General features: G+C 42.8%; 3 protein-coding genes and 3 long non-coding RNA genes across 11 annotated transcripts; 4 read left to right on the top strand and 2 right to left on the bottom strand.

Annotated features, from left to right (window-relative positions):
• Window positions 1–8,980: 8,980 nt before the first annotated feature.
• Window positions 8,981–27,230, bottom strand: LOC119494081. Its single transcript, XR_005208110.1, has 3 exons — window positions 27,220–27,230; window positions 17,732–17,734; window positions 8,981–9,065 (listed from the first exon to the last, which is right to left on the bottom strand). It is a non-coding gene; the product is annotated as an uncharacterized LOC119494081 (long non-coding RNA).
• A 6,612-nt stretch (window positions 27,231–33,842) lies between these two features.
• adra2db (adrenergic, alpha-2D-, receptor b) lies at window positions 33,843–36,035 on the bottom strand. Its single transcript, XM_037779621.1, has one exon. It carries the CDS (start codon window positions 35,289–35,291, stop codon window positions 34,011–34,013), a length of 1,281 nt encoding a protein of 426 aa, XP_037635549.1. The 5' UTR covers window positions 35,292–36,035; the 3' UTR covers window positions 33,843–34,010.
• A 15,352-nt stretch (window positions 36,036–51,387) lies between these two features.
• simc1 (SUMO interacting motifs containing 1) lies at window positions 51,388–59,663 on the top strand. 6 transcript variants are annotated; one of them, XM_037779578.1, is made up of 13 exons: window positions 51,835–51,920; window positions 52,003–52,067; window positions 52,216–52,285; window positions 53,539–54,840; window positions 54,941–55,188; window positions 55,342–55,411; window positions 55,567–55,727; window positions 56,138–56,230; window positions 56,322–56,453; window positions 57,408–57,618; window positions 57,689–57,773; window positions 58,900–59,025; window positions 59,425–59,663. In XM_037779578.1, the coding sequence occupies exons 4-13, from the start codon at window positions 53,695–53,697 to the stop codon at window positions 59,634–59,636; spliced, it is 2,484 nt and encodes an 827-aa protein (XP_037635506.1). In that variant the 5' UTR covers window positions 51,835–51,920; window positions 52,003–52,067; window positions 52,216–52,285; window positions 53,539–53,694; the 3' UTR covers window positions 59,637–59,663. The 6 variants fall into 6 exon arrangements, 5 of the variants coding, with proteins under 5 accessions (XP_037635502.1, XP_037635503.1, XP_037635504.1 ...); XR_005208078.1 differs by lacking the exons at window positions 52,003–52,067; window positions 52,216–52,285; window positions 59,425–59,663 and adding an exon at window positions 59,169–59,371 and having other exon boundaries at window positions 51,388–51,920; window positions 58,900–59,129; XM_037779574.1 differs by lacking the exons at window positions 52,003–52,067; window positions 52,216–52,285 and having other exon boundaries at window positions 51,389–51,920.
• Window positions 59,664–62,665: 3,002 nt separating this feature from the next.
• On the top strand, window positions 62,666–79,160 carry LOC119494016 (CCR4-NOT transcription complex subunit 6). The gene is made up of 12 exons (XM_037779616.1): window positions 62,666–62,848; window positions 65,709–65,830; window positions 66,674–66,860; window positions 67,180–67,265; window positions 67,365–67,469; window positions 67,718–67,786; window positions 68,518–68,675; window positions 68,906–69,060; window positions 71,838–71,992; window positions 72,267–72,500; window positions 73,887–74,089; window positions 74,209–79,160. The coding sequence occupies exons 2-12, from the start codon at window positions 65,719–65,721 to the stop codon at window positions 74,422–74,424; spliced, it is 1,680 nt and encodes a 559-aa protein (XP_037635544.1). The 5' UTR covers window positions 62,666–62,848; window positions 65,709–65,718; the 3' UTR covers window positions 74,425–79,160.
• A 5,213-nt stretch (window positions 79,161–84,373) lies between these two features.
• Window positions 84,374–86,785, top strand: LOC119494079. The gene is made up of 3 exons (XR_005208108.1): window positions 84,374–84,451; window positions 86,106–86,145; window positions 86,556–86,785. It is a non-coding gene; the product is annotated as an uncharacterized LOC119494079 (long non-coding RNA).
• Window positions 86,786–89,169: 2,384 nt separating this feature from the next.
• Window positions 89,170–119,583, top strand: LOC119494064. Its single transcript, XR_005208092.1, has 2 exons — window positions 89,170–89,580; window positions 119,222–119,583. It is a non-coding gene; the product is annotated as an uncharacterized LOC119494064 (long non-coding RNA).
• The last annotated feature ends 24,596 nt before the right edge of the window (window positions 119,584–144,179 follow it).

Genomic DNA, 144,179 nt, shown 5'->3' on the forward strand with positions numbered 1-144,179 from the left:
GTCCAGTCCAAAGCTCATGTTTGCCATGGGTCCTAATCTAAAGTATCACACACTATCAGGGGGTAAAGGGGCACTCTCTCAGTTATTTTGAAGGAGCCAGATGCAGATGTAGCATATATTTTCGTTTTACACAATATGCAAATTAACTGCAGCTTTCCTAAAATAATAATATTTTATTTTCTTTGGATGACATTTATTACATAACTAATAATGTTTTGAGAAGCAATAAGTGAACATTTTGCTATGATGGTTGTTTCTTACAGTAGTTTATTCAGTCGGTAGTCGGTAGGATGAGGGTTAAACATGCGTTAACAGATGGGTCACTTCAGCGGAAACAAGTTGTGAAAACAACTCACATATCATCACCCTTTAAGCTGATATGGTGAACTTGTTAGCAAACAGTGGCTTAGTTACACATCCAGCAGTTACAGAGACATATTATCATTCGTCATTGGAGTCGTGTTTCTGGTGAATGTCCAATATTCACTCTCTTTTAGCTCTGTTTTTGGTCCCCACCAACTCCTGAGGGAAATATGTGTCTCTTTAGCTGCTAAATGCTCCACAATGTTCGCCAGCTATAGTCGCCAAATGTTTCTGTCTGCCGTTTGGTGCTGAGCAGGTAGTGGACAGGGGGTGTTTAGAGCTTTTTTGCTGAAAATATCTGCCAGACGCGGCCAAAAACGATAATAGGAAAACACCCAGTTAACTTAGCTTAGCATAAAGACTGGAAACCGCAGATCGTAGTTTTCAAACCTTGATTTTGACTTTGACCGCACGCCTGTACGTGGTTCTAATACCGTTACCAAGTCGTGGTCGACCTCATCAACAGCATCGATTAGTCAGCCCGCAGGGAGGAGGTCCAGCACCTGGCAGCGGAGTGCGCTGAAAACAACCCTCAACAGCAAGAAGACCAAAGAGCTCATTGTGGACTTCAGGAAGACCAAAGGTGGCACTCATTCTCCCATCTATATCAACGGGATGGGACCTCTCTTGGACCCTCAACACTTCCACCCTGGTCAAGAAGACTCACCACCGTCTCTTCTTCTTGAGGAGACTGAAGAAAGTCCATCTGTCTCCTCCGAACTTCTACCGCTGCACCGTCGAGAGCATCCTCACCAACTGCATCACTATGGCAACTGCTCCGTCTCGGATCGGAAAGCACTGCAGAGGGCGGGGAAAACTGCCCAACGCATCAACCGGTTCTTCACCCCCCCCTCCGCTGTTGAGGCATCATCAAGGACACCTCTCACCCTGTAGCCACAGACGGTTTGCCCTCCTCCCACATGGGAGGCGCTACAGGAACTCTCCGTTCCAGGACCAGCAGGCTCACGAATAGCTTCTGTGTGTGGCACCAAAAAACTGGAAAAACCCTGCATTAGATTGCATTAGATTGCATCCATTTTACTACATTTAGAGAATTACAGTCATACTCCATTTGAATGGCCACGTGCTGAAAAGTAATGGAATTATTATTGACAATTTAAGTGCTCTTTGGCCTCAACTCTCGTGAATTTCTACTGGCTTAAGAGTTGTTTTTTTCTCCCAGCAACGTGTGAAGTGCTGTTATGTCATCCCGTGTCTGTCAGCAGCTCAAGTAGAGTGCTCTTCATTCAAATGGATCAGAGGTTAGACCACCACATCTTTTTAAGTCAAATCTGTCTGCTCATCTCACTCACTTCATCTGGGTTGAAAAAAAACAACTCTGGCTCTGAGGTTTATGGTTTAGTTTCCTCGTCACATACCATACAGCCATGAGACAAGGGCAAGACAAGACAATTAAACCCAGAATGCAAATGCAAAACAATAACTCAGACGGACCATTTCATAATGTTTAGGCATAATTTATTTAGTGTATCTTAAAAACAATGACACAATGATCAAATCCATGTCAATCAAGTGCAGTTTGTGATGCCACCGCCACTTAATAACAATTGGAGACAGACTGCAGCCACGTCTGACTCCTGTCTGCGTCTGCGATCTCTGTGCAGATATCCAAACAGACAGATGGAGACCGAGAGAGAGTTGTGACTTCTCTTCAGTCTGAGCATGTTGCTTTTTTTGGGTCCCTCTCTCCCTGTGGTTGACAGTTTGTTGGCAGCTCTGGTTAGACGGGGAATTTGATACATTTTTGCCAAAAAAGAGGACGTGTTTTACACTGCGACCTGGTGGTGTTTTGAAATGCTGAAATTGAAATCATCCTCTATTGATAGAATTTTAATAATCATAATTTAAGAGCATCATGTCCTGCAGTGCAGCTCTCTGCTTTCCCCCCCTCTGCCCAAGAGACATTTCATCATTTGTTGTCATTTCATTTAACCGTGTTGTCAGTTCTTTTTAACCTTCATGTCACCTGTGAGTGGCGTCCTGCTCCCAGACGACGTATCCTCGTGTGTGGCAGTCCACAAACCAATGGGTGACTACGTCCACTTCTTATATGCAGTCTATAGGTTTAGGAAAAGATTTTGTTTTGGGTTACAACAAGTATAGAAGTGGCGTTACTTAAGTACAGTACAGGTTGAAACCAAACAGTGCTGCTATATGCTGGAATGCTATTCTGCCTCGATACTGCTGTGTGTTGGTTGGTTTGAGGTCATTTCATTGATTCGAAAGTGAAATAGCAGCTCCATTCTGCTGCTGTGGATCTGCTCTCACCAGATCAGACTGTGGTTGTACTGCGGCAGCTTCCAGGTGTGAATGTGTGTTCCTGCCAGCAGGGATACCTCCCTGAATAAATAAGGGTTTAGTGTAATACAAAAGTCTTTGGCGCACATTACCAAACAACTTTGCAATTATTCTAATCATCTAAAGTTGATCACCAAAGTGATTCTGCTCTGCCTGGCTGATGACCCGGCCATGTATACTAGTGTCACAGATGAGATTCAAGTGTTAGGCTTCTCTCCCCCTAATCCTTCAAAGTGTGCAACCAGTACCATAATAGCACCAAGAACATGCATTATTACCCTAGTTAGTTTTATGATCAAAGGTGGGAGCCTCCAACCTTTAAGTGCTCAGCGTGGTCTCTGTCTGATTACAGCTATAGGTCACACAGACCAGGAGCCAATCAGCAGCAAGGATCCACATGCAGAGTTATAACCGGGGCTCGTTATAATTGGCTGAGCAAATTTATGCAAATTTCAGGGTCAAGCCCTTCCGAGTCGATTAGAGGGCTCCTCCGGTGATCATAGAGCTGGGGTTACGTGATGTGTATCCTTCATTCAGGCATATTGGGAGGCAAGATACTATTGAGGACACTGAGCTCATGTCCTCAGTTATTATTCTGGGAATATGGGGGGGGGGTTAGCAACCTGGAAGGAGTTTCTACAATTAGAAACGTACACATGGTGGGTATTAATAACCATATGAATCAGTATTTCTCCAACAACAGTGTTAATAAGGTAACATTTAGACCTTAATTTTGTAAATTAACAGCTTATATAAGATACTTTTTTTGGTGGATGCATTTGTGAAACTTTTTCTAAAAGCCTGCTAAAACTCGGAAACCAGACACTAACTAAAAATTGCAGGTTGAACAAGCAATGGTAAAAAACAAAAAGTAAATGACATCAGAACAGACTGAGCATCACAGATAAACCTATTGGTAAGAGCATGTAGTGTAAGAGCAGGGGTTTTCTCATTCATTTCAAGTCAAAGGGTGATTACTGGGGATAGATAAAAACACAATCATTAAAATCCTCGACCCCCTTATTTCCACAGGAAGTTGTCCTGCTGCATGTATAATCATGTCCGATTATATTTAACAGCCACCGTTTCATTCATGTGTGCAGGCAGTGAGCCGGAGAAAGAAGGCGTATGAATAGCATGACATTCCGCGTGTCATAATAACACATTTTAGGCATTTTTTCATGTAATTTTCACGTCATGGGCTTAATGTTGTCACCGTGAAAAGGTCGCGGTTAAGTTCAGGCAACAAAACCACTTAAGGAAAACATCATGGTTTGTCTTGAAATCTCTACGTAATATAAGTAAAATACGTACGTAAATAATGTAACATAAGTACAGAAAACCAATATCCCAGCACGCTTTGTCACACCCCTTGGCGTCGCTTTAGGATTATGCATCAAAACCACTATAATTAGGTTTAGCAAAGAACTACATGGAAGGGCATTTTCACATTAGATACGATTGATCCGTACTGTGCCCGAGTACGACTGCCTCCCCCCCCCCCCCCCCCCCCCCCCCCCCCCCCCCCCCCCCCCCCCGCCTCCCCGTTCAGCTTTCACATCAGTAAATTTGTTCCGTACCCGAGTATTCTTGCGTCATCATCCATGTGTATTTGTTTATGTTGAGATCAGCTGTTCTAGTGGCGGAGCATCGTAAAACACTTCATTCAAACTGGACAGAAACAAAATAAAACCGTTGTCGTTAGTCCTTCCAACAATCACCAACTCTGGTTCGGTCCAAATGAACTCTTATTTCACCGAGTTTGATGTGAAAATATGCCGCTCTACACGTGGTCTCCCTCTGTGGTCTCTCTCTCTGCCCGCTGAACAAACATCGCCTACCATTGTTTATATTTTAAGGAACCTGTGGCCTGCTTTCCTGTTTCATCACCCATGGCCGTACAGTTCAGAGGATCAGTTCAGAGAATAGTGCTTATTAGGGATGCTAGCAACACCTTTTTTTCAACACACATTTAAAAACTAGACATGAGTACAGGTTTGTCGCTGAATTAAACAGGATTTGGTTGCTCTCTTAAAAGTGGTAAAGTTTGCAGCAAATTTCAGGTGATCAGGTTGCGAGCTCCAAGACTTTGCTCCTTTCACAGAAAAAGCTGTTTAGCTCTGAGCGTAGCATATTCACGCAGATGCGTTTGCATTGCAGTCAAAACAGAGTACAGACTAAATTGGCGTACACATGACACGCCAAGGGCAACGTAGGTTGTTATTGCACGCAAAATGACTTACAAATTCTCATATCATTCATAGGACATGAGGTGAGAGCGGTGCTGCTGCTGATGCTCACAGTGAAGAAACCACAGTGAGATCCTTTCATTGATATTAATGGGCTGCGCTCGTGGAGCTCATAATATATCCATGAAGAAAAAGGGTGGTGGTGGTGGTGGAGGTGGAGGTGGAGGTCAGAGGTTGCCATGACGATCCCATCGGGAGTCATTTCCAGTTTGCAGTCGGCACTGAACAGTCACCGTGAATATGTGTGAAGCTCCACAATAGACACTGACTGACTAAGAGCAGCCTCGCTGGTACATGTGTCCACTCTGTGGGTCTTTGGTGAATAACTGTGAGCGTTTTCACACGTACTCATGATGACATTCCATGAAAACGCTCTTCTTCTCTCCCTCTTATGCACACTCTTCTCCTTAACCCCCCCCATCCTCCTTCTGGGGTTGAAGTAGATGCACAATGAGCAGAATGAATTAATTTTAATTGACAAGTTCCTGTTGCACTGCAGCCTGTCAATGTGCAATGGGTAATGCATGAGGGACCTACCTGGTTTGGTTTTCAATGAGGAATGACACTGTCAGGCGCTAATGGTGTGTGTATATGTGTGTGTGTGCACATGCATATACTCACCTAACCCGGCTTCAAATGAGCACTGGCAGAGCCAAATGTCCATCAGATGACAGCTTGCATGTCAGAGTGTGTTTATGGACTCATTTGGCTTCGAGTGTGTGCACTTCATCTGGAGCTGGAGTCATGAACAACATCCCGTATGGAACAACACGTTGCTTTTGTTTCTGGAGATGATCAGCTTCCAAATCATGATCTTAATTACTGGAAAACAAAGCGCAGATAATGGATGAGCTCACGCTAACATGACGCATTCATCTGATGTCAAACAGCGAGTGAATCACAGAATAAGGTCCGTGTTGCCTGTTGGAATGAAATGGGGAATTAAAAAAAAAGGATATTAAGATACGAAGGAGGAGTAGAATGAACACACTGATTATGTTTACATGCATAACATATTACGGTTGTTGCCCTTATTCCAACAAAGACAATATTCCTACTAAGCTGTTTACGCGGCTAATGAAAATGAATATTCCACTAATATCCCCGTTTTTATGCAGCCGTGCGTACTATTAACTCTGAAGCTTTCCACCGCCCAGCCTCCCTCTTTCATTCCTTTAACCACCATCTCGAAAAGGTCGGTGTTTAGGGTGACCAGCTGTCCCACTTTACGAGGGACTGCACAGCATCGTTATCCCTTGTCCCACATCCCACATATGATGATCACGCAACTCACAGAGCTGACCTTAAACGGGCAAGAGGCCGTAAAACTGCGGTAAAAAGCCCAACTGAGGCGTATATTCTTAATGCACTGTATACATGTGTCCAAAGAATGATCCTAAAACCAGAATAATATCGGCATATCACAGGTCTTAATCGGAAAATTCGAAAAGAAAATATGCTGTTTACATGACCCTTATCTAATAAAAGGATTAACATTGATGTCGGTAACAGAAATTGGGAGACACGAGTGACATTTTCTCTTAGAACAGTGTAAGAAAAAATAGTATTGTGGTCTAGATTCATGTAAAATTGAATCCTCAGAATCTCTCCAACACATCACACTACTGTGTTGTGCCATACAGTAAAGGCAGAGATAAAGAGGTAGATTTGCATAAACCAAAACCATAAAAGATTCATGCGATTAAGACAGGCTGATAAGCAGAAAAGGAACCAGACGGAGTTGTAGCAGCAGAATGGCTCATTTCATCTGACACTTTGGAGTTTTTCTGTGATGGATTTTGTATTTATTTGCAGATTTGGAGATAAGCAGGCTTCATCGGGGTGACGATGGGGCTCTGCTTCTCCTAACCTGTATTCCCGCTGATGACACTCAGCGCCTCACGGCGTGTCATCTCTACGCCACAAGTCGCTCTGCTGGGCCGACATTACAACAACAGAGACTGTGTTTCTCTCACAACATAAAACAGCATCTTGGTGGAAACATAAGCTGAGGTTTACTGGGCTGTGTGCTTTGAGCTCGTAGCGGGCTGCTGATGGAGACATGAGATATGTGGAATGGCACAAAGAAAAGGCTATAGTGCACTTCTAGAGAGAGCAAAGCTTTAAAGGAGAGAGACAGAGAGGTCGACGGCTGGGGGGATTTTAATGATACACACAATGCACTCATCTTTTCCTCCCAAATGAGTTTTCTTTCAGAGGCGAGAACATTGCAATTTTTATTTTATTTTATTCGTCACTGGAGACACATTCAATAAAAACAGATATCCTGTTTTTATTTGCCCACAGTTCTACGTTTTATCACCTGAATTCTTCAAGTTTTCGTATGTTTTGTGTCAAGTTTTTTGAGGCGTCCACAGTTGTTATGTTCACCCAGACATGGTCACTTTACATCTATCTAATCAAACCGTATCATTGATCTCTCACATGAAATGTTTGCTTTATATTCTGGCACATTAATTGCACGGCTGTTGGACGTCACCACGTTATCTGCACATACCTCGACTGAGATTTTCCGAGTCTCACAGTGTCATGTCTATGTAAACCTTTCGTGTGTTGGAGGCAGTGAAGGCCACAGTGACATGAATGTGAGATGTGCTGTAAAGGATAGGCATTTAGACTTTCTGAAAAATTCATTTTGTGTATGCCTGCTGTGTGTTCTGGCATTTCGTGCCTCTTAGCTGACGTAAACCTGCTTGTTTATGTTCTCGGCAGTTCTGCAGTAGCAATATTATGAATTCACTCTTTTGGTTTAATTTCCTACTTGCTGACTTTTCGAAGAATGAGAAGAGCCGGGAACGGTTGAACCATTTTGACCTTAGCTGGTGCATGAGAGTATTTGTAAGTGGGGTGCAAGGGGGGAAAGATTGATGGGAGGTATGTGAGCCTTATTTCACTCAGGAATGTGCTCTCAGGGTTATATTTGGAGACAGCAACACAGTCTCACAGCAGGTTGTGAAATAGTCACGAAATTGAATATTTGATTTGTGTGTATAGACACTCAGCACGACTTTCAACAACATGTGACTCATGTGTCAATTTCCACTCCAGTCTTTTCAAAATAAATCTTCTTCTTAGTAAGGTTTAGGAATAGATGGACTTGGTTAGGCTTAGGCAACAAACTACTTAGTTAGGTTTAGGAGAAAATCATGGTTTGGGTTAAAATAACACTGGAAGTGCCGTAACTCAAAGGAACTGTTTGTAACTTCTTACACGTATAAATCATTGCGGGTCGGTGTCCCATGTGGGCTCTCGTGTGGCTACGCTGTTCAGACTCAGACTCCAACACAAACTACACGGAAGCACCAAAACCACAAAGTTCTATCTAGTGAAACCCGTCTGTTAAACAGTGTCAACTCTTCCTGCTTCAGCCTCCCGACCGCGGTCAGAAGACACGGGGGAAACCGTAACTTTGGTGTCCAGGGCCGGAGTCTCTGCAGTACTCTGCTCCTCTGCTCCTCTGCCTGCCTTCACTCACACACCGCGCTCGTTCTTACTCGCTCTCTCGCTCCACTCTCACGTGCATGCTGCTCACTCCACACTGCAGAAGAGTTAGTGTAGCTCTGAGAATATCTAGTGAATGTTCAGTGGACGTTTGTGCAGAAATAACTGCTGCAGCTCCTCCAGACCAACAGAGGTTTCCCGTGTCTTGTGAAGTGACGGGGCTCCACAGAGAGAAACGTTATCGTCTCCGACCGGGGCTGCGGTGTCTCCCCTGTTTCCTCCGGCCGCGGTCGGGAGGCTGAGGCAGGAAAAGCCAACGCTAGGATCAGCATTGATTCATGGAGAGACCTTCGTCTGGTCAGCTAACATTACTGCCAAGCAGCTGAAATATAGCGTGATATTGTGCTTTTAGCTGACGTGTGTCTCCTCACTAGTTTCGAGCGATGCTCGTTCATGTCTATGTGGAGCGAGCACAAGCGCGAGCAACAGGACGCTGACTTTCGTTGACTTAACGGCCACAGGTGTCGCTGTTAACAAGCATTTCTGATTCTTACATAGAGTCCCTTACGGAGGTAACGTGGCAAATGTCAACTTTGACTTCTGGTTTCAGACGGGACACCAACACCAGTCTCCTGGGCGAACGTCCTGTGTTTCTTGACCCACCCATACAACCTGACCTCCTCCCTACGTAGCATTCACTGCTCTCTATACTTCCAGGTTCACAATTACGTGGATTACATACAAATAGTTTTCATGCTGAATGACCTTTCATGTCTATGTACACGAATCAATACAGTAAATTTCATGACTATTTCATAAACTGCGGTGCGACTGGGCTGCAGACAGACAGATCTACAGATAAAAAGAAAGTTACCCCGGACCCACTGAGTGATCTCTTCTTCACTTATTGCTCACTATGATCAGGGAAGTTGTTCTTCTTACTTTAAAGCTTCGCTAATCAATACTTCTACATGAACGAAGGGTCAAATGAATGTGTTATGTGAAAGGGGTTGTTAGTAGTGACAAATCCAACACATTATTACACACTTCTGCAAAGTGTGACTTACAGATCACTCTTTTAGTTTTGTTTTTTACCATTTTGATTCTCACCGCTCTCATGAGCATCATTTCCGGACACAGCAGCCAGGTGTTTTTGGCAAAAATGCTTCAATAATGCTACTTCCCCAGCACCAAACGGCAGACAGATACAGTTAGTGATCAGCTGGAGAACATAGTGGAGCATTTAGATGCTAAACATCCAGATATCTTTTTCTGATTATTGGACTTGGATTCATCAGGTTGCCAGAAACACGGCTTCAGATGAATGCTGATGCCACTCTGTGTCTGCTGGGTGTTTCAGTATGCAACTGCCTGTTTGTCTTTAACCATATCAACATGTCGATGTCGTGTTGACAGTTTATTGTGTTTCCCCAAATGGCCCAAAAACTCAATTAAGGCTGTCTTTCATCATTAGCCTATCTTGCTGATAAAGATGTCTCGAACTGCAGTTCTCTTTAACTGTCTGTTAAACAACAAGTCTTGACAAGAAGCCTATTCACATAACTATCTAACTTACGTGTTTTCAGTCTGACATCACTCAACAGTGATGGACAGGGTCTTAACTGACCACACGACCTGAATACATTTATACACTCAGCAGCAACCGCTGGAGGTCAGTGAAAACAAGATTAACAGCTGGCGTTGGGTCACTCTTCATAGTCCAGTTCACTGGGACGCGCAACAGCAAAAAGACTCCCATTAGTCACTGTGCGGGTTGCAGACGGCCTCCGCCTAGCTCCGTCCAAATGAGCGTAGAGGTCAAACTGACAACTTCCGCAGCAGAACCCATTTTAAAAGATGAAAACGTCGGCGAGGCGATATGGCTTTTGTTGCCATGGCTTCATCTTAGTGATGAAATCAGTGGAGAAAATTGGAAACTGACACGGGATGTGTTGACGCCGTGTTCTGAGGTACTGGGTGTATTTCTTTGGGAAAATTATTTTCTTTCTTAAGTTGTTACTTTTATATTACAGTTTTTAAATATACAATCTTGTGACATTTGTGGAGAAAGACTTCAAGACAAAGAGGAGCCTCTTTTTCATCAGATACTAAAATCTGACTGAGAAATAAGATGTCATCTCGTCAGCCTCAGTGATTTTGCTAATGAGTACATTACTGTGATCGTGGGCGACTCGTGTGTATTCTTGTTATAAGAAGAGGAGTATGTTTACTGTACAGCAAAATGGAAAGGTGTGATATCCAGAAAAAACACATATCCATGATCACAGAGACGAAGCAGCACGCACTGTCAACGCTATTGTTTGACAATTTGACGTTTATATAAGAACCGACTTTCCGTGATGAGTTATTTATTCAGGGCTGCAGGATTGACTTAACCTTCATGGATCACCGGTTGTGTAAGAAATTACGCTTGTAAGTTAAAATGACAACAGGAATGAAAATACAGTATACGTAGAGCTTTATGCTGCCAACAGAGAAAATGAAATGATTCTCTGTTGATTGTCTGTCATATAGGACTCACAGAGATGATATCTCATTAGAGAAAAAGAACGTCAGAGGCTTAACACCTGACCGCCGATCTATCACTGAATATGACAGGTACGCACACACACAGATCACAAGGACGTGCCTATATTACATCTTTCTCTCTTTCAAATGCTACACAATGCATACCAAAGGATATACAATACGATAAAACAAAATCTTTAATTTTCATTTTGCATGCACTGATAGATATAGTGGAGGATGTGCGTTTTAATTAATGAGCTGAAACAAGTTGAAATGTCATTGTGAGTTTTTTTTTCTTGCACTTGTGAAACAAATTAATACCCAACTAACATCCTGGAGGAGGAGGAGGAGGAGGAGGAGGAGGAGGTATATGTCTCTGTTTTTAAAAGTGCTATCTGATCTCATACATCCAGTAATTAAGCGTGGCTTAAGTCACATTCTTATCTTTGAAAATGCACGGCAGTTCAGTGGTTTGCACTGTTGCCACTGTTTCCTTCAACTTCCTGGGAAGTCTCCCACCATTGCCTTAGACTAGACTAATATTCATTCATTCAACACTTATTTAAACCTCGAGGAATCATTGAGGGCATGCCTTCATTAACAATGATGTCGAGAGTACAATAAAACAGAATAAATACACACAGTACATAATTAACGAATTACAAGAAGCAATCAGCCAAACAACAATAGAACAATGTTAAAAACAGTTTCATTCAAGAGCGGAGGAGTTTGTAATCCTGGATTTAAAATCATCTAGAGGTACAAATGTGTTTTGTAAACTGTTCCAAGTTTTTGCAGCAAAAACACCAAAAGCAGTTTCCCTAAATGTAGTGTTTGCACGTGGGACTTCAAGCTTTAGCCGATCACTTGATCGAAGTCGAATAAAGACTATAGGACCAATATACTGTTCTCAAAGTTGCTCTCATCTGTATTTTTATACTAACAACCATCTGTACTCTATACCTGGCCAGCACCAAACAACAGACACAAACATTAGCAACTAGCTGGTGCATTTAGAGTTTAGATCTTAGTTTAGATTTAGTTCGGCATTCTGGCCGTCGCCATTTAGTTTTTTTGCAACCAGAAGTGACACAAGAAGGTGGAGCTAAGTACGACTCATCGCTGAATAAGACACTTTTAGGCGACCAAAAAGATTATAATTACCTTTCATGAACTGAAAACACACTGTGATGAAACCACGGGCAACGCCGTGGTAGCGACCTGTCAACCACAAGGTAGCACCGCCCTAAAGCATCCCCTGCTTTATGGTCTATCTGACTCTAATTTATTAAATGAACATCATGCTGTATTGAAGAAGACTTGAAACTAGAGATTGAGACCATAAACTCATGTTTAGAAAGTTTACTGAGGTAATAAATCAAGTGAGAAGTAGGCTCATTTTCTCATAGACTTCTATACAATTAGACTTCTTGTAGCCACCAGAGGAGTCGCCCCCTGCTGGCTGGTAGAGAGAATGCAGGTTTAAGGCGCTTCAGCATTGGACTGTTATCATTTCGGTTGTTATTATTATGTAATGGTACATATCCCCGAACTAATTTCAGCAGTAACCCTGGATCTTTTTGGGCACCCTGGAGCAGTTGTCCTCTTTGCCCTGTTGACCTTCCCTTTAACCTCAGAGGACTCCGAGAGGCTTTAATTCATATTTCTTTTTCCCAGGACGCCCACACACAGCAGACATACCCATTCGACCCCTCTGAACTGTGTGAACTGCAGACACACCAGACGCTGACTGGACAGTAGCCCAGAGGCTGCTGCAGCATTAGCATGTCCATATGGGAGTGCTGATGAGGAGGAGGAGGAGGAGGAGGAGGAGAAGAGGAAGAGGAGGAGGCCTGCTGCTCCCTGATCTAAGGCCCTCTCTGCTCCCTCCACTCTGCTCCACCAGCTGCTTTGTGTGTCTCTGCTCACCTCCTCTTCTGACAGCAACAAGCGTAGTGAGAGTAACTTTTAGAATATGTACTCACATTTAGTGCTTTTTTTTTTTTTTTTTGCATTGATTTGTTTTACATATATATCTTCATCCCTCCATGCAACACTGTTGTCTGTGCAGCTCTGTTTCATCCAGCTGTATAATTTGCAGGAACCGAACAGTCAGAACACAATTTACCTCTGAAGAAGCCTTTTCTCCGATGACTGTGTTTAAATCCAAAGACCAACGACATACTTTTTGTCTTTCAGTTTAGAGGACCTGTTGTGAAAACAACAACACTTGAGCAGACACAATGATGAGAAAAGGACCTCCGACTGTCCCAGAAGTCAGATAAATGAGAACTAAAGTTTGAATCAGGGTGCAGACTTAGTTGGAGAGCTGAGGAAAAACAGGAGGCAAGGCCAACATCCCCAATAACAAAGTGCCAAAAGGCACGTAGGCTCATACATAGCATCCGCCAGGATAATGGATATACAGGAACATCTGGAGATGCTTTAGGTCTGATGAGGATTCCTGTTTGAGTGCCAGTAAAGCACCCCATCAATGAGTACAGGTGAGGACGAAGCCAAGACTTCCCGTCTTCAGGGAGCAACATGTTGCATTAACATCTCCCCTTGATGTGACATGACTGCACGTAGTCTTCATTAACCACGTCAGAGACACAGAGCAGGTCGTGTCTGTTAGATTAAAAAGAGATGCGCTGCAGATGTTCAGCCGTTGTTGAACTTTGGAGTCACTGATTCATGCGGTTGCCACTGAAAGCATCCTGCTAACTGAACGCAGATGTCTCAGCACAGTGATGTAGAGTGTGTGTGTGTGTGTGTGTGTGTGTGTGTGTATGAGAAAGAAGAGGGCGAGAAACTGTCTATCATGTTTTCTGTAAAATAACATAACCACAAATAATCCAGCTTTAATACAAGTCTAAATGCAAACCATAATGTCACGCAGTAGTGCAGCAAACATATTGTTATCTTTTCTCCCAGGCTGTGTTGTCTGAGCAGAGCTGTAGACATAATCCACTTTAGAGTGTAAAACACACAATGATGAGTAATAAATGTGGATATAAAGTACCAAAGTGACATTTCAGTCATTGCTGCAATGACTTTTTGAAAGAAAAGGAAATACTTAAACCTTCTTTTTGTGGCATCTTGAGGGCTGTGGAGCCGCCAGCTGTTAACACGACATATTATCACCTCATGAAGTTGATATAGCGAACATGTTAGCAAAGAGTTGTCGATGTATACACCCAGCAAACACGTCAGCACGTCAGTTTCATGCCCTGTATTCAAACTATGTAAAATTACATCGTCACTGTCAAATAAAAAAAAAGAAATCAAAATATCAATTAACTTTTTTATTCTATTCTTGTTCTTCTGGAAATGTATTAAATAAATTACCAGCTATCGGGAAATAGCGGAATATAATCAATAAATAATGTGATCAATTTTGAGGTAAAAGATGGTGGTAATTTGGCAGTAATTCCAAAGAAATTTAAAATAGGTTACTTGCTAATTATCACCTAATTACCATGAAATTTGTGGACCTGTAAAATGAAGTGTTACCTGTATTTTTTACAGTGGAGAGGCAGTAACATTTTGCCTGATGGTCCTGATTTGTTTTGAGTCTGTGTGTCTGACGCTCTCTCTCTCTCTCTCTCTCTCTCTGTCTCTCTCTCTTTCTCTCTCTCTCTCTGTATGCATCACAATACTGTACCTGAAGACCACAGCAGAACAGAGCCACGGGTCGTTTTAGACTGTCACTTTACAAATGCTTTTTGATGGGTTTATGTCAAACAATGAGAAGGCCCACGTGTCAGCTCCCCCCCACCTCGTTTTTCAATAGTTTTTACATCTGCAGGGAAAACCAAATTTCCATCTGGGTGAGCTCCTCAACCCTGGATTTTGAATTGAATGCTACGAATTTCTGCACTGCTGTCATTGTCTTGCATTGTAGTCTGAGCCACATGAGTATTGCATAATTCATAGGTAGAGCGCAGGGACCCATCACTGTAATAAGCCAGTGTGACACGATTCCTCACCTCCGGCAGCACCGAACAGGATGATATGTGATAGAAAAATCAACTCACTGAAGAGTACAGTGTGCTGTAGATGGTGTCACGGTAGAGAGGATAAACACACAGAAGCATATATAACCTAATAAACTCAGGATACTTTATTTCACTCAGAGAAAACTTTCTACAGTTTTTAACACATGGACACGTCAACATGTTTGGACACCCGTCACCCCGAGTCTCTCCGGCTCGAGGATGTTTGGCCTGTCGGTCTGTTGCTCCATCAGTTTGGTCCAGACTGAAATGAGGTTTTACTGAAATGTCTCACTGGATGGACAGACATCAACAGCACGGAGGACACAATTTAAGAAAGAGAAGAAGAAGAAGAAGAAGACTGTTGCGGGCCCAGTGGTGGGCGTTATAATTAAAGGTCAGAATCTGATGTTTGACAAACATCACACCACCACCAACACAGACCTTGATACAGCTTCCTTTACAAATTAAATGCCTAATGAGGGCACATTAATTAACTAAAGGTCACATCTTTAAACTCAACATGATACCCGAGACTCTACTGGTGAGATCTTGACAAAAAAGCAGGGTACGACGTACAGTTGAGCCTCCTATAGGTATACCTGTATGGGTATAGCCAGTAGAGCCAAGTCGGAGGACCTCAGGTTACAAGGTGGCACGTAGGGAATAAGGAGCTCAGTGACGTCGCTCTGTGCCAAACCATGCAAAGCTTTAAAAATTAATAATAAAATCTTAAAATCAATTCTAAATTTGACAGGCAGCCAGTGAAGTGCAGCTAAAACCGGAGTTATATGATCAAATCTCCTCGTACCAGTGATCAGTCTAGGAGCCGCGTTTGGACAGCGGCTTTAGCTACACTCCACTGGCGCCCAGTATCTTTTTTTTACAATAGATTTTAAGGTTCTTTTACTTGTTTTTTTTAAACTCTTAATGGTTTGGGATTTAATGTTATTCTAATTATTATTATTTTAATTTTTTTTTACAAATTTTCTAATTTGTATTATTCTTAATGGTCTCTGTTTTTAATTTCACTTATATATTTATATCATCTACTGTCCTCTTATTGTCTAATTTTATTACCCTTGTTTAAATGTGTTACACTTTTATTTTCTTATGTAAAGCGCTTTGAGCCACATCTCGTGAATGAAAAGTGCTCTATAAATAAAGTTATCATTATTATTATTATTATTATTGATTAATCATAATAATTAACTTATTTGACCTTACAAGCCAGTGGCATTTTTAGAGTCTGCAGCCATGCTAGCGACTCTGTGAGGCTTTACTTAGGCAAATCAATGTGTTGAGCTTAATGCGAACATATTTAGCGGATATTTATCATTTTCAATCATCTTAATGTAGAATGTTAGCATGCAAAACATTTGCTGATTAGCACTAAAGACAAAGTACAGCTGAGATGGATGGGAATGTCATTAGTGTTGCTGGTATTGGACCCTAAACTAAAGCACATGGACACTTTTTTGACCTGATGTTGACACCCAACGGAAAAGTCTGTGGATCACCAAAGTCTCTCTAGGTTTCATCCTCTGGGGACCATGAATGTCTCGACAAAATGTCAAGGCAATCCATCCAATAGTTGTTGAGATATTTCAGTTTAGATAGATGTGTTGGACCGACCGAGCTGCGCAGGTCACCACGCTAATGAATCCGCAAAAAAATAATAATGGGGATTATAAATATAAACATAGATTGGCTGCATAAATAAATGTGATTACTGAAGTGTGTGTCTCTCACTTCCATCCATCACCTGACTGGTAGGTGTCAGTTAATTTACTACCTAATCCTCCCCACACATCCTCTCTCCTCCTCCTCCTCCGTTACTCTTTCATGTTTACCTATCGGAGCGTCTGAGTTGGCAGATCTCTCCTCTCTCTCTATATATATTTCTGTCTCTCCTTCTCTTTTCTCCATCCCTCTGCTCCGGGATGAACTCTCCTCCACCATCTGCCTGCTAATCGGAGCGCGCCAGGCTGTCCCCTCCCAGCACCTGTTCCCCCTTCATGGAGCCTGGTTCCCAGCAGCAGCAGCAGCAGCAGCAGAGACGCTGCCTACTCATTTAGCCAGGAGTCAGCAAAGCTCCTACGTTCACTTCACAGCAACATAACAAGGTTATTGTCACCCACGTCTGTTCCCCCGTGCAGGAGTGAGTCTTAAAGAGGACCTTGTGCCTCATGTGACTGGATGTTTGACACCATCACGTCATTTCTTTTTGCTCTTTTCTTAACAGTTTTTACTAAAGGGCTGCAGGCGCATTCAAAGCTGTGAGATCAGAGAGATTCCCTTGTGGTAACTTGGCTCCTCCGTACTGTGATCAGCCCTAACCATAGTCCCTTTGCGCATGTGTTATCTATATAGGTTCACATTAATGATATATGGCTTTGTTTACAGGTAGTTTGTCTTAATTAGCTGAGAAAGACTACTTATGTTTCCTTGGGAGGCAAAACGAACGCCAGCCCACATGGTGCCAGCCAAAGTTAGATCCCCAAGCTCCATAAAAACAAGCATGGACACACACAGTTCATGACTCCTACACATGTGTGAGTCACGGGACCGTGTCAGTCTCCACCTTCAATCCCCCGTCTCGGCGTCGCCTCACACACACACGAACAGCGGGGGAGAGATCGGAGACATTGGGGAGTTAAAATTGCCTCACTTATGCAATGTGCACACATCTTGTGCATGTGAACACAACATGTTATAACCACACGTGTGGTCAGGGACACACGTGGTGACAGAAGAGCCACGTCGAAGTGTCAGTGGGGGATTGAGGGACATGAGAGGTTAAGAGACTCCCACTCACTCTTTTAACAATAATCTTTAATACCTCATGAGCTTAATTGGCCCGCTGGGTGTTCATCGTACACCATGCTTATTAGCAATGTACCAGTATATCCAATATGGTAATCCTGAATAACACTCCTCTGCCCATTAGCAACCCGACGTTCAGCAGCTCCAGCCCCCTGTGGACCTTTTGTTGGGTGCTGGACATCCTTTACTGTACATGTTCACTTCTCCTAGAAGATTGATTTCAGATTGAAAGAGAAACAGAGAAAGGATGCCGTGACCTCAGAGTTGAACTGTTCCGTGTAGAGCGCAGTCTAACGGTGTTACACTGAGCATTACTGTGTTGATATCCAAGAAGATGAAATCAAATCTTCAAGTGTTCAACCAAGACTGCGACCTTGGCAAGAACATTGAATTTGTACCAGGTTAGGTTCGGACTCAGGTGGTAGTTAAAAGGCACTTTATACTCAAAGGTTAGGCTGGCTTTACAGTGTGTCTGTCACTGCAGGAGAATCAAACAGGCAGGTAAAACATCAACAAAAGGTGGGTTAAGAACAGGTTCAGGTAACGCTGACAACTAAACTTGCACTGATGCACAATAGGCCTTCTTCACTGAGGACATTTTGTGCCAGTAGGGAAAGCACAGGTATAAATGATTTAATGATGAGCTCATTTAGCTGCTTCCGTTTCAGGGTCCTGGTATTGTGCATGCCGGCTCATATAGGCCCTTTTCGCAGCAGACAGTTTGACATGTCTCCAAGCCCCCCAGGAAGAGCTCCGGGGCTTTGAGGCCAATAGGCTCGCTCGAGATGAGCCAGGCCGCGCGATGCATGCCGCATAGATTTGTGTCCGACTTGATGCCGACTTGCTCTGACGTCATGCACAGTTTTTAGAGCCAGGCGCCGCAGTTGCTCTCCACCGACTGCAAGACCCAGGGCATGATGGGAAACGCCTGGCTCTCGCCTGATCAAAGAGCTGATTGGCTCTTAGTTTTGACAGCAAACACCACGTGTTGTAGAAAGTCACAACTTTCTGTGTAAGTGTAATATTTAACACTAGATTGTAGAATATTCTGTTGTGCAATGAAGGTTGCATCTGTTAAAAAACATATCTTTTGTGTTTGATAATAATAATTATAATAATGACGGTTATCTATATAGGACTTATCAAAACGTGTGCTCATTATGTGCTTTACAAGGTGGACATAAAAATAATAAAGGCTATAATCCAACGCCAGATACACACACATTTCAACATAGATTTACAAACAAATATAAATAAATCTGAACGTGATCTGCAAACTACAAGTAGCCTACAGATCGGATCTAACAGGATGTCACTTTTCCTGTGACTTCCTGTAAATTCTTTCAAGGCGGCTGGAAACGGCTGGAAACTGTCCGACTTGACCGCAGCTTTTAGTCTCGGCCCCCTGCTGCTGCTTTATCTCGTCTACTTTCATCTCCAGTGAGCCTGATTTATAGTGGACGAACCCTGGACTTTCAACACATGATGCCATTGGGCTCAGAAAGATTTTTTTCCCCGTAGACTTATTGGGAAAGAGACGTCTGCAAATCAGTGGAGGTAAATCATCTTCCCGGTACGAACACTTGAATAGAGTTATTTCTCTTCCTCCGTTCATGTGAATGGGTCTGACGCAGAGTGGCTAAGAGGCGGGGTTAAAGTCTCTGAACACCCACACAGGTGTTTTCAGTTAATCTGCCTGATTAGACCTCTGCTCAGGACAGTGTGGGCGTGTAGAGACTGTCATTGTTTGCTTTGTTGCACCTGTCAGGGCGGGACAAATTACACCTCCTATCATTCTGATTGGTAGATGGAAATTTGACGACGAGGTGCATCCGTGCAGACGGGTGATCAGCAAGGAGCAGGAATACTTTATGGTGATGGCATCTACAGTGGGCAGGTGAAGCAGGGCGGAGTCTGAAGATGTCAGCAGATGGTGAGTACACTGTGTCCCAGTTTAGAGGCTAGACACTCTGAAGTCGACATTTCTAGACTGGAAACAGTCTCCCAAGGCCTGTCCCATTTCAGAGGGGACACATGCTGCCTTCTTTTAACCAAAATTGGAGGATACGGAGGACGCAGGTCAGTAACTTGTAATACTGATTTATATATTTAGGTTTATTTTATTTCCAAAAGAAATGTTTCAATGCTCTCAAATGTGTTGAGATACTGAAAGCAGAACCTTTTAAAGACAAATATAATCTTAGAAAACAACGACTCAACGAAGACAGCATTATTCTAATTATGTGGATGAATCCCTTTTTGATTAAAATAGGAATGTCAAGCAGAACATTGTGATACAAAGCTTACCGTAATGAAACGAGGCGAGGTGTGACGATGTGGTGAAGATGAAAAGTCTTTCTTTTCTTTTTTTGTTTTTGTTTTTCCTTTTGCTTTCATGAAGCACAGGGCTCAGTAAATTATCAATATAAAGGACCCAGCCTTGAACGGTTCCTTCACAGAGGAGAGGACAACACATGACTTAACTAAAGATTTATTTAAAGGGACTCTATGTAAGAATCAGAAATGTCTTGTTAACAGCGACACCTGTGGCCGTTAAGTCAACGAAAGTCAGCGTCCTGTTGCTCGCGCTTGTGCTCGCTCTACATAGACATGAACGAGCATCGCTCAAAACAGTGAGGAGACACACGTCAGCTAAAAGCACAATATCACTCTATATTTCAGCTGCTTGGCAGTAATGTTAGCTGACCAGACGAAGGTCTCTCCATGAATCAATGCTGGTCCTAGTGTTGGCTTTTCCTGCTTTAGCCTCCCGACCGCGGTCGGAGGGAACAGGGGAGACACCGGAGTTTTGGTCGGAGACGATAACGTTTCTCGCTGCGGAGCCCCGTCACTTCACAAGACACGGGAAACCTCTGTTGGTCTGGAGGAGCTGCAGCAGTTATTTCTGCACAAACGTCCACTATCACTAGATATTCTCAGAGCTAAACTAACTCTTCTGCAGTGTGGAGTGTGCGCGCATGCACGTGAGGTGGAGCGAGAGAGCGAGTGAGAACGAGCGCGGTGTGTGAGTGAAGGCAGGCAGAGGAGCAGAGGAGCAGAGTACAGCAGAGACTCCGGCCCTGGAGACCAAAGCTATGGTCTCCCCTGTGTCTTCTGACCGCGGTCTGGAGGCCGAAGCAGGAAGAGTTAACACTGTTTAACAGACAGGCTTCACTAGATAGAACTTTGTGTTTTGGTGCTTCCGTGTAGTTTGTGTTGGAGTCTGAGTCTGAACAGTGTAGCCACGCGTGAGCGTGCATGGGACACCGACCCGCAATAATTTATACGTGTGAGAACTTACAAACAGTACCTTTAACAAAATATAAGTTGAACCATGGCAATATTAAATCAGTAACATCAGTAGTGTTTTGCATTTTATAGCTTATATAGTTTATATATAGCTTATATAGCTGAGGAGCTGCAGACAGGTCGTGTCTAGAAGGTAACATGCAAATTGCGAAACTTTTGCGAGATTGTTAAGGTTAGGCATTGACTTCGAATGGTTAAGGTGAGGATCGGTTGTTGGGCGGCGAGTCTCGTGAAAGTTTTTGCAAATTTTCACAATTTGCGGGTTACCTTATAAACACGACCAAGAAGGCATATGTATAGGGTGATAAACAGTGAAGCCCTCCTTGCTTCTCTCCTGAAGGGGAAACACAGACAGCCCAACAGGAAGTCAACAGGGCTGTCTCACTTCCTGCATCGCTCCTGAATCAGAAAGACGGATGTGCTGTCAAACCGTCCCCCAAAAGAGAGATAGCCACTAAACTATGCAATACTTGGTCACGCAGAGTCTCTCTCAAGCAACACCTGAAAATACCTTCTCTAGATGTCCCTTTATGTCGTGAAGTCAATTACTGATCTGCTGTTTATCTGGGATCTCCCTGCATAAACCCCCCAGATCACTACTTGAAGTGAAGCGGTGCTTATTTCAGCTGAATCTCCTCTCAGAGTTCTTGCCACGTGCAAAGTGAGACATTTTCTCACCTACACCCCCCCACCCCTGATAAATGTGTAGTCGTGGTCAGAGTTTAAACTCTATTAATGTCTGGTTATTCAGTATGAAAGTCCTTTCTGGATATTTTGATTGATAAGAGAGTTTCTCTTTTGATGATGAAAGTTGGATCAGAGCTCATTCTTTGTTGAAATATGTTCCTTAATGATGAGGTGAAGCTTGAGAGGATACTTTCATAAGATAAAGTGAAGTATGAAGTGCAGAAATGATTAACCATATTTGCATTGCTCACAATAAATTCCACATATGACCCTGAAAACACAGAACAGCACAATGGTCCTGGAATGTAAGTAACACAAAAGAAACTTTATTTTGTAAAGAGGATTGAACAGAGGGATAAGCAGAGAGAGATGGAGGCGAGCTGATGCAGTAGAAAGGGGTCAAAGGTTATGTAAATAAGCATTCCACTTGTTTGGACTAGTGTGCGTTGTCCTCTCTGCAGCACATTGGCCCTTTTCCTTCGGGTGTCGTCAGCTATCACTCCTGTATTTTTTCCTCTTCTTGCTTTCTTTTGACGCCGCGGAGGGATTGCGATCTCCGTTACGTATGAGAGGAAGGCCGCTATCTCGCACAGCTGTTCTCTCCTCAGCGATCGCTTTCAATCAGCCCCGCTCTTTGATTTATTACTTCCTGTTGTCCTTGGGATTGCTCGAGTTTCATCTCGCTCTCTCTGCGTGTAGCGACGGTTTGAAAAGCTCCGGCTCCTCACGGTGCTTGGGATCGCTGACCGCAAGGCCTGGCTGAGGGGGTCTAAAATAGTTTGGAGTCAGGGGGATGAGATAAAAGGGGTCATCGGGATGGAAAACAAAATGGCTCTCTTTCTTGAGCGTTGTGGGCAGGTTGGAGGACTGTGAGAACCTTTACCGTCTCAGGATGATGTATGCGTGTGGGTGACCCCTCAGGGAGTGGTGGGTGGTGGCAACACTTTGAGTAATTGTTCCACAATCTTGCATCTGGAATAGCGTGGTTAAAATAGTGCACGACCTACGTGTCAGACTCGTCCGTCCACACACACACACACACTGTGATAAACGAGTGTATGAAGAAGATACACAGCAGCCAAACCTCTGCTGGGTGGAGAGCAGAGAGTGTCAGGCCTCATTAGGCGGCGTTCAGCTCAGGGTCACTGAAGAGAGACTGAGGTCACGGCCGGGGGAACCCTCCTCCACCCTTCCCACATCTTCCTCCACTTCCTGTCCCAGCAGCTGGCTCCCCCCCCCCATCCTCTAGGAAAGTCATAATTCAACATTTCGACCTTCAATTAAATGGAGAATTTGTATAAAGAAAATATTTTTGGAGAGCAGACGGTGTTGAACACAAACCAAAAAAAAACTAGATACTAGTTTATGTTGCTATTAATAAACATTTTATTGTTAGAGATTTTAGTTATTTTCGTCTGTTCGATTGAGCTCTTGATTTAACGGTCCATCTACGTTCCAACCCTCACCTGCAGTCATGAGCTTTGGATAGTGACTGAAAGATGAAATGAGGGAGCTCGGAGTAGAGCCGCTGCTCTTTGTGTCCAAAGGGGCCAGCTGAGGCGGTTCGGGCATCTGATCAGAACACCTCCTGGACGCGTCCCTTTGGAGGTTTTCCGAGCACGTCCAACTGGTAAGAGCCAGACCCAGAACACGATGAAGAGATTATATATGTCGTCTGGTCTGGGAACGCCTCGTTGGTCCCCCCGGAAGAGCTGGAAAACATTGCAGCCTGCTGCCCCCGAGACCCGGACGTCTATAAGCGGACGAAAATGGATGGATGGATCTGTTGTTCTCTTTAATGTGATTATAATGGATGCAATAACATTATATTTATAAATATATTCTACTATTGTCGCTGATGTTGCACCAAATGGAAAATTCTCAGCGTACAACCCGTAGAAATAGAATAGGAGTAGAATGGACATTGAAGGGGCTTTCCGTGGTCATTTGATAGGTCAAAAGAAAATGGCGATTGTTGTTAGTTGTTGTGGTGAAAACACACGTTAGTGGAGACGTAAAGTGTGTCACACATTGTTGCTCCGCCACTAAGCCGGCAGCGGAGGAAGTCACAGAGCCGAATCGACGTCAGTTAAGGCCAAATCATACTCTCTTACTTACTTAAGATCCGATGAAGGGATGTGGAGCAGGCCTGGGCACTGAATCTCATGAAGACTGGAGGTGAAGGGGTTCGAGGCGGGTTGTATCGAGCCGCACTGAAATGACAGCTGACAGCAGCAGAGAGGAGAACAGTTTAAAATCTGATTGCAACGATATGATTTGCTCAGAGAGAGCGTGGCAGAATCTGTTTGATTATCTAAGAATGAACCAGCCACAGTCAGCTGATAGAGTCGGAGCCAGTAGAGATAAGAGACAGAAAGGTTGTGAATGAAAGGGTGTAAAGAGGGTCTTCCTGTATGAACTTTCGCTTTAATGGTAACAATGGCATACAAAAAAATGGCCACCGCTTTGAACCATCTTGCTACGTTGATTTGAGTGGGAATGTCCGTTCTACTCCTATTCTATTTCCATGGTTTAACACAAGTTGATATAGTGACGGCGGCCTATTTGAATATCTTAGCAGATATTCAAATATGTCATTTGGAGTTGTGTGTTTGGCCACAAGGCAAATATAATTCCCTCTCTTTTAATCTCTGTTTTTGGTCTCCACCAGCTCCTGAGGAAAGCTGCTCAATGCTCCACTATGATAACCAGCTAGTCACTAACTACCTGTGTATGTTTGGTGCTGGGCAGGTTGTGGGTTTATCAGAGCTTTTCAGTTTCACCCACATTCCTTCTGGATTCGCTCTCACTCTTAAGCCCCTGTAAATATGTGCCGAGTACTAAATTGGTTCCCGACTACCCACAAATTCTGTAATGCGAATTTGATCCCACTTTTGGGGACAGGAGTAAAAAGCATGTTATCCTCTTCTTACTGTAGCTTAAAAAGAAACATCCTATCTCTTCTATGGATTAGAGGAGTCAGAGAGCTGTGCAGATATATAAACGGTGCCAAGCTGATGGCAACAAAGCCGTAGAACGTACACACACACTTTTTTGTAGAGGATTTATATATATATATTTGAGATGCTTGACAACAAGAGAAAGCTCTTACATTAAGATTGAACACTTGTGACAGATGTTGTCTGCTCTGTTCTTGTTGCTTCAGGCAGTCTATTATTGCTTGAACTGGTCCTAGTTTTTTTTATTCCTTGTTCAACATCATATTTAATACTGAAGATTCTCAATGATGAACATGAGAGTTGATGAGTTTGCAGTGTAGTAAAACCATGATGAGACACTTTCAGAGAGGAAGCCGACTCTGTGCGAAGAGCAGGTTGAAAGCTTTTGTTACCTCTCACATCCAGCCTGCAGTCTGAATTCTTGGGCTGAATCCACGATTCACGGCTCCGAGTTTGCATGATTAAAACGCCTCCGCACATGGGAGAAGTTTGCCTTCGGGGCTTTCTGCCAGAAAAGGTTTATTTGAACCCCAAACCACAATCTTTTACAAACCTAAACTTAAGGAGATTTTTCAGACAGAAAACCCCTGAAGGCAAACTTCTCCCTTGTGCAGCACCTCCTGCTGTGAAGTCCCACCAATGGGTGCACTCATGCTGCTTGGAGCCTCAATGCAAAGACGAGCGCAGGGACCCTTTAATTACACCCTGAGCATTTACACCCGGCCTCCTACTGTATTGAAACTGGGTCAGAGCAGAGTACGCATTGAAGGGCTGCTGTTGTGAAGAACACTGGAACTGATCTCTCCAGACTGAAGAGAAATACACACACTGTGATTGGATGATGATAGACCTCTATGTAGTTACCCCCCATTATTATTATTATCTGTAATATTCATTCTCCCTCGACTCCTAACATTAGTTTCATGGCTGCAATTATTGCTGCTGCAGGTGCAGCGCCGGAGCTCTTTCTGATGATAATGTTACAAGCAGTTGATCCTTTGACATGAAAAGTTTTTAACAAAGCTTTCATTTCTGTTTCTCTGTGCAGCAGAAGCTTTGTGAATTTTATTGTTTTTGATTGTCAAGATAAAGACTGGTGGGTCATTGTTTTTAAAGGAACAGTGTTTAACATTTCGTGGGATGGATTATAATATTCATAACTGTGTCATGTGTCATCCCCCAGTCAGAGCTGGTTAATGTGGCCCGGGAAAGGGAAGTTTGGCGTCCCTGGCTGGAGCTGTTGTCCCCGCGACCCGACCCCGGATAAGAGGTTGAAGATGAGATGAGAGATGTACATGTAAAAGCCCAACTAGGGACAACAGTTGAAAATTAGCAATAGCTATAAACTCTCAGTGCATCAGTTTCATGCCCTGTATTGGAACTATGTTAAATTGCATCGGCCCTATCAAATAAAAATCAAATCAAGGATGACCTCTGAGCGAGGCGAACGGCGTTATCGTGGTTTTGCACTCAGCGGCTCACGTCACCACCGTCTTGGAAAGGGAGGGTTGAGCGGAGGGGTACTCAACTGGTTGCAATCTGCAACCACACCGCCAAATCCTACACACTGTCCCTTTAAAGGTGATTGTCAATACGTTATTGAATGATATTGTATTTTCTGTGACCCTTTTGTGCAGCAGTACCTTCACATAATGGTGAGACCGGTCCGTTTCCATAGTATCATAGGTCATAGGTGTCCTTTTAATGGTGTGGCTACTAGGCTGTATAATGGACAAATACATGACAGAGTGCAGGAGGTGTGTATACAGTATGTATGTGTGTTTTAACACATGATGATGGGGATAGCAAACAAAGGGAAGAGAGGTGCACTCTAGTCCAGCAGCAGGGCATCTTCTCAGTAGTCTGTCTCAGTACCAGGAACAGGAACAAGGGGGAAGCACTATAGAGCGTATACCAAGAATAGCACCTTCCATCAGAGACTGTGAGAGAAGTACAGCACACAAGATTTCCCTCGAAAATGGATCAGCTGCACGGATGTTTTGTTTGGATTTAAGTAATGCCAGCGAATGCCCGCTAGAAACAAAAGAAAGATTTAATCTCACACGGACTGCTGAGGAAGCAGATTATGAAACAGAGTGTGTGTGGGACGAATACAATAACGACAAAACAACAACGACACAACGCTCGGGAATAACAGACGCCTAATTGTTTGTCCATCTTCCATATGTTCATCTGTACCGTACTATGCCATCTGTTCAGACTTCCTCCAATGTCCAGTTCTGTATGTAGCGGATGAATCATGGTGAATAATTTGAAACTGCAGAGACTTGAATATAAAGTGGAATGAGTTCGGAGGGAAACATCTTTGCATACAAATATATTTTTTAAACAAATATTCATGGAGGAATGGAAATAAATGATGGATGAACAGAGAGACGGAGGCTCGTCTGCAGGATTACAAACAACGAGGCAGGCAGCAGAACAAGAGAGGAGATAAATCTATAGATTAACTATCCTGGTTGGGCCTTAATTAAGGGACTGAAAGTTTTCATCAATCACAGCACAAAGTTTGTTCTTCAGTTACAAGAAGAGAAGAGGGGAAAGCATACTTTTAATGTTTGCTTGTTTAAGCCACTAAGCATAATCATAAATGTTAAAACCAAACAAGAGATTTGTTTTCCAATCAGCTTGTTTGTCTTGTTTGGTATATGGGTTTCTTAACTTTTGCAGAATGAAGCTGGCATTATTCTGTATTGTAACTTTTGACAACAAATCTCATGAAAAGACTGAAACCGAACTGAGTTGTCCATCTCTTAATGCTTTCTGAATTCCCAAACCGTTCTGTGGCTCTCCAGTCCGAAAGACACGATAAAGCGTGGGGCATTTATTGCGTGCAATAAGAACGCCTTTCTTTTACATTAGTGACGTTTGTGACGTGTTTTCTGTTACGTTGTTTCCGTACGTATTTTATTTTATGTACTTATTTTAAAGGGACTCTATGTAAGAATCAGAAATTGCTTGTTAACACGACACCTGTGGTCGTTAAGTCAACGAAAGTCAGTATCCTGTTGCTCGTGCTTGTGCTCGCTCTACATACACATGAACGAGCATCGGTCAAAACTAGTGAGGCGACACACACTCGCTCCGGAGCCCTGTCACTTCAGGAACGAGACACGGGAAACCTCTATTGGTCTGGAGGAGCTGCAGCATTTATTTCTGCACAAACGTCCACTGAACATTCACTAGATATTCTCAGAGCTAAACTAACTCTTCTGCAGTGTGGAGTGAGCAGCATGCACGTGAGAGGTGGAGCGAGCTGAGCGAGTGGAGGCAAGCAGGCTGAGGAGCAGAGACTTCGGCCCTAGAGACCAAAGCTACAGTCTCCTCTGTGTCTTCTGACCGCGGTCGGGAGGCCGAAGCAGGAAGAGTTGACACTGTTTCACAGACGGGCTTCACTAGAGAGAACTTTGCGGGTTTGGTGCTTCCGTGTAGTTTGTGTTGGAGTCTGAGTCTGAACAGAATCTGAATCTGGATACACACTTGTTAGTAGGATAGATTTGATCTTTTCATTAGATCAAAACAAATTTCACCTTACGTTTCAGTTAAAGCTGCACATTTTTATATTGTTTTTTAAATAGATCTGTAAATGTCCTAGCGTCATGGTGATTCTGCTGCTGAGTTAAATATCTACTTGCTTGGTCTATCAGGAGGCGTGGAGGATGCACATCTGCATATGTGTGCATGCAGAGACACAGAGGCCAGTAATCTGACCGTCGTCTTTAAGTTAGCTCTGCAGCTTTCTGATCTCCTTCAACACCTCGAGTCATACAGCTGGTTGTTTGTGTTTAAAACGGGCCGATATGTCAGAACGGCCTGGAGGCAGCGAGCTCGACGTGACACCGGCTGATTTACGCTAATGACAAACTGGCTCTTCTTCTCCAGTACACGCGGAGGCTTCCTGGGATTGACGCCACTTTTGGCCTCGCTCGCCTCCGACCCTTATCTTGTTAGAGACGATTGAAAAAAGCAATTACCTGCAGATGCCGCATTGTGCCTGACAAACAAGGTAACTTAGCAGAGGACATACAATCATCTCTCTCTCTCTCTCTCTCTCTCTCTCTCTCTCGTCCTAAGATGCTGCCCTCATCTTGAAACATTTATAACCACATCTCCTCTGACTATTGTGACTACAAATAGCCTCGTTGGCACTGCTGACCCTAAACAGCCCTGGCAGCTGGCTCTGACCGTACACTCTTCCTCCCCTTTACAAACGGCCAGAATAGAGCTTTCCCCTCAGCATCCCACACCAGGAAATGCTTTGACTCTGACCCGGTTGGTCTGTTGCTCTCATTAAGCCTTTAGAGGAGGATTTGGGAGGTTGAGGGGTCGCCGCAGCTCCGCTTCTCTTCCTGAACTGGCCTCCAGCTTTGTTTACAGTCCAGGATAAATAAAAGGCTTGGTGGGAGCAGCCCGTCCTCATTCCCAGGGCGTCAAATACTGATGCTTTGTCACGACCACCGCACGCAGCGGGCTTTCCATTAACTACAGTATAAACCCATCTGTGAATGTGCTGTGGTGACGTAGTTTAAAGAGCTAAAGAGACACACATGGCGGAGGGGAGGTGGATGGTTCCAACAAACAAAGCTTTCATCCAGGAACTTTGTGTCCCTTGCGTTATGTTTCACTTTCACTTTGCAATCAGCTGTTCGTTCGTGTCCTGTCACATTTTCACTGTACAAACGTGTTAGTTTTAAGCCCAACCGTGTTATTTTTTCCTAAATCTAACTAAGTGTTTTATTGCCTAAACCTAAGCAAGTGTTTTTTTGTTTAATTCCCAACATTAACCACGTGTTTAAAAGTGACACCGAAGGGTCTGACAAAGCGTCAGTATGTGACGAGCTGAGATGAGAACGTGTTGGTAGAAGCCTGCAAATCAACAGAGGACACTGAAATGTTGTCTTGTATACAACTAGCAGAGCAATTATCTCATGAATATTGTGATTGTGAGGGATCTGGGTTTAGTCTTGTGTGTTGTTGTTGTTTTTTTAAAGATAGGGTCGGCGATGTTGGAAAGCTAGCATTATTTGAAAGTAGCATCGTCTCAGGAGCTCCGTCTTAACCCCCCCCCACCACTCGGGGCTCCTTCCAAAGCAACGCCCCCACACACACACACACATGCACGAGCGCCGCCGCATCGTAACTACTTCACAGACACAGAGCGGAGAGAGGACCTCAACTCAACAACGCTACCTCATGACAAGTAACCGCAGCAGTGCTACTGCACGGCTGAGTTTTGAGTCTTCCATTCTCCAGGAAACGTGCGGCGGCGATGCGCTTTGAGTTCAGGCTGGTGCACGCCAAGGGTAGAGAACGAGCAGGGAGGCATCTGATTGGTTCTTTCCAAGCGGACCGCGAGGCAGTGATTGGTAGACGTTTTTACAGGATTACAGCAGTCCGCGGTCCTTTTTCAGAGCTCATCAGTAATGGATCGCTGTCGGGGTGTAAAGACCATTTCAACCAATATAACAGATAGTGTCTACTGGAGAACATCGTCAACCCTGCCTCTAAGTGAAAACGCTGCTCTACATGTAGGTCTCTCAATTTGTACTGAAAAACAAACGTAACAGAGCTGAGGCGTGTGAAGAGACATGCCTACAGAGATTACACATGACTGAAAGTAACAGAAAACACTAACAGCTGATTAAAAGCGTTGTGCTCCATCCGTGCTGCAAGGAGCGCTTGATTAGAAAGATAATTGAATTGGGAATGAGAGATTCAACCAGGGAGTTGCACGTCTGGTTGGATAATAATCGGCACACTGACATAGGAGTGCTCATGTAAACATTTCCTCCTGGGATAATGCAACAGGCTTTAAGAGTGATGAATGTGAGTTACATATAACAAGTTACACATGTCCCAATTAGCATCCCTTCATCCCAGTAATTCTTCAAGATGAAGACACAAAAGCTGATTTCACCACCTCCAGTTATGTGTTGAGTGTGACTCGGCCCCAGACGTTTCATTTGTTTCAAGAGTTTGCGAATCCCCTTTGAGAGAAAGTTTCCTTCCTCTCACCAGCTTCTCTCAGACTGTCTAATTCTGTTCATAAATAAAATGGTGCAGCGCGTCAAGAGGAAAAAAGGGAAATATTGCAACCACCTTCACTCTTGTTTCCCCTGGATGATACTTCAACAACACCCTGGTGAATATAGGCACAAAAAACACTTCGTTAAACTTTCTTAAAAAATTCCTTTCAAGCATGACACCACTCTCAAAAGGCGGAATTATCTTTGGCGAGGCGCCAGCGAGCCGTAGGACTGCTTTGAAGACATTCCTGAGAGGATATAAATAGTGTATCCATCCCCAGCACCCCCCGATGCAGACAATAGGCCGATATGGAGCTGCATGGTCAGCCTTCTCCTCACTAACCGAGAGGAGCGCAGGAACTTCTCATGCAAGTTTCATCATATCTGCAACATTAAGCATGCACTTTATATCACAGATGCATCACAATGCAAACGCAGTTTGAGGCTATATACCCTTGAATCTAACAGCAACATTTCCTTTCATGTAGTAACTTATATATTCCCCCCATACAATCTGAAGACTTGTTCCTGATGTGAATTATTTCTACATATTTTAAAGCTTCAGTAGGCAGAAAGTTTCATGGGCAAAAATAACCATTCAGCATATTGTAGTTGAAGTGTTAAGAGAGAAAACTTCTGCTCCTCCTCATGGCTCTGTTTTCAGGCTTTAAAAGATCTAGCCCGTGACGGGCGACTTTGACCAATCACAGGTCATTTTAGAGAGAGAGAGCGTTCCTATTGGCTGTTCATTCAACGGAGGAAGCTGTCAATCACTCACAAACTCCGACCAAACGGTCAAACTAGGCAGCGCTGATCAAATATGAATCATTATTCTGTTACTGTAATGCCTATTTCTCTCCTCAAATGTTTTCAGAAACATCTTGTAGTGCACTGTTTAGCTGTAAAATGAGAAAGTTTGCTCCGGCTGGTGGGCGGTGCTTGGTATTTCCTCAACTGATCTCAACATGGCTGCCGGGTCACAAGCTTTCAGTGCACGACAAGATGATTCTGAAAACATTTGAGGAGAGAAATAAGCATTAACGTAACAGAATATTGATTCACATTTGATCAGCGCTGCCTAGTTTGACCGTTTGATCGGAGTTCGCGAATGATTGACAGCTGCTCAGAGACGGCAAGGCTCCAGCTCGGCTCTGATTGGTTGTTTTCCTCCGGTCTGTGAAGTCTTGCAGATGCCATTAGGAGCACCGGAGGACACACAATGTTTTTTTCAGAGTACCTGTCTCATGCACTACAGTCAGGATATAGCGACCGTTTTATAAAAATAACTTTTTTTTTTTAATCACATTTGCTCCATTTCTACCCACTGCAGCTTTAAGAGGTGGGACGTTAAAGGATAGTTTAAGGACTTTATCTATAATACGGCTTTATAAAGGCTTGGCTCGTAGTAGATATTAAGCTTCTCTTATTGAACCAATTTGGGGATTTGATGTTGGGATGGAGGTCCAGTTCTTCCTGCAATAACTGTGTCCACAAATGTTATTTTTAAGAGGTTGTGAGCATCCTTCCAATCCTCTGGCATGTCACAGTCACATATACTGGAATTTCTTTTTCTCATCTTGCCAGTAAAACATTTTATTTGTAAGAGAATGTAAAAAAAATTATAATTTTACAATACAATGAACGTAATATTTGCTGGACTGTAAAAACCCAGATCTGCCTGGCATGGTTTAAATATTTACTGACTGAGGTATTGTGAGGTGTTGAAATGAAACACAGATTAATCCAGTAGATATTTTGCACACGCAGGCCTCAGCTCGGCCATTGTTCTGGTGTGAGGTGGTGTGATGGAGCGGTGGGGGTGTGAGATTAGACTCTTACGTAATATTTTGTTTGAGGTGGGGGGGGGGTTCACTGATAAGGAATGTCTGAGTTGCTGCAGAGCTTTAACAGCAGCAAGCAAAAATAAACGTGTGTCTGAAATACCTGTAATAATGACAAACATTTACAACATGACGATAAACTTCATTTGATCTGTAGGATTTCATTTTCTTTCCATGACACACACTCACAGGCAATACTCGCCTGCTTCGCCTCGTGCTCGTATGTTATAGATGGTGGAGATTAATCCTCTTTTTTTATCTCTACACAAAACACCCACAGTGAGCCAGCCGCCAGCACTGCAATCCATGCTACATTCATGACTTCAAGTAGCTCTTTCCTCCTGCTTGCAGCAGCAGCGTTAGTGATTGATCCAATACAGAGATTTCCTGTTCAAAGGTGCAAGGGTTTGCAGGACTTATTATACAGTGACCTATATATTACAACTTGTGAGGCATAAATGCATCTAATCATTAAATAACTGACCATCTGCAACACCGATTGCACTAAAAATATTTCTCTTTTGTTTTGCTCAACTTAAAGGGATTGTTTTAAACTTTTTACACGTATAAATCTACCGGGTTCGCATATGCGCGCTCGCATGTGGCCGGAGTCTCTGCTCCTCTGCCTGCTTGCCTTCACTTACACACTGCACGCGTTCTCGCTGTCTCGCTCCACCTCTCACGTGCATGCGCGCACACTCCACACTGCAGAAGAGTTAGTTTAGCTCTGAGAATATCTAGTGAATGTACAGTGGACGTTTGTGCAGAAATAACTGCTGCAGCTCCTCCAGACCAACAGAGGTTTCCCGTGTCTTGTGAAGTGACGGGGCTCCGCAGAGAGAAACGTTATCGTCTCCGACCAAAACTCTGGTGTCTCCCTCCGGCCACAGTCGGGAGACGAAAACGTTTCTCTTCCTGCTTCAGCCTCGGCACCGACCTGCTTTTCCTGAAAAGCACCAAGATCCGCATTGATTCATGGAGAGACCTTCGTCTGGTCAGCTAACATTACTGCCAAGCAGCTGAAATATAGAGTGATATTGTGCTTTTAGCTGACGTGTGTCGCCTCACTGTGTTGAGCGATACTCGTTCATGTCTATGTAGAGCGAGCAAGTGCGAACCCGACGCTGACTTTCATTGACTTAACGGCCACAGGTGTCGCTGTTAACAAGCATTTCTGAAAGTTACAAACAGTCCCTTTAAATAACTGACCATCTGCAACACCGATTGCACTAAAAATATTTCTCTTTTGTTTTGCTCAACATAACATTTTATTTACAGACTTTAAAATGTGCAACACAACACTGGGATCATGGTAGTTATACATCAAAATGAGTGTGTGTGTGTGGGGAGCAGTCAGTCAAGAAGAACGAGCTCTAATAATCCCAAAAAAAAGGCAAACCAGGTTTGAGCCCTTTCTGTGTTTTTATGTGCGTTTAGAAGTTCTGCATATGATTTTCTTGAAGGATTTCCTGAAGTCCCTGTTGAAAATCGTGTAAATGATGGGGTTCACAGAACTGTTGCAGTAGCCAATCCAAAAGAAGAGGTTGAAGAGAGCTCCAGGGATGTAGCAGCTGTCTCTGCAGACAGCATGCAGGCTGTAGGTGAAGAAGAAGGGGAACCAGCAGAGCACAAACACCCCCATCACTACAGCCAGCACGAAGGTGAACCGTTTCTCCCTCATCTGGGCCACTTTGGTCTTGTTGGCTGCAGCCAGCTGCTGTTGACGCACAGCTGGGTTCTTCTGGTCCGGGTAGAGCTGGAGAGCTCTGGCTGAAGCCCAGGAGAGACGGCAGCTCTGAGGAGGACAGCAGTCCGAGCCCTCCACCTTCCTCCTCTTGGTGAAGCGGTGGTTGCGTGGTTTGGTGTCCGCCTGGCAGCAGCTCTCCTCCAGGTCGATGTCATCCAGCTCGCCTTGTCTCTGCTGCAGGCTGCCGGAGCTCTGGCTGCTGGGGCTCTCCATCTCCAACCGGTCCTTCCTCACGAAGCAGGTCTCCGACTGAGAGGGCTGCCTCTCCAAACCGTTCTTGGCCACGAACACTGTGGAGGAGCGCTGCTTGGCCACCTTATAGATCTTACAGTAGACCAGGATCATGATGAGACCCGGAGCGAAGAAGGACACCAGGCAGGAGGAGAGGATGTACCAGGTCTCATCGTTCAGCAGGCACTCCCTCTCATCGTGTTTGGTCATGAGGAGAGGAGGGAAGGAGATGACAGCAGAGATCACCCACACCACCACGATCATGGACTTGATGCGCTTCGGAGTCCTCTTCAGGTTGTAGCTGACCGCCTTGGTGACGGACCAGTACCGGTCCAGGCTGATGGCGCACAGGTGCACGATGGATGAGGTGCAGAACAACACGTCCAGAGCCAGGTAGAAGGCGCACCAGGTGGTGCCAAAGTACCAGTAGCCCATGAGCTCGTTGACTAAGGAGAAAGGGATGACTAGTGTGGCCACCAGGATGTCTGCTGAGGCCAGAGAGACCAAGAACAGGTTCTGGGGCGCACGGAGAGCCCGGCTGGTCAGCACTGCAACAATCACCAACACGTTACCGACGATAGTCACCGAGATAATCACGGTGACCACCAGGATGATGAGCGCGGTAGCTGCCTCCGTGTGCGGTAAACCGTTACCGAGCGGTGCGTCCGTGGAGTTCTCATCTTTGGAGACGTTTTCCACCAACACATTGAACTGGCTTACATCCATTCTGGCTCCGGGTTGTCCTTTCCTATCATGTTTGTTGTTTTGCACCCATTTTCCTCTCCGAAAAACAGGCTGAGACTGAGCTGATCTTCCACTAACGCGTGGAGAAACGTTGCGCGTAAAAACGCTCCTGACGCGTGGAGATGCTTTGTGCGTAATAACGCTCCTGGTCAGTAGAAACGGAGTGAAGCCCACATGAGACGCAGCACCTGCACAAATGCATCTCCTCAAACGGTAAAACAGCTACATTACTGGTCCTCCAAAGTCTCACGATGGGGAAAAATATAGGTGTTCCCAAAAATATCACTCAAAGATCCACGAGTAGAGTCGCTCCTCTTCTGTCACATCTCCGAGCGCAATGCTGCGTCTGGTGAGCAGCATCTTTGGAGACTCACTGCTGATGGAATGAATGCCCACACAGGAGGGAGGTGACATCACTCCAACCATTCTCCAAACTGAGAGAGAGAGAGAGAGAGAGTGAGAGGGAGAGAGAGAGAGAGAGTGAGAGGGAGAGAGAGAGAGGGAGAGAGAGGGAGAGAGAGAGAGGGAGAGAGAGGGAGAGAGAGAGAGAATTGTTTAAACAGTTGGATTTGAGATTTCTTTGAAAATGGAAGTGTGTTCAGGCAGCCCTTGGGTTGAAAACACAGTTGTTTTCTTTCTTTTCATATTTAACTTTTCAGGCCCACAGCATGCTGGGAGTGGAAAAAAACATACCAACAGTCTACAAAATGCACTCTGGCTTCATTTTAAAGGGACTGTTTGTTAGATTCAGAAATACTTGTTAACAGCGACACCTGTGGCCGTTAAGTCAATGAAGGTCAGTGTCGGGCTCACGCTTGTGCTCGCTCTACATAGACATGAACGAGCATCGCTCAAAACAGTGAGGCGACACACGTCAGCTAAAAGCACAATATCACTCTATATTTCAGCTGCTTGGCAGTAATGTTAGCTGACCAGACGAAGGTCTCTCCATGAATCAATGCTGATCCTAGTGTTGGCTTTTCCTGCTTCAGCCTCCCGACTGCGGTCAGAAGGAACAGGGGAGACACCGGAGTTTTGGTCGGAGACGATAACGTTTCTCTCTGCGGAGCCCCTTCACTTCACAAGACACGGGAAACCTCTGTTGGTCTGGAGGAGCTGCAGCAGTTATTTCTGCACAAATGTCCACTGTACATTCACTAGATATTCTCAGAGCGAAACTAACTCTTCTGCAGTGTGGAGTGAGCGCGCATGAACGTGTAGAGGTGGAGCAAGACAGCGAGAACGCGCGTGGTGTTTGAGTGAAGGCAAGCAGGCAGACGAGCAGAGACTCCGGCCACACACGCGCATGGAATCCCGACCCGGTAGATCTAACGTGTAAAAAGTTACAAAGAGTCCCTTTAAATGATTATTTTAAAACATTTTTTCATGGCACTGGCAGCAGCGCTGTGACAGGGATGTTTAGGGTGTAAAAATGTCCATTAAGAGTCACTGATGGGTCCGGAGGTAAAACAGCACAGCGGGAGGTTTCTCTGAACTTTATCAGCCCTCCTCGGCTGCCAATTAAGAGGGTGTTCAAAGTCTAAAAAGGGCTTTCATGCAGCAGTGATTGACTGGTCTGCATTTTGTCTGTGAAATTTAGTGGTGCATTTTTCATGGCCCTTCTCTCTCTCTGACGGAGGCCGAGACTCTGTTATGCGCCCTCGCTCTTTTCCATTATTCATATACACTTGTCCTATGCTGGCACATGGAGGTGACCGCAATACCTGTTGCTGAGAAGCTTGCATGGGTTTGCTCTGGAGGTCCAGTTATATAAGAGCCAGTCTAGAGCCAGGGGATATTTACCAGTCAGGAGGATGTGGTACAACGAAGAGACGCACACACACGGCCAGTCAGGGGTCATTGTGGAATAAAACTATGAAATAAAATTAATGCTGAGCTGATGCGTCGTCTGTAGCTCTGCTCACCAGATGCACTTCACTAATTTTGGATTTTAATAAAAAACATAATCTATTTGTGAAGTAAATAGCATCTGCCGGAAGCCTGTCAGTATGGGATTTACAGTCCAGCGAAAGCTGTTTGATGGATGCCAGCATTAATGTGTGTGTGTGCGTGTTTGTGCATGTGTATTTGTGCGAGTGCATGTGATTGTGTGCGTGTTCATCCTTGAAAGTGAGTCTGTCTGGAGGCTGAGCATCCTTTAGTGGCTGCAGTGAGACGAAACACAGAGGCAGATTTGGAGGAGGACGTGGAGGAGGATTCGGACAGCCTCTCCGTTTCCTCTCTCTCTCTCTCTCTCTCTCTCTCTCCTTCTGATCTCACTCTCCTGGATAAACATGAAAACCATCCAGTGAAGATCATCTAAAGGGTGACTGTCACCACATATCAGTGGTCTGTAGACATTCCCTTAAGGGGGTCTACCTTCTGCATGAAAACAGAAAGAAAAAAGCCACACTGACCTCAGTAGCCAGCGTCCTCCAACACAAACACGCTCTCTTTACAGGCAGAAAAACACAGAGCTCTTTTGTGTCTGGCTTCATAACCTGCGGGGGATTCAAGAAACTACATACAATTATAATTATTACTAATGAGCTTGTTATGCAAGACGTAATTACACGCATTTCCTGTTTTATTACTTTTCATTTTAACCTTTAAAGGGAAGTTTATGGATTTGTTCCAAAGCAGAGGACAGAAGTCAAAAGGTGATACTTCAGACTTATACTTTAGATAACTTTAAGTATATATATCTACTTCCGGCACATGTAACTTTTACAATGGCAAAAACAGAAATTATGCAACAGCTTTGAATTTTTCCTATTGACGAAATCCAGTCGAAACAACAACAACAAAGAGTTTTGTCTTGTCTGAACACCGGCCTCACAATTTTGTTCAAGACAATTGTTCAGGAGAGAAAGAACAAAAACCGTCTCCACAATACTGTCGTCCTGTCTAAGCCAAAATTTGATAAGTGCAGAATTTACAGTTACATAACACATATTACTAAATATCTTTTGAAGATGAACGTCACTGCAATATATCCTTTGTTTTTTTCTTAGGTAATCACTGGCACAGACACACACACACACGCACACACACCTTCATACACGTCACCAAAAATGCATATGTAAATGTGCTGCACATGTGCTGTATATTCTAAAAACGAAGGCGTGAACACGTGTACAGTGTATTATAGACACATACATTTACTCGTTGCTATATACTGTATATCTTGACTGACAAAAAAAAGCATTTTAAGTCACAGGAAATGTATTTTGTGATCTGAGGAAATATGAAAAATAATTACGCAACCTTCCGTACTTTCTTTTCCGAGCATTACAACAATACCCAACATCCTGTCCCTGTTACAGCTTCCTGTTGACGCCGTCGCCACACCCTTGATGAAGGGCGGACATGTCCGTCCTGAGGTCCCCGCCTCTGTGTGGCTAAAGGTTTCCCCACAAATGAAGAAATTACACAATCAAATCTCCCGTTGAACAATCAGTCAAACAATTACAGGCTATTCATCATGTTACATTTGACATCTTTGTGACATGCGTGACCCCTCTGTGACGCACTTGCCACATTAAAGGTATTGTTTGTAAGTCCTAACACGTATAAATCATTGGTGTCCCATGCACGCTCCGTGCTCTGTGGCTACGCTGTTCAGACTCAGACTCCAACACAAACTACACGGAAGCACCAAAACCGCAAAGTTCTATCTAGTGAAGCCCGTCTGTTAAAGAGTGTCAACTCTTCCTGCTTCGGCCTCCCGACCGCGGTCAGAAGACACAGGAGAGACCGTAGCTTTGGTCTCCAGGACCGGAGTCTCTGCTCCTCTGCCTGCTCGCTCTCTCGCTCCACCTCACGTGCATGCGCGCACACTTCACACTGTAGAAGAGTTAGTTTAGCTCTGAGAATATCTAGTGAATGTACAGTGGACTTTGGGCAGAAATAACTGCTGCAGCTCCTCCAGACCAACAGAGGTTCCCCGTGTCTTGTGAAGTGACGGGGCTCCGCAGAGAGAAACGTTATCGTCTCCGACCAAAACTCCGGTGTTTCCCCTGTTCCTTCTGACCGCGGTCGGGAGGCTAAAGCAGGAAAGCCAACACTAGGATCAGCATTGATTCATGGAGAGACCTTCGTCTGGTCAGCTAACATTACTGCCAAGCAGCTGAAATATAGAGTGATATGGTGCTTTTAGCCTCACTGTTTTGACCGATGGTCGTTCATGTCTATGTAGTGCGAGCACAAGCGTGAGCAACAGGACGTTGACTTTCGTTGACTAAACGGCTACAGGTGTCGCTGTTAACAAGCAATTTCTGATCCTTACATAGAGTCCCTTTAATTTACTGTCACATTTTAAAACATTAGCAGCCACAGAAGCGTTTATTATACAGTATATGCACCGTGATATGACAACGTGTCCCGCTGCCAGCAGGTAATGTTTTTGAGTGATGAGGTTTTTTAGTGATAATTACTTCCCATAGAAATTATTCATTAGCTTAGCTAAGTGATTATTAATACTCCCGCTGGAGCTGAACACCACTTCACTGCCAAATCGGTGTGCTTATTATAAGCTGCACACACTTTTTTCTCACCCTAAAAGTGTGTTGTGTATACGTCCAGGCTTCGACGGAGAGAGGTTCCCACTTCTGATTAGCCTTCATGGGTATAGTGAAACATATACGGGATGCTGACATATGATGATAACACTGTTTACAGGCCACACAAAGAGTGTGTCGATAAAAAGGAGCGATCCCTGAGAGGGCAGCGAATACTCAGAGGCTGTGTTTTCTCTCTCGCTGCCTCAATCCTCTTACGTACCTTCCTGTTTTCTTCTGAGGAGGCTGTTTGGGCTGGTTGTGAGCAGAACCCACTGCTGCCTGCGTTATGTAACGTTCCAGGAATAAATGGCCTGAGGTGGTGTGTGTGTGTGTGTGTGTGTGTGTGTGTGTGTGTGTGTGTGTGTGTGTGTGAAAACCTCATTTAAGGTTGCAGGTGATTTGTTATAGTAAACATTTTCTTCAGGGAATGCAGCCTGCAGAACTTCAGCCAGGATCCACATATGATTACTGCATAATGCATAAGCAGACGCGTTACAGGATCCTTGGCTCTTGTTGATGTGTATACTTGTGGGAGTTATAGCGTACAAGGAAGTGGGAGAGGGCTCTGTGTGTGTGTGTGTGTGTGTGTGTCACAGCCACACTGTGATTCACATGTTCTTTTTTCACACATCTTTCCACATCTCCCACCTCCTTAAAGTGTTGCTATTGCTGTCAGTAGGCTCGGCAGGTCGGGATAAATACACGACTGCTGACCTTTGCTGTGTCCCAAACAAACAAGATTTCCCCTCAGATTTTTTTCCACAGCTCGGGACATACATAGCTGCGCTGGAATTTCAAAGCATGACCGGGTTAACGAAGCCTTGAAGGTCACACATTCAGCACGTTCCCCCCCGATGGAAGCTTCATCTTGAATTTCAGCTGGAGTTTGGGAAGGCTTTTTATCAGGGAAGTCGACAAGGCTCAAAGGGTGATTAACATAACGGCAATTATTAAAATTGGACTCTTTAAAAAAAACAAAAAACAAAAAACGTTAGCTCTTTTTAATAATTTCAAATCCTTAAGCAGGCATGCTTCTGTGGATCATTAAAATGGTGTTGAATATGTTTAAACTGATCAACTTGTTTCATCAGCTGCTCTCTGAATTGGGAGTGAGGTATAAAGAGCTGTAATGGGGCTGTGTACACATTCAGCAGAGGAAGGAGCTTTTTAAAAAGTCACTTCCAAGACTCTGGAGAATAGGCTTCCTGCGAAAACACTTCAGTGAATGAGATCCTCCGTCTCATTTTAAAGGACATTTGTAGCTGGTTTAAAAGTCGCTCGTGTTCACGGTGTACGGTGCAATTTGGTTAACTTCCTGTTTGACTGGTAGCTGCGGGTTTAAAATCAAGAAGAAATGGATGAGGAAGAAGGCAACATGTGAGGATGAGGGCAAATCAAGCCTTATTTAGTCTTACGTATGTAGTGGGATCAATTCACTAAATTATGGAAAGGTTCTTCCATCTGATAGATGTTGTCCCTGAAACTTCTAAATTCACCTCACGTACACTGAACAAGACTGACTCACAACTCACTGATGACTCACGAGGCATTGTGATTTGGTATTGTAACAAACTAATAAACATGAGTTATCAGATGACGTAGATTAGAGGGAACATGGCTCGAGAACACTCTACTAACATTTCATTTTTAGATGTGGTATATTTATGCCGAGGAGGCGGTGCAATGCTAGTTAGGCTGAGAAAGCACAATTGTTCAATGAGTGAATGAAATGAATGAACAGTTCTATCCATACTATTGTCAGGAATGTGATCACAAATGAAGTGTTGGACGAGTATAAATGTTTGACCTGCTGGTGGCGCTAGAAGACAGATCAGGGGATCATTAACCCTCGCTATACTCGACCCAGTCAGCCTTTATTCTCGACCCGGTCGGTCACTACTCTCGACCAAGTGGGTCGCTATACTCGACCCGATCAGTCGTTATACTCACTAACCCACTCCACCTAGATCTATTTCAGCATTCAGCATCTGATTGAGGGACCGGGCAAGCTCCATTGTTTCCTCAGATTTGCATGTTGTGTCGCATGTTACCAGAGAAAAAGTACATTGTCATTGTGTGGGACATCCAGTATGTGGGAATACAAAAAGCACCATCACCTGTCAAAATGTCACGTTTAATGTCATCATATGTCAGATAGGCGACATGGCTGAGTGACTGCCAGCATTAGAACCACTACTAGAAAACGTACAAGTCAAACACCGTTGTCACACCAAATGAATGATCTCAACTATGCCCAAATAGCAGTTAGCAACATCAGCTAACATCAGCATGTTGACATTGTCATTCTGAACATGTTAGCATGCTGATTTAGCTCAGATCACCGCTGTTTCTGCCTCACAGAGCTGCTAGCACGGCGGTAGACTCTTGTTCTAAAATGCCGACGTCTTTACAACTGTGACTCTGTGACACAAAGAAAGTTGTCTAATACCACATCAAGTGATTTCAAATTACGCCTCATGGTCCCTGTCCTCAAGAGTCAGCTGTGAAAATGAAGTAATTTACCTCGAAGCAATTCTTGTTAACTCTTAATCGCCACAATTTGCCACTTCTCTGAGTCTGCTGTGTACTCGTCCCAGCTCTTGAAAGTGAACCGTTTCAGTATTCAAGGTGTCCCCTCTGCATCCTGCCACCAGGCCAAGTGCTCATTAGGGCGTTCCTTTACAATGGGCCCTCGGTTCTCTGTTATTTTTGCGTCAGGCTTCATATTGTGCCTTTTCATTATCACAGAAAACATCTCTGGTTATTAACCGTGAGCGTTTTCGTTGGCACACAATGCTGCTCTCTCAGATACAGCACATTATTTACAGGATTGAGAAAAATGGGGGGAAAAGAAAAGAGGGTATTTTTTATCTTTACTTTTTATCACGATTCTTTTTTCCTATTATTGAAAAAAATAGTTTGTTATATAATCTCCTTAAGGTCACAGATTAAAGACACACGAGACACAACAGTACATAACGAGCATGGTTGGCTTTTTTTAAAAGATCAATTTCTTTATTTTAATAGAATCTTAAGAGGCATCTGGTAACTATCAGATTTGTAGTGTAACCGAGGCTTCACCTTGAACAGAAATTGTAATTCACAAGCCTCAAACAAAAAAAAATCCTGTGCTATAAAAATAATCTATGCTTTAAAGGGACTGTTTGTAACTTTTTACACGTATAAATCATTGCGGTTATTGCAGTAAATTCTATCTAGTAAAATCCGTCTTGCAAAACAGTGTTAACTCTTCCTGCTTCAGCCTCCCGACCGCGGTCAGAAGACACAGGGGAGACCGTAGCTTTGGTCTCCAGGGCCGGAGTCTCTGATGTACTCTGCTCCTCTGCCTGCCTTCACTCACACACCGTGCTCATTCTCACTCGCTCTCTCGCTCCACCTCTCACGTGCACTCCACACTGCAGGAGAGTTAGTTTATCTCTGAGAATATCTAGTGAATGTACAGTCGAAGTTTGTGCAGAAATAACTGCTGCAGCTCCTCCAGACCAACAGAGGTTTCCCGTGTCTTGTGAAGTGACGGGGCTCCGCAGAGAGAAACGTTATCGTCTCCGACCAAAACTCCGGCGTCTCCCCTGTTCCCTCCGGCCGCGGTCGGGAGGCTGAGGCAGGAAAAGCCAACACTAGGACCAGCATTGATTCATGGAGAGACCTTCGTCTGGTCAGCTAACATTACTGCCAAGCAGCTGAAATATAGAGTGATATTGTGGTTTTAGCTGACGTGTGTCGCCTCACTGTTTTGATCGATGCTCGTTCATGTCTATGTAGAGCGAACACAAGTGCGAGCAACAGGATGCTGACTTTAGTTGACTTAACGGCCACAGGTGTCGCTGTTAACAAGACATTTCTGATTCTTACAAACAGTCCCTTTAAGTTTTGTTGTGGTTTATTATAATATAGGCCCACAAGAGAAGAAACCCAGCCCTGAGAGAGGTACCAGAATAAGGTTTGATTCTTTAGGTGTTTACAAAATGACAGAATGCCAAAATATCTTTTCCAGTCCACAGCGTCTAGTAGTTCCTAGCAGCAGTATGAAGCTGTCCAGTGAAGGATCATGTTGTGACATCCATCAGCCTTCTGAGGTCACAGATAGCAGAGTGAGTCACCGGGCTCCGGTCCACCATCAGCCTCCCTGTCTCTGGACCTGGCACGCTATGCCACTCAGATGAACCTTGTTAGGGGTATACCGTGCAGCTCCACAGCCAGAGGTGACTAACACGGTCTTGAGTTTGACGGCGGGGATGCGCGGCATGGTCAAAACAGTTTAAGAGCATGACATGGATGTGGACAAGCAAAACAGAAAAAGGAGGAGGAGGCGTGTTGTTGGATGCTTTTCAGACATCGCTGTCTAACTTTGTCAGACCTCTTTCTCTTGTTGTCTCTTTCATGTTCTCGCGGTGACAGCTGACACCTGTTGGTCCTGTAAGCTGTTTCTACTCCCTCTCTCTCTCCTGTTGTCACGTCTCATTTCCATGAGACGGGACTCTCTGCCCCGACCATCTGCTAGGTTTTTTTGGGATGCTCAGTCTTTTTCCCATGATGCTCTGCATGTGGCAACAAACCTGTAGCTCTATAGAGTCCGTGTCCCTTTCTCCATAAGACCACAGGAATGTGCTACTGGCCAGCATGTCCAAAAGCTTTTGATAGCCTGGCAAAACAAGGCCGCTTACAGGATAAGGCCTTACCATTATCACAAATACTGATTTTATGGGTATAAGCAGAGCAGCGATTGTTCTACTTGACACTTTAACTCTCACTGAAAGTGATTCCAGCAAACTTTGAAAAGGGGATTATGGTTTAATAAACACCAGTGGTGTAAAATAGTTAATTACATTTATTTAATGATACTTATATCCCCCAATACAATTCAGAGGGAAATATTGAGTTTTTACGCTACTACATTTATTTGACAGACATAGTTAATAGTTACTATTCAGATTAAAGGGACTGTTTGTAACTTTTTAAGCGTATAAATGTAGCGGGTCGCCACATATGCGCGCTCGCATACTGTATGTGCGTTCGCGTTGGGCCGCTGCCTCTCCTCCTCTGCCTGCTCGCCTTCACTCAGACAGCGCGCGCGTTCTCGCTCAGCTCGCTCCACCTCTAGACGTGAACGCGCGCTCACTCCACACTGCAGAAGAGTTAGTAGCTCTGAGAATATCTAGTGAATGCACAGTGGACATTTGTTCAGAAATAACTGCTGCAGCTCCTCCAGACCAACAGAGGTTCCCCGTGTCTTGTGAAGTGACGGAGCTCCTCAGCAAGTAACGTTATCGTCTCGTTACCTACCGGGTGCCGGTGTCTCCCTGCTCTCTCCGGCTGCGGGCGGAGAGAGCAGGGAGACACGCTGCAGAGCCCCGCTGCATCAGCCTGCGCTGAGGCAGGAAAAGCCAACACTAGGATCAGATCTAAATCATGTTCATGGAGAGACCTTCGTCTGGTCAGCTAACATTACTGCCAAGCAGCTGAAACTTAGAGTGATATTGTGCTTTTAGCTGACGTGTGTCGCCTCACTGTTTTGAGTGATGCTCGTTCAGGTATATTTAGAGCGAGCAAGCGCGAGCCCGACGCTGACTTTCGTTGATTTCACGGCCACAGGTGTCGCTGTTAAGAAGCATTTCTGAAAGTTACAAATAGTCCCTTTAAGTATTACATTAATAAAAAAATGAGGAGGAGCAGAAGTCTAGTTTTCTCTCAGAACACTTGAATTACAATATGCTGAAAGGTTATTATGGAATTTTTGCCCAATGATGCCAAAAATATATACTGACTACTGACACTTTAAGTAAAAGTAAAACAAAAAGTAAAGCTCTGGGTACATCTTCCCCGACTGATGTCATTAGCATGGTAATAAACTTCCTGATGTAGAATATAACTCTGTGAAGGAAACACTACTTGGTTTTGCATGGTGAAGTTTTGTTTCCATCTCTCTCTGTTAGTTTTGAATACCATGCAGTGCACGTATTGTGTATTATGACTTAGCCGGCACTCAGACAATTTGAAACCTTAAACCACCCTTGAAAACGACTATCCCTCCGTGCCAAGAGTGTATTATATATTTGGAGTTTATTCATAGCTCTCTGTTATGAAAACAGGCTACCAGGTTAGTCAGGCAGCCTGTCTCCAGGTATTCATGACGTTGATTAAGATCTAAACAGATTTTCAGAGACTGGGGATTTCTTTTTCCACAGAAGATATTTGATCTCAAATTCGTTATTTAGATTTTATTAGTTATCAGCTGAATGTGATAAGACAACAGATGTGACCTCTGACCTACTCCCAGCGGAGTGTTGGTATCAGTGTCTCAGAGAGCCCGGACTGTCTGTCTGGGACAGGAAGGGATAAACACAGTTGTCAGCTCCTCAGTATACACACAGATAGCGGTCTAACCAGGTCCTCCTCTCTGAGACTACTTGTCCTCATATTGACTGATAATACTACTCTCAACCTGTTCTGCTCAGACAGGCATGTTGTTGAACAATGATATTTTTTGTACCCCTCCGTCCCAGGAGAACCTTTAAACTCAAAGTAGTTAAAGTTGCCTCGAGGCAAATACTCATTCACCGATTCTGAGATATAAAACGCCTGAAAACTTTAAGATAAGACTTCTTTTCTCTTGAAAATAAACTTTGTGGAGTTGTGATGTTTTCACTGTAGACTCATGATAATAACTGCTACCAGCATGCTTTGCTGCCTGTCCTCGTGGGCCTCCATATCCTGTGAGAATCCCTGCTGATACAGACCCAAAAAAAATAAAAAATATTTTTATGTTATTAGTTTGCTGCTGAGTGGATTTAAATTGAGGAGCACATGTTGTGTCAGGCAGCTGATGAAGACTGAACTTTTACCTGCACAGGGATTTTTCTGTTGATTTGTAATATATATATGTGGGGGTGGGGGGGGGGGGGGGGTGCACTCAACAAACAGACAACAAGCTGCAGTAAGTGATCTCTGAGTGAGTCTCACAGGTCTGAACTTCACTGTTGACTCCAACAATCTCAAGAAGACTCAAGCGACAACCTGAGAATTTCTCTTTTGGAAAAATGTCGTATAAGAAAGTACACTTATAGGAATAGTTTTTGGAAATTAGCTTATTCGTTTAGTTAGCAGTCCAAAGACCAAAATCTGCTAACAAGCACTTCTAAAGTTCACTAATTATTAACACGATGTTTCTTTCTTTTTTTCCCCCTCGTAATAATTTATTACGAGTAACATCAGGTGTACAGAAACATACAAATAGAGCACAATATTGTCGCTCCATATTTAGATATTTTTCCCCCCAAATCCTCCTCCCACCCAACACTCCCCTGAGAGGATAAAGAACAAAAAACAAAGTTAAATTAAAGGTACTATATGTAACATTCTACGTGTATTAATCACTTTATATTGCCAATGTATGAACGGATTGTACCATAACTTTAAAAACGAAGACCTTCCTAGACTTTCTCGGTTTCCTATAACAGCCTGTGGACTCATTTCTATGTAAAGGACTCGGGTCGGTTTTGCCGGGAAAAATCCGAAGAATATGACGTTCATCTGTGCTGCCGAGTGCCTCGCCTCTCTCCAGCTCCCCTAAAGCGCCAACAGTGTGCAGCTAATGAAGCAAAATACTGTCTTGAGTGCCGAAGCTATGGTTGGCCAGCGTGCTGTAGCTTACAGTAGCTATGCAGCATGGATCTGCTTGGTTGCTTCATAACGTTAGCTGATAAAGTAATTTGCTAGCTGCAAGTTAGTTAGTATCATGGAGCCAATGATCCAGATAAAATATAGGATCATTACAGAACATTATGTAAGGGGATAATGACCGACGAGGGGTCCATTATCAGGAATTAACGGACGACATGGAGAGATGTCAGGATGCTGACTGCAGTTCACTTAACGGCCACAGGTGTCATTAATAACAAGGATCCTCTGACAGTTACATATGGTACCTTTAAAATAAATTAAAAAAGAAAATAATATATATTTAAGATTTTTTTTAAATAAAATAAATAATAAAAAATAAAGTACACGTTGACAGATAAAATAGTCTGATAAACTTGATTAACTGTTAGTGATCATTTCTGTTTACATAAATCAAACTTTATGATGTCATACAATTTAGCTGATGGAGAGATATACATTTCATATGCCATAAGTCCATTAGTCTGCCCAAATATCAACACGATGTATATGTTAAAAATGACAATTTGCTGACGGTCATTTGTGGGACTATTTCTTGGGCCGGGCTTCCTGGAGCCGTGTTGTCACCGTCGAGGTTAACCAGACATCCACGGGAGACACCAGATAGTCACTGTGCCCAGTCAAGAAATAGTCCTGCACATAACCCCTGAAACAAACCACAAGGGAGTTGTATTTTATAACACATATAGACTGTCAAACAGTAGGCAGTTATTACAATATTTGATTGATTTCCAGATTATTTTGATTTCACAGCCTGCTTTGAAAAAGAAAGACTTGCACAGTTTTTCTATATTTTCAGTCCAATTCTATTCGCAGATCTCCTCAAACACGTCCGTCTAAAGCCAGCTGGCCTCCTATCAGACATCACTGGTTTCCAATGCAAGTATAACTACTACTAATGAGTGGAGACGTGCTTTTTGTTCACCTTTTTACAACAGGAAACAGCACGCTCTGTTGCTGATAAAGTATTTCATGCTTAATCATGTGTCCATGTACGGGCAGCAGACTGTTTGGAGGGTCATCGTTCCCTCTCCGTCTAATTGAACTTGGACCACCTTCAGCTGAATTAGGTTTGACGTTGTGGCAATATTTGTGTTCCCAAGAACTAATGAACTGAACGCAATAATACGGACCGACTGACAAAAATGATTTGGCATCAACCACTGTTGTGTTGGACATCATTACTCGTACAATAACTTGTTACTTTCTATGAGACATTTAGTCTGTTTTCAAACTGAAGCGAAATGTGTGCTCCAGAATTGATAGCTTTTTGACAGAAGGTACAGTAAGGATGATTTCAAAGGCATAAAAAGAAACCTTTATGCTTTATTTCTTCCTAATAAAGACTTCACATTGCTTAATAGATGTCAGGAGGTTGTGTATGTTTGATTACGATGACTCATATTCCTCACAAGGTTTAACGGTTGGAGGCATCTGAGGTTAATGACGTCCAATTACATGAGCATGCAGAATACAAATCTAGATTTCTTTGAAAAACAAACATAAAAATATGTATCCTGAAATATCTCCTGTCCGAACCACACGCATTTCAAAACACAAACAGATTATTGACGTGACATTATAAACAAGGCTGTAAACTGACAACAGCTTCTACAGATTAAGCAATGTGCTTATCATAAATACAGTATCCTTATCGACTGAACGCACCAGTAGGCCTGTATGTGTGTGAACATGTGTCACAGCTTCACATCAGAAGGAAGCAGCTTTTAGGGATGTCAGCACCGAAAAAAACACTCGTCCATGCTTCTAACAGGAAACACGCTGTCAAACACCATGTAATGTGTCATCTGTGATTATACAAATACAGAAATGCATTACATCTGTTCCATGCAGCCTTATACTCATCTCTGTGTTTATATCATTTATAACACCAAGGGTTTGTATGACACTGTCCAGTGTGGAATGCATCATCCCCAAGGATCAGAGAAGTCAGAGGAAAACAGAGTAAGCATTAGAGCTGTTTGGATCATGTGTCTCGTCAACAGAGAGGCCCTTTGTGGACAAGAAGACAAACACGTCTGCCTCCCTGTGTACAGTCAAGCTCATAAGGTGAATAAGATCAAATAAAAATACATGTGATCTTAAATCAGGTCTTTCTCTGAGCTGTAAGTGACTTTTAGGGAAATTTCTATGAGGAATACAAAGATGTTCGATTGCTACAAACAGACATATTTGGCCAATTTCAAATTCTTTTGCACAACATGACTGCCCTCCAGTGGTGAAATGTAAGACTAGACAATGTCACAAAACTCACCGTGGATAGGATTTGATGTTTATTTATTTGTGCATATATTATAGCAAATCATGCAACACATCTGACATTTCAATGACTTAATCTGGTTAGTGACACACTTCACTTCTCAGTAACACGTTTAATTGTGACTGTAACTAAGTTGTCAAATAACAACAAAAATAGAAAAACAAGAGACGATGTTTTAAGGAAATCATTTAAAGTTTTTAAGTCATCATGATTGCTTTTGTGTTTGACAGATTTTTTTTTAAATAATACAAATATCTACTTTTACTATAATGTTGACCCCACAGGCTACAATCTAAGAAAAACAATCTGTAGAAAAACAGATAATGTCCAGGCAGAAAATTACTAGAACATTTTCCGTGAAACCCTGAAACAGAAATTTCTGTTGATTTACAGGATGTCCTCTGTACCATTCACGAACACTTCTGTTAATCTTAAAGAAGACATTTCTGTCAAATTTACAAAAAAAAGCCTAATTTCTTTGTATTTATGAAAGAAATGGGATTATATCTGTCAACAATTTCTTCCTCACAAAACAAAAAAGCAATAAAAACAATGAATGTATGCAATATCTTTAAAGTCTTTTTATTTTTATTTTTATTTTATGTTGGTTTTATTTAATTTATGTTGTTCTTTTGTGTGGCTCAGCTCTTTGTTTATGTTTTCTCTATGGTTCTTTTGTATGTAAATATTTTTAATGTTTTCTGCTGTTACTATGGATACTGTCATTTTGAAATAATAATAAAAAAAACGAAAAAACCAGACTGTTCAACACCAGTAAACTGTGGAAAGATGTGTTTAGATTTATCTTGGAAAAATATGATATATATTATTTAAGGTTCAACACAATATATGAGAACGAATATTTTCTAATCAATCTCATTATTACTGTCGCAAAGTTTAACATTCATAAATGCAAAATTTGCGAGAGTTAAACCTCATTTTAATGTTTTTAAGAAAGAAATGGAACTATATATTAAAACAATATCCTCTGCAAAAAAACAAAAAAGCCAATAAAACAGTGAGTTTGTGCTCCCATTTTAATGTTTTTACTTAAGTAACTATTATTTATTTATATTTAACCCCTGGCATGTTTTATGTTACTTTTTTATTATTTTTTTATTTATCTTTAACCCCTGGTATGTTTTATGTTACTTTTTTATTATTTTTTTATTTATATTTAACCCCTGGCATGTTTTATGTTACTTTTTTATTATTTTTTTATTTATCTTTAACCCCTGGTATGTTTTGTGTTTTATGTTACTTTTTAAAGATTATCTATTTATTTTATTGTTTTTTTATTGTTTTTTTTTTTTAATGTTGGTTTTGTTTAATTTCTGTTGTCCTTTTATGTTTTGCACAGCTCTTTGTTTATGTTTATGCTTCTTCTGTATGTAAATGATTTTAATGTTTTCTGCTGTTACCATGTAAACTGAAATATAATAATAATAAATAAACCTCCAGTACTGTAGGTGGTGATATTGTACCACTGAGCAGCTGGTTGTGATCCTCCATAACCACAGAAGAACAAATACAAGAAAAAAACAGGAAGTGTCACATTCAGATGCAGATCATGCTTCAGATTGAATCAACTATAAGGAAGTCATGTGTCATTGGATTGTTTTAAACTAGCTAATGTTACTTAATTTGCATGAATTATGATAAATAGTCTAATCCAGAACTACAGACAAGGAAGAAAGAAACAAGGAAATGCCTAAAGTCCAGGTTAGATCTCTAATAGAGGCTGGTTTTTCTACCAAACATCATCATCATGTAGGAGTTAGATCTACTCTGTTTAGGACGACCATGTGTCTGCTCGAGATGAGCTGCTGAGGTCTGGTACTGAGGTGGATAACAGAGAGAGGAGAGATGGATGATGTGATCTCTGTCAGCTCGGACAGTGAGAAAGAAGACTCTGATGTGGAGATCATCGGTTCCTTCAGTGATGTCATGACCAGAGCTGATGACGTGATGACCAGAGCAGCTGATGACGTCATGACCAGAGCAGCTGACCCCCTGCCTCTCACAGCTGTGCGGGTTGACGTCGGTGCCGTCAACGTCAACGTCCCAACGGTAAGCTGACCAACCAGCTCCTCCACTGTTACTGTAGTAACTGTTAGTGCTGACTAACTAGCTAACCTTTAATGTCCTCAAGGTGTCGCTGCAGCCAGCCTACAGCCTGGTAACTGTACACTTTAAAAACTAACACCTGTAGCTCAGGTACAGCTCAGTCAGGTAACTAACACCTGTAGCTCAGGTACAGCTCAGTCAGGTAACTAACACCTGTAGCTCAGGTACAGCTCAGTCAGGTAACTAACACCTGTAGCTCAGGTACAGCTCAGTCAGGTAACTAACACCTGTAGCTCAGGTACAGCTCAGTCAGGTAACTAACAGCTAGTTATGCTTCAAATATACTCAACTTCTGCTGGCTTGTCAAGGTGAGTAACACTATCAGAGTAATGTTATTGGGCTTTTCATGTTATTATAATACACACACAACTTTATTTTAACAAACTTTGTTTTATCAACATGTCTGTTCTCACAAGCTTGTTGTGTTTAACGTTAAATACTTTTAAAGGTCCCATATCGTGCTCATGTTCAGGTTCTTACTTTATTTTGTGTTTTCTACTAGAACATGTTTACATGCTGTAAAGTAAAAAAAACAAAACAAAACTATTTTCCTCATACTGTCTGCCTGTATTCACCCTCTGTCTGAAACGCTCCGTTTTAGTGCATTTCAATGGAATTGCAACATAATTGCGTTGCTAGGCAACAGCTTGGGCCCATGTTTACTTCCTGTCAGCTGATGTTATTCACATACACTGCAACAGGAAATAAACTGGGACACATTTAGAATGTTTACGTTTAAAACCGTGTAATGGTCAAAATATTGTATATTTGTGACATCACAAATGGACAGAAATCCTGACGGCTTGTTTCAAATGTAAAGTTTCTGAATACGGGCTGTGTGTATTTCTCTGTATATTGAGCATTTTGATAGTTTAATGGTATTTATATAGCACTTAAACCTGCTTTATAATATAAAAGACATGAAAATCTCACTTTTTTTTTATAATGTGGGACCTTTAAATGATGTGTCTTTGAGCTGCTAGCATCATCTGCCCTACCCTGGCTAGCATAAATCAGTGTTATGTGACGCTATATCCATATGCCTTGTGGTTTGTGTGCTCATAAATGTAATATTTTTTCAGTACTTTATTGTTAACATTAGCTAACATTTCCATCTATAATTAAATTCAGATTTTGCCATAAAGCCATCTTGCTTGTTGATTTCATAGAGCTAATGGTAGCCTGTCAAAGGGATAGGTTTGTTATCTCCATATTAAGGGCATGGCATAATCTCTTGACGGTTGGCAACTCAGTTTAAAATACAAGCTTGACAATTTCATATTATTTTTGGTTATTGGCCAAGAGGAAATAGCTGCATCGACCTCCAGCTCTTTTATGGCTACCTATAATAAAAGTATCATAAGGGAGTTACCAAATAGTTTCACACACACAAACCATGTTTACTGGATCATAACAAAGCAACTTTGACTTATCGTCAGACTAAATATGCCTTTGAATAGGTGAGGAGAGACAGAATCAGAGGCCGTACTATTCTTCTCTGTAATGTATAAGGAACCACTTACATATTGACATTTTCTGTTTCTCTTTTTCTCTTTTCTAGCTTTATATTGACCTCACAGATCCCAGATGGACTCTTCCACAGCTGAAGTTGCACAAAAGACCGAATTCCACTGCCTTGACGGTCGACTTGACTGAGACCGACGTAGCAAATGGGAAGATTCAGAAGACGGAGAATTTGCCACCGAATGATTCTCAAATGAAAGAAGAGAGTGCAAATAAAAATCAAACTTCAAACAAAGATGATTGTAACTCACAGCAAAGCTTCTCAAGAGACCCAACTATGTTTGCACTACAGCAGGACTTAAAGCCAAAGCAGATACATCTGGATTCTCAAACACAACCCCAAAAGCAGACCGATGAAGCACATCATCGGACAGCAGTTGTAAGATTAACACGAGTGCCTTTTCTTGAAACTAACGTCGCTGAACTGAAAACGCCAAAGTATTCTGTCTATTTAAACAGTGATCGTGATCGTAAAAAAATGTCACTGCACCTCAGGCAACTAATCGATAACAGCGAAGCACCAGAGTGCATTAGTAATTGGAGTAGAACTGCCGATCCTCACATGGATCCCTCACCGGATGAGTCTCCTCCTAAGGTGGTTGAATCGCTTGTCAGACAGGAAGAACAAGGGAACAGTCATGAACTTCCTAGCACACCGTTAAATGTTAAAATATCTCAGCCTCCACAGAGCCCAGCTGATTGTCCCTGCTCAGATGAAGGGGGCTCTGTTGCGACCTCAAAGGAGCACGGCACTCGTGAAGATGAGTCTTCTTCATCCGGAGATAAAGCACAGGATTCCTCACCAAAAGAAGTCATCTGCTCCAAACTGCAACAACTGGAATTGGACAAAGCAGAATCTAGACAAAGCTCTGATCACTCATGCGCCCCCTCTCCCACCACCGGACCAAACCCTTCTGAGCCTTTTGATCTTGACTCTCTGTCCCACACAAGTCCCATATCTCATAACCTTACGAGCCAAGTCGACCCACCACCCACCTCTGAGCCTACACCGGCTGAGGATACGTCTGATTGGCGATCGGAGGTGGTGGTTAAGGCTGATGAGGCTTCAAACAGCTCTGACATCTTGTGCTGGAGCGTCCCAAGTGTACCTGCTTTGTCAAATGAGGACATGGATGACGGATCTGGGACCGGGACGTGCAGAGGGGATCTGGGCATTGACAGTCCAGTGTCTTTTCTTTGGCAAGACGGGAGCGATGGAGACGAGGTGAACAAAGACAGCAGATTTGATATGGACTTCAGGGCGGCCAGTAGAGAGGACAGGCAATATGTGTGCCCAGTTACACTCAGGAAAATAATGTCTGGACCAGCTCAAGCCCTGGTAGGAGACATTTATATTTTTATTATTTAAGAGACACATTATTATTTTACTAGTCTGAATGTATACAGCATTTCTTTTCCTTTTTATGATTTTTTTTTAGCTCGATGAGGAAGATAAAGGTTTTGGAACTCCAGAGGTGCTATGCCGTCAGAGCCTGAGCCTGGTTTACAGTACCATCGATGAGAGTTACCCAGAGGGCACTTTGCAGCTCTTGTCTGACCTGCTGCAGCCAGGTTACTATCCCCCCCGAGATATCACCTCCCACCTGCTGCGTGGCATTCTGCTCGACCCACAGTGTCCTTATCACCTGTGCGTGCAGGCCTTTAATCTGCTGATGAGGACACAGAGGTGAGGGAACCTGGGATTAAAGAGTTAATAGTAATGTATTATTTGTAGCCTTTCCTATTTAAATTCTCTATCTGTCCTACAGTCCTCTCTTCCATCTTGTCTCTCCCATTTCCATCTTTGAATTCAGAGATTAAAGCTGCTTTCTGATTGCAGACACCACAATGCTGATACTACCACAGTTCCGTGGGACTGGGAATTGTTGACCTCAGTCATGGCCACTCAGGTACGATCCCAGATAGCAAAACTACCACCAGAGTTGTTGAAACATATTTAGACATTTCTTTTCACTCTGCTTTATGATGCAGACATATTTACAGCTGAACAGCTTTTTTGTATGATTTCAGTAAACTGACATCTGTGCTTCTCTCGCTTCCTTAGGACCACGCAAAGAGACATCCATGGGAGGTTGTGCGTTTGCTTCTGGACTATGTTGTGCAGACATTGGAGGACGACTTCCAGGCCAAACGCTCCATCTCTGCCCTCCACCAGTCCATCGCCAAGGCAACATTGTCGTGTGATCAGCATTTCCCTTGCGTCAGGTGCACACAGCTTTTGTTGAAACTGTTTATAGAATGTTTAGTTCAGTGAACTTCCCACGCAAATGATCGTTCCTACACACTCTCTTTTATACAGTAATCTACTTTTACTTTGCTTTTTTGCAGTGACATAATTTCCACGTGTCTTATCTGATATTAAATATGCTGCTCTTCTCTTTTGATGTTACGTGTTATTGGAAGATGCCCAAAACCCCCCCTCTTTGGTGTAAATGAAACTCATAGCAGCCTTAAGAAATCAAGAGTTAACAAAGCACTTTCACTTTGTGATACGATCAGATATTGCAAATCACTGTTAGAGTGATCACGTAATAGTACACGGATAAAAAGTTAGTCTCTAATTTCTATTTTTCATTCGTTATAGTAATACTGTTGATGTTTTTTTTGTTTTCCAGGGAGGTCATCAAGTGGCTCTTTTCTGCCATCATGAAATCAACAGAGCATGGAGAGAGTAGAGAAGCAGCCAGAGAGAGAGATGAACAAATCAGGTGAATTAGGAGTTGTTATATGCATGCATGTATCATTATGGCTGCTTCTATTCTTCTGCCTCTAAGTGTTTTGTCCCGTTGACCCGTGCAGATTGGTGTCCGTCTTCCAGAGGATGCTGTCTTTGGCTCTGGAGGTGGACCGTTCTCCAGCTCTAAACTCTGCCAAGCTATCGCAGGAGCTCTTCCATATGCTCATCGGCAATATACGTCTGCGAGCACACAGGTGAGGAGGAGAGATGAGACGAGTGAGGCAAGATGAGCGGCTTGGTATCACCATTAAGAGACAGTTGAAGTGTTAGAGGGAGAAATAGTTCTTTAATATACAAAGCCTGGGGCTGCACAGTGGTGCTGTGGTTAGCACTAATCATTTATTTAGATTTATCGAGAGAAAGATAATTAGAAAAATGCTGATGGAAAACATGTAATCCAGCATGGAGCTGTTTATGAAAATAGCAGTGACTAGCACTGTCGCCTCACAGCAAGAGGGTCGTAGGTTCGAATCCAGCTCGAGGCCCTTCTGTGTGGAGTTTGCATGTTCTCCCCGTGTTAGCGTGGCTTTTCTCCGGGTTCTCCGGTTTCCTCCCACAGTCCAAAGACATGCAGGTTAACTGTTGACTCTAAATTGTCCCGTAGGTGTGAATGTGAGCGTGAATGGTTGTCTGTCTCTATGTGTCAGCCCTGTGATAGTCTGGAGACACGTCCAGGGTGTACCCGCCTTCACCCAATGTCAGCTGGGATCGGCTCCAGCCCCTAAGCTAACGAAAACGCAACGATTCTTAGTTTCAGGTGATTATACACTAATGAAAACAAAGTTATGAATATTATGTTCCATGCCTTGCTGCTAATAGATCCCCCGAATTGCTACACACTGTTACTTTTTTAAATACAAGTGTGGATGAAACAGAAACAGAACACATTAAACCAGGCAGACAAATTAATTGTAAAATGGAAATCAGAACCCGACAAGTAACAAAATAAGGATATCGAAATAGATTTTCATTCATGTAATAATATTTTACAACATGGTTTAGACATTTTAATTGCATTGTTTAAATGCATCAATTCAGTAATTCATGATTAAACACAGAAATAAATATATAATTATTCTAATGGCACAATGTGCCTCCTTTCCCCAGTTTTCCAAGCTGTCACTGACTAATCTGTTTCTGACACCCAGGATGTTGTTGCTAGAGAGCCTGCAGAGCAAGCTGCTGAGATGTAAGCTGTTGGAACATCTGTTGGACTACGCATGCCCACGGAAAATCCCTCTGCCCATGTCGCTCAGTCTTCTGCTTCACTTTCTGAAGTACTGCACCCTGGCGCCAGACCCTTCGGTGAATATCACTCTTTACCTCATCGGCCAGCCTTTGCTCTTCACAGATGTAGTGGTATTAACATATTACATACATTAACACTAAACCACAACAAGCAGAACTGATCCATGACTGTGTTCTCCAGGATGGTACTGAAAGGTGGCAGAGGTGGGAAGAGTTGGTCCATCTTCTCTGGATGTTGCTGCTCAGCTACAACAAAGCGATGAAAGGTGAGATGTTGCTGGTAAATGCAGGTACACTGCGCAACAGTGTGTGCAGCTATGATCATGAAATGGCTCCCTATAAATTTTCTAAAATTGAAGAGAACATCTTTTTTTCTCAGATTGATGAAACAAATGCTCATTATACACAATATTATCAGCTTTCTTGTTATTCAGTAAATTCCAAAAAAACAAAATAAGGTGAGTCAGATGATGTCATCAGAATCAAAACCAACATCTTTACCGACTAGGCCAGCTTTCCAGTGTCTTGCAGCCAGGAAGCAGACAGTGCTCGGAGCCTGTGGGAAACCTCAGACTCCAGTGGATGAGCAATATGTGGTGCGATACCATATGGGATTGTACTGAGCTGTTTTATTGGGATCTTTTATGTCCAGCGGAGAAAGAAAAGAGGGCGAAGCTGAAGTTCTTACTTTGGTTAAAAAGATCAAACAACAGCTGGACTACCCTGATCAACTAGTCCAAGGGTCAGAAACCTTTACTACCCTGATCAACTAGTCCAGGGGTCAGCAACCTTTACTACCCTGATCAACTAGTCCAGGGGTCAGCAACCTTTACTATCCTGATCAACTAGTCCAGGGCTCAGCAACCTTTACTATCCTGATCAACTAGTCCAGGGGTCAGGAGTTGCAAAACATATCTGAGCCTCATAATGAAGGTGACACAGCCTATTAAGTTTAATGCAGTGAGGACCCGAGTCCACATGAGAGGCAGGACATTGAAGAAACATCACAGGACATTTGGCTGGAAGCTCCTTCTGGCTGTTCAGCAAATGCAGTGTGCTTGTTCTGAAAATGTCTTTCAATATTACTTTTTTGTTGTCGAATCTGTCCATGCACTATTACATTACTCAAAGACTTTTCTTTTTTGGGATTTGGAATCCATAGCTAGCCTATTGAGCTATTAAGGTTCAGCAAAATCAGAGGATAAGGCGCCCGCCTGAAGACATACATAGGGTATGACGCACATTTTAGTTGATTGAAATGATGATAATTTGTATTCGGTGTATAGGCTACATATTTTTTTTACAATTGGAGAATGTAAGAAACACTTTAGGCCTTCAACAATGATGTTAAAAAATAACCGTTATTCATTTCCATATATTTTTTTGTCAAAGCCACTGGAGAGGGGTTAAAGAGCCGGCTCTGGAGCCGCAGGTTGCTGACTCCTGAACTAGTCAAATGTCTTTCCATTTCTTCTCTGCTTAACCCAAAGGTGTATATCCGTCTTTGGCTCATATCTGGTAATTATTATTGATGTATTCTACTGAATAAATGAATGGATTTCTGTTATGCTATATGCCAAATTTGAGTTTTACAAAATGTAATATTGGTGAACTTTTTTTTTACCATTCTTGTGCTTGGTCTTTTGGTTTTTATGTGTTGATTTTTTTTATTCAAATACTCACCTGTATTGTCATTAAAGTGTATTTGTGATAGTCCTTTTAACCGCTGATTTCAATAGAAATGATCTCTTCTGGAGAATCCCTCTAAGACATGAGTTATATTAACTATTTGATACCCGATGTACCTTATCCCTGAATATTAAAACATTTCAACAACACGTAATAAATTACTTCACTTGACTCTCCCAAGCCCATTTTGGTTCACTCCTAACTTCTTTCATGTGTTATATACTCCAGGCTATCTGTGCAGCTCAGTCTCTGATCAAAGAAGCAGAGCCGCCAACTTCGTCTACAAGCAGGAGGACGTGGTATCCAAGCCCGCCATCCAAGAAGCCGTGGAGGCCTTCCTGTCCAGATCCCAGGCTGACCTCGGCCAAGCCTTACCGCTCCACGTGGAAGAGTCCCTTACTTATCTGCAGGATCACCTGCTGGATGTCTGTCAGTGTTGAATTAAAAAAATATATATTTTTGCTCAATTTCTTGGATCAACTTTAAAGCGTTGTGTTAATTTAATATTTATATTTTGTGTATTTTTGTATTTTAAATAAAAAGGCTGTGCCTAATAAAGTCAAAATAAATCTGTTAATTGACTACATTTTACACCCTGCCAGGGTCTAAAATTAAGTTCTTCCCTCACGTGCCACTGTGGCAGGTCACTGAACATTTCTACTAGCCACACAGTTGTTTTGTCTGCCTCTTCTGAAGTCTGTAGAACGCTTTAGAATCGTAAACACTAAGGCTGTGTATTGGCAAGAATCTGGTAATAAGATACATAACACGATACAGGGGTTACAATGCAATATATTGCGATACTGTAAGTAAGGCGATATATTGCGATTTTTTTTTTTTTAAATCTAATTTTAGGAAAACACTGCTATATGCATACAATCTGAGCATAAAAAAGTTAACTCTGATGCAATCAGAATAGAAGGATCTGCATTTGCATTTATAGTAGGATCTGCATTGCGTTGACTACATTTTACCCCCTGCTAACTATGCATAATTTCTGAATAAACCACAGTAAGTTATGATATATTATCTATACATCTATCTCTTGCTCCATCACTCATCATTAAGGATTTCATAACTCTGGTTCAACAGCTGGTTGGACCGTCTGCACGCTGACCAATAGGATCAAGCGCTCAATTTCTTGGATGAACTTTAAAGCATTGTGTTAAAGGGACAGTTAGTAACTTTTTACATGTATAAATCTACCGGGTCGGTGTCCCATGCACGCTCGCGTGTGGCTACGCTGTTCAGACCGCCCCTCTGCCTGCCTTCACACACCGCGCTCGTTCATGCTCCACCTCTCACGTGCATGCGCGCTCACTACACACTGCAGAAGAGTTAGTTTAGCTCTGAGAATATCTAGTGGACGTTTGTGCAGAAATAACTGCTGCAGCTCCTCCAGACCAACAGAGGTTTCCCGTGTCTTGTGAAGTGACGGGGCTCCGCAGCGAGAAACGTTATCGTCTCCGACCGGGTGCCGGTGTCTCCCTGCGGGCGCAGTCGTAAACGATAACGTTTCTTTTCCTGCTTCAGCCAACACTAGGATCAGCATTGATTCATGGAGAGACCTTCGTCTGGTCAGCTAACATTACTGCCAAGCAGCTGAAATATAGAGTGATATTGTGGTTTTAGCTGACGTGTGTCACCTCACTGTTTTGAGCGACGCTCGTTCATGTCTACGCTGACTTTCGTTGACTTAACAGCCACAGGTGTCGCTATTAACAAGCATTTCTGAAAGTTACAAACAGTCCCTTTAATTTAATATTTATATTTTGCTTAATAAATTCAAAATGAATCTCTTAATTAATGACGTATCAGTTTCTCATTTAGCACAATCTTCCTTGGATCACCACACAAATGCATTACATCATTACTTTGACTACATTTTACACCCTGCTAACTATGCCCTCCTCACACACACACACACTCACATCCAACCCCCCAGCATTAACACAGAAACAGTTGTTAAAGCTAGTCACATGTCAAAAACTATTTTTGGGAACAGTAATGCAAACAGCACTTTACTATGGACATAAATGCACTTTTATCTGCTGCTAAACACGACTGCCAATTGTATGAAATTGTGTCTGAAACGTTTACTTATTTTATTCTTCTATTGTTATTTTTAGGTATGATAAGTTAATACTTATTTATTCTATCCTTTTTAATGCACTGATGGGAGCTGGGAGAAACAATATTTCGTTTCCTTCTGTGTATGCAAATAGTCAGTTAACCCTCCTGTTACCTTCAAATTTACTAACATCTTTTATCCTTGGGGTCAATTTGACCCCAGCAATTTAAACCTCCAGAAAATGATTATAATTAAAATTGTTACCCAAGTTTATGTGTCAGATACTTTATGTTTGTTTGTTGACTACCTAAATAGCCCTTTAAATAAAATCAATATCTTCACGGGAACCATATTTTGCCACCCCCAAAGCGTGGAAATATCAAAGTTCTCGCAAGAATGATGTTTCCCCTCCCCCATGTCGTGTGAACTATCAGTGGTTCTCGCACTACTACAGTTATGGTTATGTTAGGTTAGGGCCTTAAAGCTTTTTGAAGATTATAAAGTTGCATGTTATGGTGACCTCAATATCATCCAAAACAAATGTGTTGTAAAATGTTGATATTTCTTATATGTTTTATACAGCTAAAACAGCCTGGGGTCAAATTGACCCCAAAGAACACCGATGCGTACAGCATGTATACAGGACATTGAAAAGAACGAGGTCGCGGGTGCAAGCGGCCGAAATGGGTTTCCTCAGGAGGGTGGCTGGCGTCTCCCTTAGAGATAGGGTAAGAAGCTCAGTCATCCGTGAGGGACTCGGAGTAGAGTCCTTGCTCCTTTGCGTCGAAAGGAGCCAGTTGAGGTGGTTCGGGCATCTAGCACGGATGCCTCCTGGGCGCCTCCCTTGGGAGGTGTTCCAGGCACGACCAGCTGGGAGGAGACCACGGGGAAGACCCAGGACTAGGTGGAGAGATTATATCTCCACACTGGCCTGGGAACGCCTCGGGAAGTTTGGGGTCCCCTGCTGGAGCTGTTGCCCCCGCGACCCGATCCCGGATAAGCGGTTGAAGATGGATGGATGGATGGAAAACATATCATCATTTTAATTTTATGTTTACCCAGTTGTCCCCATTAAATTAGGAAAAGTCATTAAATATGAAGCAAAAAAAATGATGTCAATCATTTATTTAGAGACGTTAAACATTGAATGGGGTCAAATTGACCCCAAAGATAATAGTCAGTTAAATGACAATAAAGTGAATCTTGAATGCATGATGTGTGAATATACCACAGCAAATGATGGTATATTATCTATATATCTATCTGCTGCTCCATCACTCATCATTAAGGCTGTTATCTCCTCTGTTCAACAGCTGCTGTGCCCCTCAGCCGGCTGGCCAATAGGATCATCGCTGTTATCGACAGAGGAAGAAAGCGCAGAAAGCCTCTCAGTCGCTGGTACAGCAGCAGCAGCAGCGGCAGCGGAAGCAGCAGCAGCAGCAGCGGCAGCAGCAGCAGCAGCAGCAGCGGAAGCAGCAGCAGCAGCAGCAGCAGCAGCGGAAGCGGAGGAGAAGTAGCTAGAAAACAAAAGAGAGAACACGCAGTCGTCCTCCGATCTGCTGGTCTGGTATGCTCTTGCAGGTAAAACCCAAATCCTTCCTCTTCCACCTTCACACTGTCTCCACTCGCCTCATTTAACCAGTAAACACGTGTTTGATGTGCTCGGCGGCGCGTTTATCAACAGGAAGTCCAATAATTCAGGATCTGTTAGCTTTATTAGCTGCTAGCATGCTAACTCCAAGCTAAGCTACATAGCTTTGCAAACAAGTGCTTATTAAAGCTCAGCACTAGGAGCTCTTTAGCTCTCAGTTTATCTCTTTATAGTGATTCATTACCACTGACTGGAGGCGAGCTAACTAGCAGCTAGCAGCTAGCAGCTAGCTCATGCTAATGCTAATGCGCTGTTTCAGGCCTAGCATGAATGCGCCAGAGCTTCACTAGTATGTAAACAACAACGATTTAATATCTGTTCATATCTCCTCTATCTTCATGGTAGCGAACTCAGCCAGGTAAAGACTTAAAGTCTGCTATCGTATTGCGTATTTCCTCCTAACTAAGCGTGTTAGCATAGCATAGCTAGCTTTAGTGTGATAGCTGCCTATGTAGGTTAAGCTAGGCTAATCTGAGCTAGCTGCAGCTATTTATAACACTATTCTCTAAATGCAGTTTGTTTCAGCTCTTTCACTGATTTAACTCAGTTAACTCAGTTAACAGCCAAAGTTTAGCATGTTAATGTGTTGCACTGCGTTGTTATGTAACTTAACTACAATTAAATCTCAGCCCTCCTATATAGGAAGCAGTTTAATGTCAATTGTTGTTATAATCGATTGAGAGTATAACTTTAACAATATCTAAAACACAACATGTTCAACATTTAATATCTTGTGTCAACATGTGCTTGTTAAAATTCTCAGTGCAAAATGTGTTTACCTGATGAGCTAGCATGTACACATCACCTCTAACCTGATTTAAAGTATTCCAGCTTGATAATTGCTTAATTGATTGATGACTTATTGAGAGATCTTTCAATTAGCTTTATTGGCATGACATTTTTTTTGCAGATGTTAAATATATATATATATATATAAGTGACTGTCCATGAATGATTTTGTTGTGGATTGTTATGTAACTTAAACACAATTAAATCTCAGCCCTCCTATATAGGAAGCAGTTTAATGTTATTTATTATAAACCATTGAGAGTATAACTTTAACATTATCTAAAACACAACATGTTCAACATTTAATATCTTGTGTCAACATGTGCTTGTTAAAATGTGTTTACCTGATGAGCTAACATGTACACATCACCTCTAACCTGATTTAAAGTATTCCAGCTTGATAATTGCTTAATTGATTGAGAGCTTTCAATTAGCTTTATTGGCATGACATTTTTTTTTGCAGATGTTAAATATATATATATATATATATATAAGTGACTGTCCATGAATGATTTTGTTGTGGATTGTTATGTAACTTAACTACAATTAAATCTCAGCCCTCTATATAGGAAACAGTTTAATGTCACTTTATTATATCTTATCTATCTTATCTAGAACACAACATGTTCTTTGTGATTGGTAACATTTAATATCTTGGGCCAACATGTGCTTGTTAAAATCCTTAGTACAAATGATGAGCTAACATGTTCACACCACCTTTAATCTGATTTAAAGTATTCCAGCTTGACAATTGATTAATTGATTGATTGAGATCTTTCAAATAGCTTTATTGGCCTGAAAAAAAATATTATTATACAGGATATTTCACATATTAAATATATGTGACTGTCCATGAATGATTTTGTTGTGGATTGTTATGTAACCTAACTACAATGAAATCTCAACCCTCCTGTAGGAAGCAGTTTAATGTCAATTTATTATAAACGATTGAGAGTATTACTTTAATATTATCTAGAACACAACATGTTCTTTAATATCTTGTGCCAACATGTGGTAACATTAACTTGTGGAAAATCTCAGTGTAAATGTGGTTACCTGATGAGCTAACATGTACACACCACTTCTAATCTGATTTAAAGTATTCCAGCTTGAAAATTGATTAATTGAGATCTTTCAATTAGCTTTATTGGCATGACATTTTTTTTTTTGCCAAAGCATTTTACAGGATATTACACATATTAAATATATATATATAAGTGACTGTCCATGAATGATTTTGTTATGGATTGTTATATAACTTAACTACTAATGAAATCTCAGCCTTCCTATAGGAAACAGTTTAATGTCACTTTATTATATCTTATCTATCTTATCTAGAACACAACATGTTCTTTGTGATTGGTAACATTTAATATCTTGTGCCAACATGTGGTAACATTAGCTTGTCAAAATTCTCAGTGCAAATGTGCACACCACTTGTAACCTAATTCAAAGTATTCCAGCTTGAAAATTGCTTAATTGATTGATGACCTTTTGAGAGATCTTTCAATTAGCTTCATTGGCATGAACAAAAAAAATGTTGCCAAAGCATTTTACAGAATATTAAATATATAAGTGACTGTTCATGTATGATTTTGTTGTGGATTGTTATGTAACTTAACTACTAATGAATTCTCAGCCCTCCTATTGGAAAGCAGTTTAATGTCAATTTATTGTATCTTATCTATCTTATCTAGAACACAACATGTTCTTTGTGATTGGTAACATTTAATAATATTTGCCAACATGTGGTAACATTAGCTTGTTAAAATTCTCAGTGCAAATGTTGGTACCTGATGAGCTAACATGTTCACACCACCTTTAATCTGATTTAAAGTATTCCAGCTTGTTAATTGATTAATTTATTTATTGAGATCTTTCAATTAGCTTTATTGGCATGAGAAAAAAATGTTGCCAAAGCATTTTACAGGATATTACACATATTAAATATATATGTGACTGTCCATGAATAACATTTTAAATCAAAATTATCCTCTGTAGTGTTATAGGAATGCCCAAGGAAAAATATGACCCGCCGGATCCAAGGCGGATGTACACAATTATGTCTACCGAAGAAGCAACCAACGGGAAGAAGTCATACTGGGCTGAGCTGGAAATCAGCGGTGAGTATTGTCTGGGAGTACCTAGTTTTGTAGTTTTTTTTATACCTGTTCGTACCCATCTCTTGATGTTGACAAAAAGCTTAATCATATGTAGTGTTCCAGTAACAGTGACCCAACATGCACAATACCAGGACCCTGAAATCAAAAGAGGATTGTTACTGTCCAAATAAGACATGGGTCCACCAGTGTAGCTCTGTCACATATTGGGCTGCAGCTAAGGATTATTTTCATTATTAATCTGCCAATTACTTTATTGATTAACCGCTTGGCCCATAAAAATAGTGTTAAATGTTCATCAGAGTTTTGCAGAGCCCAAGGTGACATCTTCAGATTTCTTGTTTTGCTCAACCAACAGCCCAAAACCCCAAAGATATTACATTTATTTTCAATGGGGAAACTCAGACAATTAGCATATATATCCACATGTTAACCAGAACAGAAGCTGGCCCCAGTGGATCCTGGACATTTTCCCTCAAAACTTGATTTAATGATTTATCCATTCTCAAAGTTGTTGCTCGTCAATTTACTAATTGATTGACTAATTTATCATTACAGCACGAATCCCAAACTAAGTTTAAAATGGGTCACTATAAAATGATTTTACCCTGTTGATTCAGCATGATTTTGTTTCTCTATTTGGTCTCTGGTATTTTGGGAAATTCAGTCCTACAATTATGCTCGAGCATCATCTTCATCATTGTGAAATCAGTCAACCCATGTTGACTGATTCACACTAATGGGAATCAAGTTGCTCCATGTTTTTTTCCATTTGTAATAGTTGGATACTGGGACTTAATTCTCCTTTTTGTGCGTGTGCGTTTCCTTTTCCAACTGTCGCTGCAGGCCGAGTAAGGAGTCTCAGCACAGCCCTTTGGTCTCTCACCCACCTCACTGCCCTGCACATCAGTGACAACTCATTGTCACGCATCCCGCCAGACATTGCCAAACTACACAACCTGGTGTACCTGGATCTCTCATCCAATAAGATCAGGAGTCTGCCGGCAGAGCTCGGCAACATGGTGTCTCTCAGGTGAGTTATTTCAGGCTACACATTCACCCTTTAATTCTGGCACAATGGAAAGGAGTAGCTAATCACAGGGTTGATCTGGAATCTGGTTTTGGCACTCACACCTGCTACACACTGGTGTTACCCATTATTATTATTTTATTTGTTTCAATGAATCATAGATCCTTTTGGATATCTGCCAATTTTCTTCCACATTACGTTCACATTAACAGTCAGTCTGAAGATGGAAAGTATAGCATAGGCAAATAATGTTTTTGAACGGTAATAAAGGTGGTTGTTTCTCAGGAGGGCTGGTTTCTAATGGTCAAATTGTCCTCCACAGGGAACTGCTTTTAAATAACAACCAGTTGCGGGTTCTGCCATTTGAATTGGGGAAACTGTTTCAGTTACAAACACTGGGATTGAAAGGTGAGTGGCTTATCAATATTTTTTTGTTGCCATTCAAGCCTTGAAATCCCATTGTTTTTCTTAGCGATGATTCAGCCCACTTTGCTTTTCATTCACCAGGCAACCCACTTGCACAAGAAATTATGAGCCTCTACCAGGAACCTGATGGCACGCGGAGACTGCTCAACTACTTGTTAGACAATCTGGCAGGGGCTATCAAGCGCAGTGAGTCTCCCCCCCCCCCCCCCCCCCCCCCCCCCCCCCCAAACCCCCCGCTCTCTCTGGCAGTTTTGAAACCGGAACAGGAATTGCATATTGCCAGTTTTTACCCAAAAGATCAGGATCATCATTAGATATAGATGAGGACATTGTGAACACAACAGCTTATGTGCCCTTTAACTTTGTTGAAGTCACTGTTTGACATCTGTGTTCATGTTGTCACCCATATTAAATCATTTTCTCCCTCTGCTCAGTACCAACAGAGCAGCCCCCAGCCCGGTCATGGATCCAACTCGCGGAACCAGACCGAACACGAGCGTCAGGTAAGGACCACATACACCAAACATGACTTTGAACATATGCGCATACTTTTTGCAATCTTCTTTGTAATACGCAGCTGTTCCATAAATATGGATCTAGCTTGTGTCTATAATGCTACAAGCTGAACAGACAAGAAAATGCTTCTTAAATCAATGTACAATTGAAGAGTATTAAGGATCCAAATATGGTTTTGTGTGAAAAGTACTGCTGGGCCTAAAACCAAAAGACATTTGCAATGTAGTATATTGTGCACGCTACCTGTGGTTGAACCCGAGCAAAACTAACGTGGCAAACATTTTGCCAAAAGAGTCAAAGCTGTCACGCAAAGATATGGGTTGGTTGACCCTGTTGGTGGGCAGCCATAACCGTGTTGTTTTGACTGAGTCAGTGCTGAATAAGAAGGAACAGGTGACTGCACCATTACTGTGCGGTTTTCAACCAATCTGTACATCAAATTGTACTTAAGGATGCACCTATACCACTTTTTTCAGACCGAGTACAAGTACTTACATTTGGGTACTCGCCGATACGAGTTCTTCTGTTTTTAGGAAACGTAGTAGCAAGTGGTATAGAGAATACAGCAAAGATTTGATTTTGTCATCTAATTTTAGGACTACTAGTTAAACAAGTGTGGTAATATCCCTAACCCCCTCCTTTTTTAAATACCGGCAGCAACCAAAAATCATCAGCTTCTTCAGCATTTCTATTAAGTTCTGTCCTTTTCTCCCCTCAGCACTGTTCTCTGTGATGTGCTACAATGTGCTGTGTGATAAGTACGCCACGCGACAGCTATATGGCTACTGCCCCTCTTGGGCTCTAAACTGGGAGTACAGGAAGAAATCCATCATGCAGGAGATAATGGGCTGCAGTGCAGACATCATCAGTTTGCAGGTGAGAGATGGAAGTCAAAGCATGTGTTTAGGTTTTCACAGAAAGGGTCGAGGCAATGAAAGCAACACCTGTATAATGTTATGCAGTCTGATAAATGCTCCCTTTGTCAACCAAATGTTTCATTTAGAATTTCAGTTTTGTTCTTTTTGGAAGGAGATGTTTGTTTTACTTTCATGTGTGCCGGTCTTTCGTGATGTCCATCCTGACACACGTTTTGTTGTTGATTACAGGAAGTAGAAACGGAGCAGTACTACAATTTCTTCTTGCCGGAGCTGAAGGAGCAGGGATACGACGGGTTCTTCAGTCCAAAGTCACGAGCCAGGACGATGTCCGAGTCGGACCGTAAACACGTGGACGGATGTGCAGTTTTCTACAAAACGGAAAAGTATGTACCTACAACTTTTGTGGTTATTGTCCTTATGGCTTGTATCTCTTGTTGACTATAATTATTTGTTTAATCTTCTTAACAGTTGAACAAACATTTAGCGCTAAGTCCGAATCAAGTTAATAACTTAATGTCTAATATAGTTATTCTAAGAGGATAGGATAGCTCCTAATATTGTTGCCCGAGTGATTTAATGCAGCGTTATTGTTGAGCAATTATAGTTGATAACTAAGCTTGTGAGATTTTCCCTCCATTTAACATGCAATAATTCTGACAAAGAAATTTGGTATTGCATCGTAAAATCCTTCCACTCCAGATCCAATCTGTAATGCTGGGAAACTGAAACGTGTGCTATTGTTTTTTTTATTGCTGTGTGTTGATGGTGTCTTATTCTTGTTGAGCGGTGTATCAGCTGGGTGGAGCTACCAGTGCTGACCTACCTAACCAGTTTGATTATGTGAAATGCTTTGAATACAGTTTCAGAAAGTGTAAAACCACAAGCCGCCTGCATTCATGGCTGAATACACAAGCTAGATGTTTTTAGACTGGATACGAAAGGTTGACAATCTGTTTATTATATCATAGATTTGATTACTGAATCTTTTATCTACATTTTGAGGAACAACGTGAAAGTGGTCTGGTCTCATGCTTTTATGAGTCAACCACAGCTACGTATAAATCCTGCACACATTAGACAACAACATTGTTTTGGGTGTTTTGCAAGAAAGCACTTGCTGTTGTTTTTTTAAGATTGGAAGTCAGCTGTGGTCAATGAACCTGAGCTGTTTTTGATTTACCTTGAATGGGGCACCCTATCAACTTCACACCTTGAAGTCTGTTTACAGGTCTTGGTGGAGCACTATTGGATATGTGAGAAAAGTTGTATAAAGCATTTTGTGGCTCCAGAGGGAGCTGTGTTTATTCCTCCAAGATGAAAATTCTGGTGTTGTGGGAGCTAGAAAGAAGTCGGCTCATCAGACCTCTGTTGTTGTTGCTGCTCCTCATCTCTGCTTGCATCCTCAGGCTTTATTAGCCGCTACTAGCTATAACACAGCAGAATCTCTGAATGAACTGTTCATTGATATGTATGTTGCATTGTGGGTAATGTAGGTGCCTGGTTATGATGAGATGTGTGGAATAAAAAAGACGATGTCTCTTGTTCCGCTGCATCGATTTTGATGTGATATTATTATTATTATTAGATATATTTAAATAAACATCCGATTAGAGAGCTACATGCTCCAATAAAGCAAGTTGGATGGTGTGCTGCCTTGAGAAGTACAGTTCAATGTTTACGTGGTTACCTTAAAGACTGTTTTTTTCAAATTGACACTAGTGTTTTCCTGATTGTAGAGTTTTGATTAGTGGATAACATGGTCTGAGGCTGAAGCTGTTTAAGTGTTGGTGAAGTAAAAGCAATGCGACCTGATGGCGTTCATGTGACCATTATTAGCCTGCGTTAAATAAAAGAGTTTGTTCATGACATTAATTTAAAACCCATAGAAGGCTGAAGCTTCGTCCGTACAGCAGCTGGCAGTACTGATCTCTGTATTTTAAGATAAGTCACCATTAATAGCTGAGAGGACACCATCAGCCTTACAAATTCCCTCTCTCTCTCTCATAAAAACAGTAAATGAAGAAAATGTATTACTGAAGATATATTGTACTGCATGTCATTAATGTAATAGTGATGAATTATGGTTCTAGGGTTGTAGTTGTTCCCTGTATTGGCATTTAAATCATTACGTTGCACTATGACCCATTTGCTCTGATATTGAGCGGCATCAATTTTAACCAAATGTGACTCAGTTTGGGGCGCTATCTCAGTGCTTTGGGAAAATAATATTAATCTCTGTTAAACTATAAGTCAGTTTGTTGAAAAAAAGGAAAAATTAGGGCTTTCAAAGTTCACGTGTTAACGCAAATTCATTTTAAGATACTGGCTAAAAAACAATCCGAAGGAGTAAAAACTGTCATGGCTGTTTTCAAAGAGGTCCCCTTGACCTCTGACCTCCAGATCAGTGAATGTAAATGGGTTCTATGGGTACCCACGAGTCTCCCCTTTACAGACATGCCCACTTTATGATAATCACATGCAGTTTGGGGCAAGTCATAGTCAAGACAGCACACTGACAGCTGTTGTTGTCTGTTGGGCTGCAGTTTGCCATGTTATGATTTGAGCATATTTTTCATGCTAAATGCAGTACCTGTGAGGGTTTCTGAAAATAATTGTTTTGTGTTGTTAATTGATTTACAATAATAAATATATACATATGCATAGAGCAAGCATATTTATATTAAATACTTGAGAAATCTCCCTTTAAGGTCCATTTTGTACAGATAAAAAACATGCGATTAATCACGATTAACTATTTACTCAATTGACAGCCTTAGAAAAAATACATAATACAATAGCCTACATAATGTAAAGTGTTATCATGCATGAGACATTGTGGGACACAGCTGCAATAATTTTGAGTCTAAAGATTGTCCATACGTAGCAAATCCCTAAATTAGTTTCTGTAATAGCCAAATTCCTATTTTAAGATAAAATGGGATTTTTCCTAAATGCAGGAAACATGTAATACCAAAACTCCTCATCCTAAACTGAGATAAGATTTCAGACTCAGGAAGTTTGCAACTGTTAGAATCTATTAGGATGTATTTGCAGCACATAATAAACTACGTGCTTGTTTTCATTCACTTTTTCCCCGACACTGCTCACAAAACCTGTGTTAACCCTTCTGTCCTCTGGTTCACCTTCTGTTTATCTCCAGGTTCAGCGCAGTGCAGAAGCACACAGTGGAGTTCAACCAGCTGGCCATGGCTAACTCCGAGGGCTCAGAGGCTATGCTGAACAGGGTGATGACCAAGGACAACATCGGGGTAGCTGTGCTGCTTGAGGTCCGCAAAGAGATGATGGAGGCCTCCTGTGAGTAGACACTCTATTCTAATCTATGGGACTTCTTTATCTGGCCGGATAAGATCAGCTAGTCCGGCTAATCCCTCAATTGACTTTTGTCTGAGACGCTCTGAGAAGCTGGAGTTAAAGACTGTAGGTGGTGTTACAGATGCCCACTCGCGATAGTATTGAATCAGGAGATAGGTGAATGGCCCCAGTGTGATGATGTGTGACCGTTCTTATGGCAGTGTATTTCATTAGTCCTAGCTCCTCTTTGTGTCTTACTTTTTTTCCCTCCTTTCAGCTGGAAAGTCCCTCCACGGCATGGAGAAGCAGCTGCTCCTGATAGCCAATGCCCACATGCACTGGGACCCGGAGTACTCTGACGTCAAGCTGGTCCAGACCATGATGTTCCTGTCGGAGGTGAAGAACATAGTGGACAAGGCCACCCGCAGCCTCAAGTTGTCCTCCGTCTCTGGTGAGATCAATGCCATTCCACTGGTGCTGTGCGCTGACCTCAACTCCTTGCCTGACTCTGGTAAGTAAACAGGGCTGATAGATCTGTGTTTTATCTCACCACAGAGAGTTTGTATGTAAAAACTGTGCATTGAAGATGCGAAAACATTGACCGGTAGTCTTAAAATTACTTTTTAGATATTTATTATTTAGATAGTTAGATACATTATTGTGGCGATAGCGTTAGAAAATGTTGTCTAAAACTTTGCTCTTCTGGGAACAGCTGATTTAACAGAAAGCTTACAAGTGGTATTCGTGTCATATCTGACTTGTTATCAGTTTATGTCTCCCCACGAAAGTTCTCTCAAGCATATAAAGCAACACTATCAGCTCTTTGGCCACGATACAAGATGGGCTGACAATGAGGGACAAAAGATCATTCAACTGCAACTAAATTAAAGGCAGGGTTGACGATGTTCTCCAGTCTCCACTATGTGTTCTATTGGTTGAAATGGTCTTTACACCCCGACAGCGATCCATTACTGATGAGCTCTGAAAAAAAAAATGATTTATTAAAACCGCCGTATGCAAAAGTAGCCGACTAGGCTGCTGCAAAAGTAAAGCACATCATAAACTCCGACTAACGTCACGGTGATAAACCTTTCACTTTCCTCTTTTAAAAAATAAATGATGGTTGGTTTGATCTTCAGTTCCAGATTTATTAATTTCTTTATCTTATTTATTACTTTGACTTGGATGTTAGTTAGTTATATAGTTGGTAATAAGTCAAAGACTGTTCATTTCGGAGTGTAACATTTTTTCTATTGGCATTTTTTCTGTCGGCTTTTTCCTGCTCTTAACTATCGTTATATACACAATCTTCTCACAATTTGTTGACCAAACAAACAATCAGTTAGTGGAGAAAATAATCTGCTGATTTAATGATTAAATCAGCAGGGGAACCTCTGTTGGTCTGGAGGAGCTGCAGCAGTTATTTCTGCACAAACGTCCACTGTACATTCACTAGATATTCTCAGAGCTACTAACTCTTCTGCAGTGTGGAGTGTGCGCACATGCACGTGAGAGGTGGAGCGAGCTGAGCGAGCAAGAACGAGCAAGAACGAGCGAGAACGAGCACGGCGTGTGAGTGAAGGCAAGCAGGCAGAGGACAGCAGAGACTCCGGTCCTGGAGACCAAAGCTATGGTCTCCCCCGCGTCCTCCGACCGCGGCCAACACTGTTTAACAGACGGGCTTCACTAGATACAACCAAGAGGTTTTGATGCTTCCGTGTAGTTTGTGTTGGAGTCTGAGTCTGAACAGCGTAGCCACACGCGAGCGCGCATGGGACACCGACCCGTAATGATTTATACGTGCAAGAAGTTAAAAACGGGACCTTTTTAAAAGTGCCCCACTTGACTTTTCTTGATTATGATGATGAAGACGACTTGTCATCTCTCCCCTCTTCAGGCGTAGTGGAGTACCTGAGTACTGGTGGGGTGGACTGCACCCACAAGGACTTCAAGGAGCTTCGTTACAGCGACAGCCTGACCAAATTCAACTGCAACGGCAAGAACAGCAATTCCAACGGCAGGATCACCCACGGCTTCAAGCTGAAGAGCGCTTACAACGACGGCCTGATGCCTTACACCAACTACACCTTCGACTTCAAGGTAACTGACAGCACAGATGTTTGTGTGTGGCGTATATGTGGTTATAGTTAATAATGTTTATGAGCATAATATCAAGGATGTATTAATCTGAGTTGCCCCCTCTCTTCTTCTCTCCTCAGGGTGTCATCGACTATATTTTCTACTCCAAGCCTCACCTGAACGTGCTGGGTATCTTGGGCCCACTGGACCCCCACTGGCTCGTAGAGAACAATGTCAGCGGCTGCCCGCATCCCCACATCCCCTCCGACCACTTCTCCCTCTTCGGCCAGCTGGAGCTGCTCCTGCCCAACCTGCCCCCCCAGGTCAACGGGCTCCACCTGCCTGCACGCAGGTAGTGAGTCGCTGCCACACCACCGGGGGGGAGCTGCAACCACAGCCTCTCCCTTTTCAAAACCCTCCTCCCTCCCACTACCAGCTCTTCCCTCCACCGCACCGGAGGAGGAAGACAAATACACAACCTGTAAAATATTCGTACAGTGAGGTCTGGCCGACAGGGATTTCGTATAATGTTATAGATATTCTATATTTTTCTTTTTTCTTTCTCCGTTTTTCTTTTTTGTTCTTTTTTTAACTGCTTGATTCAGTCCTGCTCGTGTATCATATTTTGTGTTTTTTGGACTCCCTTTCCTCCTCAAATCCACCCACCCACCCACTTTGCTTCTGTCTTTCAAACTAGAGGGGATGGTAGCTCATTCAGATTTGTCACACTGTTTGGTTTTTAGAGCGAGGGGGAAACTGAGAAGTGGCTGAGGGGGGACGACGTTCACCTTGAAAAGCTCCATAGCTGATGGTCTGCCTGTCTGTCTGTCCTGTATAAATCTGAAACCAGCAAAGACAGCAGACTTGTCAGTCTCGGACCTCCCATCATTGGCTTGTGCTTGTTTTCCCCCCGTTCCTCTGGGTCAGCCAGCATACTTCCTCAGTCTTTCTAGGATGCACACATGCGTTTGAGTCAGATGTTGTTGGGTTAAAGCTGCTTTCAGCTGGTAGTTAAACGTCCCTGGAGTTGGATGTAGCGCAGCTCGTATGAGGTGAGATTTACCTGCTGTCAATCTGTGGTGCTGAGGCCTTTTTTGTGTGGTCACGGCCTCCCGTGGTGCTACAAGATAGTCTACACCTCTGACCCCCGGCCCCTGGTGCGTTAGCTACCCAACCCCACAGATGCCTCGAGAACTACGTTTGCCCAAATTTCACGTGGGCTGCATGTAGTGTTAATTTGTGGAAGGACACGGTGATAAACTGAGAGCAGCTACCATCCTGTCTGCAGACTGTTTCACCCCGGCTTGTATAGTTGTTAGGCTTGTGGCTTAGGAGCTCATGTGGCCCACGTACCCCCATTTTTTTATTTTTTTTTTGTTGGTCAAGGGATTTCGGCTGACGGGCAAAGCGACGAGGGGCTTTCACAAATCTTTTTCTTTGTCTCGATTGCTTTTTTTAGACAGACAGAGCGAGTAATGGCTGATACACAGGAGTAAAAAAAAACCAGCATTCCTCTCACTGTCTGGAGTTGCCATCCAACTCCACACATGCAAGCTTACACACACACACACACACACATACACACACACAACACAGGTAATTTGCAGGCAGATCTGTAGCACTGTCTCCGAGGCCAGTAGTGACTTTTTCCCCCCAGCCATAAATTCCATACACAAAAAGCAGTGGTTTTTTTTTCACAAGTGTTTGTACAGAATAGAAAATCTAGACTCAGTCTTTACATGATTGTATATGAACCACAAAAGACCTGTTTTCTGGCGTTTTTTGTACTAAGAGTAAATTATGATCAGATTTGAAGAAGAAAAAAAAAAACAGATTGTATTGTAAACTATGGCTAAATTTTTATCCAGTTAATGTTAAGATGAATTGATATTACCAGCTTGTACAAAAGACGTAAGAAGAGGTTGTTCAAGGCGTTCACTGTCACTACTTTGCACTCCCCCCTTTTGAGATTAACTGTAATTAATGTATCAGTATTTTATTTCTTTCCTCCCCACCCCCCCGTCCTCTGCTGTTGATTTGATTTGCCGGCATATTGCTGCGATTGTAAATAGACACTGAGTAAACTCTGCCTGTTGCTTCTTGCCCATTAACAAAGCCATCGATCCACACTGCTGCCATCAGTTCAGACAAAAGGACACGCGAGGATGAGTCCCCCCTTTCCCCAGTGACTCCACATCAGTTCATCTCTATATCTCACACACGCTCCCCACTAGTGACGTGTGACCGATACAACCGACTATATTAATCCCACATGTACAAGAAAAACATCGTGCCTCACTGTAGCAGTTGTCGTTGTCTTGCACTATTTACATTTTTGACGAACGCCTGAACAACCTTTTCTCCTTTTATTTTTAAATACTGTTGAGACATTTGTGAAGATTTTATGTCCTTTTATTGGGTTTTTGTTAATGTTGATTTCCTTTTTTATGAGCTGTGACAATGTTCTGATGATGATGATGTGTATATCCTTCCTACTCATTGAGCTCTCTAGTAATCAGGTATGCTTTTCTCCACGACCCTACCCCCCCCCACACCTCCTTGAGGAACATGAGTAGGATGTCTAATCTTTATTAAATCCAACTCTCTCGGATTGTTTTGCTCCCTATTTGTACCTTTTTAGCACAGCTCCACGCCCGGACCCCCGAAAAATATCTAGCCCTTAGCTCCTTCCCTGGCCACCGATTTTAAATCTCCTTAAGCCTGTCCCATCACCCTGAACCCCCCCGCCCAACCACCTCCCCCTCTATATTACTCAAGCTGTGTCTTTTAAAGCCCTTTTGCTCAACCACTCTGTATAGTTCTCTTACCCTCGCAGCTATAGTGCCATCTGTGGACCCCCCCCTACCTCTGTATTGGAAATAAGGTGGAAGGTTTAGCTCTGCTTTTGGATGAACGAGGGATGAGGGGCGGCTATTTCTCTCTGAAACCACGTTGCAATGAAATTTCAGTCAGTAGCAAGATGATGACTTCCCTTGCTGTTCCACCGGATGATGAGCACTTAGTCGATTCAGATGCAGCTCCCCCTCACTCCCCGGCCCGTCACATTAGCAAATAAAGATCTAATTTACTTAAATGTATATGTATAAAATGACATTTTTAAAAGCAAGGAGGGAAGCAAGTAAATAGGAAGTTTAGTCCTCAGATCAAGGTTTCTTGTCCCGTTTGTCCCCCCCCTCCCCTCCACATGTTTGTCTTTTAACCTTTTGTTTTCCAATGGAAACCAATGTGTCCAGTTTGATTTATTTTTCCTGAATGGCATTAGTATTGTAGTAGATTTAAAGGCTAGCTTTTTTTGTAAAGTGTGAATAAAAGATGTATCTCATGTTTCCTTTCTAAAAAAAGATATTGAATTGTGTTGTTGTGTAAATCATGAATTCTATGATGGTGTTATGTTTGCGACATTTGTTTTTACTTTTACTCAATATATATATCCCCCCCCCCCTCGCCCTCCCCTCCCTCCGCCTCCCCCCTAATATAATATCTCCATCACAAACCAAATCCTCTGTAGAGATCACGAGACGTTGTCTTGATTGGGTTGAATGTTCCTGACGATGCCTCGTAGAATGAAGGATTGAGAGCTTATCGGAGAAGTACCGACATCATCTTTGGTTATCGGTAAAAAAAAATCGTTCAGCACAGGGATATTCAAGTTCTTTTTACTTCTCAGCTTTATTTTTGGATGTTGCATGGCACTAGCTGGAGAGTGCTAGTGCCTCGTAGGTTTAGTGGCAGCAGCGCTGTCTTTACTAGTAGCTGCAGTTCAGTACTAGAAACACTGTTCTGACTGGTGTAAAAAACGTGTTTGAGACTAAGCTAACGGAGCGCCGCTGGTCGCTAGACTGGTCCTGTGATGATTTTTGAGTACTACTAGTCCCATTTCACTCTGTTGTGCATCACGGTGGTTAAATCTGTTACACTAGTTAGCTACTATTGACGGTCACTGATGTGACTCTTTAAGTCTTTTTGGTTGTTGACTCCCCCTCTTCCCGTCCCTCTCCTCTTCATCACCCTCTTGTTAATCCACAGACTCAAATCTGGCGAATCACAGAGCCGTCACCCCGTAAGCTTCAGCTTGTGATCACATTGTTGGCTTTGTACTTTCCACTTGTTGCATTGTGTTTCATAGTTGGCTTGTTTTTAGGCGTAGAGTAATTTCCCCAGGCTGCATCTCTTTTGTAACGGTGCACACCAAAGCTGCTTGTAGTCCAGTTGTCCGTTTGTTAGAGCGAGTTCTCTCAACCAACCCGATCATAGTCTTCATGAAATGTAGGGCTGTAAGGAAAGCAAAAGGTACTTGTGTCCCTTTTTCCTTGAATCACATGAACATCCTCGTTGGGCTTTTTGGTTTCTCGATCCGTCGACTCATTTTAAACGCATCCCTTTCCCAAAAAACAAACAAACAAACTTGGCAATAATACCCAGAAACATTCAGACACATTCAGAAATGGGTTTTTAAATATTTTATCTGGAATATGTAGCTATCTCATCCTTCAAACTGTGGTCGCTTTTTTTTTTGCTTTCGAACTCTCCCATCTTCAACCTTCAACCTTCTACACCGTTTTGTTCCCTTTCTTTTCCCTCCTTCTCACCCATCTTGTATATTTGCTCATCTCCTCCTCCTCCTCTTCCTCCTCCCTGCCGATCTAGTAGTAGTTGTTCAATGATCAGGATTGTCTATCTGTAGTCAGCTGAGTACATATATTGATCTGTGTCACTGTGTTAATGCACTGGACCAACTATTGTTTACCATTCATGAAATACCAGCAAAAAAAAAACAACAAAAAAATGATGACAAAGCACTTGCACAATGTTGTAGAATGTCCATTAATCCAGATGAGAAATCAAGGCAGCTGTTTTCAAATCAACACATACTGTTTTAAAAAGAAACTGAATGGTAAACAATGCTTTCTGTTGTACCCCTTTTAGCCGTCCTCTCGATCCTCTTTGGACTAGTTTTTGTTCTTTGATTTTTGTTTTTCCGTTTGACTACAGGTTCTGCTTGTTTCCTTTACACCTACCTATGTATTTTCCTACTTCTGGTTGAAAATAAATTCTATATTATCTGTTTCAAGCTGTGTCACCTCTTATTCTTTGCAATGGATATTGAAAATAAATTCTATATCTGTTCTCCTTTTGCTTCCTTGTTTTTCTATTCTTTCTGGTCTTTTTCAGACTTGATTTAACACTAGACACAAATAAAACAACGTGACGGCAGGTTGTATTTTTAGTGTTCATTTCCTCCTCTGGGCGGCACGGTGGTACAGTGGTTAGCACTGTCGCCTCACAGCAAGAGGGGCGCAGGTTTAAACCCGGCTTGGGGTCCTTCTGTTAGCATGTTCTCCCCGTGTTCGCGTGGGGTTCTCCGGCTTACTCCCACAGTCCAAAGACATGCAGGTTAGGTGAATTCTCAACTTATCTCATCTCTCATTTTCAACCTCTTATCCTGGTCGGGTCGCGGGGGCAACAGCTCCAGCAAGGGACCCCAAACTTCCCTTTCCCGGGCCACATTAACCAGCTCTGACTGGGGGATCCCGAGGCGTTCCCAGGCCAGTGTGGAGATATAATCTCTCCTCCTAGTCCTGGGTCTTCCCCGTAGCCTCCTCCCAGCTAGTCGTGCCTGGAACACCTCCGTAGGGAGGCGCCCGGGGGGGGGGCATCCTTACTAGATGCCCGAACCACCTCAGCTGGCTCCTTTCAACGCAAAGGAGTAGCGGCTCTACTCCGAGTCCCTCACGGATGACTGAGCTTCTCACCCTATCTCTAAGGGAGACGCCAACCACCCTCCTGAGGAAACCCATTTTGGCCGCTTGTACCCGCGATCTAGTTCTTTGGGTCATGACCCAACCCTCATGACCATAGGTGAGAGTAGGAACGAAGATTGACCGGTGGATCGAGAGCTTTGCCTTCCGGCTCAGGTCTCTTTCCGTCACAACGGTGCGCTAAAGCGAATTCAATACCGCCCCCCCCCCCCGCTGCTCTGATTCTCCGGCCGATCTCACGTTCTATTGTCCCCTCACTCGCCAACAAGACCCCGAGGTACTTGAACTCCTTCACTTGGGGTAAGGACTCATTCCCTACCCGGAGTAGGCAATCCATCGGTTTCCTGCTGAGAACCACGGCCTCAGATTTAGAGTAGCTGATCCTCATCCCGGCTGCGAACCGATCCAGTGAGTGCTGGAGGTCACAGACCGATGATGCCAACAGGACCACATCATCTGCAAAAAGCAGCGATGAGATCCTCAGCACACCGAACTGCAAACCCTCCTCCCCCCCGACCACGCCTCGATATCCTGTACATGAATATCACAAACAGGATTGGTGATAAAGCGCAGCCCTGGCGGATGTAAGGTGGAGGTTAGGTGGAGGTTAGGTGGAGGTTAGGCGGAGGTTAGGCGGAGGTTAGGCAGAGGTTAGTCGGAGGTTAGGTGAATCGTTGACTCTAAATTGCCCGTTTGTCTCTAAGTGTCAGGCATGTAGAAAACATGCTGTTAAAGCAAGCAGACGTCTTACTGAGCCCCCGTCGCACATTTTACACCAACTATAACTGTGAGCATTGTGTGGCTGATGTTCAACATGTAAGTGTGTCAAACGGCTGGTGGAGGCTGGTGGAGGCTGGTGGAGGCTGGATCATGAGGCCCAAGAGCTCGCAGGTCTTCACTCCGACTGGATTCTGCAGCAGCAGCTTCATTAAGTGAAATTAAAACCTGCACACGCTCTCACAACTCACTGTGTCACATTATGTCCAGACTACAGTGGGATGGAGAGAGAGACCGTCTTGGTTGAAGCCTCAGTGTCAGCAAGTGCATTCACCCCCCCAACCGCCAACCCCCAACACCCGGAGTGTCCTTTAGTAAGACACTGAGCCATTATCGGCACCACGGGTGCCGTTCTGCAGCCGAGCCTGACCTTTTGATTCTCCTCCAGGACGGCAAATGAAAAGAGAATTTCCCATTGGGGATCAATAAAGTTTAACATTAACATTTAATACCTAAAATAGCCCGGGGATGACAGTTTGTGTGTGTGTGTGTGTGTGAGTGTGTGTGTGTTACCATGTGTAGACACATGGTGGAGCCAGAGGATCAGGCTCCGAACAGGCACTGAGAACTGATCTATCCACATGTCATCTAGTGAAGGAGTGAAGGATGCCAGGTCTGAACGAGTCACCGGTGGCTCATAACGTCAGCTGGAGGGATCTCAGAGGGAACGGGAACAGTGTGAGACAGGAAGCTGAGCAGAGACGTTGAGTTAAAACACAGTGGGGGGCACGATTATTATACCCATTTGAGTATATAGGACATAACACAACATAACACGGTGTAACATTGTTCTGAGTGGTGTCAATAAGTATATTTGTTATTGATATACCAACTAGAGATGCCACTGATTACAGTGAATACACAGTATGTTGTTTACAACCTGATTTCATCATTAATCACTTACAGGACCAACAGGAGATTCTAATAATCAATTGAATTATTTAATGAAATAATTGAAGTTGTTTATCAGGTAAAAATGCCAAACGATCCTTTGACTTTTGGACTGTTGATCTGACAAAAAAATAATTTTCTATTTAATTTTTCCTTACCGTTTATAGACAAAACAATTAACACTTCTGATGTCTTTATATTCTGTAAACTGATCCGCCCTCGCCACTCCCCTTTGATAATTGAATTTTAAATCAGAAATCTATTTTGCATGAAGAAATGACACCTGCTATTTAACAAGCCGGGGAATATATCTGTGTTTATAATACTTATTTATTCAATGTACACCACTCGTCTTCACTACAAAACACAATAAGTGACAATGCTGCATATGCACGAGAAAGTTTTTGTTTTATATAAATCTATAAATGATTTATATAATTGCTGGGTCAAAAGAGACCCTTAAAGTGGCTCTATAGGCATCACTGTGCAAAAAATTCATAATAACCTTTCAGCATATTGTAATTCAAGTGTTCTGAGAGATAACTAGACTTCTGCTCCTCCTCATGGCTCTGTTTACAGGCTTTAGAACATCTAGCCTGTGACGGGAGACTTTGACCAATCACAGCTCATTTCATAGAGAGAGCGTTCCTATTGGCTGTGCTCCAGTCATGTGACCAGAGCTTGGCGTTCCTTCACCAGATTTCACAATGGCGGCGGCGTCACAAACTTTCTAATTTGACAGCTAAACCGTGCACTACAAGATGATTCTGAGAACATCTGAGGAGAGAAATATGCATTAACGTAACAGAATATTGATTCATATTTGATCAGCGCTGTCTAGTTTGACCGTTTGGTCGGAGTTCAGAGTGATTGACAGCCGGCTCTCATAGACGGCAGCTGGACAGCAGACCTCAGATCAGCTCTTACTGCTTGTTTTCCGCCGGTCTGTGAAATCTTGCAGATACCGTTAGGAGCACCGGAGGACACAGAGGAACATGATTTTTTTCAGTTTATCTGTTTCATGTACTACTGTCACGATATAGCGACCGTTTTATACAAGTTTTTGGAATCATATTTGCTCCAATCTCGTCTACTTCAACTTTAAAACAAACTTTGTTCCCTGCTGGTGTTCAGCTTTTGTAGAAATGTACAATAGGGTAGTGATTCATTTTTCCTAATGGTCATTTCAGGGACAATCTCGACATTTTTTTACTGGAAAAAGCACATTATTTGTTTGTTTTTTTGGCTGTTAAAGCCATAAATGGTTCATTTTTTACCCTTAAGACAACAGAAGGGTTCATCAATAATGGAAGTGATCATTACTTGCAGCCCTAGATCTGAGTAGAAGTAGAAAGTTTGCCTAGACTGACACTTCAACACGCTGGTAACATGCACATTTGCTGCACATCTTTAATCAATGTGCTATTTATTCACTGAAGTCTATTATTTGTTTGTTTGTGTTTATTTTCTTCTAACTGTTGGGCTGGTACTTTATGACAGAACACAGTGGACTTCCACATTAAAGTGCTCCAGCTGTGTCCGTGAAATTATTAGCAGTTAACAGACCTGCAGGGACGCGAGCCACCGTCTCTCCTTCATAAAGGAGCAGGACATGATGAAGTGCTTTGCACAAGAAAAAACTGAGAGACTCACGCACACGTGGAAGCAAAACCTTTAACAGATGCTGCAGAAAAAAACAGCAACAAAAGAATTATAAAAATGAAGTTCTGCAGAGCAAAATAATCCTCAATAGATCATCACACCGATTAACGCAGCACAAGTTGTGTGCAAAGAGCCACGAGGCTTCCCGTCATTACCCTGAAATGGACTGTGACAGTAAATATAACTCTCACCTGATTGTGCTCATATGGAAACCAGGAGGCTTTTTAAACACACGCTGCCTTAATTCAGCCGAGCCGATCTGTTTCAAATTCTCCCTCTTGGTCGTGAACTATTTCTTGTTTTAACTGGAATTGTGTTACAGGAACAGCTGTCAAAATGTGTGTTTGTGTGACATTAGAGAGCGAGGGAGTTTGTTGTTCGCGTGGAGAGAAAGAAGGGAGGGGGGGGGAGGAAGAAGAGACAGATTCCTCTTTACTTCACCCCAATGTTTGCGAACTATCTGTCTTGTGTTGACGTGGCAGCATGATTGCAAAGCCTGTAAAGTCCTTTGCAGATGTAGACTCCCTCTATCTCTCCTCTGTTGTTCCTGCTTGTTTTCTTCCTTTCTCCATATCCTCCTTTATTCCTCCTCCCACCACTCAACCATCCTTTTTTATCCTTTTCCTCTGAAATTCCCACTAGTGTGTCTTAAGTATGTGTGTGTGTGTGTGTGTGTGTGTGTGTGTGCGTGCACGACTACTAGGCCAGTTGCCTGTGTGATGTTCCGCCAACTTCTCCTAACATGCTCTCAGAGTACTTCTTTGGGTTCCATGGTTTGTGGATTCAAGTTGTTAAGCTCCAGAAATGAGCACATGAAATATAGCCGTGTGTGTTTGTGTGTTTGTGTGTGTGTGTGTGTGTGTGTGTCTGAGAGTGGACCAGCCAGACCAGACACACAGCCAACATCACAGGCCGGGCCTCGGCTCTGACCTTAAATATCCTGAGAATTTTCTGATGATTTTCTTTTCCTCTTCTCTTCTCTTCTCTTCTCTTCTCTTCTCTTCTCTTCTCTTCTCTTCTCTTCTCTTTTTTTCCTGATGATTGCCTGGCAACAGCTTTTACTGTGGAGGGAATGACACCTGAGCATTTGCTGGTCTGTGAAACAGCACATGCTTGTGTCGGTGCATGTGTGTGTGTGTGTGTGTTTTATTGCTCTTGTTAAACCAAGGGGTGTGGTTTTTGTGCCATTAGAGAGAAAGGTGCAGAGAGGGGGAGTTATGTGTGTTGGCCAGCAGCAGCAGCTTCGGGTCGAGGATGGGGACTGTAAAACATTGTAAGTTGGTTTAAATTTGAGGACGCAACTTTCCCTGCTACCTTAAAGATGTGACTTTAATAATTACTTCAAAGTCTTCTCATGTTATTGTAATGTAAAAAAAAGATGTGAGTCAATCAAACTTAAGATATGAAGACAACCTGACACGTTATATTCAAATTTGTTTTGCATTTCAATTTTCACTTTAATTTAGTGCCGGCCAAAACTGAACGGATGATTCTTTTCTAAACAAAAACTAAAAAACTCCTAATAGTAGAGGTCCAGACCGGAGTATATCGAGGATAACGTAACGCTTGAACCTCCCGGCACTTTAATGTTGGATGAGATTTTATATTAGGAGTGGTAGAAACACTACACATCAATGCTAGAGGTTGCAAATCAGAAAAATATATATATAGGCATGTCATTTATACGCCACGACTTATGCAAACCAGTTGGGTTTAGGCAACAAAACCACTTAGTTAGGTTTAGGAGAAACATCATGGTTGGGCTTAAAATCACTACGTAAAATTAAGTCAATTACGTACACAACCAACGTCACCTAAGTACGGAAAACACATCACTAACGCCACTAACTTCAAAATGACTTAGGGACACAAACACCAGACTCAAACACCGATTGTGTTTGTTGGACTCATCCACCTTCCGTCACACCCACCATGCAGTCTCTGTTATTCTATGTCACCAGCTCTAAGGGTAGCATGTTGGGGTGGCTGCAGCTCAGTGGGTAGAGCCACAAGGTTGGTGGTTCGATCCCTGGCGAGACACTAAACCCTAAAATGCTTCCCAGACTGCTTGCAGCAGCTCCTAAAATACTTCGGATGGGTTAAATGCAGAGGCAAAGGCATAATGACGAAGATGAGGCCGTTGGGAATATCAACATTTCCCTCAGACAGATTATAAAAATGACCAAGAAAAACAATATTCGACTAAAATTAAAAATCGTTGAACTCAGAGCTTTCAGAAACTTTCCACTTACGAGGTCGTAAATACTACGAGAGGGTGGCGATCATATGGACTCAACTCAACAACGCTACCTCATGACAAGTAACCGCGGCAGTGCTACTGCAGGGCTGAGTTTTCTCTTCCATTCCCCAGGAGACGTGCGGCGGCGACACGCTTTGAGTTCAGGCTGGTGCACGCCAAGGGTAGAGTACGAGCATGGAGGCAGGGAGGCAGGGAGGCATCTGATTGGTTCTTTCCAACAGTCTTTCTTTTACAGTGTGTGTGTGTGTGTGTGTGTGTGTGTGTGTGTGTGTTTTAGGGCTCCTTCCTGTAAGAGCCGGGTGGCCAGGTGGCCAGATGTGCTGCGTTAACTGCAGTCACCTGTCTGTCAGGCTGCAGTGAGGTTAAACTCACCAGACCAGAGATCAGACATGTAGCGTGATCGATCATCTAACTGCCTTCTTGTTGAACAGCGTTGAGTTCAGGAGTGAACAGAAGTCAACAGAAGTCAACAGAAGTCAACAGAAGTCAACGCTTACAGCCTAATGGAAAAATAATATGAAATCTTTTTTTTCTGTCCATCTCTTTGCCAGTTCCTTTGTTTTGATTCATCCACAGGCTGTTTCCCATTGCAGACTTTTATTGTTATGATTTAGGACGAGCCCCCCCCTTTAACATATTTTAAAGATGTCTGCTGTTTATGTCATAGGTCATAAAGAAACATCATAAAATGGCTGCAGACTCTAAACGTAAGTATGCTTCCTGCAGATTTGCTTTAGTGTACAGTATCTCTGAGTCAACTCCAACATCAATAATACTACTACTGGTCTGCTGAATGCACTAATACAAGCACTACCGTGGCTCCTCCTGATTCAAATTAATATCTGAAAGGAAAGAAGGAAGCTCCTTTATGCTACACAAACAAAACCGATTTGATCAGAGCAACGAATTAAACAATTCAAAAGGCTCTTATGAGCAGGGAAGTAGTGCAACCTTGACTTACAGTACATAACACTGGTTGTATGATATAGGTAGGAGAAAGCCTTTTCTTTTAAGAGTGAATCAGTCGTCTTGATATAGGTATGATATAGGTAGGAGAAAGCCTTTTCTTTTAAGAGTGAATCAGTCGTCTTGTTTTCTCTCTAAACATGTTGGGCAGATGACAGAAGAGGCTCAACAGACCTAATTGAGATGGAGGATGCACCAACCGACGAGCAACACCTGCCTCGCAAATGCACACATGAACAATCCCCTTCACCGTGCAGCAGCACCCCTGCCACCGCCGACATATATTATCCACAAAGAGCAGAGGAAAAAACAAGGCCGCGTGCCTGTGAAGTCGTGCCAGGAATTCTCAGCACGTAGTTTGTGAAAAATAAAAAGAAGAAAAGGAAAAAGAAATGCCCTGATTCCTTTCTGAAAAACAATGCAACGTGTTTCCTGAGTTTATTCCTGGTCCAAGTGTGAGAGGTCAAACTGGCTTGATGGATTGTGTGTTAAGTTGCAATCACTCATGGAAAATTCTTTTACATTTCTGTTTTTTTTTGGCAAGTCCTAAAAGCTGTAATGACTTTGCACTATTTTAAGGGTGTTTTTAGCAAATAATATCCAAGCTAGTGACAGGCTCAGTGTCTAATGATCTCACGCTATCAGAGACAGGCTGATCCAGCCGAGTGTGCCGTGGCCTCTGTGGGATTACCTGTTTGTGGAGGGGTGAGAGGAAGGCCCAAAATGTTCTCCACGGATACCCTGAAATTAGAGGTGAGAATTGGACTCAGCTCAGCTTTTGTCACTTGTCTCTGTTTCTCTCTGTCTTTGTCAATAAAGTCTCGTAGCGTGGAGCATCTGGCGACTGAACACAGTGCGTTGGAGCAGGGTCGCAACCTCTTCGTCTCTCTCCAGTGAGCTGCCTCCGTATGACAGTCTCTCTCTCTCTCTCCCTCTCTCTCTCTCTGTGTCTCCAGTGCTGGCTGTGCTAATTGTTCTCGGGGCTGGGGAGCATTCGTCTGTCACTCGAGGCCTGTACACTCGCATCTGTGGGTCACAAGCTCCAGCAAAGACTGGAGTAGAGTATGACAGCTCCTGTTTATGTGTGGTGAGTGTGTGTGTGTGTGTGTGTGTGTGTGTTTCCAAAGCCTAATGAGTGTGAGAGGAGACGGTGACGCCTCAGTTCAGGCAAACACAGTGTACTGCAAGATAGAAAGAAAGGAAATAAAATGCAAATCAGAATAGATATATAAGACTATAAGCACAGTGTGGCTGTCAGCAGCAGCATCATTACGTCTGTGAAGGTGTGCTCTCACCTGAATGGCAGAACGTGACCTCTGCCAACCAGTGATGCATCGTGTTGGAGTTTAAAATAAGGGTTTGACATTTTGGAAAACATGTTTATTCGCCGTCATGCTGAGAGTTAGATGACAAGATTGATACCATACTCTCATGTTTGTGCAGAAGCTGGAGCCAGTAGCCGGTTAGCTTAGCATAAAGACTGGAAACAGATGGGAAACAGCTAGCCAGTATTATTATTATTAAGCTGGAAATTAAACAGCCTGACACTTCTTATAGAATCAACAGCAGAATAAAACATCACCAAAGAACACATTAATGCAAAAAAGAGAGCTGCACAGTGTTTGCACAACGTGTGAAAATAGAGTTTGAAGAAGTCCTGATAAACCGTGAGAATGAAACCAAATGAACAGCTGCAGCAGAAAACAAGCTGCTGGAGTGTCTTTGGCCACAGGAGGGCAGAGCTCAGGGGTCATATCAATGCATGATGATAAATACTGACCTCATTGTGGGTCATGGTTAGAGTTACTGAACTTCGGTATGGTTAAAGAAAGAAGGTTGCATCTATCTTTATTAAGCAATATGCCCCACCTGGCCAGCTGGCTGCAGCAGAGGTCATGAATCCTGCCCCCGCCATGTTAGCGGATGGGACATGGGCCAAACTAAAAAGTCAAAGTACACCTCAAATACATTTTTCCCAAAGTTTAAGGTAGTTCTTATCATATTATAAGTTTAGCTTATAAGTTTGGTTTTAATTAGTTATTTGATGCTATAAAAAGGGCATCTGGCGTCATGATTGACAATAAAGAACGGTGCTTTCAAATGGGGTCGTGTTTACCGCACTCACGAGACAAGTCCATATGAATGCCCCTTCTTGTGGTATTCACGACCTAATATTATTATTCTCGTAATATTACGACTTTTTTCTCATAATATTACGACTTTTTTGTCGTAAAGTTATGACTTTATTCTCGTAATATTACGACTTTTTTCTAGTAAAGTTATGACTTTATTCTCATAATATTACGACTTTATTCTCATAATATTACGACTTTTTTTCTTGTAAAGTTATGACTTTATTCTCGTAATATTACGACTTTTTTCTCATAAAGTTATGACTTTATTCTCGTAATATTACGACTTTTTTTCTTGTAAAGTTATGACTTTATTCTCGTAATATTACGACTTTTTTGTCATAAAGTTATGACTTTATTCTCATAATATTATGACTTTATTCTCGTAATATTACGACTTTTTTTCTTGTAAAGTTATGAGTTTATTCTGTAAATCTCAGATGTTTTTTCCCTCAATGTGGTCCTAATACTCCGTAGTGCATTGTCTCTTGGTCCCTCACTGCATTAGACTTATATACTGTATACTTAGACTATAAACTGTGTTACCTTCATCACAATGATCACATGTTTTGCAGCTCCAGACAGATTTTTTGTTTTTCCTAAATGTCTCTTCTGATAGTAAAGGTTGTGACCCCTGACCTAAATGATGTCAAAACGTCAACATGGCAGCTCCAGTAACAGGGATACTTTGGCTTCACTTTTGATACACATGGAAGGAAGAGGAGACGCGTCTTTCATCTATATGGACAAACTAGAAAACTTTGAGGAGCGCAGTGTGATGGAGAGACCGAGGAGAGACCGAGGAGAGACAGAGGAGAGACCGAGGAGAGACAGAGGAGAGACCGAGGAGAGACAGAGGAGAGACCGAGGAGAGACAGAGGAGAGACAGAGGAGAGACCGAGGAGAGACCGAGTGGACACTAACGAGGTGCAGAGATATGATTAGCTAAAGGTAGCTCTGCAGAGCTTTGAGAGTGAGCAGAGACACCTGCAGCAGATTAAGGAGGACGTCACGTCACGGTGCACCAGAATGACGCTCAGACAGGTGAGTAACTTCATTTAACAACAGCTCATGTATCCAGTTCTCTGGCATAAGTAATGCTCCATAAATCTCACTGTGTGCTGCAGGACAGCAGAGTAACGGTGTGTGCATCGTGTGAGCACTACACCTGTAGAAACTGTGCAGCTCTCTTTGAGCTCTAATGGGCCTGAACATGCTGCTGTGTTGCTCTGATTCTGTAAGAACTGTCAGGCTTTAATTCAGTTAGAATGTAGGCTAATTATCTCCCCTGAATATTAATGTTATTCTGTGTTATATCATTAAAAAAAGCATGTCATTGAATGCCAGATAACAAAAGATATTCCAAACTTTTGAGTGGGGATAATCTCAGAAACTAGTCCAGATGGTGAAGTGAATGAAACACAATGTTAAATCTGTCCCACAGATTTGTTAGGGCTGTTAAGAGTTCAATAAAGCAAAATCTAAAAAAGGACAGACTCAGTGGATTACTTGGCTGAGTTGAGGATCCCTGTGAAGAAGGAAATCAGAGTGACTCAACAAATATTGCAGGAATTCTTAATAAAAATATGCAGCATACCTCCATCCTATGACGATGGATGCAAACTGAACCGTTTTAAGAACTCGTTTGTGTCCACCTCGATCTCAATTTAAAATTTTAAATAATGTTTCTTGAGGCAGAGGGTTGTGCAACAGCCTCATGGTGTTCTTCTTATTCTTATTTGTATCTATCTATCTATCTATCTATTTTGTTTTTAGATAGTTCTTGTGCAATATGAGTAATGTGCAATATATGTTGTTTCTCTGTTTACATTGTTTGTGTTTCTCTGTTTCCATGTGGATTGTTGTTTCTATTTATTGATGCTGCTGTGGAGGCAGCTGATGGTGAGCAGCACTGAGTCCAAAACTAATTTCCCTAAGGGGACATTAAAGTGTATCGTATCGTATCGTATCGTATCGTATCGTATCGTATCGTATCGTATCGTATCGTATCGTATCGTATCGTATGGCCGTGCCATAACCCCAAAACAGCACAGTTAGAACAATTAACAGATCGAAAAATACTATATCAAATTTAATTTAACTAAAGGGATTAACCATTTTGTTATTTATGAACTAAAATACCATACACTTCCTGATTACAGTAAGAAAATGTAAACATTGGCATTTAGGCGCTGAACCAACATGTGATGGGCTTACACCATTATTTTATGCAATTTAAGCTTCAGTAGTTAGAATATATATTTTTGGCATCATTAAATAACCCTCATTTAAATCATTATGTCTTAAAAGTTGTAAAGTTCACTAATATACAACCATTTACAGAGTTGTTTTGAACGTGCATCAGACCCACGGGACTGCGGTGCCCTGCACGCTCGCTCGATCCAGTCAACCGCTCGCTCTATCGATCCAAAACACTGTCCAAGTCTCTATAGTGATCTAACAAGTGTTCACTTTATAGATATTTGCAATAGTCATTCCACAGTAATAAGTAATAAGATCAGAACATAAAAAGGTATAAAACTAGTCAGAAACTAGCGCCAAGTAGGCTATTTGCAAAAATTGCTGTTTGCCAATAGCGTTAGCTGCTTGGTAGTCTTCTTAACAGGCTTCACAAACACGTACAGTATGTACTTCCAGCTGCAGCCCTGCTAGCCTAGCTCTCATGTTATTCATGACGTGATGCTCCGGCCTCGTCTGACCCAGTTTGCCCTCTGGGCCGGCTTCCCAACGGTCACACCGGGGCGTCTCAAAAGCATAAGGATGGTTTGTTTCTTCTTGTTTTTTCCAACATATTTTCATTATTTTTTCCAACAGAAGGCTCACAGTTCTGTTCTGTTATGTTCATCAGTTATTAGATACAGTCTGACCCCCCTTCCCACCAAAACATACAGTAGTTAATATGACTGTAAAAATAAATCAAAAAGAAAAGACAATAGAAATAGCAGTCTATATCATAGAGTAAAGTATATTGTCCTCAGACTCTCATCGATAGTGAATAGTGAATAGTGAATGGTTGGTTTTTTTTAACACTCTGGCCAAACCAAACTGAATGAAGTTGACATTGCATTTCCTAGAAGTTGGGGAGGAGATGGATGAGAGGAAAGCACGGACAGGAAAAGGGAGGAAGAAAAGGAGGCAGAGGGAGAAGGAGGTGAAGCTCGGGGTGGTTATGTGGTAAAGAAAAAAACGATGACCTTGACTGTTTCTCTGCAGCTGGTCTGTAGATTGACTCACCGGATGTAGACTGCGGGTGTAAGTCTGCCGTCAGCCGCCGATTTCAGCCGGCATTCTCGCTATCTATTTTGCAGAAAGACACCGTCGCTGCAGGGGGCTTAGCGTCGCCTGAAACGATTGGTTTTAAAGAAATATAAACAAGCCAGTTTTTTTTCTCCTCTAGCAGAATGCTAATGTGTGGAGCCAGACCTTTTCTTTAGCGCTGACGCAGCGCTCTGGAGATCAGTCTGGCTATGCGACGCTACTACTGCCTCTGTAATAAATAACTTGAGTGAGGTTAAATTGCGAGCATCCGATTGCTGCTGTCGCCGCTGCAACAGTTCTCGTTGATGCTGCTGCTGCTGTCAGAGCTTGTGGGAAAGAGCTGAAGTCTAATGTGAGAGGTTGCTGGCTGCGGTTGTCCCTTTGTTTACTGTTGTTTAGTCTGGTATTTATAGGTACAGTGCTGCCTGTTTCAGCTAATTATACTGTGGACGCCATAGGGATGATTGCAGTAATGACTGGTTGGCTTTCCAAAGCATTCAGAGCTGTTTTCCCTCTCTGGTCATTCTGCTATGGGACACAATCGGGGTATTTACGCTTGAGAGTGTATGTTTTCGTGTATATGCCTCCGCCTGCGTGCATGCACATGTGTATTTCCCTGTTTGTGATCACTTTGGTGTGGCTCCCTGTGGCATTTTTTTCACAATAAAGGAACATATTTCATTCTCAGCTATGTAACTGACGGGGGCCAAGGTCTCCTGCTACCTCACACAGCTCACTTAACATGCAGACACAGAGCCCAGGAATGTTCTTTAATCAACCTTAATTATAGTTTCCCAGATTCTGATGCTCCCAGGTCAGCTGTTAATCCAGGCTTCTGGTTCAAAAGTTCAGAGTTGTTTTGTTCAGACAGCGATGGTCTCTCTCAACACCTCTTGCGTAATACTTACCAACTTAAACGCCGATGCAACTCACATCCATCACATGGCCGTCATCTGCGCATATCAACGCCTCGCTAACCTAGGCTGATGTTAATCATGAGCAATGCTTGACTTTGAAATGCCCTCTCCGTGTTTTGGTGCATGTCTGAGAGATTCAACCAATAAAAGTCTTGAGTATTCTCGGCATGTAGTTTTATGTTTTTGTGGTGTTGCTGGTTTGCAGGAGAATGCAGACACCGACTGGTTAGATCTCTCAGAGCGACTGGTGTCTGTGTTGTGCACCAGTCTGTCTCACACTTGCATGTAAACAACAAAGATTTCTGATCCAGGCACACAGAGAGGAATATGGAGAGCTCATTGAGTAAAGCCTGAGAGATAATTCAGCCCAGATCCTGTCACACACACACACACACACACACACACACACACACACACACGCACATGTGCAGCGGGGATGTTATAGGCATAGTTTGGAACTACAGCTGACACGTTTTCAAAACACTGCGTGCCGGGTTGAGAGTGCGCTGGATGGGTCAGGGAGGTTTGACAGGAGAAAAACAGTCTGGTTGTGAGCTGCAGATACACATCTCATCTTGTCTGACTGTCCACAGACTCACGACCTCAAGAGGCTTCATGTTTATACATGAACACTTCGGTCTGAAACAATTTAGTGAAGGGAAGTGAAGCGCTGCAGAATTTGTGGAAAATCAGACATAAGCTGCCACTGTAGATCAGCAACATCTCCATTCTAACTGGAAAAGGTTTTAGCTATAATAACTGTGTGGTCTGACCAAAATAATGTTAAGAGAACCATCAGATTACAGACTTTAAAGAGGACCTGTTGGGCTTATTTTCAGGTTTCATACTTGTATTTTGGGTTTCTGCTGGAATATGTTGACATGCTTTAATGTTCAAAAACATGACATGTTTTTAACCCTCTTGTCTGAAGCGCTCCGTTTGAGCTCCTGCCCGCCCCGGCTTTGTCTACCGCTAGGCAGGTATTATGCAAATGTGTTACTTGGTGATAGGGATGCACCGATACCGATGCCAGTATCGGGTATCGGGTCCGATACTGTGCTCATGTACTCGTACTCGTAAAACGGCTCCGATACAACGGCACTGATATCACTTTACGGCAGCGTGGCGTTAACCTCTCGTCACCATCTTTCAGATCCTATCGCATGCGCACGCTCCACCTCCCCGACGGTGCGGGCGAGACGGGCCGGTGGTGCGCCCGACCCCGCAGGGCCGGGATCCCACCTCAGCCGGCGCGCGCCGGCCCTCACTTTATTTGTTCCACGAAGTCTTGCTTGCACCCTCTCCTTGGTCCGTGTTTCAAGACGTGTTGGGTGGATTGCCGACATCGCCGCAGACCCCTGGCTCCTTTTACGTGGGCCAAGCCCCGCCCTGGGGGCACGACGCGGTTGGGGCGCACTAAGGACAGTCCACCCAGTGACACTTTGTCCACAGCCCCGGGAAACACCTTCGCCCCGAGCCTTTCCAAGCCGACCTAGAGCCGGTCGCGGCGCACCGCCTCGTATGTGGGACTCCCCAGCCCCAGGTATCGGTGCATCCCTACTTGGTGACATCACCACGTTATACGGAAGAAAAGGCGGGACTTCAAGCGAGGCGTTTCAGGCATTTCAGAGAGGAGAGTAACTCCCTTTGGCCTGGGCTCTGTAACTTTACAGACCTTTTACATGCATAAAAAAACAATGTAACACACTGAAGGAAGAAACACAAAAAACAACAATAATGTTTTATAGTCGATATGAGAAAAACAAGAGTTGAATATATATATATATATATAAAATACAGCCTATAAAAGCGTATCAAAAAGCAGAGCTACTTAAGAAAAAACTATACTAAACTATAATAAACGTTAATACAGGTGCTGTGTGGTGCGGGGAAACCTGTATTATGAACATTCAATTAATTTTTGATAGTAAAGATAGCCTTTCACCGATGACTAATCCATCTATTCACAATCATTTATCCATAATTTAGCCTGAATTCTTTTGTTTCTGTCTATGTGATGCATATCTGTGGCATTTCTGTTCTGCTTACTGGCCAAGATATACGCTGACACCAGTGTGATAAATTAGCCGATAATATCTGCCTGGCCGATGAATCAGTGGGGCTCTAGTGAGCAACTCAATGTGCATATGAAGCTAAGAAATCCGACTTAGGGACTGTGATTTGATGACAGCTTTGACAAGGAATTAGGAGTAGAGAGACAAATGAGTTGGGTGGGTTTCATAGAGACTTTCAGCCAGTGCGTGTGTGCGTGTGTGTGTGTGTGTGTGTGCGTGTGTGCGTGTGAGTGTGTGTGTGTGTGTGTGTGTGTGTGTGTGTGTGTGTGTGTGCGTGCGTGTGCGTGCGTGCGGTTGGAAGGCGTTTGTCTCTGAATATCGATCACTATATTGATCAGAGCAACATCTGACAGCTGCCTCTCTGTGGCCGGCCGCTGCTTTCATTTCTTCCTTTCATTATGCAGCCTTTGTTGCTTCATCGTGTACTACTTCTTATCTCGCTCGGCTCATTATGTCCCGCAGCGATCCTCAAGGCGATAGCGTGAACGAGTGCATCCTGTGTGTTTGCACGAGAGCGCTTGTACTACTTATTGTATTCACCGTGCTAACACGCCTTCACACAGCCTGCAACAAGCAGTTTAAACTTGACATAATATTGCCCCGCCACATCTTCTGCTATAAAACAGGACCAAGCTCATCAACAAATGAGATCACCGCTTGACTTATTATTCTGTTCAAATAACACATCATTGAGTCTTTGGCGAGGCATCAGCTTCTGCTTCACAAGCAATGAGCATCCAACCTGGATACCGCTGCCTGGTGTTCTGACTGATGGGACATGTCTGGTATGCTGGCAAAGGATGATGCCAAGTGAGGTTCTCACATTCCCCTCCGGGCGCTGCCAATCACTCTGATGCCGTGTTGGTAAATTTAAGCCCAACCGAGCCCGTCTCTGGAGATCCGGCATTAAAGAGACGAGTACACAACATCTAGCACACAGTACACAGCACCTAATGGCATTGATGCTATTGATGATATTGTTGATGATGATATTGAGGATGTTGTTGATGTTGATAATGATGATGATGACACTTACTCACGTTGTTCCCTCCTATCTAGATCCCTGCTTGTGTTGTACGAATTCCCAGATGTACGTCACTTTGGACAAAAGCGTATTGTAGAATTGTACTTTAATGTATACTATGGGTGATTATAAGACATGGTAAGCCTGCTTACCACACTTATATTTCTGTTTTATTTGCTCCCCAGTCTGATTCACACCTCCGGGGTCGGGAATGCAGCTGAAGTGATATTATAAGTTAATTTACGCATTCACACGCCGGCAATCTTTTGCCAGCTGTCCTTCCTGCATTTGGCAGCTTCAACTGTGCTACTTCTAGCTTGGATTATGTGTTTAACTTCTTCGTATTTGTCTAATCTTATAGTTTGCTCTTCGTTTGTATAATATGCCGCTCTGCTGACAGTAGACTTGTCCATGTTTGTGATTGGTCATATGCAGCAAACACCGCCCCTTTTAAGTGAATGTGTTCATAGCCAGATTGAGAAACCTCTTGGTTGATTTACCGAGTTGATAACCACCGCCGCAGGACCGCTTAGCGAGATAGCGGTTGTTAGGGTTAGTTAAACTAGATAACGAGAAGATACCCAGGGTATGGGCCTCTGGTCTGCAGTACAGGGAAAGGTTAGCGGCAGATTGTTGTTGTTGCGCTGTTTTCTTCATCACTTGGAGCGAAGGGAAGGGAAGGGAAGGGAAGGGAAGGGAGGGCATTATCGATGTGTTAAACCAACTTTGTCAAGAAGGGATTGACAAATAATTTGCTGAGAGAAGGAGCTATTGCGAGAGACGGAAGGAGGGGAAGAGCCGAGGTGAGAAGAGATAATGATGCAGCTGGCGTGTGAGCCCCGGAGAATTCTGGGAAAAGCGCCTTTTTGTGTCCTGTGGCAGCCGAGATCACGTGACGGCTCTGTTGTCATGAGAAACGTGCCCCGTATCGATGAGTGATTTCCTCCTCCTTTGTTTGTCTTAGATGCGTTAGTTAGTTGCGTTCATAGTGAGTGTAACACAGCTGTTTGTGTGTGAGCATGCAATGTGTGGAATTCTTTGAAAGCCAGCAGACTCACAGATGGACACTTTATGGCTGTATATTAACTTCCTTGGGAGCTGATGCCAGCCCTCTTAATTCCCCACTACAGTCCCCCTGTGTCAGATGTTGCTTCAGCTGGTAATAAGCAGCTTGGAGTGCTCTCTTTTTGAATATGTTTTAAGCTAAAAACATACCTTTCAGGTGACTGTTTCACCACTGCAGATGGTAAAGAGGATAGCACACCTGCAAATTAGCTCAGCAGAGGCACGGCGGAAAGCAACAGTCTCCAGAAAATCCACATTTCCTCCCAGCGCTGCACAGAAGCCTGTGTAACAGACAGCAGAGAGGTGGTAAATGTCTGTTGTGTAAGCAGCGGGAGCCTTTGAACTACCTCCTCCTGTTACAAAACCAGTGGGGGCACCTGTACTCGCTGCCCCGCCATCTCTTTAACCCGCGCCTGGTGACACCTGAGTGTTTGTTGTCAGAAATCAGTCTATTAGTTTGACCCCTGCGCCTGTTCTCGCAGAAATGGCAGCCTTTTTCCTTCCTGTCGCTGCTCGGCCCTGCGGCTCCGCGGCTCCCCGCCGCCAGCAGAAATGAACACTGAGACGGCTCGCTCTGTTCCTCTGACCTCCAAAAAAGTTGAAAGAGAGATGCCACCGGGCGCGGAGTCAGAGCGGAGGATGACGGATGGCTCTAAGCAGTCTAACAGTGTTGCCCTCCTCTACGGAAAGAGAACAAATATCTGCCAGCGCTGAATGATGTGCGCGGCCTCTTGCTCCCATCATACGGGGCGCCAGGTTCTCTCATGTGGCTCTCCTTCGGATGGAACTGTACACCCAGAGAAAGAGAGAGACGTGTGGACAAATAGCACGACTGAGAGGGATGTGGAGACTTAGAGGGAGAGGGAGATGGCACAAAAAGCAGAAGAAAATGCAGCAGGGCCGGAGGATGGTTAGTGTGACATTGAGAGGCAGAGAAGAGCGACTCAGCTCCGTCACACAGACGCTCCACGGCTTCTTCTTTACGTTGACACGCGGAGGCAGGTAACATCTCCTAAATGTCATTTTACCATGACACCACTGCAAAGATTTGGTTCCTGCACAAACACTAAACTGAACTACAGTTATATTATCATCTTTTCTACGCTACATCTCTTAATCTATACCCAGGCCACAATCTTTGATCTATATTTTAGACGGGCAGAGTCCGTGTCCAGAATAGATAACGGTATCACAAACTTGGCACTCCCGTCTCGTAAAGCCTGGCAACTTCTTTCATAAATTATTGCACGGCGGGGCGAGCCGTGGCCCTGAGGGGTTTTGGAGGAGACCTTTAGCTGAGCTGAGTCTGCTTTACACCTGTAATATAAATTAAGCACAGGCAGAGGAGGGGGAGGGGAAGAGGAAGGGATGGACACCTGAACCTCCATGAAGCCGGAGCTGCAACCTGGCTTTCCCATCTCATGATTTATCACCTCTGGATGGAGCAAGCAAAGTTTTGAATCCCAAAGTCCTCCTCCGGTGACCTTATGGACAATTTTCAAACAAGCAAATTGTCAGTTTACTTGGCAAAGAGGGACCATGAAATCCTGCCCGACTACCCCGCTGCACATCTGAACTTCATTATGCTCGGGCTTTTGACTGCTGGAGATTATCTCACATTGCTGTTTGAGATGGACTATTTACAGAGGAGCTCAAATATTTAAATAAGGTGATGAGGAGGATCTCTATGGATTATATTTAAATTTTCATTTCTATTGGATATGTCTCCATCATCCCGTTGTTGACAAAAAACCGAGAGCGGACTTAAAAAGTTTTGCTGGTAATAATAATTTTGGCCGTCAGATTCGTAGCTGTTGTTGATTTTCATTCCAGACCGATTGAGTGTGAATCTTTCAACAACACGAGCAGAGCACTTGGACAACAGCAGGATTTTTCTATTATGGGACACAAACCAGAAGGGCTTGTTGTGAAAGTTACCTTCTGCTCACGAGCATGCTCGTCCTGGACAACCAGACTGTTGTTGTACTGGCGACAAGAAGTTTAGCCTTCCTGCTTCAAAACACAAACACACACGCGTAAAGAATGTTTAGCATCTGTCACTGTTACATGTTTTATGTAAATTTATAATTTACATTGTCAGTATATTTATAACATACTAGGGATGCTAATTTTGAAAAACAAATCTTAACCGATCTCTGCATGCAGCGGTGCGCCAGCTGCAGTGTATGAGCAGACAACTGAGTCTCCAGTTCACCGTCCGGGAGCGTTAACTCAGCAGCTACGATGCTGCGTGTAGTGTTGCGGACATGCAGCCACTTTCCCAATGAAAGTCTCCACCGCACATTTAGTTCAGTTTAGCAGGTTGTCAGCTGTGTGTCTGCCCGGCGTAACGATGCTCTGTCTGTCCAAAATAACGATAGCGATTGTCCGACAGAGTGTGGTTTTGTGCTACATTAGCATCTGTTGCTCTGTGCTGGTAGCTTGGTGCTCGCCGCCGCCCTGTCACTGCGGCGTAACTTTTGCGAGTGTCCAACAGACCGTGTGTGTGGCGGCGGGGATCGTGGGTTTGTCAGTGGCGTTCTAGCTGTGAACGTAGGTGTAGCAGACAGTGTGTGTGCAGTTTATTTGTCGGTGAATAAATGCTACAACTCCTCCGCTCTGCTCAAGCCATGGACGTATGAAGAGAACCGGATCCAGCGTTGGAGGCGGGGCTCCGTTTATTCCTATTAAAGTTGCTCAGTGGTGCATGAAGCCTAAGTGGCTCGACTTCCGTCTGGAAAAGTACCCGGATGGAACATGCGAGGTAGCGTCCACTCGGTCACATGACTCGGACAGGGGGTCCCAACGTCACGCCGTCGTCACGGCTTGCCGCTCAGCTTTTTAATTAATTATTAATATTTCTTTTAACTGTTTTAACCGATAGCGTTAATCGGTTAAAATGCTTAATGTTGGTTAACGGTTAAACAGTTAACTATTAACATCCCTAGTTGTATCACAAACAGACAATTTATAGCACGGGTTGCCAGATCCAGTCAGTGAGCACTGGTTTTAGTAGAGGTCTTTGTGCAGACATGATGGCACCAAACCTGGTGAACTTCAGTGCCGACAAGACTTCAACGAATGTGGCTTTTGTTCGCCAATACATTGTTATATAGTATATAGCATAAAATAAAGCATGTTATAGCACCCCCTGAAAGAATGAATTGCGATTCTACATTTCTGTTTGTGTACAGATTAAAGTATTCAGATATGATGTTTTCATAATAAGTGATCTTTAGGGGTGCTGACAGGTGTATTTTTTAACTTTAGAGAGCCGTTACAGCCTGCTTCAAGTGTTTATGCTAAGCTAGGCTAATTGCTTCACAGCTCTAGCAATCACATTTCTCAAAATGAACTGTTCCTCTAGATATGAGCTCACAGCAACTGGAGCCAAGGGATCAACAGCAGTGTTAGGACCTCTAAGTCTGTTTTTATTACATTTCAGTTTGACCTCATGTGGATGTTCTCACCCTTGGGAATTTTTTTTTTTCTCAGGCCTTCAAGTCCAAAGTCAAGTTCAGGCATGTTGAAGCTGGCGAAACCGTTTTAATTGAGCGGGGAGAAGCTCTCCAGAATGACATGTCTACAAAGTGTTTGACTCATCAAGTTACACGCAATAACATCAGGACAGACCGGACAGGATATTGGCTTCTTAAATCTGATGTTAAGAGTGTGAGGGGGAGAAAAATGGGAGAAATTTGTCTGAGTCATGGCCCTCTTTTCTCCCCTCCGCCCCGCTGTGGATGTTTGCTCATCGTGGAAGAAACAATCAGCAATTCTGGAAGCTTCCACCGGCCCCATTAAAAAATCATGAATCAATTTGAGCTTGTTCAAAATTTCAAACAGAGCTTTCATTAAAAATTCACTGGGACCTCTCTGTCTGTCGCTTGTAAATACATCATTGGTATTGCTGTGGCTGATGAGGGCTGCCTCAGAATGAGCCCACTGCTTATGTGCTTGATCTTTGACTTTGGTGTCAAGGGCAAAGTCGTAGGTTTGGTTCACATAAGGTCTTCCCCGGGGGGGGTGTACTGTTAGCAAAACAGCAACTTTTCAAAACACATTCAACCGCTGCATTGCTATATGTATATGTATTCGCACTAGGGCTGGGGCGCTTCGTTGACATAATCATCGATTACAAAAATACGGCGATTAGCATAACGTGCGACGCAAGAATGACTGCGCCCGGTCAAAGCATGGATTCCCCCCAGAGAACAAGCTGCACGATCCTCTAAAGTGTGGAAGTGTTTTAGACAGAGACCCAACGATGTGGTGCTCTGTAAACGCTTGCAGCAAGACACTACGGTGTCCATGATATATCAGGATTTAGGGCTGCAGCTAATGATTGTTTTCATTGTCGATTAATCTGTCGATTATTTACTCGGTTAATCGATTAGTTGTTTGGTCTATAAAATGTAAGAGAATGATGAAGAAAATGTCAGGATGACGTCCTCAAATGTCTTGTTTTGTCCACAACTCAAAGATATTCAGTTTACTGTCATAGAGGAGGAAAGAAACCAGAAAATATTCACATTTAAGAAGCTGGAATCAGAGAATTGTGATATTTTTTTTCTTAAAAATGACTCAAACCGATTGATCGATTATCAAAATAGTTGGTGAATAATTTAATATTTAAAGGGGCTCTATGTAAGAATCAGAAACTGCTTGTTAACAGTGACACCTGTGGCCGTTAAGTCAATGCCTGTTAGCACCCTGTTGCTCGCACTACCTAGACGCAAGCGAGCCTCGGTGAGGCGACACACAAGACTGAACGGGATCGTCATGCATCATGTTGATTAACGTTAGCAACATTAGCGGCTAAAACCACAATATCACTATATATTTCACATGTTTTGCAGTAATGTTAGCTGACCAAACAAAGGTCCCTCCACGAATGAAAGGCCTGGACGATTCTAGTCCCCCCTCCCGACGTCGGTCACATTCCTGTTTTGCAAGACGGGCTTCACCAGATATAACTTAGTGTTTTTGTGCTTCCGTGGAGTTTGTGTTGGAGTCTGAGTTGTGGTGGGGGCTGGTTGTTAGTTGGTGTTAGCGGACTCCATTTCTAACCAAACATTAGCCACACTATTAGCCCCGTAGCGGAGCTGAAAATAAAGACACTCGTGAGCACGCATGAAGCACATCCGTTAACTTTTCTTGTAAAAAACAGCCTGCAGAGAGGAAACCCAGGAAGTCTCATTTTTTAGGTTAGGTTACAACCTGTTCACACATTAGATAACAAACATTCATACATACAAAAACTTACACACAGTCCCTTTAACAACTAATCAATTGATTGATTGATCGTTGCAGCTCTTTTAGGATTGTCACAGGCGTGTTTCTGTTAGTAGCAGTCATTTAAAATGTTTCTTCATCACTCCCATGTTAAAAGTAATTTCTGCACCGCTGCTGCTATGGTAACGTAACGTTACACCATGCGTCATCGGACGTTGTTATTCTGCCGTTTCATATTTTCTGATTTACTTTTAGTGAGTACTGTGAGTGAGAAATGTCTAAAACTAACATTAACATTACAGACTGCTGTTACCTTTCAGTTATTCCCCTCCCCCCCCACACTGATGCAAAAATACAGTTTGTCAGTGAAAATCTAAACTGCATATTACTCCAGAGATTAAAAACCAATCCATGTCATAACCCCGTTTAAGTTTTATGTCAAGTACTAATACTGAGAGAGTAAAAATAAAGTGAAAGGGTTGCTGTGACATACAGTGAATAAATGAATCTGTGTGTCACAGCGACCCTTTTCAATTTGTATTTTTCTATTATCTTGTTGCATTTGTTTGTTTTTAAGAGATGATTGAATAAAACATTGAAAAATTAATCAGACAAGTTCTTAATATTTATTTTTTGGGCAAATTAATTGTTATAACTAACGATTATTTTCAATGTTAATTAATCTGTCGAGTTTTTCCTTTGATTAAACGATCAGTTGTTTGGTCTCAAATGTCAGAAAATGGTGAAAAATGTGGAGTCCCAAAGCCCAAGATGACGTCCTCAAATGTCTTGTTTTGTCCACAACTCCAAGATATTCAGTTTACTGTCGAAGGGGACGAAAGAAAGTAGGAAATGTTCACATTTAAGAAGCAGGAGTCAGAGAATTTGAATCAATCTTTTATCATTGAAAAACATTCTTTACTCAAATTTCTAATGGGAACAACCAGGTGTTAAAAAATGAAGTGAGCTCTGTAAGATGTAAGCACTTTCTTACCTGCAAACTCTCATCCTCTCTCTCTTGCGCTCACACACACACACACACACACACACACACACACACACACACAACCTCCCTGCTTTCCCCGGTTTCCATGGAAACCTGTGGTGAAGGAACAGAGAATTCAAGGACAGGTATGTTTGCAAATGAGAGTTCCTCGGATCATATGTCCGCCGAGCCGCTATCATCAGCCCCATCTCATCCCTCCGACACATACTTTTGTTCTCCGACACTAACAGGGGGAACGCATCTTTATAACGGAGTAAAAGTACTGGAGACGTAAACACGACACATGATGCCATTTGCGTGTTTGCCTGCTGCGAGTTTCGGTACATCTGCAGACCATGCTGTGTTTGTATGTTTGCTCTTGTGTGTGTGTGAGTGTGTGTGGCGTGCACCACGTGTTTGGCTGCCTCACGTACAAGAACAGATACAAACACAGACACGCTCCAATATGGTCCCCGATTAGGAGAGCAGACTGTCCTGTCTCCGCTCTCACCACAAAGCATGAACAACTGTCTATAAATAACCAGTTACATGAACAATATTCTTAACATGCCATGTTTTTTGGCGGAAAATCGCACATCAACAGGAAAAGAAAAAAGAGCATATCAAGGACAGTGTTTCTACATTTTCAAATCCTCCCCCAACTGCGTCTTCATCACTTTATCAGCGGGTAATGGGAACACAATATGTGACTTTAAGCGCTCTGTGACTGTGCTGTTTTCATGTCACGGAGCGCAGCGAGGATCACTTCTGTGTCTGTGATCGCTCGTCTGCTGTCCCTCACAGACGTGTGGGTGTCAGACTTTGGTAGGTTACATTCAAAATCCAGTTAAAGGTTCTTAGTTACGGCAACAAAAACAGAAATCAGTACTGTAAGCAAAGGGACTACCCACGCTCACTCCTGGGATTATTTTTAGTTGGAATATTATAGGAGACGTTGACACAGCGGCCGTCGTGTATCATAACATAGACCCGACTAATCGATGAATAAATTCAACTATTTTTATAATCAATTTTAATTGATTTAATCAATTAGTTGTTCCAGCCTTAATGGTAAATATATGTTAATGTTGGGTTTTCACAGTGAAAAAATGTTTACTTATTTATGCAATCAGAACAGTGGGATCTGCATTTTCATTTATAATGTAAAGTCCCTGTAACATCCAACATCATAGCACTACTTACTACTAATCTTTGCATGTAAACTTAGTTAAAAATAGACTGTTTTTGAGAATCGATACAGTATCAAAAAAATTATATTTGATATTTCTGATATTTTCTAACACCCCGATTTAAAACACTAATAAACTGTGATTAAAAGTGTCGGGATTCAAGAAACATGACAGCATATGCTTCTATTTTTGTCTTGTGTTTTATGTTGTTATGATACAGAAAAGCAACATATTACTACCTAACTAATTCATAATTAGTGTATTGTTTTGCGTATATGTATTTGCTCAGTGTGCCATCTCGTCGACTGCGTTGTTTTGTATCTCCCGTGTACATCCTGCATGTTACAGGCTGCACTGAAGGACATGACTCCGGGAACACACACACATGTACGAACAGGCTGTTCTGCCCCCTATAGCACAACCATACCATATGTCACCCCTGGGAGGAAAAGCCAGCTCAGGCTGCTGCCACATAAAGTGCCCTGCTTAATGCTCCAAACATCACATTTACCCATAAAACACACACACACACACGTTTTATTTACCTGTCACTGTGTGTGCATCCGCATGTGTGCATGTGTGCTCACGTGTACAGACTCCTCACACATGGATCTGCGTTTCTGTCACCTTAAAAACTTGTGAAACTAGTTAATATATTTGTGTTTATTGCTGCATGCATATCGCTGTGTTTTCCCGTTTGCCTTCCTGCGGGAGGTCTCGTCGCCTCTCCGTCGTCGGTGTAAGTTGTAATGTTAACAGGCTTGATGTTGTCTGGGTGATGGGCTGATTAGTGGCAAAGCGGCGTTCTCACAACCTCCACACACATCTGCATGGCAACCAACTTGTTTGTCTCCTTCCGTCCTTCCTTCATTTGTCTTTAACTCAGGGTCGCAGCAAGCGATTAGGGCTTTGTTAGAGGGAGAGTGTGTACGTTATATAATGGTGCTGTATATAACGCTGGTGCATTTATTGAGTTTAATGAAATCCACGTTTTTATCAGCAGGTATTTTAGGAAATGATGTTAGTTACTTAAAGGAACAGCGTGTAGCATTCAGGTCTGAAACGCAAAAATTGATTGTATGGATACTAAGGATTTGCACCTTGTATTTAAGGACGACATACGTTATATGAAAGTGTTTTTTAAGCACTTTTATTAGTAAATAAATGTTACTCCGGTTCACTCTGCAGACATGCGCCAGCTCTGCCTTATGCAGCGCGAGCACGCATCAATGGCGTGCATGCAGACGAACGGCGCACCGTCAATCCACTTGATGAGGGCGGCTTCACTCACAGGGGCTTTCCCCATCATCACATCGATGTGCACGCAGCATCAGCCTCACGTATCCAGCTGGAGAGCAGACGATCCGCGAGGCAAATTATCACAACGGGAGTAAAGTAAAAAACAACAGAAATTCAACTCACGTTAGTCTAACGTAGTTTTAAAAAATTTGTTGTATGTTTTCATGTATGAAAAGACCCCAAATGAACACTGTAGGTGGACTACTTGATTACTATCAGCAGATTATTTAACAGCGTTTGTAGAGGAATGATTAGTGTCCTAAGCTGTTTGATCACTATCAGCTGTTTGATCACTATCAGCTGTTTGATCACTATCAGCGGTTGATCTCTGTATTATTGCTCTACTGTTTATATTGAAATGAGGTCAGAAGCAACAGGTTAAACCACTGTTCATTTAACTTGAATAGAAGTTGGTTTATTATATGTTGTGTTAAATATTGCACTGCCTTGTATCTTGAGAACTGATCAGCAGGTCCTGCAGTTGCACTTTTTATTATTTTCTAACAAAGCGTGTATGTATTTGCCATTAATCGTTGTTTACTTGTTTATATCCATAATTAATTTATCCCTGATTCCCTTTCAAGAAAAACTTTTGAGGAATCCTGACCTGCACTGTCCAGTTTCAGATGTTTATTTCACACTGACTGAATTTTTGGCAAAAAAAGTTACTGAATCGATTTCAAATCATCGTATCGTATCGTATCGTATCGTATCGTTGTAAAAACACATCGTTACACCTCTACAATGTTGGGTTTTATAAGAAGCACATCTTCGGAACATTGTAGTTTCACCATGACAGACGCACGTCAATAACATCCGCTGTGCAGTAGGTTGTCTTATGAAGTCCTTCTGAAGTCTCCATCACATCTTTCCTAGATCTCTTGATGTTTTCCATTGAGGTCAAGGAAAAGTAGGAAAAGGCATACTGTAGGACGTAATGTATTTCTTCTATTCGACCGCAGCCTTAGATTGGAAAGAAACAAAGCTATTCTGAAAATATAAAAGGGGGGGCAGAGATGATATGCAGTAGCAGCATGGTGCTTCATCATTTGGGCTTTCCTGTTTATGACTGCTTCTGTCTGCCTAAGTCAACAGCCAGACAGAAAAAGTAGACCTGGTATGTGTTCTTTTTCCATCATACTCACACTCTCCCTGTTTTGGTTTTAATTGGCTCTCCCTTCTCTCTCTCTCTCTCTCTCTCTGCACTCCTCTTATGTCTTCACCCTTTCCTTTTTTTTCTCTCTGTCCGTCTTTCTCTCTGTGTTTTTCTTATTGTTTACTCTCTTGTCTTTCACCCAACTATTTCTGTCTGTCAGTCCGTCCGTCCGTCTTGTCCCTCCCTCTTCCTGCAGAAGGCACTGTGTATGCGTCGGGTCTTGGCATGGATGGCATGCATCCATATGGAAGTGTTCAGGAGATGATATAGAACATATGTGACCCCAGCTCGCTGGCTGGGGACTCACTGTGGAGATCACACCGTGTCATTAGTGGCAGCGTGAACGCCAGCACTGCAGTGCAAAGGAGGAGAGAGGAGGGTAAGGACAGATATAATTAGGTTAAGGAAGGGAGAAAGGGAGCAAAAGAACGAGATGGTGCTGAGTACAGTGTGTTTTTTATGTGTGTGTGTTCTGGCCACTAGCTGGTTAGGTCGAACTTGGCAGAAAGGCCAGGTACACTCTCACGCTTCAGTGAACATTCAGTGTTTGCTTTGAACCTGACTCTATTGGGAGCAACTTTAACAAATTGATTTTGTCTGAACCTTTTTTCCGTAGCGAGATCTGTCCGGATCCATTAACTTACTCCTCTAAAGGAAAACAAGCGCTCAGTTTAATACGACACTCTCATAACATTTACTGAAATGATCGTGAAGACATGCGCTCACACGTCATACCAGCTTCCACAGACCTCAAAATATAAAAACAACCAAGACGATGTCGATCTCCACATTTTCCACATAACGCTTCAAAGTGTATGAATCTGTTTGATTGCTGCTGTCACAGCCCGGCTGCGTGTGGAATGATTTGGTCAAGCCACAGATATTTTGCTTCGGCTCGTGAAAGTCGGCAGAGCCTAATTTTATTTCTCACACGTTGCACACTGTGTGAGGAAATATTGATCATATGAAGCAGATTCATTGCCTTTATATGCTTTAGTGTGGACTGAGAGCTATACAGGGAGGTCTGACTGGGACACATGTCAGCAGCTGGTCTGACAGTATACATCTCATCTATTACCAAACCGGATTCAAAATCTGGATTTGATTTTCTGAATGCATGCTGTATCTGACAATTCAGGCTATATCTTTACCTTCTCCCTAAATATACCGGACGCTGGTGCAGCTATATTGTCTAGCTAGCTTACATCACTATGTCACCGTCCAGAAACGATGACCAACTTCCAGATTTTACTACTTTACAACAACCTAATTAATTATCACCTTTATATTGGTAGCCTACGGACTTAAGCCCCAGTTGTGCTTTCTGCATAGACGCGGAATCGTAACGAGGAACGTTTGGATCTTTTATACTCTGTGCGGGTTTCTCCTCGCGGCAAACCGGTATTCTCCCAAACTGTAGGCGCGCAATGTATCGAAAACTTACATCTACAGCATGGTTTCAGCTTGGTTTCCGCCAACCCGCGTAGTTGGATGTGCACGAACAAGCTGAAACCCGCTGCACGGGACCCCCGTGAAGGGGCGTGTCTGATGGTGTGACGGCACTTTGCCGAATGGACACTCGTGATCCTCGCAGATCTGTCAAGCACATAGACTGATATAAGAAGTGCACGTAGTCACCGTGACGTCACCCATTGGTTTGTGGACTGCCGTTTTGAAGCCTCGAGTTCGATATTTTGGCCGTTGCCATCTTGGTTTTTGCAACAAGAGTCACACAAGAGGGTGGCGCTAAGTACAACCGAACGCTGAATAGGACATTTCTAGACGACCAAAGAGGTTATAATTACCTTTCATGAACTGAAAACCCACTGTGAAAGGGTTAAAGTTGTACGCGTGGCCAACTCCCAGACCGGACAACGCCGTGGTAGCGACCTGTCAATCACAAGGTAACCCCGCCCTAAAGCATCCCCTGCTTTATGGTCTATCTGACTCTAAATGGGACCATAATTTACTAAACGAACATCATGCTGTATTGAAGAAGACTTGAAACTAGCGACTGAGACCATAAACTCACGTTTAAAATGTTTACTGAGGTAATAAATCAAGTGAGAAGTAGGCTCATTTTCTCATTGACATCTATACAATCAGACTTCTTTTAGCAGCCAGAGGAATCGCCCCCTGCTGGCTGTTAGAGAGAATGCAAGTTTAAGGCACTTCAGCATTGGCTTCACTTTACAGACCCGGAGGTTGTCCACTGATTACTCATAGTCATTTGAGCCATATAAAATAATTCATTAATGCAGCTTTAAAGGAACTTGGAAGATACTGAAGATATGTAACGCACTTCCACATCGGCTTCACTCTTCAGACCACGGAGGTCGCTCACTGGTCAAGCATAAATCCAGTTTCACGGTGCCTTCCACCACGAGGCCACTTCACTGCCCCCGGTGGGTACGTTTTACCTTGCTTATCTACTCTTGTCACTCTGTAGCCTGGATGCAGGGCGGTCATACTTTATGGTCCTTTTTTTCTGTTATCTGAGTGAACCAATCTCAGGCATTTAGCGCTCATAAATTTCGTTAATGGAGGACGGTCATAAATATTATTATCCCAGAGGCAAGACAAGCTACCTGTCGGGGAAAAACGTTGTCAGGTGCGTGTGAAGTAACAAAAAATGGAGTGTGAGTGACTTCTGTGAAAGCTGCATCTGTTTACGGTGGATCTATCACTAAACAGAGTTTCAGAGAGATCGAACCAAACAATAAACTTGCAGCATATTCAACAGCAGTTTAGCAGCTTTTGTGAATACATATTGTAAACAGCAAATGAGGCAACATTCCCCTTAATATGTAGGTCACGTATATTACAGATACCTCTCTGTTGCCAAGTGGAAAAAACAATGTCAATCCAGCCAGGTATAAAAGAATGGTTTTCACAAATTGGGAGTGTCTGCATAGATTTTTGGAACCTTTAATGTAAAGTTTTATCTGCTTCCAGATTTTTTATAGTACTGCCAACTATAAAACTGTTATAAGATATGATTTATTAACTGTAGTGGGGCAGGGCAGTCTGTTTGCAAAGCAATGTGTAACCATGCTGGGCAGTAGTAGTCTGTAGAGTAAGCAAGTAGCAAGAATGGATAAGTGAGCAGCTCAGTAATACATTTTAAAGTCTGGTAGAGTAAAATCACCTGCCTCCTTTGGGTTTCTTTTGTTTAAGAAATGTTCTGATGGCTTTATAGTTCCATATGAAGGGTATAATAATTGAATCCAGTTGCTTAAAGTAAGATGGAGGAGTAAAACACGGGATTGGCTGGAAGAGATGGAGAAACATCTTGATTGCGTTAATCTTCCCGACCAGAGATTGCTGTGTTTATCGCACAAGTTGACATCGCTATGACGATGAAAATACTATATATTGTGCAGCCCTAGTGACAACTACTTACTAAATATAAAAAACATGAATGGTAATATGAAATAGGAGAATCAGTTATTGTCATTAATCACATTAAAGGAGCAAATCCGTTGTGTCAAGGTTGTATCCGTGCAGGCTGTTCTCAAACACTGTTTGTAGATATACCTACAAAAAATACCAGACTTTGGCCCAGGAGGCCGGCGTTCATGTACCGTGTGAATCCAGAAGTTAACGTTGATTTATTTGTCACATAAATTACATATTTAAAGCTGAAGTAGGCGAGTTTGGAGCAAATATGATTTAAAAAAAAGTTATTTTTTATAAAACAGTCGCTATATGGTGACAGTAGTACATGAAACAGGCAACCTGAAAAAAAACGTGTTTCTGTGTCCTCCGGTGCTCCTGACGGCATCTGCAAGATTTCACAGACCGGAGGAAAACAAGCAGTAAGAGCTGATCTGAGGCCTGCTGTCCAGCTGCTGTCTATGAGAGCCGGCTGTCAATCACTCTGAACTCCGACCAAACGGTCAAACTAGGCAGCACTGATCAAATATGAATCAATATCATGTTACGTTAATGCCTATTTCTCTCCTCAGATGTTCTCAGAATCATCTTGTAGTGCACGGTTTAGCTGTAAAATGAGAACGTTTGTGACGCCGCCGTCATTGTGAAATCTGGTGAAGAAACGCTAAGTTCTGGTCACATGACCGGAGCACAGCCAATAGGAACGCTCTCTCAATGAAATGACCTGTGATTGGTCAAAGTCTCCCATCACGGGCTAGATGTTTTAAAGCCTGAAAACAGAGCCATGAGGAGGAGCAGAAGTCTAGTTATCTCTCAGAACACTTGAATTACAATATGCTGAAAGGTTATTATGGGACTTTTGCCCAATTTTGCCAAAGATATACTGACTACTGACACTTTAAGTTACGCCACTTCCGGTGTTGTTTTAAGCCAAACCACAATCTTTTCCTCAGCGTAACTAAGTCGTTTTGTTGCCTAAACCTAACCAAGTTGTTTCCTGTTTATTTTGAAAAGACTGTATGCATGTAAAGAGCAGAAATCGACACGTGTTGCTGGACATTCGAGGAATAACTTTTTTGTAAGATATCACCCGAGCCGTTGTATGAGGATCCGTGTATGAGGATCCGTGTATGAGGATCCGTGTATGAGGATCCGTGTATGAGGATCCGTGTATGAGGATCCATGTATGAGGATCCGTGTATCATACAGTAGTTGTTTTTTAATGAGAAATATTATCTTATAGCAGAAGGTTTCCTTTAGGAGCACGGAGTCCCTGAACTCGTGATCATCAGGCACTAGATACAAGATTATAGCCTGTTTTCATCAGTCAGCTGCTGCCAGAGATGGAGAAGAGAAATGAGATTTTTATATTGTGAGACGCAGTCTTTATTAATGGTACGGGAACAGAAAAGTGTGAATAGAAGTGGGGAAGACAATAGCCTGTGGGGTGAGACTGAGAGCTGAATAATTTAGAGGGAATTAAGAACATTTTAAAATAAAAATTGGAGTTAATTAGTTTACAGAGAGGATGTAAAATAGTAGAAAATTGAACTGGAGATGATATGAAAGAAAAGAGGGTCAGAGGGAGCGAGACAACACGAAGAAGACAGAAGAAGGATCCAACAGAGAGAAAAGATGGCGGCTGAGAGAGACAGACAGACAGAGCTTGTTTGCTCAGGCATTGATTCAGGGCCCCTCGAGGCTGCGTCTTCCATTTACCAATTTGTGTCTTTCCTTCTCTCATCCTCACCTCCGCCCATCTTCCCTCTCTCTCTCTCTGGCGGATCATTCGTAGGGAACAAAACAGCGCCGCTCGGGAACACCGGACCCCTCGGTTGCCGGGCAACCACACACCGACTTGATGGAGTGGAGGCAACTTCAGAGGCCTCTGTGAGAACAGTATCAAGGTTGTTATTAGACCTGAGTCCTGATAACCTCCGACGACACACTCGCACAACAAAGTGTAGCACAAGGATGAAGACCAACCTGACACATGTGCTAGAAATATGCAACTATAGTTCAAAAGATGTTACCATAAAGCAACTGCAAACAGATGCACGCACCCCCTCATCATATGTATTAGTGACAGCTGACGGTTATTACAGCTCACACTGTATTTTACTCTTCTGTTGTGGACGTCGAGCTTCTCTCTCGCCGTCCCCGTCTGGTTTTTTATGAGGTATAGAGGGAGGACTTCTTCCTCTCCCCTCCCTGCTAAAGATGAGTGTGTGGCTTTGGTAATAACAGAGACAGTTTAATTAATTAAAGGGGAAATGGCCTCACTGCTCCCCTCTTTAATTCACCACCGTGAGGTTTAGATGTGGAGGGGGGACGTTTATGTGTACGTATGCTCGTGTCTAGCGTTGAGCATGGGCGTGTATCTGTATCCATATGTGTGTGTGTGTCATACAAACTATTTTAAACTTATCTGTCCTTTGTAGATGTAAATTTATCTGTCTTTTTTTGTTTGTTTAACCGTCATCCTACCAACGTGTTTAACATACAAGGACTACCAACTAAGAATAAACCATCATAGCAAAAACGTATTTCTAGGGCTGTCAATTGATTAAAAATATCTGTTCAAAATGTACCTTAAAGGGAGATTTGTCAAGTATTTAATACTCTTATCAACATGAGAGTGGACAAATATGCTGCTTTATGCAAATGTATGTATAAATGTATTATTGTAAATCAATTAACAACACAAAACAATGACAGATATTGTCCAGAAACCCTCACAGGTACTACATTTAGCATTAAACAATATGCTCAAATCATAACATGGCAAACTGCAGCCCAACAGGAAACAACAGCTGTCAGTGTGCTGACTTGACTATGACTTGCCCCAAACTGCATGTGATTATCATAAAGTGGGCACGTCTGTAAAGGGGAGACTCGTGGGTACCCATAGAACCCATTTATATTCACATATCTGGAGGTCAGAGGTCAAACGGACCTATTTGAAAATGGCCATGACAGTTTTTTCGTCGGCAAAATTTAGTGTAAGTTTGGAGCGTTATTTATCCTCCTTGTTGACAAGCTAGTATGACATGGTCTTTAGGTTTTTATAGTTTCATATGATACCAGATATCGTCACTCTAGCTTTAAAAACTGAGCCCAGCTACAACCTTAAAATTCGTAAGTTGCGTCAATGATTTAAAGAAATGAGTGGCCTTAAAAGGAATTTGCGTTATCGTGTTAACTTTGACAGCCCTACTTATTTCTTCTCAAAACATTATGAGTTATGTAATTAATGTCATCTGAAAAACTATTTTAGGAAAGTCTGTCTCCTTCACAGAGTCCCCCTACCCCTCCTGATAGTGTGTGATACTTTAAATTAGGACACATGGCAAACCTCAATCCATTGGTATTTTTAAAAAGCATTAATTAAAACAGAAAACAATGATATGAGGTCATCAGGAACACATTGATTGACAACGTCATGACAAATTGTAATGATAGAATACCGAGCTTGTGAGATATGATGTGAAGTCGCCCCTCTGTGTCGCTGGGAATCCCCTTCATGCTCACCTTTTTCTGTTCCACAGAAAACAATTCTTTGACTTTGACTTGTATTCCAGTTTCTAAATATTGGTGGTGGGAAACAAAGAAGCTTTAAGTTGGTCTTTATGGCCGAGCTAATGCATCGGTTACTAGCCAGAGGATATGCTCCAGGTATAGGGAGCAGTATGGGGAATCTGGGCAGTAAAATAGTGCGAGACGGGGGATCTTTAAAGTTTGGGAAAGGTGATTTAAAGGAATGCGGAGCTATAACTCACTCATCTGTAGGACAAGAGGTGAGATGTGATGTCTGCTGTGGGAGCTCTGGAGAGAGAGAGAAAGGTATTTTCTGGTTCTGACTATTTTCTCTACGTGTCGTTGGTGACTAATTCCAAGTATGGTGTATCGCTGATCTCTTTCTGTATTCATTTTAACGTATGTGGCCAAAAGTATGTGGACATATGACCTTTACATCCATTTGTGATAGTTGAACATCTAATTTCAAAACCACGGACATTCACACGCTGTTACGACACCCCTCCGCACTTCTGGGAAGGCTTACGAGTACATGAGCACAGTATCGGACCCGATACCCGAAACTGGTATCGGTGCATGCCTAGTTCGGGCGGGCAGGTCAAACGTCAGCGTTCCGAGTTAGATTATTAATAATTTACAGAAACATTGCGTGCAATAGTCCAGACAGCGCATTACGTGGTGTGGTCATTTCACTTATTTCTGTGAGACTACGTTGTTTAGGAAGCGCTTGATTCTGTAAGTTATTAATAACTCTGTAAGTTATTAATAACTTACAGAAACAATGCGTGCAATAGTCCACCACGTTATGCGCTGTCAAGAGGCCGTGGTCATTTCATGTATTTCTGTGAGATCACATTGTTTAGGAAGCGCTTGATTTGATATGCTGCAGAGTTTTCTGTGAGCGGAGCACACATTTTATGCGTCAATATCGCAGGCGATCATGTTCATTTAATTGTGGGAAGCCAAAATCATGATTGCGATTAATATTTGATTAATTGTGCAGCCTTAAATGTTATCAAACAAAGAGAGATGTTCTCCCCTCGTCTTAAAATAGTCCTAAAATGGTCCTGAATCGATACAAGAATACTTCCTTGTTTAGGAATGAAGTGGTACAAGTTTAAGCAGGAGTGCAATGAGTGTATAAGACCAATCAGCGACGCTCATCCCTGCAAACTCCACCCTGAAAGTTCAGGTATTTTTAGAAAGTACTTCCTCCCGTTTCAGGCCTTTGAACTTAATTTAGACCCTGATCCCTGCTACGGTTGAAATGAGTTCCTCAAAAGGTTCTTAGTTCTGGGGGAAAGTTCCTGCAGTCGAGCTCGGGTCGGGCTCATGAGAAACAGCTCCAGACCAAAAGTAGACCAAAGTATGTGCATACCTTATGCGTACCCATATGCATATAATAGCATGCTTTACTCTTTTTATGAATATGTTGCTGACATGTTTTTTCGATCAATTTTCATGCCAATAAATATTCATTGAGTTCAAATAAGAGACAGAATGAGATCATTGACTGGATGGCACACACACACCTGCAGTCCAGCTGCCATGTTCTCCATAGAAAGTGGAAAGAGGATGGTAAGCAGAACGGTTTACCCTCACTGTAATCCTCGAAGGCTGCTCTCATTCTAAACACAACGTGCAGAGGTGGCGTTGCTTGTGCCTCTCTGTGTCTTTGCATGCACACGTGAATCTGTGCGTTCATTGCCTCTGTGCGACCCGCTGCCCCCCTCACACAGCGGCAGCTTTGGCTTATACAAGTCCATCCTAATTCATGTGGAGGAGGTATTACCTTTTCCAATATGAGTGGTGCTGTTCCAGTGACCTGCTCCTCCCAGGTATGTCTCTGCTCTCCCCTCTAATACCTGCCATCATCCTCTTAGTGGGCCATAGGTCGATGAACCACAATGAAATGTTCCAAAGAGAGGCGCCGCGCGAGGAGTGTGTTGTAGAGGGAGTTGTGGAGGGGGTGGGGGGGTGTTGATCGACAGTACGTTATTATGTGTGCTTGTGTCAGCTTGTGTCAATCGGGGGGGTGACGGACTACATACACCATGTTTGGCTTTTTCAAACTTGCACATATTGAATTGAATAGATATTTTCCCTAAAGGCATGAAAACCTGTAAAAATAAAATATTTGAAGACATAGTGGGGAGGGGTGTGACAATTCACTCAGCTCACGATACGATACACAACAATCATTTTAACACAATTTGAATGATGAAAAAGTAGCCTTTTATTTAAAAGACACAAAATGCAAAACATCACACAACTTCTATGCTAATTTCGCCGGACTCAGCAAATCAGCTGCAAATGCACTAACCACACCAGCACTAGGGATGTGACGGTGCACTAACCACACCAGCACTAGGGATGTGACGGTGCACTAACCACACCAGCACTAGGGACGTGAAGGTGCACTAACCACACCAGCACTAGGGACGTGACGGTGCACTAACCACACCAGCACTAGGGATGTGACGGTGCACTAACCACACCAGCACTAGGGATGTGACGGTGCACTAACCACACCAGCACTAGGGACGTGACGGTGCACTAACCACACCAGCACTAGGGATGTGACGGTGCACTAACCACACCAGCACTAGGGACGTGAAGGTGCACTAACCACACCAGCACTAGGGATGTGACGGTGCACTAACCACACCAGCACTAGGGACGTGAAGGTGCACTAACCACACCAGCACTAGGGACGTGACGGTGCACTAACCACACCAGCACTAGGGACGTGACGGTGCACTAACCACACCAGCACTAGGGACGTGAAGGTGCACTAACCACACCAGCACTAGGGACGTGACGGTACACTAACCACACCAGCACTAGGGATGTGACGGTGCACTAACCACACCAGCACTAGGGATGTGACGGTGCACTAACCACACCAGCACTAGGGATGTGACGGTGCACTAACCACACCAGCACTAGGGATGTGACGGTGAGGAAATATTCCCACCAGTTCATAAACTTGTGACAACACCGGTGTTACCGATTAAACTGGACATTTTACTGTAAACGATGACGGTCAACATGTGTAGCTTTCTTACTTTGATGTTTACCGTCGGGTGTCTGGCTTTTGCTGCGGAGCCGCAGGAGCCTACCTTGCGCCGCACACACCGGCTGTGACCGCTCCGCCCTTCTCGCAGCGATTAACGCTATTTCATTAACGCTATTTCATTAACGCTATTTCATTAACGCTACCTCATTAACGCTACCTCATTAACGTTACCTCATTAACGTTACCTCATTAACGTTACCTCATTAACGCTACGGTTCCTTTATATTATCGGGTTTAAATTTGAAATATTGCCAAATAGGCGCGTTTGCTTTTCGCTTCAACACCAAATCCTCCGCCATCTCTCGCTCTGTCAACTCTCTCTGGTCAACTTATGTGTGAAATCTGACACCTGCTGCTCTGAGCTGACTCCTTAAGATGCGTTCACTGTCAGATTGAAACGTCCGTCGTCCGACCATCTACCATCTATTGATAACGTGCTGCAAAAATGAACTAAATGAGTTTTATTTCTGTAAAAAAAAAAAGCAAGACGACGGTGGGGGGCGGTGCTTCACCTGCTGGTCTGAACTCAGAGCGCTCTCGTCTGTTCAAACAAAGCACTGAAAAAGACGAGAGAATTCAAATCAGTGCTTGTATGACTAGATGTACCTATGATGCCCTGATAATGCAATTCAGTTTTTCGTCTCGACGATGCATATCGTCACGTTTTTATATCGCGATATTTCGTGGCATAATATTTCGTCACACCCCTAATAGTGGGTTAAAATATATTCTAAGAAAAGTATAAATATAGAGGACTTAAAAGTTGTAGAAAAGCAAAACAGAATTGCGTTCAATTACGTAAACCAGCCTATAGAAGTGGTTTGTTAGAAGGAATATAGTAAGAACCAGTATGGCTTTACGTGCCAGACAAAATGCACTTTGATAATACTAATCAATAAAACCAGTGACGGGATGCTGTGACTGCGGTTCTGTGTTCTCTTTTTGTACCAGATTAGAGTCCAGCTGCTGCTGTTGGAGATGTGCCAGGGACTTTTTTTGCCAAATCCAAGATCAAGAGCATTACAGTAGTCTAGACGTGTGATAAGCCCAAGAGTAAAAGTTGTATTATTAACACAGTGCTGTTATGTGATCTATCAAATTGCTGTAAAAAGCAACACTAATGTTTTACTAGTATTTGACAACTCAATAAGGTCATTGATCAAGTTGGCTTCAAAACTACAGAATTTGCCTCGACAGAAATTTGGATTTAATGTGCATCTGTACAGCTTTGATCATAGAGAGGCATTGATATAGAGAGGCAGAATCCTGGGTATCGTCAGCATAACAAAACTGAAAGTAACCATGTGTGTTTAATGCAATAGATGGCCCAACGGTCACATAAATATATACAGAAAGTCCAAGAACTGATCCCATAAAAAGCATCCTGGTGGAAAAAGGACTCCAGTTTTAAACAAGTCCAACCAGTGCTCATGAGGGTCAGGAAGGATAGAGCGATCAGTCGTGTAAAACGCAGCGAAGAGGTCAAGGTGAAGTACAACTGATGAATGACCAACATCAGCGGCTAAAAGCGAGCCATTCATCACACTAAGTAGCGCAGTTGCACCGCGGTGATGAGCCTTAAAACACATCTGAAACAGGGGAGAAAGAGAAAGAGAGCAGTCTTGTTCTTGAATCAATGAACTCCAAAGTCTGTTTATATAATTGTTTCCATTCCACTTTGAAGAATAAATGTATACTTAATATCAACATAGTGTAGGAAATAGTACACATATAGATGACAGCGTTCACACCTCAGGATTTGTCTCCAGGGTCATCGCGGGGCTTTGAACCTGCTGACCCAGAATTATCTGTTTTATGTCATCCGCTCCCTCCGTGTGCATCCATCCCTCCTCCCTCATCCCTCTCTCTCTCTCTCTCTCTCTCTCGTTTCTGAGCTCAGGGACGCATCCACTCAGGGACATTGACAGTGTACTGACTAAACACGTTTCAGGTGAGGTAAAGGTATGATTATCAGTTTGAAAGAAGTTGAATGAGAAAGAGAATGTTGGAACAAGAACAGAGATGGAGACAGCGAGCACCTGAGTGGGACATATCGTACCTGTATCGGAGGGAGGCCTCCCAGAGAGCAATGTCTCCAGATTGCTCCTGACACCCTCTATTACAGGGTTATGTGGTTGTCAACAGTGGTTTGAAAAAGGGGTCAACGTGTGAATGGAGGTGCTATGAGAGGGTGCTAAAAAAACCAAGACTATTTCACACAAAACATGAAGGCGAGAGACTCTCCATTTAACACAAACTCATCTCTCACTTTCTCTCACCCCAAAACCCTGAAACGAAGCATCGCCGCAGCTCTCCAGCTGTTGCTGAAAATGTTCCAGCGTGTGACAAAATGTTCTAAATCCTCACTGTTATTTCATGGTGACAGACATAAAACTAATCACAGTATGATGGGCTGTTTATTGCATTTTTTTTTTTGCCTCCACATAGATCGGAGTCTGCTGCTAGGACGCCTGCGGCGGATGAGCCTGTTTGGCGGGGCCTGTTTTACCATGGCGACCCTGTTCATTTGCTGGCGGAGCCCTGGGGGGAGGCAGAGAGGAGCGAGGTCAAGAGGAATTGGAAATCTGATCCTCCTCCAAAAACAGTGAAATGACATTCCAATAACCCTGAGATCCTCGCCTGGACGTGCCTCGGATAATGGCCTGGGGCCACGGTATGTGTGTGGGTGGGTGTGTGTGTGTGTGTGTGTGTGTACATGCATGTGTATGCTTGAATTTACATCTTGTGTATATGTATACGTGTTGTGAGACGTACAGTGGTACAGTGGTGCTCTATATGATATCCAGAGCTTTAAAGGAGCTCTATGTTAAGAATCAGTAATTGCTTGTTAACAGTGACACCTGTGGACGTTAAAGGTCCCATATCGTGCTCATGTTCAGGTTCATACTTGTATTTTGTGTTTCTAATAGAACATGTTTACATGCTGTAATGTTCAAGAAACACATTATTTTCCTCATACTGTCTGTCTGAATATATACCTGTATTCACCCTCTGTCTGAAACGCTCTGTTTTAGTGCATTTCAATGGAATTGCGTTGCTAGGCAACAGTTTGGGTCCATGTTTATTTCCTGTCAGCTGCAACTTGGCGTTCCTTTACCAGATTTCACAATGGCGGCGGCGTCACAAACTTTCTCATTTTACAGCTAAACCGTGCACTACAAGATGATTCTGAAAACATCTGAGGAGAGAAATAGGCATTAACGTAACAGAATATTGATTCATATTTGATCAGCGCTGCCTAGTTTGACCGTTTGGTCGGAGTTCGCGAGTGATTGACAGCCGGCTCTCATAGACGGCAGCTGGACAGCAGACCTCAGATCAGCTCTTACTGCTTGTTTTCCTCTGGTCTGTGAAATCTTGCAGATGCCGTTAGGAGCACCGGAGGACACAGAGGAACATGATTTTTTTCAGGTTACCTGTTTCATGTTCTACTGTCACAATATAGCGACCGTTTTATAAAAATAACTTTTTTTAATCATATTGGCTCCGATCTCACCTACTTCCGCTTTAAGTACAGTACTTGAGTAAATGTACTCGGTTACATTCCACCGCTGAGAATGCAGCCTCGAAGCTGACCAACAAGTGTTGGCCCTTTTTTTGAAACACATTCAAATGCACGGACTCAGAATACTTTATGGGTTCTACTTGTAAAACCAGAGAGACAAAAGCAGCGTTCTCTTTGGTTGTGGCATCGACATAAAAGACACAATTATACGATAGAAGAAGTAAGAAAGAACGGCGAGTTGTAAAACAACTAAAAAGATCAAGAGTCAGACAGCGTTTAGTGGACAAAGAGGATAATGAGCAGCTCAGCGTATCTTCCCTGTGTGCCACTGTTACACTGATAACTCCTCAGACAGCTGCTGGGGATGTTTTGACATCAGTATGTGCTGTTTATGCTGCGCTGGCTGGACATTTTCAGGAATGTACTTTGCCTCAAAAAGCTTGCAAAAACAATGTCATCAGTGGCGTTAACATTGTTTGTCAGAGTGTGCAAATGCTCAACAGTAAAAAGTGTGTGTTTGAGAGAAAAAAAAAATGACATCTGTGATGTTTTTATGTATGCGGCACACATCTATGATCCACCGCACACTCTCTGCTTCTCCATCCTACACGTGTGTGTGTGTGTGTGTGTGTGTGTGTGTGTGTGTTGTGTGTCCAGCTGGCAGAGGACTCAGGAGATTCCAGGAAGTTATAGGTTGAGTAGGCGTCTATTTTCTGCTTGAAGGTGGGTTTGATTAATATATGTGTGTCTGTTTGTGTGTGTGTTTTTAGCCCGGGGGGGTGGATTCCCCATCATCTCAGCAGCAGCGTCTAGTGAGCTACAGAGCTGTATGTTTACACTCCCACAAACATTGTGTTTAGCCACTTCTTCTTCTTCTTCTCCACCGACGGTATGCCCTCTGAAGGGAAAATAAAGAATCCACTCAACAGTTAGTCAGAAGAACTTGTAAAACATCTTCTGCTTCATATTTTCCTCAGTTGCTGACCTGTGATTGCGTAATGGTGGCATTCCTCTGTCGGGATGTAAGCATCATTTTTCCCAGACTAGGTCAGGTTTCTGGTTGTCAGTCGCGCCTGTGGAAAGCTCCAATTTTCCAGTGCGGTAAAGCCAGCAACACTCCCCCCCCCACAACCCACTACTGTTTTTGTGTGCTTCTTGGATGAAAACCATTTTATGGCTCCTTTAAGTGTCAGCTCGATGTCTCTAAATGCCTTTCAGATCTGATATAAATAATTAGCAACATCTCAGAGTAAATTACCCCGCAGAATATTGTGACCGACCACAGTTGGCCGACGGCAGACATCGACGCTGTCTGTGAGTTTCTCACCCCCGTCTGACAACAACTGGGTCCTTTTTCAAGTTGAGTGAGTGCTGATGGTCCCCGTTATGTAGCGGGACCTCCTGGAACACATGCTGGAGGAGGTTTTGCCATTTGAAGTGAATTTAGTGAGGTCGCTGATGAAAGTGATGGGAGCCTTCCTGTATCCATCGAGGAGCAGATGCATCAGGCAGGAGCCAAGCCCATCTGTGTAAATCCACTCCATCGCGGATCATTTACTCTCTAAATCATTAGAGGTGTCTGGAGAGGAGACAGGGTTCCCCAGACGGGGACAGCAGGGCCGACAGAACACCAACTTCAGGCGGGGTAAGTGGCTTCTGCTGTATGTTTACACTCCTCAATCGATGAGTGTTGCATAACTTTTGGTCGGGCACTTACCTAACCGCTTGTCCCTTCTTCTTCCCCCTCTCTCCTCCGAGGTGCTGCCTCTTCATCTGTGAGGAGAGCCGACCAATCACGAAGGCCCGGAGAGCTCTGACCACGCCACGCTGCTCCCTCATGCACGCATGAGCTCCTCCCTAATTGGCAGCTGAGACAACATGTGGTTCACACTGGTATCTAATTAACAGCTGCAGTTGGTCGTGCAGAGTTTAAATGTTTAGGGTCTGGGATTCTCAGTTACTGGATATCTTCTTATATATTGAGGTGAGATCTTTTGTTTAGATATGCATTACTTCATTCGGTGGATTTTAACAGGACCCCATCTGCAGAGGGTGGTAAAGTGTCCTCAACCATACAGCTTCATTTACAATGTGAAAATCACTATGATCATAATTGCAAAGTGCTCATGACACATCATTTGCTATGATAAGGTTAGCTTATGTTGCAGTTATGTTGATTGTTTTGGTATATTTCATTAACTACATTTTAGTTCTGTTTTACTCTACACCCAACATGTTGTCATCCCAACTCTCACATACTCACACTTTGTCAGACTGAATTAAACAAAAACACATGCTTAGGTTTAGGCAACAAAATCACTTAGTTAGGTTTAAGAAAAAACGTTTGAAACTTAACGCACGGGACATGACCAGCGATCTCCTGGACGGAACTCTGGTGTTTGTTGGAAGTGCTTTACAAGGCGGACATAGAAAATAATAAAGGACAGAATCCTACGCCAGATACACGCACATTTCCACATAGATTTACAAACAAATATAGATAAATCCCAACGTGGTTTGCAAACTACAAGTAGCCTACAGATGAGATCTAACAGGACGTAACTCTCTCTGTGACTTCCTGTAGAATCAGTGAAGGCTGCTGGAAACGGCTGGAAACTGTCCGACTTGACCGCAGCTTTTAGTCCCCGCCCCCCTGCTGCTGCCGCCTGATCTCTCTGTCCACCACCACATGTCCTCTGACTTCCACCTCCTCCCAGTCACCTGAATCTCCCATCCAGCCACTCTCACTCCCTCCTGCCCTGCAGTAACCCCCCTTCAGCCGTTCCCATCACCTGACCTTCCCCCGCCCACCTGCCCACCTGCTCACCTGCTCACCTGTTTCCACTTTCCCTCATCAGCCCTGCAGTACAAACACCAGCCTCTTTCCCCCCAGTCAGTTGTCAGTTTGTCGATGTTGCTTCATGTCATTGCTGTTGAGCCTCTGTTGCCTGAACCACTATCTGTACCCCCCCCTCTCCCCTCCATCCCTGTATCCCGTGGACTACTTCTGTTTGGACATGCCAGTAAGCACATGTATGTTCACCTTTACAATAAACCCCTAAACTGTTGCTGTCCGCCTGTTTTGTCTGCATTTGGGTCTTTCCCGTTGCTTCACACTCACCCACGTGACAATAACAAGTCATTTTAAACACATGATAGTGTCTGTAGTGGATCAAAAAGTTCCTTATCAGTGGTTTTATCTGCTGCCAGTGCTGCAAGAGCTCCTGCAACCACTTTCTTTTCATTCTTTCGTCATTGTGCTGTGACTGCAGGTCTATACATTGATATTCTTATTGATGCTCTGCTGTTCTTTATTGTACATCAGGAGTCTATAGTCTAGCCATAATGGTGAGAATCCTCACTGGGTCCAGCTGGTCATCTCCTGGGACATTTTGAGGCATTTTCACCTTTTTAAAGGAGACGCCAGACACAGTGAGCTCGGTAAATACTGGAGGTGTGCAGCTGAATACATTAGTGGACGGCCAACACAGACAGGCAGGGATTTCATTTGCTCTGTATGTGTGTGTGTGTGTGTAAGAGGGAAGGAAAAGGGAGGATATGCACACAACATGTACTGTATGAATGTTTGTGTGGATAATTCATCCTTGGTGTGTGTGTGTGTGTGTGTACACATTTGTATAATGATCAATACAGAACATGTTCTTTGTGTATCCCTGAGTGTTAGTGGAAATCAGCTCTGTGGCAGAATGTAAGCTGGAGGTTTGAATTGGGTTTATTGATGTCAGACTCTAGAGCCGTCTCTCTAAATCCCCTCCCAATGTGCATACTATATATGTGTGTGTGTGTGTGTGTGTACGTGAGTGCAAGTGTAATTGTCACCTATCCCCCGCCTGCAGAAAGGGCTTTAAGGATTTTAATTGAACGCCGCCTGTAGATGCAAAGTGTATTTCTCCAGAGAGAGTCACAACCCCTTTAATGTTTCCTCTATTCTATTTAAAGGTACTGGATCTGGAAACAGAAGACGAAGAAGACACCTCTATGACTCCCAGTTTGATGGTAGGTGTTTCAATACACACACACACTAACACTAGAGGAATACTAAACCCATGTTATTGATGTTTTCTAATATATACTGTTAAAGGGGTTGTTTACTTTACAATAATGCTTGTAGACACGGCGCTAAAACGGGGCTTTTGGCTTTCATATGTGCTTCATGTGGTTGTTAATTTGACAGTTATCCAACATAACTTAATCCCAGATTATCAAATCAATCCTCCGGGTCTCAGTGGAAGAAGAGAGTTAGCTGTGAGAGATCATTTGAGCAGGCGGCTAACATCGTATTAGACTGGATTATCTTAGCCAAGCATGAAGAATGAGGCGCTCACAAAACCAGGAAAACAACAGATACCTTTTTACAAATTATGCAATTTATGGGATCCGAATTAATCTGGAATTTTTCAGAAACACCTAGGCCGGGGGTCAGCAACCTCCGGAGCCACATGCGTCTCTTTAACCCCTCTCCACTGTTCTTTTGTTTACATTTTCATTTTTATTTATCATTGTTGTAGGTCTATGGTACGACGATACGACGGAGTTTTAGGGCTACATTGAGGAAAATAAAAATATATCTGAGATTTCGAGAATAAAGTCATAATATTATAAAGTAGTAATTTTACGTGTTATTTTATTTTTTTCTCGTAAATTTATGACTTTATTTTCGTAATATTACGACTTTTTTTCTCGTTAAGTTATGAGTTTATTCTCGTAATATTATGACTTTATTCTGGAAATCTCAGATGTTTTTCCCTTCAATGTGGCCCTAATACTCCGTCGTACATTGTCTCTTTGGCCCTCACTGCATTAGACTTATATACTATATACTTAGACTATAAACTGTGTTACCTTCATCACAATGCTCAAATGGTTTTCGGCTCCAGCCAGATTATTATTATTTTTTTTTTGCCTAAAATGTCTCTTTTGATAGTGAAGGTTGCTGACCCCTGACCCCTGACCTAGGCCCGCTGTTTACACAATTGCATTGCTGTAATGTTTTCTGATGGTTGCAATAAGGCTTTGTTTTAATGTTAAATGTTGAGCTCATGAGAAATACCTTCAGCTTGAGGCCGATCATAGTTGACAGAGAAGAACAATAACATGTTAATCATTTTGATGGTCTTCCGTCACTGATTATATCCACGACGTCCATGCAGCCACGTGAGTGCTGCTGCTGCCTATTGAACCGATGTGTTGGTGTACAGCATGTGTTTGGGGCTCTATTCTGTGTATCTTGGCAGCAGTTGGACCGTGATGAATGAGCATCAGGATTGATCCGGTGTTTTTACAGCTGGAGAGTATTGCTTTTAGGAATGGGGAGTGTTTACGAAAACACCCAACCCCAGTTTGTCTTCATTATCCAAATAGATAGCGCTGGTTCCATAGGCAGTGTAAGTTGGTGTCAATTTACACGTGCATATACACGCACTAAAGACCAACCCTGGGTATAGCACTTTCAAATTTTGTTGTTTCCTCCTTTTCCCTCTGTAATTGTCTGTGTGCATGCATCATGTGTGTGTGTGCTGTGCAGAAAGCAGCAGAAAGGGCCAGAGGTCATTTGGCAGTAGTGTCAGGTGTGTCTGGCAGACAGCCTGCTCCTCACTGGGACAAACCCTGTCTCTAATTCAGGCCCAGTCTGTTATTGGCATACGGATATGAGCCAATAACTATAATGTAATACTTAACCGCCTCACGCCGTGGATGTTACAGCAACTGTCACAACATTATCAGCTCTGATGGAGAAGCTTTTATTACCCATTCTTCATGATATTTGGGAACGAAAGCACTGTAATAGGTTTGGTGAAGGGAGGGGCTGATGTGTGATTAAATCCCGCAGCACTGTGTGGTTTGTTATCCGCTTCACCGGTGCTTTTAATGCATGTGGGTAACGATGTGTTTTTTCTGGTCAGCAAATTCCAGAGCAAAATGAGCTCACATAAACTCTAACATTGTTTACGTGTGTTTTCTTTGCGTACGGCTGTTTGTGAACTCTACCAGTAAAACCAACTCTCTGGCTCGGTGAAGACTGGCCTTGTTTGAGTGAAGTAGTGGATTTAATCAATTCTGAGTGTCATGTTAAGACCAATTCTCCACGTCTCCCTTAGAGGGACTGTATGTATGTTTTTACACGTATAAATGTTTGTGTGAACAGGTTGTAACCTAACCCTCAAAAATGAGACCTTCCCCGACTTTCCAGGTTTCCTCTATCAGCCTGTAGACTGCTTTTAATGTCAACAACCCGGGCACATTTTTTTCCGAGAAAATCCAACGAATGTGACATCATGCACGCTCACAAGTGCATTTATTTTCAGCTCCACTTCAGGGTTAACAGTGCAGGTTAGAAATGGTGTCCGCTAAACGCTAAACGACTCCAACACAAACTCCACGCTGACTGTCGTTGACGTAACAGCCACAGGTGTCACTTTTAACAAGCAATTTCTGATTCTTATATAGAGTCCCTTTTAAAGCTGCAGTGGGTAGAAACGGTCGCTATATCGTGACAGTAGTACATGAAACAGGTAACCTGAAAAAAATCATGTTCCTCTGTGTCCTCCGGTGCTCCTAACGGCATCTGCAAGATTTCACAGACCGGAGGAAAACAACCAATCGGAGCCGATCTGGAGCCTTGCCGTCTCTGAGCAGCTGTCAATCAGTCATGAACTCCGACCAAACGGTCAAACTAGGCAGCGCTGATCAAATATGAATCAATATTGTTACGTTAATGCCTATTTCTCTCCTCAAATGTTTTCAGAATCATCTTGTAGTGCACGGTTTAGCTGTAAAATGAGAACGTTTGTGAGGAACAGTTGAGGAAATACCAAGCACAGCCCACCAGCCGGAGCACAGCCAATAGGAACGCTCTCTCTCTCAATGAAATGACCTGTGATTGGTCAAAGTCTCCCGTCCCGGGCTAGATTTTCTAAAGCCTGAAAACAGAGCCATGAGGAGGAGCAGAAGTCTAGTTATCTCTCAGAACACTTGAATTTTAATATGCTGAAAGGTTATTATGGAATTTTTGCCCAATGATGCAAAAAATATATACTGACTACTGAAGCTTTAAATAACACATATACAATAGCACATCAGGAAACAGCACAATAATGTGCTGTTTCCTGCTGCTTGCTTGTTTCTTTGGCACCAATCAAATCCTCAGTTTCATATGTGGAAATCGCTCTTGAATCAGTGTTGCTGTTAGCTTCACCTATATCAAATTACCTTTGCGTTATATGCAATGGTCATGCTTTTGTAATCACAGCACAATTAAATGCTGGAGCAGAAAATGAAGATTACAACAAGTGAAATCAGAGCAGCGTTTAACGGTCACGGTTGCCGGCTTCATCATTTTAAAAAGTGGCGTGAATAAATTGAACATTTTCTTATTGTCACGATAAAGACCGATATCAAATTCAGGTTAACCTGTTGAAAAGATTACTGTGATTAGATAATAAAATTACCGGTCGTCTAAACATAGTACATGAATGGGAGGAGGGTTAAGTAGCTGAAGGCATGAATTTCTTTTTTCTCTTCTTCAGAAAAACATTAACACAAAAAAAAACGGCCCGGAGGAAGCGCAGCTGTGTGCAGTATGTGCTGCTGTATGGAGAGGCAGATGTTTAAGTATACAGTAGGCCATGTGGGTTGTGAATGTGGAGTTTTCTTGTCGCTTCCAGCAGCCAAGTACTTCTGTGCTTTAGTGCCATAAGACAGCAGCGATCTTTATCTACAGACAGAGTGTGTGTGTGTGTGTGTGTGTGTGAGAGAGATATTGTGTGAGAGGGTTAGTCCGTGAACTAATATGAACTCTGGATCTGCCCGAGCTTTTATGGATATGGAAACTAAACGGCAGAAATGCTGGAGGACTTTACCGGTTCATCTGTTTATATCTCCGCAGTTCCTCCCTCCGTCTGCGTCTCATTCGCCCCATTTCACCTCCGCTATACATGACCTCAAGAAGTCTGGGGTTGCTCAGTGATGCTGGTCTCACCTGTCGAGTGTCTCGCCTATATGGGGAATGTAGTGTTGATGGCTAAGTGTTGAATTAAAGTTACTTCTGCATAATGAAAGACAGATTTGGTGAAGGACTCTGAGAAAGAGAGAAAAGGAGGTTAGACAGTGAAGGTATGTATGATTGCGGCCACCCCGATCTCGTGAGGTTATCGTCGCCCACGTGTGCATTACGTCAGAGCAAGTCGGCATCAAGTCGGACACAAATCTAACCGACATGCGTTGCGTGGCCTGGCTCATCTCGAGCGAGCCTATTGATTAGCAATAACATTGATTTTGATGCGTTTTTATTTTTTGTGCAGGGTCAGATTTCTTTTTTTTTTAAACTCCAAACTGTCACCTTGGAGAACAGAAATGCCTAAAACCACTTCAAAAATATTATATATTAATATTATTTTCCTGAAAAGAAAAGTCTGAAAAAAAAAATCGGAAAAAAAATCAAAAAAAAATCAGAAAAAAAGTCAGGAAAAAAAAATCGAAAAAAAAATTCAGAAAAGAAAGTCAGAAAAAAAGTTGAAAAAAAATCTGAAAAAAAAAGTCTGGAAAAAAAGTCTGAAAGAAGTCTGAAAAAAAAGAGAGAAAAAAAAGTCTGAAAGATGCCCAAAAAATGTCAGAAAAATGTCGAAAAAAAAAGTCAGAACATGGCGGACAAATGTCTGAAAAAAAATCTGAATAAAGTCAGAAAAAAAGTCTGAAAAATGTCCTAAAAAAGAGTCTGAAAGATGTCCAAAAAAAAGCCTGAAAAATGTTGAAAAAAAATTCAGAAAATGCCGAACAAATGTCAGAAAAAGAAGTCTGAAAAAAAAATCTGAAAAAAAAAGTCTGAAAAAAAGTCAGGAAAAAAGAAATCGGAAAAAAAATTCTGAAAAAAAGTTGAAAAAAAGTTGAAAAAAAAGTTAAAAAAAAATCGAAAAAAAATTCTGAAAAAAAGTCGGGAAAAAAAAAAAATAAAAAAAAGTCTGAAAAATAATTCTGAAAAAAAAAATTCTGAAAAAAAAAATTCTGAAAAAAAGTTGAAAAAAAAATTCTGAAAAAAAAAAATTCTGAAAAGTTGAAAAAATAGTCTGAAAAAAAATTAGGAAAAAAAATTCATAAAAAGAAATTCATAAAAAAAAAATTCATTAAAAAAAGTCGGAAAAATAAGTCGGAAAAATAAGTCGGAAAAAAAGTCTGGAAAAAAAAGTCGGAAAAATGTCAAAAAAAAATCTGAAAAAAATCTGAAAAAAAATTTCGGGAAAAAAGGTTGGAATAAAAAGTAAAAAAAAAAAAGTCCGAAATTTTTTTTTCAAAAAAGTCGGGAAAAAAAAAAATCGAAAAAAAAAATTCAGAATTTTTTTTTCAAAAAAGTCTAAAAAAAAGTTTAAAAAAAAATTTCAAAAAAATAAATAAAAAAAAAATCGGAAAAAAAGTCGGAAAAATGTCCGAAGATGTCCAAAAAAAAGCCTGAAAAATGTTCAGAAAATGGCGAACAAATGTCAGAAAAAGAAGTCTGAAAAAAAAGTCTGAAAAAAAAGTTGAAAAAAAAGTTAAAAAAAATCGAAAAAAAAATGTGAAAAAAAGTCGGGAAAAAAAAAAAATCGAAAAGAAAATTGTGAAAAATCATAAAAAAAAAAAATTCATAAAAAAAAGTCAGAAAAAAGTTGAAAAAAAGTCGAAAAAAAAATGTCGGAAAAAAAAGTTGAAAAAAAGTCTGGAAAAAAAAGTCTGAAAAATGTAAAAAAAAAAAGTCTGAAAAATGCCGGAAGAAAAAAAAGTTAAAAAAAAGTATGAAAAATGGCCCAAAAAAGAGTCTGAAAAATGTCCAAAGAAAGTCTGAAATTTTTTAAAAAAAAAGTCTGAAAAATGTCCAAAAAAAAGTCAGAAAAATAGTCAGAAAAAAAAATCTGAACAATGTCCAAAAAAAGAGTCAGAAAAATGTTCGAAGAAAGTCGGAAAAATGGACAAAAAAAAAGTCAGAAAAACGTCCGAAAAAAAAAAATCTGAAAAATGTCAGAAGAAATAAAGTCAGAAAATAGTAAAAACTACAAATTTGAAGTTGGGATTAAAAAATTGTGGGTTTAATCGGTTTCAATATCTGTATTTCAGCTACACAGTGTATTATAGACTTATTATAGGAGCAGGAGAAAATTCAAAAGTCAAAAATGTCCCTAGTGATCCACAAGGGTTAATGAACTCTGATCGTGTGTGTGTGTGTGTGTGTGTGTGTGTGTTAGTTACCTGTGTTTTCCTTGCCATGCCCTCTCTTTTTTCCAGCCCCATTCTGCCCAAACTTGTCATATAGCAAACATCGGTCCAACACGACTCATTAGCCTTTTAATCCAACACTTTGTGCCAGGAGGACATGCTGCTACTTATAACTCACCCATCACTGGGATTTATCCCGAGCTGACCTGGTGACAGGAACTTCGGCTTATTTCTTCTCTACTTTTGTCCGTACCGTCAGCGACACTTCAGGATGACAAGTTGATGATAGCAGAGATCTCCACTTTAGTGGCAGGTATTTTCAGGTGACTGAAGTGCTGATTTCATAGAAGTTAGATGGCTCATAGAGCTGAAATACATGAACTGGACTGACTGAATATTAACATTATAACAGTGAGGGGCAGATTAATGTGTTATTCTGCAGCTGATAAGGACGTCTCCTTTAGCATCTCCTCCTGTCTATTATTTGGAATCTCTGTCCAAAACAAAGAGACCGGCTTCATTTCATTATAGATGAACTGCAGATCAACACAAGGCCTCTTCTGTGAATAATAACAGAGATTTTTTAACTGTCTTTTAATCATTTAATCTTCCGCGTTATGATCTATGGCTTCCAGGAATGAACTTTGGCTCGGCATCAACAAGACAGAGAAGATTTTTCTTGGAAGGACTCGGTGATGGACGTTTGAAGGGTTCATCACAGTGTGCCGTTGCCTTGGTGTACACAAACACACACACGCGAACACACACACATCCTAAAACTGTGCAAAATAGACAACGGCACACTCCAACCGCAGCCTTGGCAACTGTTTTTCTTTCTTTTTTTAATTAGAGCAAAAGATCAGAGAAATACCAAGTGTCAATACCGCCGAGAATGAGAATATGGCAACGGCGACCTTTTAGAGCTCCCTGATCTTTTATAATGTCAGGGATGGAGCATCTTGTTCTTTTCTGCCACAAGTTTTCTGCCCCCTGCCACGCCCCCACATGGAAACATAGAGAACTGCAGACTAATAAGGACCAGGGCTATATTTAGTTTCCCTCATTGCTTCAAATAGCCAGTTGGCATCAGACGCGTGGCTGATCTCAACAGGTCTTGAACCCTCTCGTTAGACTGTGTCAACAGAATTTTTTACTGGTTGTCAACAGTGCGTAGAAACAACAACAGGAAGATTGAATAATAAATAAATATTTTCCTATGAAGTGCAGCTGTAAACACCATGGAGTTTATATCCTTGTAAAATCACCATGCATGTTATTTTTTTCCAAACACGAGCCAGAATGAGGCTGTTAAAGTTAAAAAAAAATGTGCTCTGTGCAGAAAAAAGACTTGTTTTTCTGTTCTTTAACTGCATTTTGAGAACGATGCTACGAGGCACTTTTCGGTGGCCACATGCTCCTTCCCTACATTCCCAAAGCAGCAGGCAGAGGATGAGATAAATCACCCAGCCTAGAGGCCCACTGGCTGGGATCATCTCTATCTGTGCAGCCACCCTCCCCCCCTCTCCTTTCCCGCGGATGGAGGTGTTAGCAGCAAGCACAAGTATCAGCCTCGGGCTGTGGGACAAGGGAGGATTTCTGTGTGGCGCTGGTGCCCTGGTCAAGTGGAAAGCAGCCTTATCTCCTAATCCTGTTAAATAAATGGCCTGCATTTATGTTGTCAGTGGGCTGGAATAAAAAGGACAGAGTAAGAAGATATACAATAGCCTGTTGAGATAAATGTGCTCTTTGCCCTTCTCTGTAGATAGTGGTGGAGGTGGTGAAATGATAGCCAGGGAACTCCGTGACCCTCCACCAGTGTGTTTGTTCTTCTTGTGAGCCACTTATGACTTAAAGCGATACGTTCACGCCGGCCGTAAAAAAGAAAAAGGACTTTATCTCCGTAGGCTGGAGAGATACTGTCGATTTTCTTGCTAACATCATAAGTGCAGCAACTGGAGAAAAAAAGCCAGTCGAAGAGATAACAACAGCAAAAAGGGCAAATTTATCAAAGGCTGCATCAGAAAGATTCAGAGTGAAAGAAAAACATTGCCTGAGTAAACAGTCGACACGGAGAAGAGTAGCAGTAAGATGTGTGTGTGTGTGTGTGTGTGAGAGCGCATGCATGTGTAACTGTTACGTGTGTGCATTTGCGGCTCCATGTGTAAAGCTCATACAGTATATGTGCATGTGTGTGTGTGTGTGTGTGTGTGTGTGATCTCATGTTCACGCATGGCTGCCAGCGAAGTGGGTTGGCCTGCTGGCTGTTGTCCTACGTTTGTTTAGCTGTGAATTCTTCCTCCTGATCCAGTGACTCACAGCCTGTGGCTTAGGCACAGTTTGTGTGCCCAGAAAACACTAATCTGGAGCACACAGGACCCAAGACCACAGCGTCACTATTACTTCATCGCTTTCAATGGACGCTCAGTTACCCAGAACACAAACGGTGGAGGTGTGAGTTTCACCTGGGGAAAGGTTGTTTTCATTTGAAACTGAAATGCATCGAGCGTTGGGCAAGTTTGTTAATCCGAAATAGTTCAGTCATAAGCATCAGCATGAGCTGACTTCTACAATCGTATATGACAACACAACCTCTTTCAAACTCCCTCCAGGAATCCCAGACGTTCTTATTCCCAGGGCGTCAAATACAGCGGCTTCGTCACAGCCATCGGCGTTCGATACCACTGCACAAGGCACCCTTCAGCGCTAAGGATGTGACGGTGAGGATTTTTTTTCCCACCGGTTAATAAACTTGTGACAACACCGGTGTTACCGATTACACCGGACATTTTACAAGAAAAGATGATGATCAATATGTGTAGCGCGCTTACTTTGATCTTTACCGTCGGGTGGCGGTGTGTCTGGCCTCTCCAGTCGAGGTTTTGCTGCTGGGTAGCAAGAGCTCTACCTGGCGCCGCTGCGCCGTGCACTCCCGCTGTCAGTTTAAATCTGAAATAGTGCCAAATAGGTGCGTTTGGTTTTTGCTTTGACACCAAATCCTCCGCCATCTCTCGGTCCGCCATGTCTCTCTCGTCCCATGTGTGTGAAATATGACACCTGCTGCACCAACAAACACGAGGCTTTCATCCAGGAAGACTGCTGTGTGTGTCACGTGCGTTAAATTTCACTTTCACGTTACAGTCAGCTGTTTGTTCGTGTCCCGTGTTCACAAAGTTCAGTGTCATTTCCACTTTACAAACGTAGCTTTAAAGCCAACCATGTCTTTCTATCCTAAACCTTTCTATAGTGGTTTTGTTGAAACCAAGAGGCGTGTCAAAGCGGCGGTATGTGACGAGTTTGGATGAGAACGTGTTGGGAATCCTATCCCCTGTCCTCCTGTCTCAGGACTGTGGATGCTGCGTTGTGTCTTTATGTGATGGCTTTCATATTGTAGAAAGGTTTACAGTGTGTAAACTCAACTGCATTTTATTTGTAGAGCAAAAGCAATACAGCTGTATAATCATTTGTTACAATAATTTGTAAGAGGTTTTACTAACTGCACAAACAAACAGACCTTTTACTCAGATGGTTCAGCAAATATGTTAACATCAGCTTTTACTACAGTATGACCTGATGCATTACTGAGCTGATGTCTGTTATGGAGGTTTGAAGGCAAATTCCTAGACTACGGTTTCCTAGAAGAACCTGGGTCTTAGTCTTAGTCTTAGTCGTAGTAGTAGTAGTAGTAGTAGTAGTAGTAGTAGTAGGTAATAACATTGCACTGTTACTTACAAACTTTCTGTAATCTGGAAAAATTGATGATGTCTCAGTGACTACTTTTTACAGGCACAAAATATTTTGGTTTTTCTCCCTTATTCTGAAAAAGACAATATTCCTACTAATCTGTTTACACGGCTAATGTTCTACTAATATTTCTGTTTACATGCAGCTGTGCATTCTCCGATTAACGCAACCGGCTGCGGACTAGTTCAACTGTACGAACACAGCCTCTCCCTCTTTCATTCCTTCAACCACCTTCTTGAAAATGTCGGTGCTGCGATATTTGTGCATATCCAAAAACCTGTTGATATCCAAGTCTTTCATGATGTTTAAAAGTTTCTCCTTCTGACCAGAAATGTGGGCTTTTCTTTTGGGCATGCATTTCTGCAAACTGTCGGCTAGTTGGTTTGTGTTCAACGCCGTAAAAATCCCCAATTGAGACACATATTCTGAATGCGCTGTGTTCATGTCCAAAGAATGCTCCTAAAACCTGAATAATATTGGCATATCTCACGTGTTGATCAGAAAATGTTCCATTCGGAGTAAGGCTTACTTCAGAATATGTTGTTTACATGACCCGTATCAAATTCTGAATATTGTCATATTTGGAATAATAGTGGAATATTAATGTGCATGTAAAAGTCGTCACTGTCCTTCTCAAGGACACTTCAGCAAACTAGATTCTTGTCTGTATGGCATCTTTTAGCCTCCTTACTTTAACAACCAACCAATATAATCAACAGGTACGTCCAGTTATGTCAACCACAGAAATGATACCGGTTTTGACATCTTGCACTTTATCTCTTGTTTTGAGCTCCCACATAGCAGTCGTGCTTTAGACGTCTCAGCCTCCCCCGTGCTGATGTCACAAGTCTTGCCGGTAATGTCCTAAACCTGAACTGTAACAGCGGTGAAACGAAGCCAGTCTGAGGAGCACTCATAAAAGCTTCTCTCGCTGTCGAAGCCGCGCAGCCAAAGCTCTTTTCCTCCCTCGGAGTTCGACTGCACATGTGACTCGAGCAGAAGCACAGAGTGAATATCAGATATTAGGAATGTGTCATTATTTGGGAATTGCGTGGCAGTCATGAGAGACAGAGACGGAGAGAGAGAGAAACAGAGAGAAAGAGAGAGAGAGAGAGAGAGAGAGAGAGAGAGAGAGAGAGAGAGAAAGCAAGAAGTGAATTTATTAATAGTGTGGTCGTGTGAGAAACAGACTTTGTAAGGCCAAAGGGACATTAAGGGGGTGTGAGGAGCAGTACTGGCAGTACACTGCGTTATTGTGTGTGAGTCTGTGTGTGTGTGTGTGTGTGTGTGTGTGAGACCCAGATGGACTGCACTGAGGTTACTTGGAGAGAAGAAAGGAGTCGTGTTGCTCGGGAAATGGACTTGCCTAAAAAAACCTGTTGAATTCGCTACATCCTTCTACAAAAACACTTCTGCACAAGATGTTGTTGCACTGCTGTCAGACTTCATCTGCGCAGAAGTTAAGGTCAGACTGAAGGAAGAGTGGGAGAGAAAGAGTAAGAAAGACAGAGAGAGAGAGAGGAGTGATGCACTGAAAACTATTTGTTCACTTTACACTTGTATGGAATCTAGTCGAGCAAAAACTCTTTACTCGATGAATGTTAAAGTAGAAGTGAGGTTCTGCTGGTTTACTAAATAGATTTCCACTCTAATGAACAATCATATGTCAGCATTTAAGACAAAAGAAGTTTCATCTTTTGTGACAAGAGCGCCGCCGTGTTGCAGTGCTCTAGCCTGTGATGTCACGAGGTTGGTTGGCTCGGCTGAGTTACACAGAAACAACGGTAGAGACAGTGAAAGACGTGTCCACAGCCTCCGTCCTTTCCACGTTCCCCATTCATTGTCTATGTAAGCAGCCGTGCAATGCATTCTGGTGGCGTGGCGATTCGAGAGATGGAGCGTCGCGACGCCCGCTCCTCATTTGCAAAAAGTTGAGGTCCAGGCTACTTTATGCAAATCACCGGCGTCCGACGCGACTCGCCCGCCTCTCGAAACTCCCGAGAATCATTTAAAATAAACATTGTCGATCCAAAATAAAGAGAGATTCATCAGCTGCGTGGCTTCAAATGTTCTCAGAAAAACGTCGGTGAACTATTTTCGTGAAATAAGAGACGAAAGTTTCCAAACGAACTGCCATGTTGTTTCTGGTTTGAAAGCTGGGAGCAGCAGCCAACGGAGGGAAAGCATTCGTCCAATCAGGAGCCTTGTGTGTAGTGACAGCCCATCATGCATCCAATGCTGGGAAGCGGCGCTACCCCTCACGATAAAAGACACCCCTGTGGACACGTTGCATTAGATAGTTGGTCATTTAGTTGGTTAGCTGAAGGGGAACACAGGTAACATTAGGCTGATAATGTCCGTAGTGATTGCTTTGGAGACAAGTTTTACTTTATGATGAGAGTTTCGTAATGCTAATGTTGAGCCGCTAGCTTTTCTTTTAAGTGCCGACATTTGTCATGTTTGTAATCTGATTGTTCATTAAAGTGGAAATCCATTTAGTAAACCAGCTTAACTCGGTTGAACACTTCACTTCCACTTTAAAGTAAAACCTTAACCTACATCCGTTCGTACACATTGCACGGATGCTTTGACCGCACACACACACACGCACACACGCACACACACGCACACACACACACACACACACGTGTAAGGATTGTTATACAAGTGGCCAGCTGGGTGGAAATCAATCAGGTAAACTAGGTCAGGGGAGGAGAGAGGAGAGGGAGACGCGGGAGGTCTCCGAGGAGCAGGCCTTTGTTCCACATAGGAGGTGGATACAGAGAGATGCATCAACAAGATGCCTCTGGCCTTTCCCCAAGGTGCAGAGAACGCACCACCAGGTACCCCAGTCTGCATATGATGCATGAACACATGTAGACACATCATTCCTCCCATGTGTTTGGCGGCGTCCGCGGGTGCAACACATGTGCGTCCGCGGGGTTACACATCTGATCCGGGCTCAGTCGATCTCCCTCCGTCTCCGAGGCGATGCCGGTATTGCTGAGGCATTACTGCCCTGACCACTCCTTTTCCATGGAAACTCCAATAGGAATCCACCGTGCTGAGACCCCCCCCATCCAGATAGACGGATGACCATGTTATGTCCTCGGTAACCTAATAAAAGCACCACGTATACCCGCTCAGCAGCTACGAACAGACAGCAGCGGCGTTGGATCAAATCTATTCAGAACCAATTTCTGTGTATCATTCCTAATAACTGGTGTTATTGCATCCGCAGCGTTCGCCCGTGTACACGGAGACGTAATGAAGCGCAGAATCAAATCAATGAAATCCACATCCCCACATTCATGTAATGGAAAAGATGCATTATAAGTTTACATGGTTATTCATGCTGTTCTTTCAATTATGCACTGCCGTGTTCTCAGGATTTATCAATATTTATTTTTAGGTGTTGAATTTTAAATCACAAGTTATATAATAATTTGATTATGCATTGACACAAATTATTTTGCATCCTCAGTCTTTGTGTGTGTGTGTGCGTGTGTGTGTGTGTGAGACAATCTGCTTCTCCGCATGAGCTGCAGGGCAGTTCCATAAAGTTTAATTATATGTTGCATTCCCAGTGGAAAGGCTGAGATTAAACTAAATTAAATTGTGTTGGGGTGCATAAAATGTTTCTGTGCTGCGGAGGATATACACATGCTCACACATAAACGCACACACACACACACAAAGGAAGCATGCCGCGGTACAAAAGGGGTAGAAAGCATGGCATCGTTGATGTAGCGGTGATTCACGTGAAGGGGAAACGGTTCTGGTAGCGATCCTGAGCGTCATTATAGTACATCTGTCTGTGTGGCTGCTGTCTGCCTGGTTTTGCTATTGTTTGGATTCCTTTCTAAAGAGGCTGTCATACACAGGCTTGTATTCAATTATGTATTTGAATGGTCATTGCCTATGTTTTTTAGCTGCTTATACATCTGACATGTTATCACCTGTTTACATGTTCAGCAGACACAGAGCAACATCAGCATCGTTTGTCGTGTTTCTGACCACCTGACTGACGAATGTAAATCCAACATTCTCTCTCTTTTTATCCATGTTTTGGTCTTCACTGACTCTTGAGAAAAACATCTGGGTTTGAAAACAGCTTCTTCTCCTGCAGCTGGAAACATTGTTGATGAAAGCGATGACAATAATCCAACAGAAAAGTTGCAGGCTATAAAAAAGTAAAAACAATGAGCTGAAAGAAACGCTTCTTAGATCTGAGGGGAGCTGCAGAATCTGGTGATAACTCATCCAGTGTTAATGTGAACATATTGATTAGTGCATCTTTAAAGTTACTGTGAGGAACTTGTAACTGGTTATGAATCAGTTTAATAGTGATGCCTCAATATGCCCTACATAAGTAAACGAGACCATCAGCGAGAAGAGGCTAATTCTTTATAGTTATTCTTAATGCCTGTCGTCTGTGCCACCGCGTTGGATTCCGCGCAAAGTCAGACAAAATTCTGCAGGTTCACCAGAAACTCCTTCAGCTCAGACTCCGGCAGCGACCAGCCCACCGTGGACAGACCCAGATCCGGCTGCGCTGCCGCCTTCGACCTGCAGTCGGAGCTCCGGTCGGAGGTGGAGAGCTCCGCGCTCCTCTGGCCAGGAGCGGGGCCTTAAACAATGTAAGGTGGTCGCGCACATCCAAAACCATAGTAGGCCGGTGCTGGACCAGTAGAAGACGGCAATGAAAAACGTAGAAGAAGGTCCGCACCACTGTAGCTCCCTTAGAGTGACCTTTATTGGCACACGTCTCGAGCACAAGCTCTTCTTCAGACTCAATAAATCTGCACATGCAGGAGCAGGGCTCCGCCTCGCTGCTCCGCCTCGCTGCTCCGCCTCGCTGCTCCGCCTCGCTGCTCCGCCTCGCTGCTCCGCCTCGCTGCTCCGCCGTTCTCCTCTGGGAGCCAACACCGACACCACATGGCTGGAGGACCAGGTGGTATTGCTGGGCCTGCTGTAGGGGAAGGGAGGCACGGGAGAACCAGAACCAGGACTGCGTGGGGCAGACTGTCAAACCATGCTGTGATAAAACGAGAGGTTTTCTAAAGGGACTCTGGTGCCTGGAAACACGACCAACAAAATCAACACAATTCAAGTTCTACGTAGCTTTAAAGTATAAGGCAACTAAAACTTCTTGGTTTGGAAAAAGAGCAATTAAAAAGTCAACAGTAAATACTGGTATGAGACAGGAAGTGAATTACAGGTATGGCTCACATGCCCTGACCTCCACAACTTTACATTTAGCTGCCTTATATAGACGTCATGACTCACATCTTCTTTACCCTCTTGTACTGTTTCTTCCTCAGACACTCAAATTGCCAAGAACACACAATCATGTGCATATAAACAAATTCATTAACACTTCATAAACTCCAATTATGTCCACAATCTCACATAAGAACATTTCAGCCCTGTCCGTCCTCCCATCCAGTCTCACCAGCTCTCAATGTGAAGAGGATCCCTGTTTGGTAAACACCAGGATCACGATGTTTGGTTGCTGTTGTGAAATGCTCTTCTTGTTTGCTGGGTTTGGTCTCTTCTAGATTTACTTTCATTAGTTCTGGTATTCAAAATATGGCTCAGTGTGCACTGTGAGTGTCCCACTATTTTGAAATGGTATCCAAACAGACCATGAGCTTAATGAGGATTAGAGCAGTGATTATGTTTTATTATCATAGCAATAATAGTATGACACATTTTACATTTAGCTATGTTAATCCCGGGATAAGTATTTACAATACAGAGACAAATGTGGATTGGAACATTTCACCACAGTCTTTTTTTTACATTGCTTGCTGTCCTCTTGTTTTTTTATTTGTGGCTGGACTCGTGATAACTCTTCTTCCTCTCTCTTTGAAGGTCTCTTTGTTTCAGTCCTCTCATTGTTTTGCATTCTTAGAATAGCAACAAAAAGTCATCTGAGGTTTTGCATGTGGTCTTTGTTTGAGTGAGTACATGCGTGTGTCAGGGCATAATTATGGTGATCAGAATCGGTCGTGATGTCTTCCATGTGGGGGAGTGTCCGGTCATGGTGGAAGTTATTAGCTCACTGACAGATTATAAATATCTGCTGGCGGAAGAGACTGGTCATTCTCCTTTTATGACCCGACTGCATGACGTGGCTCCGAAGAGCAACAGAACCCAGGTTGGCTCATGTGGTTTGAGTCTCCTTTACAAATGTGATGAATCTTCCCGAAGGCCCATTTTCTTGCCTGCATATAAATTGGATGTGAAATGATGATTTCATACAGATCAGAGTCCACACTTAAATACCTGAACAATGGGAAAATGGCCAAACTTCTTCTACTTTGGCCAATTTCCGTTGGCAAACAGAACCTCCCAACCCAACATCTGGACAGCAGTAGGAGGGTTACTCTGTTTAGTCTCAGGTCAACTGTGTTTTTAATACAGCTGAACTCACAATTTGGTAGATCTCATTTACTTCCCTCTTTGTTGTCATACAACAGAACAAGCATAAATATTTAGTGATTTGGTGTCGAATCAAAAGCTGCAGTGGATTTATTTATTTTTTTAAAACATGAGAGGTAATCTGAAAAAATCATGTTCCTCTGTGTTCTCCGGTGCTCCTAACGGCATCTGCAAGATTTCACAGACCGGAGAAAAACAACCAATCAGAGCCGAGCTGGAGCCTTGCCGTCTCTGAACAGCTGTCGATCACTCGCAAACTCCGACCAAACGGTCAAACTAGGCAGCGCTGATCAAATATGAATCAATATTCTGTTACGTTAATGCCTATTTCTCTCCTCAAATTTTTTCAGAATCATCTTATAGTGTACTGTTTAGCTGGAAAATGAGAAAGTTTGTGACCCGGCAGCCATGTTGAGATCTGTTGAGGAAATACCAAGCACCGCCCACCAGCCGGAGCACAGCCAATAGGAACGCTCACTCTCTGAAATGACCTGTGATTGGTCAAAGTCTCCCGTCACAAGCTAGATTATTTAAAACCAGGAGGAGCAGAAGTGTAGTTATCTTTCAGAACTCTTGAATTACAATATGCTGAAAGGTTATTATGGAACTTTTGCCCAATGATGCCAAAAATATATACTGCCTACTGCCACGCTTTAATCACAACACCTGTGCCATATGACTTTTAAAATGAGTGATCACGGAGGACTGTAGAGGCGACATGAAGTTTTTTTTTTATTTTACTGTGGTACACAGGTTTTTTTGGGGGTTGGCGATAAAAGGCACGATGTTTTAAGACATATCCACTGTTTTCGAAAAAAGTTCTGTTTGGGAGTAAGAAAATGTAGGCGTTTTGGAAAGAAGACTAAAACAGAAAAGATACGTTTTGAAATTTGGTGGGCTTAGTGTGGATGTACTCTCCAAAACCACAGGAAACTCCCACCACTCCTTGTATTACACACATAGATAAATTTGCTTTTGTGAGAGGCATTTTGAAATTTGTAGGATCCAAATATATTGTTGTTATGCCCTCACAGCACGAACTTGAACATCTCTATTGAAAGCTTTGTTGGGAAGAATTCCTTGGATTTTCTAAATGATGCACACACTGATTAGTTTTATTTCTAATATTTCAGTGATCATTAATGACTCATATTCCTCTGGAACACTACACAGAATAACTCAAATCATACTTTCAAGTGGGCTCAACACGCCGTCCCCTAACGCCCCACAATGCACTTGGCATGCCGATCCCACAACTTCCACTGTGCCTCATTAGGTGATTTCTTCACACACTCCGGCTTCTATATAATGATTAACACCGGCTGACATCCTGTATGTTCATATCAACTCTGCATTCGATTAACAGGCAAAGAATTAATAGAGTCCTCTACGGCGGGGATAACATTCACACCAGACTCATGTTAATACATTAGTGCTGCATCAGTGAAAGCCCTCTCTATCTCTGTGTCACTGTAACACCAATCTCTACCCGATCGAACGGTTCACGTGTGACTGCGCCAGCCTCGACCCTGAACCCTCGCCGTGCAGGGGGAGGAGGAGAAAGGTTTCCATTCAATTACTAGGTCCTCTTGCCCCCTTGCACTCTGCAGAACTGATAATGCACGCTCATGTGTGTGTGTGTGTGTGCGGGCACGTGGCGGTGCTATCATACCTCTCATTCCTCTGAAAGCCGGACATGCCTCTGAGGGATTATCCCACCTCGTGAGCAGCATTGTGACTAAAAAGTCCCTTTGTCCACTTTATAGAAATGTTAGCCACATGTCCATTTCTACCTGCTCTCACACGCTGGAACAGGAAATAAAGATGTGTTACACAGTAATAGAGGAATGTACAGACACTTAGTTAAGCTTTGATTAAATATCTTAATTTATTTTTCTACTCCGGGTAGGGAATGAGTCCTTACCCCAAGTGAAGGAGTTTAATTATCTCGGGGTCTTGTTCGCGAGTGAGGGGACGATGGAACGTGAGATTGGTCGGAGAATCGGAGCAGCAGGGGCGGTATTGCATTCGCTTTACCGCACCGTTGTGACGAAAAGAGAGCTGAGCCGGAAGGCAAAGCTCTCGATCTACCGTTCAATCTTCGTTCCTACTCTCACCTATGGTCATGAGGGTTGGGTCATGACCGAAAGAACGAGGTCGCGGGTGCAAGCGGCCGAAATGGGTTTCCTCAGGAGGGTGGCTGGCGTCTCCCTTAGAGATAGGGTAAGAAGCTCAGTCATCCGTGAGGGACTCGGAGTAGAGTCCTTGCTCCTTTGCGTCGAAAGGAGCCAGTTGAGGTGGTTCGGGCATCTAGCACGGATGCCTCCTGGGCGCCTCCCTTGGGAGGTGTTCCAGGCACGACCAGCTGGGAGGAGACCACGGGGAAGACCCAGGACTAGGTGGAGAGATTATATCTCTACTCTGGCCTGGGAATGCCTCGGGATCCCCCAGTCAGAGCTGGTTAATGTGGCCCGGGAAAGGGAAGTTTGGGGTCCCCTGCTGGAGCTGTTGCCCCCGCGACCCGATCCCGGATAAGCGGTTGAAGATGGATGGATGGATGGATGGATAATTTATTTTATACTATTAGAAGCATTTCTATAAATAATCCTTTCAAAGAAACCTGCCTATTCCACAAACGACTGTATGAGGAGAGCAATATTACAATATTCAGAGTATTTATATTCACACTATTTTCACACTAGCTTTGTTTTTGAGTCAAAAGAAGAAATGTTTTGACCATAGGGCTGCCAAGAATCTGGCGATACGCTACATATCACGATACAGGGGTTACAATTCAGTATATTGCGATACTGTGAGCGAGGTGATATATTGCAATTTCTTTCATCTAATTTTAGGAAAACTGTCAAAGTATAAAGAACACCTCATATCCATACAATCTGAGTTTAAAATAAGGTAACTTTTCATGCAATCTGAGCAGCGGGATCTGCATTTGCCTACACTACAGTCTCTGTAACATCAAACATCTCAGCACTACTCTGAGAGGACTCACACTGAGAGGACGCATCTCTTTACAAATGAAATAAAGTATTGACTTCGTAAATCTTTGCATGTAAATTGTTATTAATTAAAAATCAATACTGCGTTTTTGAGAATCGATACAGTATCACAAAACATGATATTGCGATATTTAATATTTTCAATAGCTCGCTTTTAAAAACACAAATAACTCGTTGCTTGGAGATTGCAGATACATTTGTGAGTCCTGCAGGGCTCTGGCGTGCTCCTGCATGGGTTGCAGGTTTGGTTTGATTAGAGAAATGTGTCAAATTTTATCCAAGAAGAAATTATCTTATGTTTGCAAATCGCAGATTGCATGCAAGCCCCCAGGAAGAGCGCCGGTCGTCGATCCCAACTTTCGTAGCGGCCAAACGGCGGTACTGCAACTTCCGTGTCTGTCACGTGATGCCATTGGACCCAAAAATACTTTTTCCTGTAGACTTACATTGCGAGAGAGACGTCTGTAACTCA

This window comes from Sebastes umbrosus, chromosome 9 (genome assembly GCF_015220745.1).
Source record: "Sebastes umbrosus isolate fSebUmb1 chromosome 9, fSebUmb1.pri, whole genome shotgun sequence".
In the NCBI taxonomy this organism is placed as follows: Eukaryota; Metazoa; Chordata; class Actinopteri; order Perciformes; family Sebastidae; genus Sebastes; species Sebastes umbrosus.

What these genes read in the sequence shown, in the direction of transcription:
- simc1 (XM_037779574.1), top strand. Translation starts at nt 51,717, where the DNA reads ATGGATGATGTGATCTCTGTCAGCTCGGACAGTGAGAAAGAAGACTCT. An exon ending in CTGGACCAGCTCAAGCCCTG is followed by an intron (nt 54,841 to 54,940) that starts GTAGGAGACATT and finishes ATTTTTTTTTAG; the next exon opens with CTCGATGAGGAAGATAAAGG. An exon ending in ATACGTCTGCGAGCACACAG is followed by an intron (nt 56,454 to 57,407) that starts GTGAGGAGGAGA and finishes TCTGACACCCAG; the next exon opens with GATGTTGTTGCTAGAGAGCC.
- adra2db (XM_037779621.1), bottom strand. Translation starts at nt 35,291, where the DNA reads ATGGATGTAAGCCAGTTCAATGTGTTGGTGGAAAACGTCTCCAAAGAT.
- LOC119494016 (XM_037779616.1), top strand. Translation starts at nt 65,719, where the DNA reads ATGCCCAAGGAAAAATATGACCCGCCGGATCCAAGGCGGATGTACACA. An exon ending in GGCAACATGGTGTCTCTCAG is followed by an intron (nt 66,861 to 67,179) that starts GTGAGTTATTTC and finishes TGTCCTCCACAG; the next exon opens with GGAACTGCTTTTAAATAACA. An exon ending in GTTTTCTACAAAACGGAAAA is followed by an intron (nt 69,061 to 71,837) that starts GTATGTACCTAC and finishes GTTTATCTCCAG; the next exon opens with GTTCAGCGCAGTGCAGAAGC.